At 46.3% G+C, this 144,179-nt stretch overlaps 1 protein-coding gene across 1 annotated transcript; it reads right to left on the reverse strand.

Annotated features, from left to right (window-relative positions):
* Positions 1-9,845: 9,845 nt before the first annotated feature.
* On the reverse strand, positions 9,846-77,973 carry TNFAIP8L2 (TNF alpha induced protein 8 like 2). Its single transcript, XM_082275331.1, has 3 exons — positions 77,926-77,973; positions 60,435-60,514; positions 9,846-10,761 (listed from the first exon to the last, which is right to left on the reverse strand). Exon 3 carries the CDS (start codon positions 10,753-10,755, stop codon positions 10,195-10,197), a length of 561 nt encoding a protein of 186 aa, XP_082131457.1. The 5' UTR covers positions 10,756-10,761; positions 60,435-60,514; positions 77,926-77,973; the 3' UTR covers positions 9,846-10,194.
* Between the last annotated feature and the right edge of the window lie 66,206 nt (positions 77,974-144,179).

A 144,179-nucleotide genomic window follows, 5' to 3' on the forward strand; every position in this document is an offset into this window, starting at 1 on the left:
AAGGTAAACCAATCCCACGTATACTATTTTCTCCTTGGGGGTGGGTCCAGCAAACTGATTTGGGACTGGCTAGAGAGCCAGTTTAAAATCCACCTGACTTGCACCAACCCCACCTCAGTATGACCATATGAAGGTAAACCAATCCACTTACACCATGCTGCTCGTCGTAGGTGGTTCCGGCAAACTGATTTGGGACTGGCTGGGAAGCTAGCTCAAGTCCACCCCCGATTTGTACCAACCTTGTCTCAATATGACTATATGAAGGTAAACCAATCCTCCTACACTATCTTGCTCATCGGAGGTGGATCCGGCAAACTGATTTGGGACTGACCGGGAAGCCAGTTTAGGTCCGCCCCTGATTTGCACAAAACCCACCTCAGTATAACTATATTAAGGTAAACCAATCCACTTATACTATTTTTCTCCTTGGGGGTGAGTCCAGCAAACTGATTTGGGACTGGCTGGAGAGCCAGTTTAAAATCCACCTGACTTGCACCAACCACACCCCAGTATGACCATATGAAGGTAAACCAATCCTCTTACACTACCTTGCTTTATGGAGGTGAGTCCGGCAAACTGATTTGGGGATGAATGGGAAGCCAGTTTAAGTCTACCCCATGATTTGCGCTAACCCCACCCCAGTATGACCATATTTAGGTAAACCAATAGATTTACATTATCCTTCTCCTCAGGGGTGGGTCCAGCAAACTGATTTTGGACTGGCTGGAGTGATTGTAGGTTTGTATATTATATTTTTTATTGTAATTGACCTCAGCAACAGCATAAAATGCCAAGTTAAATCTTTCGGACAGAACCCAAGATTTTTTTTTTTTATTGTCAAACAAAGAGACAAAATATTTGTCATAAAATCTATTTACAATATTTCTGTCTAGGATCAAAAAAAAAAAAAATGGATAGATGGACAAAGGCCGAGGTACAAGACAGATCTGATTTTCCAAAAAATTGCATTATTATCTTTTACAAAGGAAGAAAACAGAAATATTCAATACATCAGGTCAACAATCTGCTTATTACATTACATTCCCTTTTTAATGGTTTGTATTGTTTTTGTGATGCAAAAGGGGACAAGGAAGAACTTAAAGTCACCTCAAGCCTTACACTTTCTGGCCTGTCAACTGTCCGACCTTACCTGCTATCTCCTAATTGCTGAGTGTGCATAACTCCATCAAATTACAGAGCTAGGAGGAATGTAAACAAGAAGAGACTCTTTGATTTGTTCTTGTTGTGCACACTCTGAGGTCGTGAGATTGCATTTGAGCCCGGGCAGTTGACTGCACAGCAACTGCCAGACTTCAGGTGGTCACTGACCCTCAAACTAAAGTGTAGTTTAGCCAATAAGAGGGCCTAACAAATGCCTTAGGACTTCAAAGTCCCTAATTATGTTTAAAATTGACAACACGAACGCTTCCAACGTGTTTCGGCACAAAAAATCCGGGCGTGTACAATGTATTAATGTGTCTAATAGAATTAAAAGCTCCAGAAGTTTTTGCCGCTGATACTAGCAAGATCACTCGTGGACTTATCTCCTGCCATAGATTTGCAAACCCAGTCGTTTTTGTTTTGATTCCAGTAGATTCACTGTACAAGCCCTGACGAAACGCGTTGGATATCTTTTGCTTTCCTGTTGTCACTTATAAACATATCAAAGGACTTTGGACTCCCTAAACATTCTTTCTGCGCTCTTATTGGCTTCATTACATGTGGCCTTCTCTCTTTCGGTGATCCCCATCTTCTTGCCGCCCCCCCCCTCTTTTCTGGAGAGCTGCCGAATCCCAAAGCCCTTAGGCTCAAATAATGACTTTTTCCATTGGCTAAAATCTGTGCCAGCACCTTCTTCTACCTTTCCTTGGTGTTAAACAGAGAGCTGCCGAACCCCAAAACCCTTAGGCTCAAATAATGACTTTCTATTGGCTAAAATCTGTGCCAGCACCTTCTTCTACCTTTCCTTGGTGTCAAACTGAAGTAGCTGGATATAAATAAAAAATATAGTAAAAGGTACACATCACTTTAGGTGACCTCTGACCCCCGACACTAAAAATAGGGTGTCGAGCACAGGCTAAATAGTGTATATTTTAAAGGAAACCTGCCTAAATGTAATCATCAATAGCAGTGATGGCAACCTTGGCACCCCAGATGTTTTGGAACTACATTTCCCATGATTCTCAACTACACTGCAGAGCACTTGAGCATCATGGGAAATGTAGTTCCAAAACATCTGGGGTGCCAAGGTTCGCCATCACTGATCTATAGGAAGCCTGTACTCAGAGAGGTATAGACAGGGCCGAGACAAGGGGTAGGCAGGAGGGGCAGCTGCCCTGGAGGCAATGGTTTATTGCAGGGATGGGGGCTCCCTGACCCTAACCCTAAGGGAAGGGGGGGTTGCAGTTTGGCATCTTTGTCCGGGGCACTGGATGACCTTGTCCCGGCACTAAATATAGAGGTTACAAGTCTGCTCCTTCCTAAAATGCTAGTTGCCTTGCTGTCTTGGGGCTGTTGAAAAAGCATGTAGCCAGTGAAGTCAAAGCACAGTGCGAGCCCCTGATCTGCCAGCAACTCAGAACGTATTGTAGTTTTCACCTCAAGCATCATTTTCAAAAGAAGATCAGGCACTTTTTTTTAGCGCAGGTTTCCTTTAAGGCTTTCAGATAAGCCCGATGGGGACTGGTCCTCTTTACGGGAAAACTCAATGTGGCTCAAGAAGCTGCCATTGAGCAATAAACTCAGACACTGAAACTAAACAGTTTCTCCAACGTTAGAAGGGAACAGAAACTGGCAGACACAACACTTGGCGTAAACATGAGTTTAACCCTTAAAACGGGTGCTGGCCGCAGGCGTGAAAACCAGAGGCTCAACAAAACAGGAACACAGAACTCCTGACACCATTGGGGGGGGGGGGGGGGTCATTGTGTAACCGTAAAGGCTCTGCAAATTTTGATTGTTGGCTTAATTAGGAGTCAGATTGGGGAAAAGCAACACTTAGACCCCTTTCACACTTGTGAAACTTTTAACGCAACTTTGGACATCAGAATTTGCACGACATGTCGTTCCCCATGTTCTCTAATAATACCCATCCATTCATATATACGCAACTTAAGTTGCAGAAACTTTAAGGTAGTTCATGCTTCCACTAGGCAAACTAGGCAGCTGGCTAGGGCGCATTGCCACCTAGGGGTGCAGCCAGGAGTCGGTACTCTCTCTCCATCATGAATGATTATTGTGAGCTGAGGGGAGAGGTGGTGGTAGGGGAGGAAGAAGGGACAGAGAAAGATGCCAGGTGTCCTGGGCAGTGGCGGAACTATCAGGCCCTGGCTTTCTACCACTGTTGGAGGGGCCCATAGAGGCAGGAATGGAGCCCACCAGAGTGCTGCCTGCATGATGATCCTCTTCAGCTGGAGCTGAACGGCCTTAACCCCAGACAGGAAGAGACTCTCTGCACTGAGCTGGTAGGCAACCGTTTATTTCCCTGGGTTGGTATTAAGGAGGGAGCGGAGGAGAGCTGAACCTGAGCCGGAGCTTGGCACTGGAGGGCAGAACCTTTATTGGAGCAGAAGCGACGAGGCACCGGAATGGTCTGAGGAGGTTGGTGATAGAGGACACGTGGAGCTCTCTGACTGCTGCTTTTCTCTCCACCAGGAGCCGGTTGGAGCTGTGGTGAGCACTGTGGTCCAGGAGAGGAGCGTCCTGGGAGAAGGAATCAGCAGGATCACTGTGAAGGAGGGCAGAGTGGGGGCCACTCTCTTCATACCGCCCAGTTAGTGTCCCCAGAACAGGGGATCGGGGTCCCTGGGTGTTACATGGAGCCTCCCTGGTGTGAAAGGGAATCGGGGTCACCAGGTGTGCCATGGGGAATCAGAGTCACCAGGTGTGACATGGAGGATAGGGGTCACTGGGTGTAACAGGAGTTCAGGGTCCCTGGGTGTGCCATGAGGAATTGGGGTCCCTGGGTGTGCCATGGGGGATTGGGGTCCCCAAGTGTGACACGGAGGAACATCAGGGTCCCCAGGTGTGACATGGAGGAACATCAGGGTCCCCGTGACATGGAAAACATCAGGGTCTGACATAGAGGAACATTGGGGTCACTGAGTATGACAGCATGACATGGAGGAACACAGGGGTCCCTGGGTGTGACATGGAGAAACATCAGGGTCAGTGGGTATGACAGCATGACATGGAGTAATATTGGGGTCCAAGGGTGTGACATGGAAAAACATCAAAGTCCCTGGGTGTGACACGGAGGGACATTAGGGTCTCCGGGTGTGACATGGAGGAATATGGGGGGTAACTGGGTATGAAAGCATAACATGGAGGAACCATCGGATCAGGGTCACTGGGTATGACAGAGGAGTTTTTAACCCCTTTCCTTTTTTTTTTTTTTTTTTTTTTTGGGGGGGGGCGCAAGTAGCTGGTCCTGCCTAGGGCGTAAAATAGTCTAGCACCGGCCCTGCATGCACTACTTTGGTCCGACTTTTATGCAACCTGAGGGCCACAGACTTCAATGTTAACCCTCAGAAGTTGCATGAAAGTCATACAGTTGTCCAATGAAACTGGTCAAAGCCAAAGCTGCATCCAAGTTGCACCCATCCAAAGTTGCGTCAAAGTTGCACTCCAAAATTGGCGCAACTTTGGAGCCGTACAAGCATTAAAGAGGCCTTCGTCTTATTTCATGGCCGTAGTTCAGCCATGTCTCCGAAATTAACGTAAGGGTCCTTTCACACGGGCTCTCCATTTTGCTCAGCGGGGATCGATCTGCCAACCCCCCGCTGAGCAGGTGGATGACAGCTCCGTATCCGCTTACCTTGCAGAGACAGACCTGTCAGATCCCCACTCTCCTCTATGGGAGATCGGATGATAACGGATCGCCTGTCCGTTGTCTTTCGATCCCATCCGATCCGATCCTCCATAAGGACAAAAAATAGGGTTTCCATCTGTCTGTATTTCACGGACAGGATCGGATTGGATAGCAGCGGGTGTCAGGGGACATGTCACCACTGACATCTGCTGCCCCATAGAGGTACGTGGAGCATCCGATCCGGTCCGTCGTGAAAAACTGACAGGCGGACCTGATGGGAAAGCCCGTGTGAAAGGGGCCTTAATCTAAACCCAGCAACAGAAATGGGATATATTGTAGATTTTCGGTCAGTAGATGTGGTGGCTACATTCCTTTTCCCTTACCAGTAATTTTTTCCCCATTTTGGTGGTTCTGCCAGTTACACATCCCATTCTAGAGTGACAACACTCACTCCACTGCAATGGGTGGTTTATGGTCCTAAAGGCTGCTCACCAGCAACTATTGGGTCTTGCTTGACTTTCCAGAGGAGCTTACTAAAGTTTTAAAAGGACGGGGGCGCCACACCAGCTTGTATAGTCCTTTAAAAGATTATTTTGTAACAACCAACGCATTTCTGGCCACGCCAAAACGTGTTGGTGGTGCAAATCAACAATCTTTTAACCACTTGCCTACCAGGACCCTAGAGAAAAAAATGGCGATAGTTGCAATTTTTTTATGTCACATGGTATTTGCGCAGCAGTTTTGCAACCGCAATTTTTTGGGGAAAAAAAATACACTAATGAATGAAAAAAACCCAAAACACAATTTATACCCCAAATTTATGGTATAATGTGAAAGATGGTGTTATGCCGTAAATAGATACCAAACATGTCGCGCTTTAAAATTGCGCAAGCTTTTGGAATGGCGACAAACTACGGTAGTTAAAAATCTCAATTTACTTCTAGCCTTGATCGGAAGTGATGTCATGAGGTCGCTCCGGTCCTCCAAGGCCATAGAGGCGACCACAGAATATTAACTCTTTGATTGCCTTTGGGGGCGGCCAGGGGCACCATCGGATCGTTTCTCGGGCAAACAGGTGGAAACGGTAAGCCCGAGAAGAACACTTTTCTTTCTATTACAAGGAATGTAAATATCCTTTGTAATAGAAATAGGGATGACAGGTCCTCTTTATGGAGAGATCTGGGGTCAAAAAGACCCCAAATCTCTTCCTTACCTTTAAAAGCAAAAGATCGGCAAAAAAAAAAATATTTGTTTTGATCTTTTGCTTTAAAAAAAAAACACAAAAAAAAAAGGGTTTAGACTCCGTTCACACTGGGGCGACCTGTCAGGCGACCAGGTCGTCTACCATAGAGTAGCTGTGGACCCGTTCTAATAGGAGCGACACAAGTCGCTCCGACTTAGAAAAAGGGTCCGGAGCTTCTTTTGGGCAACCTGGAGCGACCTGCATTGACTTCAATGATATGAAGTCTGTGCCGGCCGCTCCGGGGTCGCGGTGCGAGCTGCGCACCGTGACCTGTGAGGTCGCCCCGGCAAGTAGCGTCGCCCCAGTGTGAACGGGGTCTTACTTCCAGCCTGGACCGGAAGTGACGTCATGACATCACTCCGGTCCTCCAAGGCCATAGAGGCGACCACAGAATATTAACTCTTTGATTGCCCATGGGAGCAGCCAGGGGCACCATCGTTTCTCGGGCAAACAGGTGGAAACGGTAAGCCCGAGAAGAACCGGCGAAGGGGGGGGGGGGGGGAGGAATGGACATCCCCTCCCACTGCTTTGGAAACTGTTTCAGCGGCTCATGAGCCACTCAGAATGGTTTTGTGAGAAAGCCGGCCACCGGTTGCAAACAATGATACTGTGGTTATGTCTGATATCTACAGCCATAATCCCGAAAAAAAAACAAATGCAACGTATATCTGCGTATTGTGGTTGGCAAAGGACTATACAAGCTGGTGTGGCGCCCCCATCCTTTCAAAACTTTAGTCCACTGTATAGCAATGTTGTCACTTTAGGCTGCATCCCCCCCATCTTCTCTATAATATTGAGGCCATTGCTTTTCAGTTCACAGAAGACAGCTGGGAAGGCTGATTATCTTATATCTCATTTCAATACACAGGAGGTTACAAGGACTCTGGATTTCTGGTATTTTTGTGTACTTGCAGAAAAAGTATTCATCCTAAAAAAAAGAAAACTAAGACAGCCATCATATCGACTACTAGCTACAGAACCATACATTTTGGGTTTAGAAATATTTTTACTCCTTCCCACCGGAACTTTATGAAAGCGTAAGGCAGAAGGACCTTATCTATGAGCTTGGGGTTGAAAGGGCTTCCTGGTCAAGTAATTACCGTAATTGGCTTTCATAGTGATCATGTGATTAGAAAATAGCCAAAAATGTACTGGCGCTAATTGGTTGGCGTTTTTATTGCATTTTACAAGTAAACTTTCCCATTATTACTGACCACCAGTTGTCCTTTATCCAGGAGCATCAGATTACATTACACCACTATGAGCCATCATGTGATTAGAAGCCCGTTCTATGGGTTTTGGTGATTGGGAGCTGTCAGTAACAGTCCAGTCGCAGTGCTGGGGGGTGCCCAATCGAAGAACTAGGCACAAAGTAGGTACACATATATGTGGCAGCAAGGAATAAGGCCCATCTCCATGCTGCCACATGTATAGGTACAGCCAGCGGTAAGGGGTCAAAGAGTTATTGCACTTTAAAATTACAGTAATTCCATCACGTAACCTGGCAAATACCCTTACATTTCCCCCCCCCCCCTTTCTCTTGCTTTCATTGGAGATCTAATGTGGGATTCAGGGTCCTACCAGATCAGATTTTCCTTTATATACCACAAAAGACAGACAGAAGTAGCAAGAGAACCTAAGGATTTTAAATCGGCCTCCAAAGGTTTTCAATGGAAGTTCCTTATGAGGAAACTATGGTGGCCACCATAGATGAGCTCTCCAGTTCGCTGGTTGACTCTCTTGCTTCCAATATTTGAGTTATTGGCCTGGAACAATTGTGCATAAGACCCTACAACTTTGTTCTGCTTCCCATACTTGTACCTTGCCAGCCAGGCAACTAGCATTTTTAGAAGGTCAACAATAGCATTTTCCCCCCCTAGGTTAACTTTTAAGTGGACAAGGTGTCAAGATTATTGTAACCGTTATACATTTTTTACATATTTATTACACTATTGGAGATAACACGACCTGTATACCAGTCCCGGTTTGGCTTTCGGTAACAGCAGGCCTCAAAAATATCTTGCTTATTCACTATTTTTGTTCCCCAAGGAGCCTCCATTTTACATTGCACCCAACAGTGAGATTCAAGCCCTTTTATATCTGTACCAAGTTGAACACCATCTAGTTTTTAAATATGCCACATGCAGACAACGAAATGTGTAAACAAAACCTCAAACTGGGTGGCATAATTGCAAAAGTAAGTATTCCCTAAGTTATTTGCAGTCACGTAGGGAGTAAATCGGTGGTCATAAAAATGTAGCTACACAGCAACCATAAAATTTACAAGTTCAAGTTCATTCTACGACCATTAATGAACTCTTCGTATTGAAGATTTAGAGCCTGAAAAACCGCAATGTTCCTCAAGGTAGGAAGAGATGCTTCTCCCTTGGTTTTCCAAAGGTGGTTTCTCGTTTTTGGTCTTGTTAAAAGACCTGTGCAGAAGAAACTGAAAAAGTCACATGACACTGGTGGTCTTGACCATAAAATCTACAAGATTATGAGATTTTACAACCATGAAGAGACTCCTTGTATTGAACATTCAGAGCCTGAAACACAATAGTGTTCCTGAAGGAAGGAAAAGGTGCAAACCACATCTTGGTTTTCCAAAGGTGGCTTCTCATTTTTTGTCAAGATGGCTTCTCGTTTTTGATCAAGGTGGCTTCTCGCTTTTGGTCTTTTAAGAAAGCTCGTGCAGAAGAAACACAAAACTGTCATGTAAAACTGGTGGTCTTGAGTTGACCATAAAATCTACAAGTTCATGAGATTTTCCGACCAATAATAAACTCTCTGTGTTAAAAGTTTGGAGCCTGAAAAAAGTGCAGTCTTCATCAATGTAGGAAAAATTGCATCTCCTTTTTTGGTTTTTCAAAGCTGGTTTCTCGTTTTTGGTCTTTAAGCAAGGTCTATGCAAAAGAAACACAAAACTGGACAGGACACTGGTGGTTTTGACCATAAAATGTACAAGTTTACGACCATAAAGGGACTCTTTGTATTAAAGATTTAGAGCCTGAAACACCAATGCGTTCCTGAAGGTAGGAATAGATGGCAACCTACCTCTTGGTTTTCCAAAGGTGGCTTCTATTTTTTGGTCTTTTAAGAAAGCCTATGCAGAAGAAACACAAAATATCCATGTGACACTGGTGCTCTTGACCACGAAATCTAAGTTCATTAGATATCACAACCATTAAACAACTCTTCATTTTGAAGATTAGGAGCCTGAAACATCACAGTGTTTCTTAAACTCAAGTTAGAAAAAGATGAATCTCCCTTTTTGGTTTTTCAGAGAAGAGGTGCCGTCTCGTTTATGGTCTTTATAGAAGGTAAGTGCAGAAGAAACCCAAAACTGTCACTGGACACAGGTGGTTTTGACCAAAAATTGTACAAGTTTATAAGATTTTACAACCATAAAGGGACTCTTTGTATTGAAGAGTCAGAGCCTAAAACATCATGGTGTTCCTGAAGATAGGAAAAGATGTAAACTCCTTCTTGGTTTTTAAAAGGTGGCTTCTCGTTTTTGGTCAAGGTGGCTTCTCGTTTTTGGTCTTTTAAGAAAAGCCTGTGTAGAAGAATCACAAAACTGTTGTGTAAGAGTGGTGGTCTTGACCATGAAATCTACAAGCTCATTAGATATTACCACCATTAAAGAACTTTTCATATTGAAGATTAGGAGCCGAAAAAACCACAGTGTTCCTTAAGGTGGGAAAAGTTGGATCTCCCTTTTTGGTCTTTTAAGAAGGTCAGTGCAGAAGAAGAAACACAAAACTGCCACGTGACACTGGTGGTTCTGACCATAAAAACCAGTTCATGAGATTTTACGAGTATTCTAGAATTCTTCGTAATGAAGAACTGGAGACTCAAGACCACAGTGTCTTTGCTTGCTCAACCTCCAATAAGTAATGTCCTCAAGGTAGGAAGAGATGCATCTCCCTTTATGGTTTTCCAAAGGTGGCTTCTTGTTTTTGGTCTTTTAAGAAGGCATGTGCAAAAAGAACACAAAATGTTCATGTGACACTGGTGGTTTCAATTAGCAGAACCTCCTGTCCCAAAAAAAGGGAACCTCTTCAGTTCAGCAGTAAAATCCGATTCAAGGAACTTGACATTCCAGTCAATCTGGAATCCTGGTAAATGACTATTTTGTCCATCATAATTTGCCCTCATCAATCAATTTGTTCATTCCTTGGCAAATCTTCTGCAAGTGGGGCTTCATAGACCCTTGGGGGTCATATAGTTGGCCAAGCATTTCCTTGTTTGCAAAGTGGTTGAAGACGTGTTGGATGCGGCCATGGGATTTGGGAGTCAAGTGTTTGTCGACGAGGCGGAGGAGCAAGTTCTTACATTCTGTGAGGATCTGTGGTAACACGTCCTTCTCGTACGTAAAGTCTACTTCGTAGAAACTGATGGCGGTCATTGCCCCGTTATGCAGCTTGTTCTTAAAGTCCTCAGCCAGCATCAGTTCCTCGGGGCTGAAGCGGTTGTGGCGGTACAAGACACCAATCTTCACGGCGATCTTTATCAGGTTCTTGATGACCTTCTGGGACTCAGCTTTGTTTTTGGTGTACTCTTTCGAGACGCGGTACAGCTCATCCAGGACCTCGCTGCTGGTCTCGTCGATGAACATGTTGACGACGGACTTGCTGGCCATGCGACTCAAAATCTTCTTTTGTGCCTGGAGGGCGAGGTCTTTAGAACTGAACGTCTCCATGGCCTCCTGGGGAAAGAGGGAGATACAGAGATTATAAATACAATCTAGAGATAAAAATAGACAAGATGCTTTTTTGTAGACCAGGGATCCTCAAACTATGGCCCTCCAGCTGTTGTGGAACTACACGTCCAAGAGGCATTGTAAAACTCTGACATTCACAGACATGACTAGGCATGATGGCAATTGTAGTTCCTGAACAACTGGAGGGCCATAGTTTGAAGACCCCTGTTGTAGACCAAGAACCAATATGATTGAACCCTGTTCATCCATTATTAAAAATTATAAATTATACTTTTTACCTTTTTGATATAATTGTTTATTTTAATGTATACCTAAAGCCAAAACTTTTTTCCCTTTAAATTGAGACAGACACAGGTGTGTTCCGATTGGTTCGCTGCACTTTGTACATTCGCCTGACTCTGCAGTGGTCAGCGGCTGTGGCACTTCAGGAGTTATGTAGATGCTTCCTATGGCTAATCTGTCTCGTCTTATCCTTTTTGGCCCAGGATTGGGGCCCTCCCTAGCACTGCAGACCCTCCAGGATGGCCATGATGGTGGTGGGGGTTCTGAAATATAATCTCCGTGACGGTTAAACCAGTTTTTCGAAATCTGATATAAAAATACCCACAAAGAATTCTGCGCACCGGAGAATACAATAGGAGGATTTTTTTTTCTTTTGTCCTTTCTTCTCTCCCATCGTGTCAGACATAATAGGAGTTTGTTTGAACAGCGATTGAAACAGGAAGCCTTTCCTGCATCCTGCGTGTCAGACGCAACGCGTCTTGTCTGGGCAACGCTTCTCAATACACAACATGGGCATTTCTGAGATTCGAGGTGGCAAGGCGGGACATAATGTCTTTAAAGACGAAGCCTAATCTGCTTATATTTTCCCTTCCCTGGTCCCCCTACCTCATCACCATGAGATTTTCCATTTGCAATACATACCTGATTTTAGACCCAGTGACATCACTGGGTTTCTATAGTCTAGGCAATGCAGATAGAACATGGCTGGTGAGAGGGGTGTCCATATGGTGCATGGTGCTGCAGCATCTGCTAAATGGCAACGTGTTTCTTTGCGTGCTCCTGACATGCATTGATATGAATTTAGCCCGACTCTTTTCCAAGAACATGCTGCACCCAACAGCATGGTGCTGCGGCATCTGCTAAATGGCAATGTGTTTCTGTGCGTGCTCCTGACATGCATAGATATGAGCTTAGCCTGACTGTTATACAAGAACATGCTGCACCCAACAGCATGGTGCTGCGGCATCTGCTTAATGGAAACGCGTTTCTGTGCGTGCTCCTGACATGCATGGTGCTGCGGCATCTGATTTATGGCAATGCGTTTCTGTGCGTGCTTCCTACATGCATAGATATGAACTTAGCCTGACTGTTTTTCAAGAACATGCTGCACCCAACAGCATGGTGCTGGGGCATCTGCTTAATGGAAACACGTTTCTGTGCGTGCTCCTGACATGCAAAGATATGAACTTAGCCTGACTCTTTTCCAAGAGCATGCTGCACCCAACAGCATGGTGCTGCGGCATCTGCTAAATGGCAATGTGTTTCTGTGCGTGCTCCCTACATGCATAGATATGAGCTCAGCCTGACTGTTATACAAGAACATGCTACACCCAACAGCATGGTGCTGCGGCAACTGCTTAATGACAACGCGTTTCTGTGTGTGCTCCCTACATGCATAGATACAAACTTAGCCTGACTGTTTTTCAAGAACGTGCTGCACCCAACAGCATGGCGCTGCGGCATCTGATTTATGGCAATGCGTTTCTGTGATTGCTCCCGATATGAACTTAGCCTGGTGGTTTTTCAGGAACATGCTACACCCAACAGCATGGTGCTGCGGCATCTGCTTAATGGAAACACGTTTCTGTGCATGCTCCTGACATGCATAGATACGAACTTAGCCTGACTGTTTTTCAAGAACGTGCTGCACCCAACAGCATGGTGCTGCGGCATCTGCTAAATGGCAATGCGTTTCTGTGAGTGCTCCCGACATGCATGGATATGAACTTAGCCTGACTGTTTTTCAAGAACGTGCTGCACCCAACAGCATGGTGCTGTGGCATCTGCTTAATGGCAATGCGTTTCTGTGCATGCTCCCGATATGAACTTAGCCTGGTGGTTTTTCAGGAACGTGCTGCACCCAACAGCATGGTGCTGGGGCATCTGCTTAATGGCAATGCGTTTCTGTGCATGCTCCCGATATGAACTTAGCCTGGTGGTTTTTCAGAAACATGCTACACCCAACAGCATGGTGCTGCGGCATCTGCCTGTTTTTCAAGAACATGCTGCACCCAACAGCATGGTGCCGCGGCACCATGTAATTTGGTGCACGTGAAAAAGTGCATGTTAGCAGATGTGTGAGGGTGCCATTGACCATCAGCTAAAGGGAAACGTGTCGATCAACACTCATAGCTGTGACCCTAGCCTAACATAGGCATGGAATCTCCTATACTTTACCCCCCTTAGATGCTCCTAGATGTTTTTCTGTGCGGCCGCATGTACCATAACAGAGAGAAACCTCTAGAACAGGGATCCTCAAACTATGGCCCTCCAGCTGTTGTGGAACTACACATCCCATGAGGCATTGTAAAAGTCTAACATTCACAGACATGACTAGGCATGATGGGAATTGTAGTTCCTGAACAACTGGAGGGCCATAGTTTGGTGACCCCTGCTCTAGAACATTGTATGAAAGACGCCGCTTGGATGGTTACAAAAGAACACCAAAAAAAAAAAAAAAGCAGAAACGGCCGGAAAAACCACACTGATTCCTAAGAAAGCGGATCGGTTGCGTAAGACGGCCACTTCCCTAAAGGAACGGAAACTACAAGTTGACCGACCTCCAAAAGAGAACTTTCTATAGAACGAAAAAATAAAATAAAATGCGCAATCACTGCAGATAGAAGTGTCATTCCAACCAATGGTGGCGTTGCAATTATAGGTGGAGCCAGGTGAGCTAAATCATCCCCTAGGGGACCTTGGATCTCCCAAAAGGCCTTAATTCCTGTCCACCGGGGGAGTCCCGGGTGTCCCTGTCCCCCCCCTTGGGTGGTTTGGTTCTGTTGCGCGGCTGTCCCGCCCTATCCACTTAAATGGTATGCGCTGAATGGCGGTAACGCCAATCTGTTTAATTATTGCCGCGCCAGTGAAGTACTGCAGCTAAACGCGACCCATTCGAGTGTATGGGGCTCCGCCCAAACCACGTGCAGTGGATGTAGTTGCGGCGCGGGGAGTTGAGAGTCAGGGCTCATTCACGTCCAAGCGTGCGCCCTTTTTCACATTGTGTTTTAGGGCAGCCCATTCATTTTGATGCGTCCGTCCTGCGTGCATGAAACACACAAAGAAGATGGTGGCACAATTTAAATTTTGCCGTTAACTGTTAATGGCACCTCAACACATCTGCAAATACGCGTTTACATGCGTGCTGCAGCACCGTGCATTTTGGCGCGGCACATTTTTGGAAAAAAGAGACAGGTTTCTCATGCGTAGACCATCCCATTGACATGGGTTCCACCCCCAGGCGCGGTGCAAAAATTGCGCATTTTCTATCAACGCACAAAAACGCACTAACTTTTGCAGACAGGCGCAGGCATCCTTAATTGTTTATGGCACCCTCACACATCGAGTTCACTGCAACCAAAACACGCCATACTGCAGCACCATGCCTTTTGCCGCGGCGGGATTTAAAAAAATCCTTTCTATTCAATTGTGTTTTATTCCATTCTTTTTTGCTCAATTTTTTTTTTCTATTCCTTTATTTTCTATTCTATATCATTCTGTTCCAATTTGATTTGAATTAGATTCGCATTTCGGAGGAATTTCGTTTCGTTATTTCGGATTCATTTAAATTCGTTACTATTGTAAATGGGAGATTCAGATACACTACGACACGCTTTCCATGCATTGCAATGCCGTTCCTTTTAAATGGTGCGCCACAACGTGCAAATTTTTTTTGCTATTCGGAAATTCGATTTGTTACAAATCTAATTTCGAAATTTCTGAATAGCAAAAAAAATTTGTGCAAATTTCGGTTTGAGCCGCACGTTGTGGCGCATCATTTAAAAGGAACGGTATTGCAATGCATGGAACGCGGGTTGCGGTGAAGCCATAAATCCTTTCATTTGCTGCTCCCACTGTCTTTCCCACAATCCCCAGTTACTGGAAACATGCAGCCCATGTTACATTGTTGCCATCACATGAAGGATCAGAGTCCCTCCCTATTTTTCGCTTCATCAGTGTTGGTGATAACGGCGGCAGGCGAGATCACGTCACACATCCATGCTCTGTTATAAGCTGGGTGGAGTTGAGAACTGTCAATAAAGCCACCAAAGTTGGCGGAGTTACCCAGTCACCTGACCTCCCCTTCTCGCCTCTGACAGCCAAGAATGGAATTTGGATGGCGACCAATTCCCGGTGGAAGAGGATAGATGGGAGGGGTGTTTTTTTTTTTTCTTTTATTTACTTTATGAAGGATAATCGCAAAAACAATCAGACAGATAATTCATAGAGATGAATAAATCTCCTCTAAGCCAAACATACGTGGTACAACCAGATTGCCCAACCTTCTGTAGGCTTCCCCATACACGGTACAATCTGGCTGTACACTCTCTGTACAACCAGTTTTGGATCTACCAAATTCACTTATCTATGCAATCAATTTGTATCCAATCAGGAAGACCCTTGCACTACATCACAGGTGTCAAACACAAGGCCCACGGGCCAAATGCGCCCCCCCCCCCAAGCCATTTCATGTGGCCCTCGCACCTCTCCTGCAGCTGCGGCACCCCCCTGGTCTCTCTGACCCCACCTTGTCTCAGTAGTCGGCAGCAGAGAGGACAGAACTCCTTTCCCAGATCCTGCACTCCTCTGTGCAGCTGCAGAAAGGCTCGTCTTTGCCCACACCAGTGGTGGCTGGTGCTCCATGGGCCGGGGGGGCAGCAGACGGACCACACCATACCCCCCCCCCGGACCACACCAGCTCCAGCCAGCACACCATACCCCCCCCCCCCCAGACCACACCAGCTCCAGCCAGCACACCATACCCCCCCCCCCCAGACCACACCAGCTCCAGCCCGCACACCATACCCCCCCTCCCCGGACCACACCAGCTCCAGCTCGCTCACCATACCCCCCCCCCCTCCCCGGACCACACCAGCTCCAGCCTGCACACCATACCCCACCCCCCCGGTCGCCGGCTCACTCACCCTGGACTGACATGTGGAGGGCAGGCAGCGGCAGCGGTGGCTTCCCCATCAGTCTCCTCCATGGGTAGGGCTTCCCCTGTGTCTCCTCCTCCCTCCTCCTCCTCGGCCAATAGCATGGCTTCTCCTTTCGGCCAATCGGGAAATGGGACTCAGGACCCGCTTCTTGATTGGCCAGGAGGAGAATCAGTGCGGCAATAGTGAATATCAATTTGCTATTGTCACACAGCTGGGAGGGCTCAGGGCGAAATGTCTGCCCCCCGAGCCCACCCTTTTTTGAAGCCTATTAGAGCCTCCGGCTCTAATCACGTGCTTCAAAAATAAGAAATCCTCATTGGAATCCATGCATCCGGCGCCCTGGATGTAGATTAGGGGGCCGGATGCATAAATGGGGGGGGGGGGGTGCACCCCCAATGGATAGGGCCGCCACTGGCCCACAACCCCCCCTCCCGCAGTCCGCAGCAGAGAGGAGGGCAGAACTCCTCCTACAGATCCTGCACCTCTCTGTGCAGCCACAACACCATCTTGCCTCTGCCCCCCCCTGGTCTCAGCATTCAGCAGACCCTAGAAGCTGACACCAGCCCTCCTCCGGTTCTCCTCCAGACCCTGCACTTCTTCCCCGATCCACCTGCATCTTCTTCCTGGCAGCAGCACAAGGTAAGGGGGGTGCATTGTGATGTAAGGATGGGTGGGTGACTCTTGACTTCTGATGGTGGTTGGGCTCTTGACATCTCATGTAAGGGGACATGGGGTGCTGAGGTGGCCCGCGATGAAATGGAGTTTGACACCCCTTCACTACATAGTTGATGGTAGATCTAAGGGAGACTGAGCGTATGGCCACCTTTAGAGATCGATCGGGCAAGACTGATCTCCTTTAAACCGATAAAATATGCATAAAATCCAGGACGACGGAGGGTTAAATAATAATGGCGCCGCACTGCGCTCAGTCACAAATTGGCGTCGCTCGCATTAAGCTCGGAGCCAACGAGCCGTCGCCGGATACATGGAAAATTCCCACTTAAATCTCCATTAGCCATCCATCACCGTGATTGGGGCTTAATGGGCTTGTAAGGCGGTGAGGCATCGGCCTGCCGAACGCCCTAAAAACCACCGACACCGTTTGCGCTGCTTTAACCCCTTGCGCTGTCACCATACGGGATCGGCTCCGCATCGGGGCGACGCTAATTATTATCTCTACATGCCTGTGTTGTTTTCTTTCCCAGAGTGGATTTCCTGACTCCGTGTAGACACAGCTCCCCGTGCGCTTCTTGTAAACATTTGTGCGCCTTAGGCGAAACGAAAGGCCAACCGCCTCCCCTCCGCGCTCTTTGTTTAATCCAAGAAAGGACGCGGCTTCTGGAGCTGAATAAACATGTCCTAAATTAGCAAGTGAAGTGTTGCTGGAGTGCCGAAACCCGTAGGTCAGTGCTCTCTATCATACAGAACCCGGAGGTCAGTGCTCTCTATCATACAGGACCCATAGGTCAGTGCTCTCTATCATACAGGACCCAGAGGTCAGTGCTCTCTATCAAACGGGACCCGTAGGTCAGTGCTCTCCATCATACGGGACCCGGGGGTCAGTGCTCTCTATCATACGGGACCCGGAGGTCAGTGCTCTCTATCATACGGGACCCAGAGGTCAGTGCTCTCTATCATACGGGACCCAGAGGTCAGTGCTCTCTATCATACGGGACCCGGAGGTCAGTGCTCTCTATCATACGGGACCCGGAGGTCAGTGCTCTCTATCATACGGGACCCGGAGGTCAGTGCTCTCTATCATACGGGACCCGGGGGTCAGTGCTCTCTATCATACGGGACCCGGGGGTCAGTGCTCTCCATCATACGGGACCCAGAGGTCAGTGCTCTCCATCATACGGGACCCAGAGGTCAGTGCTCTCCATCATACGGGACCCAGAGGTCAGTGCTCTCCATCATACGGGACCCGGAGGTCAGTGCACTCTATCATACGGGACCCAGAGGTCAGTGCTCTCTATCATACGGGACCCAGAGGTCAGTGCTCTCTATCATACGGGACCCGGAGGTCAGTGCTCTCTATCATACGGGACCTGGAGGTCAGTGCTCTCTATCATACAGGACCCAGAGGTCAGTGCTCTCCATCAAACGGGACCCGTAGGTCAGTGCTCTCCATCAAATGGGACCTGGGGGTCAGTGCTCTCTATCATACAGAACCCGGGGGTCAGTGCTCTCTATCATACAGGACCCGGGGGTCAGTGCTCTCTATCATACGGGACCCGGGGGTCAGTGCTCTCTATCATACGGGACCCGGAGGTCAGTGCTCTCTATCATACGGGACCCGGAGGTCAGTGCTCTCTATCATACGGGACCCGTAGGTCAGTGCTCTCTATCATACGGGACCCGTAGGTCAGTGCTCTCTATCATACGGGACCCGTAGGTCAGTGCTCTCTATCATACGGGACCCATAGGTCAGTGCTCTCTATCATACGGGACCCATAGGTCAATGATCTCTATCATACGGGACCCATAGGTCAATGCTCTCTATCATACGGGACCCGGAGGTCAGCGCTCTCTATCATACGGGACCCGGAGGTCAGTGCTCTCCATCAAACGGGACCCGTAGGTCAGTGCTCTCCATCAAATGGGACCTGGGGGTCAGTGCTCTCTATCATACAGAACCCGGGGGTCAGTGCTCTCTATCATACGGGACCCGGGGGTCAGTGCTCTCTATCATACGGGACCCGGGGGTCAGTGCTCTCTATCATACGGGACCCGGGGGTCAGTGCTCTCTATCATACGGGACCCGGAGGTCAGTGCTCTCTATCATACGGGACTCGGAGGTCAGTGCTCTCTATCATACGGGACCCGTAGGTCAGTGCTCTCTATCATACGGGACCCGTAGGTCAGTGCTCTCTATCATACGGGACCCATAGGTCAGTGCTCTCTATCATACGGGACCCATAGGTCAATGCTCTCTATCATACGGGACCCACAGGTCAATGCTCTCTATCATACGGGACCCGGAGGTCAGTGCTCTCTATCATACGGGACCCGGAGGTCAGTGCCCTCTATCATACGGAACCCGGAGGTCAGTGCTCTCTATCATACGGAACCTAGAGGTCAGTGCTCTCTATCATACAGAACCCGGAGGTCAGTGCTCTCTATCATACGGGACCCGGAGGTCAGTGCTCTCTATCATACGGGACCAATAGGTCAGTGCTCTCTATCATACGGGACCCATAGGTCAGTGCTCTCTATCATACTGGACCTGTAGGTCAGTGCTCTCCATCATACGGGACCGTAGGTCAGTGCTCTCCATCATACAGGACCCATAGGTCAGTGCTCTCTATCATACAGAACCTGGAGGTCAGTGCTCTCTATCATACGGGACCCATAGGTCAGTGCTCTCTATCATACAGAACCTGGAGGTCAGTGCTCTCTATCATACGGAACCCATAGGTCAATGCTCTCTATCATACGGGACCCATAGGTCAATGCTCTCTATCATACGGGACCCATAGGTCAATGCTCTCTATCATACGGGACCCGGAGGTCAGCGCTCTCTATCATACGGGACCCGGAGGTCAGTGCTCTCTATCATACGGGACCCGGAGGTCAGTGCTCTCTATCATACAGGACCCAGAGGTCAGTGCTCTCCATCAAACGGGACCCGTAGGTCAGTGCTCTCCATCAAATGGGACCTGGGGGTCAGTGCTCTCTATCATACAGAACCCGGGGGTCAGTGCTCTCTATCATACAGGACCCGGGGGTCAGTGCTCTCTATCATACGGGACCCGGGGGTCAGTGCTCTCTATCATACGGGACCCGGAGGTCAGTGCTCTCTATCATACGGGACCCATAGGTCAGTGCTCTCTATCATACGGGACCCATAGGTCAATGCTCTCTATCATACGGGACCCACAGGTCAATGCTCTCTATCATACGGGACCCGGAGGTCAGTGCTCTCTATCATACGGGACCAATAGGTCAGTGCTCTCTATCATACGGGACCCATAGGTCAGTGCTCTCTATCATACTGGACCTGTAGGTCAGTGCTCTCCATCATACGGGACCGTAGGTCAGTGCTCTCCATCATACAGGACCCATAGGTCAGTGCTCTCCATCATACAGAACCTGGAGGTCAGTGCTCTCTATCATACGGGACCCATAGGTCAGTGCTCTCTATCATACAGAACCTGGAGGTCAGTGCTCTCTATCATACGGAACCCATAGGTCAATGCTCTCTATCATACGGGACCCATAGGTCAATGCTCTCTATCATACGGGACCCATAGGTCAATGCTCTCTATCATACGGGACCCGGAGGTCAGCGCTCTCTATCATACGGGACCCGGAGGTCAGTGCTCTCTATCATACGGGACCCGGAGGTCAGTGCTCTCTATCATACAGGACCCAGAGGTCAGTGCTCTCCATCAAACGGGACCCGTAGGTCAGTGCTCTCCATCAAATGGGACCTGGGGGTCAGTGCTCTCTATCATACAGAACCCGGGGGTCAGTGCTCTCTATCATACAGGACCCGGGGGTCAGTGCTCTCTATCATACGGGACCCGGGGGTCAGTGCTCTCTATCATACGGGACCCGGAGGTCAGTGCTCTCTATCATACGGGACCCGGAGGTCAGTGCTCTCTATCATACGGGACCCATAGGTCAGTGCTCTCTATATCATACGGGACCCATAGGTCAATGCTCTCTATCATACGGGACCCATAGGTCAATGCTCTCTATCATACGGGACCCGGAGGTCAGCGCTCTCTATCATACGGGACCCATAGGTCAATGCTCTCTATCATACGGGACCCGGAGGTCAGCGCTCTCTATCATACGGGACCCGGAGGTCAGTGCTCTCCATCAAACGGGACCCGTAGGTCAGTGCTCTCCATCAAATGGGACCCGTAGGTCAGTGCTCTCCATCAAATGGGACCTGGGGGTCAGTGCTCTCTATCATACAGAACCCGGGGGTCAGTGCTCTCTATCATACAGGACCCGGGGGTCAGTGCTCTCTATCATACGGGACCCGGAGGTCAGTGCTCTCTATCATACGGGACCCGGAGGTCAGTGCTCTCTATCATACGGGACCCGTAGGTCAGTGCTCTCTATCATACGGGACCCGTAGGTCAGTGCTCTCTATCATACGGGACCCGTAGGTCAGTGCTCTCTATCATACGGGACCCATAGGTCAGTGCTCTCTATCATACGGGACCCATAGGTCAATGATCTCTATCATACGGGACCCATAGGTCAATGCTCTCTATCATACGGGACCCGGAGGTCAGCGCTCTCTATCATACGGGACCCGGAGGTCAGTGCTCTCCATCAAACGGGACCCGTAGGTCAGTGCTCTCCATCAAATGGGACCTGGGGGTCAGTGCTCTCTATCATACAGAACCCGGGGGTCAGTGCTCTCTATCATACGGGACCCGGGGGTCAGTGCTCTCTATCATACGGGACCCGGGGGTCAGTGCTCTCTATCATACGGGACCCGGGGGTCAGTGCTCTCTATCATACGGGACCCGGAGGTCAGTGCTCTCTATCATACGGGACTCGGAGGTCAGTGCTCTCTATCATACGGGACCCGTAGGTCAGTGCTCTCTATCATACGGGACCCGTAGGTCAGTGCTCTCTATCATACGGGACCCATAGGTCAGTGCTCTCTATCATACGGGACCCATAGGTCAATGCTCTCTATCATACGGGACCCACAGGTCAATGCTCTCTATCATACGGGACCCGGAGGTCAGTGCTCTCTATCATACGGGACCCGGAGGTCAGTGCCCTCTATCATACGGAACCCGGAGGTCAGTGCTCTCTATCATACGGAACCTAGAGGTCAGTGCTCTCTATCATACAGAACCCGGAGGTCAGTGCTCTCTATCATACGGGACCCGGAGGTCAGTGCTCTCTATCATACGGGACCAATAGGTCAGTGCTCTCTATCATACGGGACCCATAGGTCAGTGCTCTCTATCATACTGGACCTGTAGGTCAGTGCTCTCCATCATACGGGACCGTAGGTCAGTGCTCTCCATCATACAGGACCCATAGGTCAGTGCTCTCTATCATACAGAACCTGGAGGTCAGTGCTCTCTATCATACGGGACCCATAGGTCAGTGCTCTCTATCATACAGAACCTGGAGGTCAGTGCTCTCTATCATACGGAACCCATAGGTCAATGCTCTCTATCATACGGGACCCATAGGTCAATGCTCTCTATCATACGGGACCCATAGGTCAATGCTCTCTATCATACGGGACCCGGAGGTCAGCGCTCTCTATCATACGGGACCCGGAGGTCAGTGCTCTCTATCATACGGGACCCGGAGGTCAGTGCTCTCTATCATACAGGACCCAGAGGTCAGTGCTCTCCATCAAACGGGACCCGTAGGTCAGTGCTCTCCATCAAATGGGACCTGGGGGTCAGTGCTCTCTATCATACAGAACCCGGGGGTCAGTGCTCTCTATCATACAGGACCCGGGGGTCAGTGCTCTCTATCATACGGGACCCGGGGGTCAGTGCTCTCTATCATACGGGACCCGGAGGTCAGTGCTCTCTATCATACGGGACCCATAGGTCAGTGCTCTCTATCATACGGGACCCATAGGTCAATGCTCTCTATCATACGGGACCCACAGGTCAATGCTCTCTATCATACGGGACCCGGAGGTCAGTGCTCTCTATCATACGGGACCAATAGGTCAGTGCTCTCTATCATACGGGACCCATAGGTCAGTGCTCTCTATCATACTGGACCTGTAGGTCAGTGCTCTCCATCATACGGGACCGTAGGTCAGTGCTCTCCATCATACAGGACCCATAGGTCAGTGCTCTCCATCATACAGAACCTGGAGGTCAGTGCTCTCTATCATACGGGACCCATAGGTCAGTGCTCTCTATCATACAGAACCTGGAGGTCAGTGCTCTCTATCATACGGAACCCATAGGTCAATGCTCTCTATCATACGGGACCCATAGGTCAATGCTCTCTATCATACGGGACCCATAGGTCAATGCTCTCTATCATACGGGACCCGGAGGTCAGCGCTCTCTATCATACGGGACCCGGAGGTCAGTGCTCTCTATCATACGGGACCCGGAGGTCAGTGCTCTCTATCATACAGGACCCAGAGGTCAGTGCTCTCCATCAAACGGGACCCGTAGGTCAGTGCTCTCCATCAAATGGGACCTGGGGGTCAGTGCTCTCTATCATACAGAACCCGGGGGTCAGTGCTCTCTATCATACAGGACCCGGGGGTCAGTGCTCTCTATCATACGGGACCCGGGGGTCAGTGCTCTCTATCATACGGGACCCGGAGGTCAGTGCTCTCTATCATACGGGACCCGGAGGTCAGTGCTCTCTATCATACGGGACCCATAGGTCAGTGCTCTCTATATCATACGGGACCCATAGGTCAATGCTCTCTATCATACGGGACCCATAGGTCAATGCTCTCTATCATACGGGACCCGGAGGTCAGCGCTCTCTATCATACGGGACCCGGAGGTCAGTGCTCTCCATCAAACGGGACCCGTAGGTCAGTGCTCTCCATCAAATGGGACCTGGGGGTCAGTGCTCTCTATCATACAGAACCCGGGGGTCAGTGCTCTCTATCATACGGGACCCGGGGGTCAGTGCTCTCTATCATACGGGACCCGGGGGTCAGTGCTCTCTATCATACGGGACCCGGAGGTCAGTGCTCTCTATCATACGGGACCCGGAGGTCAGTGCTCTCTATCATACGGGACCCGTAGGTCAGTGCTCTCTATCATACGGGACCCGTAGGTCAGTGCTCTCTATCATACGGGACCCATAGGTCAGTGCTCTCTATCATACGGGACCCATAGGTCAATGCTCTCTATCATACGGGACCCACAGGTCAATGCTCTCTATCATAAGGGACCCGGAGGTCAGTGCTCTCTATCATACGGGACCCGGAGGTCAGTGCCCTCTATCATACGGAACCCGGAGGTCAGTGCTGTCTATCATACGGAACCTAGAGGTCAGTGCTCTCTATCATACAGAACCCGGAGGTCAGTGCTCTCTATCATACGGGACCCGGAGGTCAGTGCTCTCTATCATACGGGACCCATAGGTCAGTGCTCTCTATCATACGGGACCCATAGGTCAATGCTCTCTATCATACGGGACCCACAGGTCAATGCTCTCTATCATACGGGACCCGGAGGTCAGTGCTCTCTATCATACGGGACCCGGAGGTCAGTGCCCTCTATCATACGGAACCCGGAGGTCAGTGCTGTCTATCATACGGAACCTAGAGGTCAGTGCTCTCTATCATACAGAACCCGGAGGTCAGTGCTCTCTATCATACGGGACCCGGAGGTCAGTGCTCTCTATCATACGGGACCAATAGGTCAGTGCTCTCTATCATACGGGACCCATAGGTCAGTGCTCTCTATCATACTGGACCTGTAGGTCAGTGCTCTCCATCATTCGGGACCGTAGGTCAGTGCTCTCCATCATACAGGACCCATAGGTCAGTGCTCTCTATCATACAGAACCTGGAGGTCAGTGCTCTCTATCATACGGGACCCATAGGTCAGTGCTCTCTATCATACAGAACCTGGAGCTCAGTGCTCTCTATCATACAGGACCCATAGGTCAGTGCTCTCTATCATACGGGACCTGGAGGTCAGTGCTCTCTATCATACAGAACCCGGAGGTCAGTGCTCTCTATCATACGGAACCTAGAGGTCAGTGCTCTCTATCATACGGAACCCGGAGGTCAGTGCTCTCTATCATACGGGACCCGGAGGTCAGTGCTCTCTATCATACGGGATCCGGAGGTCAGTGCTCTCTATCATACGGAACCCGGAGGTCAGTGCTCTCTATCATACGGAACCCGGAGGTCAGTGCTCTCTATCATACGGAACCCGGAGGTCAGTGCTCTCTATCATACGAGGTGTCCCTAATGGTCCCCCCGAGTCATCCAAAAAGAGTGTAATTGAGGAGAGCGCCCCACACGTGGCACCAGCACGGTATACGTTCTTATATGTATTACGTCCCAGTATCAGTCCTGATAAAAGATCAGAAGGTAAAGCCAACACGTTTCAAGGAGTTCCACTCTGAGGGCTGAGAGACACAATAACACAAATAATACAAATAATATTATTTGTACTGAAAATGAATAGCACGTGTAATAACACATAATTATGTGTCATCTCATTTACGTATACTATATTATACTGGTATTTATTTATCTTATTCTTTTATATGATTCATTATAAATCATAACACATAATAAAATATAACATTTCTCCAATGCTATTTATATGAATGAATGAATAATAAAATAAATAATAAGTAAAAAATAATAAATAATAGTTAAAGTATAGTAATATACCATTATTATTTTTTCTTTTACTCATTCTTTATTTTTATTATCTGCTGTGTTTATATGTGCTACTACTGTATATATATATATATATATATATATATATATATTTATTTCCCTTATTACTACTGTGCTGTTACTTTTCAGTACAAATAGTATTTGCAACATTTGTGTCTCTGAGCCCTGATGAAGGGGGTGTTGACCCCCAAAATGTGTTGGTATATCTATCTATCTATCTATCTATAGATATAGATATATATATATATATATATATATATATATATATATATATATATATATATACATACACACACACACACACACATACTGTATACAGTCAAACTTGTTATACTGAAAAGAAATAGCACATACAGTATAATCCTAATACATAATTAATAACATTTCTCAAATGCTATTTATAAGAATAAATAGTAAAATAAAGAATGAGTAAAACATAACAAATATTAGTATAGTAATATACCGTCGTTGTTATTTCTTTACTCATTCTTTATTTATTTTTATGTGTTGTGTTTATATGTGCGACTTCTTTTCAATAATATATATATATATATATATATACACACACACACACATATACATACACACACATTTTTTTTTTTCTTTTCCCTTACTACTAATGTGCTGTTACCTTTCAGTACAAATAATACTTGCAGTATTTGTGTCTCTGAGTGCCGGTTCACACTTATGCGATGCGGGAAGGCTGCAGTTCGCACAGGATCAGATCGCACAAGTGTGAACCGCTGTGCGATCCGATCCTGATGCGGCTGCAAAAAAGGGTCCTGTGCGTCTTTGCTGCGGGTGCGGTGCGAATTTAGCCATACAAAGTGTATGGCTAAACTCGCACCGCACAGTCGATCGCATGTAATGAAGGAGCAGCGCACTCCGACATTACATGCGATCGCCGCAGCCGCATAAGTGTGAACCAGCACTGACCCCCCGATGAAAGGGGTGTTGAGCTCCCAAAAGGTGTTGGTATATGTATAGTCATTATTTTTTTTGTCATACTATTTCTACTGAGAAGAAATAGCATATACAGTATAATCCTAATATACAATAAAACATAATATTTCTCAAATGCTATTTATATGAATGAATAATAAAATAAAGAATAAGTAAAAAATAATAAATAAGTATATTATATACCATTATTATTGTTTTTTTTTTTTTACTCATTATTTATTTTTATTATGTGTTGTGTTTATATGTGCTACTTCTTTTCAGTACAAGAATATATATATATATATATATATATATATATATATATATATATATATATATATTTTTTTTTTCCCCTTACTACTATTGTGCTTTTACCTTTCAGTACAAATAATACTTGCAGTATTTGTGACTCTGAGCCCTGATGAAGGGGGTGTTGAGCTCCCAAAATGTTTTGGGTGTATATATATATATATATATATATATATATATATATATATATAATGTATAAAACCAGGAGTAGAATAGATACAAACAAAATATCCTGCTCACCCAGTGCTAATAAAACTTATATGGTAAAAGAGTACATCAAAAACGCACTCTGAAAATCACAGCTGCCACTATAAATAACACAAACATAATTGAAACTCTTAAAGAGTGCACCTTCCTTATATGTATATGTATATATATATATATATATATATATATATATATATATATATAGTCATTTTTTTTTTTACTATTTGTACTGAGAAGAAATAGCACATACAGTATAATCCTAATACACAATAAAACATAATATTTCTCAAATGCTATTTATATGAATGAATAATAAAATAAAGAATAAGTAAAAAATAATAAATAAGTATATTATATACCATTATTATTGTTTTTTTTTTACTCATTATTTATTTTTATTATGTGTTGTGTTTTTATGTGCTACTTCTTTTCAGTACAAGAATATTATATATATATATATATATATATATATATATATATATATATATATATATATATATATATATATATATTTATTTCCCCCCCCCCCCCCCTTACTACTATTGTGCTGTTACCTTTCAGTACAAATAATACTTGCAGTATTTGTGACTCTGAGCCCTGATGAAGGGGGTGTTGAGCTCCCAAAATGTGTTGGGTATATATATATATATATATATATATATATATATATATAAAACCAGGAGTAGAATAGATACAAACGAAATATCCTGCTCACCCAGTGCTAATAAAACTTATATGGTAAAATAGTACATCAAAAATGCACTCTGAAAATCACAGCTGCCACTATAAATAACACAAACATAATTGAAACTTTTAAAGGGTGCACCTTCCTTATATATATATATATATATATATATATATATATATATATATATAGTCATTTTTTTTTTTACTATTTGTACTGAGAAGAAATAGCACATACAGTATAATCCTAATACACAATAAAACATAATATTTATATGAATGAATAATAAAATAAAGAATAAGTATAAAATAATAAATAAGTATAGTAATATATCATCATTATTATTATTTTTACCCATCCTTTATTTATTTTTAATATGTGTTATGTTTATCTGTGCTGCTTCTGTTCAGAAGTGTATATAGACACACCCACAATATATATATTTATTTTTCTTACTACTATTGTGTTGTTCCCTTTCAGTACAAATAGTATTTGTATTATTTGTGTCTCTGAGCCCTGAAGAAGGTTTTTGTTGTTGTTGTACTATTTGTAATGGAAAGAAATAGCACATACAGTATTATAATAATACATAATAACACATAATCGTTGTAATAATGTTATTTGTATTAAAAATTTACAAATGTACTAAAGAGAGGTTAAAGTATAACTAAAGGCAAAACTTTTATTTTTTAGGTTTGGATAGAGTAGAGACGGGTTTGAACCCCTGTCAGGTTTTTATTACTGTCTGTGCCCCCGTTAGGGAGATTCATCCTCTCTATTTGTCCTGTTTACCATTGTCAGTGAAAATGAAAGTAAAAGAAAATACCAAATTTTGGGTTGTCCTAAGAAAAGTAATAAGAGGGGGAAATCTTCCAATGGGAATACTAGTTCTGGTGACCAGGGGGGTCCCCAAGGAATTCCCTAATTTGCAGAGATTTCCTATCACTTCCTGTTTGGCTATGGGACAGGAAGTGGAGATAAATCTCCACATTGGGACACAGATATCAGGGGTTATAACCCTCCCTTACTCTATCCAAAATGGAAAAGAAAATGTTGCCTATAGTTCTATTTTAAGCTTTTAATAAAACAAAAAAACAAAAAACAACTATGGTATACTAATCTGCTCTGTGCCGTGGTTTTGCACAGAGCAGCTCTGATCCTCTTCTTTTTGGGTCGCCCCCCCCTTCACTCCTGGCTCTTCCCCCTTGAGCAGTGCCCCAAAAAAGAAAGCCACATGTTCTGGGGGCACCACTGTGTGCTCATTCCCGAGCCACTGCTCTATGCATCCATAAGACACATAGAGCCATGGCTCTATGAGAGCCCACCCCCCCCCTCTCTCCTCATTGGCTCACTGTCTGTGATTGACAGGAGTGGGAGCGAATGGGCTGCCGCTGCTGTCTTTTTTTTTCCACAAATAGAGCTTTCTTTTGGTGGTATTTGATAACCTTTGCAATTTTTATTTTTTTGCGCTATAAACAAAAAAGGACCGATACTTAAAAAAATAAATAAATATATATATATATATATATATATATATATATATATACACACACATATACATACTGTATATATTAATAATATTTTTTTTACTTTTGCTATAAAACTTATTCAATAAAAAAAAAAAAAAAAATTGTAAGAAAAAAATCTAAATTCCTCATCAATTTAGGCCAATATGTATTCCGTTACATATTTTTGGTAAAAAAAAAATCCCAGTAAGCAAACATTGATTAGTTTGCACAAAAGTTTTTGCGTCTACGAACTATCGGATATTTTTATGCCATTTTATTTTTTACTAGTAATGTGAATTTTTAGTGGGACTGTGACATTGCGGCGGACAAATCTGACACTAAGTGACACTTTTCGCACTTTTTTGGGGACCAGTGACACCAATACAGTGATCAGTGCTAAAAATATGCTGTACTAATGACACTGACAGGGAAGGGGTTAACATCAGGGGTGATCAAAGGGTTAAATGTGTCCCCAGGGAGTGCCTACTAACTGTGTGAGGGTTGCTCTGACCTGGTGAAGACAGATATCCGTATTCCTGCTTAGCAGCAACACAAGATCTCCATCTTCTCCCCTGTCAAAACGGCGATCCGTCTTGTTTACATAGGCAGACCGCCCTTCTGCCTCTCTTGGCATTGATCGCAGGTGGCTGGCGGACATCCGGCCCGTCGGACCCACCGATTGGCTCCCCCTCTGTCTAATCAGCACACGATCGTGCCCCCGGTGGTGCACGCCCTTTAGTGGCTATAATTACAGTTACGTGATTTTGCACAATAGAGCCGACCTGCCGCAGTACATGTAAATTAGGCGGTTGGCAAGTGGTTAAAAAAAAAAGAAATACACATCTAAAGTTGGTATAATAAGTAACCTTCGTATCATATATGAAAAATAAAATAAAAAGGAAGATACGGAAGGAATGTGTTTTTTTATATTTGTTTCATATATGGATTGCCGGCCATGTAAGTGAATGGGCCTGGTGATGTCAGTGGTTGGTGAGGGTGCAGCAGGTACAAGCAGCAGGTGCAAACAGCAGGCACAAGCGGCAGGCACAAGCGGGAGGTACAAGCGGCAGACACATACAGCAGACACATACAGCAGGCACTAGCAGCAGGCACTAGCAACAGGCGCAAGCAGCAGGCACAAGCAGCAGGTACAAGCGGCTGGCACAAGCGGCAGGTACAAGCGGCAGGCACAAGCAGCTGACACATACAGCAGGCACATACAGCAGGCACATACAGCAGGCACAAGCAGCAGGCACAAGCAGCAGGCACATGCAGCAGGCACTAGCAGCAGGCATAAACAGCTGACACATACAGCAGGCACATACAGCAGGTACAAGCAGCAGGCACATACAGCAGGCACAAGCAGCAGGCTCATACAGCAGGGGTACAAGCAGCAGGCACAAGCGACAGGCACAAGCAGCAGGCACATACAGCAGGTACAAGCAGCAGGCACAAGCAGCAGGCATAAACAGCTGACACATACAGCAGGCACATACAGCAGGCACAAGCGGCAGGCACAAACAGCAGGCACAATATGAATTGAACAAATCAACAGAATTTAACAAATCAAATCGAAACACATTTTTTCGCCATGCACATGTCTAGTTCCATCTACGGTGATGTCAGGCTGGTTTGAGGAGATTCCATCCTGTGTACTGGCAGGGCGCCGCTCTCTACACCTCTCTGCAGGCTTTGGCACCCGGCAGGCAACCGCTTTGCTTGCACGGTGCAACCGCTTCCAAAAACTGTTAGCTGCGGGGCATTGGCTCCCGACTCTCCGCAGAACCTGACTTTCCACCAGGATCAGAAGGCGCTCCCAGCTGACAAGGTAACCTGCTAACCTTCCACTCTACCCGCCACACCCACAGCTGCTGAGTCCTATATATCCGAGGATCTAGAATATCTTTCCAATAAGTAACAACTTATAACTCCACTGAGGAAAGAAATGTTTTACTATTTGCAACATTTTAACTAAAACTGTAGCATGGACCTCCATGGGATCTTTGCTGTGACTTTCATACTTTTATTGCTGTTCCATATTTTCATTACTGCATTTACCATACAAATCATTGGATGTTCCTACTAGTGTCTATCCCTGTGGTCTCCAAACTGCGGCCCAGGTCCTGGATACGGCTGTTTGCTTGCTTTTATTCAGAGCTTGGGGCACTATTTCATCACTGACACCAATGATAGGGCACTATTCCTACCAATGACAATGATAAACCCAATGACACCAATGATGGGGTACAATTCCTACCAATGACACAATGATAGGGCACAATTCCTACCAATGACGGGGTCCAATGACGTCAGTGATGGGGCATAATTCCTACCAATAACGCAACGATGTGCCCATTGACACCAATGATGGGGCACAACTCCATACTAAGACACAAATGATGGGGCACAATTCCTACAAATGACACAATGATGGGGCCCAATGACACCAATGATGGGGCACAATTCCTACCAATGACACAACAACGGGGCACAAGTCTTACCAATGACACAAAATGACACCAACGATGGGGCACAGTTCCTACCAATGACACAACAATGGGCCCAATAACACCAATGATGAGGAACAATTCCTACAAAAGACACAATGGGGGGGCACAATTTCTACCAATGAAACAAATGATGGGGCCGTTGACACCAATGATGGGGCACAACTCCTTCCAAAGACACAAATGATGGGGCACAATTCCTACCAATGACACCAGTGATGGGGTCCAATAACACCAATGATGAGGCACAATTCCTATGAATGACACAATGATGGGGCACAATTCCTACCAATGACACTAATGATGGGGCCCAATGACACCAATGATGGGGCACAATTCCTACCAATGACACAACAATGGGGCACCATTCTTACCAATGACACCAACAATGGGGCACAATTCTTACCAATGACACCAACAATGGGGCACAGTTCCTACCAATGAAACTAATGATGGGGCCCAATGACATCAATGATGGGGCAAAATTGCTACCAATGACACAACAATGGGGCACAATTCTTACCAATGACTTCAATGATGGGGCCCAATGACCCCAATGATGGGGCACAATTCCCAACAATGACACAACAATGGGGCACAATTCTTACCAATGACACCAACGATGGGGCACAGTTCCTACCAATGAAACTAATGATGGGGCCCAATGACATCAATGATGGGGCAAAATTTCTACCAATGACACAACAATGGGGCACAATTCTTACCAATGACATAACGATGGGCCCAATGACACCAATGATGGGGCACAATTCGTACCAATGACACAACGATGGGCCCAAAGACACCAACGATGGGGCACAACTCCTTCCAAAGACACAAATGATAGGGGGGCACAATTTCCTACCAATGACACAACGATGGGACCCAATGACACAAATGATGGGGCACAATTTATTCTAATGATACAATGATGGGGCCTAATGACACCGATGATGGGGCACAATTCCTACCAATGACACAAACGATGGGGCACAATTCCTACCAATGACACAACGATGGGCCCAATGATACCAATGATGGGGCACAACTCCTTCCAAAGTCACAAAAGATAGGGTACAATTCCTAACAATGACACAAACAATGGGGCACAATTACTCTCACTGATGGGGCATTGTTTATTCACATTGATATTGGGACATTCAGTCTGCCCCCCCCCCCCCCTAAAGTCTAAGGCCCCTTTCACACAGTAAGTCCGTCAAACGGACTCCGCTTTTCTCAGCGGGGGATCGAGCCGCCGATCCCCCGCTGAGCAGAAGGATGACAGCTGTGTCTCCGTGCTGTGTGCGGAGACACAGCTGTCAGTTCCCTATGCATCTCTATGGGGGAAATCGGATGGGAACGGACCGTCAGTCCATTCTCATCCGATCCCGTCCGATCCGCTGGACGGATGGAAAATAGGGTTTCCATCCGTCCAGATTTGACGGATCGGGTCGGATGTCAGCAGACATGTCTCCGCTGCCATCCGATGCCCCATAGGAATACATGGGGGGACCGTTCAGATCCGCCAAAAAAACGGACAGGCGGATCTGAACGGTCCGCCTGTGTGAAAGGGGCCTAAAGGACAGTAAACTGGCCTTTTGTTTAGAAAGTTTGGAGACTCCTGGTCTATCCTGTTAAATTAAGGATGAACCACACACAAGGCCTTCATTCATCAAATTGCAATGGCCGTTAATAGCATGAAAGGCATACTAAAGTGACACTCAGGCCACTTTATTATGCCTTACAGGGGCAGACATATTTTCTTAATAAATAAGCAAGTTCTGCTCCCTGCTTTGCACTACAGCACAATGGTTGTGCTTACCTGCTCCTTCTCACAACCTACGTCTGGGAGTCAGCCGATTCATTGAAAACAATGCCCTCCCTGTGCAGCTGATATCTGATCTCAGCAGCTGTAAGCAAGGAAGTTGACTGAGGTTGAGTCAAATGCAGAGCTCCCTCTAGTGGTCAGTCTTCAAATCTATAAATATGCTATATTCATTAGTTAATTCCTGTATGCTCAAGCTGCGACTGCAATATGGAATTACAGGGAAATGCAGCAAATCGCAGCTCATGACTCTTCTTTAGTTTGTCAGCACCTAGATTTCACCTGTGTACAGATCTAGGAAGGCGTGGGGGGGGGGGGGAGAGGTGCGGAGTGATTGGCCCGTGACCGCACTGTAACTGAACTCTGTAAATAAAAAGTACGGTCAGAGATCAGACGGGAGTAACCGATGACAGATGGAACCAAACCCAGAGCTTCACTGCTCAATTCACTTGTCACAATTTCCTACACGTACTATCGATTTTAGGCTGGACCCCCAAGTGTCAGTGTGTCATTGTTCTGGGACCCCCAAGTGTCAGGGTGTCATTGTTTTGGGAGTGTCAGTGTGTCATTGTTCTGCACCCCCAAGTGTCAGTGTGTCATTGTTCTGCACCCCAAGTGTCAGTGTGTCATTGTTCTGCACCCCCAAGTGTCAGTGTGTCATTGTTCTGCACCCCAAGTGTCAGTGTGTCAATGTCCTGGATCCCCAAGTGTCAGTGTGTCATTGTTCTGGACCCCCAAGTGTTAGGGTGTCATTGTTCTGCACCCCAAGTGTCAGTGTGTCATTGTTCTGCACCCCCAAGTGTCAGTGTGTCATTGTTCTGCACCCCAAGTGTCAGTGTGTCATTGTTCTGGATCCCCAAGTGTCAGTGTGTCATTGTTCTGGACCCCCAAGTGTTAGGGTGTCATTGTTCTGCACCCCAAGTGTCAGTGTGTCATTGTTCTGCACCCCCAAGTGTCAGTGTGTCATTGTTCTGCACCCCAAGTGTCAGTGTGTCATTGTTCTGCACCCCAAGTGTCAGTGTGTCATTGTTCTGGATCCCCAAGTGTCAGTGTGTCATTGTTCTGGACCCCCAAGTGTTAGGGTGTCATTGTTCTGCACCCCAAGTGTCAGTGTGTCATTGTTCTGCACCCCCAAGTGTCAGTGTGTCATTGTTCTGCACCCCAAGTGTCAGTGTGTCATTGTTCTGGGAGTGTCAGTGTGTCATTGTTCTGGACCCCAGAGTGTCAGTGTGTCATTGTTCTGGACCCCAGAGTGTCAGTGTGTCATTGTTCTGGATCCCCAAGTGTCAGTGTGTCATTGTTCTGGACCCCCAAGTGTTAGGGTGTCATTGTTCTGCACCCCAAGTGTCCGTGTGTCATTGTTCTGCACCCCAAGTGTCAGTGTGTCATTGTTCTGGATCCCCAAGTGTCAGTGTGTCATTGTTCTGGACCCCCAAGTGTTAGGGTGTCATTGTTCTGCACCCCAAGTGTCAGTGTGTCATTGTTCTGCACCCCCAAGTGTCAGTGTGTCATTGTTCTGCACCCCCAAGAGTGAGTGTGTCATTGTTCTGCACCCCCAAGTGTCAGTGTGTCATTGTTCTGCACCCCAAGTGTCAGTGTGTCATTGTTCTGCACCCCAAGTGTCAGTGTGTCATTGTTCTGCACCCCAAGTGTCAGTGTGTCATTGTTCTGCACCCCAAGTGTCAGTGTGTCATTGTTCTGGATCCCCAAGTGTCAGTGTGTCATTGTTCTGGACCCCCAAGTGTTAGGGTGTCATTGTTCTGCACCCCAAGTGTCAGTGTGTCATTGTTCTGCACCCCCAAGTGTCAGTGTGTCATTGTTCTGCACCCCAAGTGTCAGTGTGTCATTGTTCTGGGAGTGTCAGTGTGTCATTGTTCTGGACCCCAGAGTGTCAGTGTGTCATTGTTCTGGACCCCAGAGTGTCAGTGTGTCATTGTTCTGGATCCCCAAGTGTCAGTGTGTCATTGTTCTGGACCCCCAAGTGTTAGGGTGTCATTGTTCTGCACCCCAAGTGTCCGTGTGTCATTGTTCTGCACCCCAAGTGTCAGTGTGTCATTGTTCTGGATCCCCAAGTGTCAGTGTGTCATTGTTCTGGACCCCCAAGTGTTAGGGTGTCATTGTTCTGCACCCCAAGTGTCAGTGTGTCATTGTTCTGCACCCCCAAGTGTCAGTGTGTCATTGTTCTGCACCCCAAGTGTCAGTGTGTCAATGTCCTGGATCCCCAAGTGTCAGTGTGTCATTGTTCTGGACCCCCAAGTGTTAGGGTGTCATTGTTCTGCACCCCAAGTGTCAGTGTGTCATTGTTCTGCACCCCCAAGTGTCAGTGTGTCATTGTTCTGCACCCCAAGTGTCAGTGTGTCATTGTTCTGGATCCCCAAGTGTCAGTGTGTCATTGTTCTGGACCCCCAAGTGTTAGGGTGTCATTGTTCTGCACCCCAAGTGTCAGTGTGTCATTGTTCTGCACCCCCAAGTGTCAGTGTGTCATTGTTCTGCACCCCAAGTGTCAGTGTGTCATTGTTCTGCACCCCAAGTGTCAGTGTGTCATTGTTCTGGATCCCCAAGTGTCAGTGTGTCATTGTTCTGGGACCCCCAAGTGTTAGGGTGTCATTGTTCTGCACCCCAAGTGTCAGTGTGTCATTGTTCTGCACCCCAAGTGTCAGTGTGTCATTGTTCTGGATCCCCAAGTGTCAGTGTGTCATTGTTCTGGACCCCCAAGTGTTAGGGTGTCATTGTTCTGCACCCCAAGTGTCAGTGTGTCATTGTTCTGCACCCCCAAGTGTCAGTGTGTCATTGTTCTGCACCCCAAGTGTCAGTGTGTCATTGTTCTGGGAGTGTCAGTGTGTCATTGTTCTGGACCCCAGAGTGTCAGTGTGTCATTGTTCTGGACCCCAGAGTGTCAGTGTGTCATTGTTCTGGATCCCCAAGTGTCAGTGTGTCATTGTTCTGGACCCCCAAGTGTTAGGGTGTCATTGTTCTGCACCCCAAGTGTCCGTGTGTCATTGTTCTGCACCCCAAGTGTCAGTGTGTCATTGTTCTGGATCCCCAAGTGTCAGTGTGTCATTGTTCTGGACCCCCAAGTGTTAGGGTGTCATTGTTCTGCACCCCAAGTGTCAGTGTGTCATTGTTCTGCACCCCCAAGTGTCAGTGTGTCATTGTTCTGCACCCCCAAGAGTGAGTGTGTCATTGTTCTGCACCCCCAAGTGTCAGTGTGTCATTGTTCTGCACCCCAAGTGTCAGTGTGTCATTGTTCTGCACCCCAAGTGTCAGTGTGTCATTGTTCTGGACCCCAGAGTGTCAGTGTATCATTGTACTGGGGCCCCAAGTGTCAGGGTGTAACGATCTGGAATATCAGAGGTAATGGAGGGACGATTATGGACGGGTGGGGGGGGGAAGGGACTTGTACTCTATAATTGGGACTCTTAGGAACTATTTATAAAACAGTTGACAAGGATTAGTGTCTGTCACAGTGAAGCGGCAGGAAGGAGAAGTTGTATTCATCACCCATCAGAGGAGTCGTTGCATCATCACCGCCACTCGGCTTCCTGTCCATCTTCTCCGGGTGATGAGTGATTGGCTCCTGTGACCCCTCCATCCCCCAACCAGAACCCAGCTTCCCCTTCCAGTACATCATGCAGGAGCAGAGCTGGGAAGGCCGCCATGACTTATTTCTATGTTCAGATTTACCTTGGAGGTTCTGGTGACCCAACCATCTGCTAGGTGGGAGGGGCTATAGGGGTCTATCAGTTTACTTGGCAGCCACTCCCACCGTAAGGCTGATTTCGGAAAGGACCGATCTGAGGCGATGACAGCGAGTGAACTGAGAAAGGATTTCCAGCTATTTAAAAGTGTTTACAAAGAAAGGAACATCTAAGCCAATCACTAATCTCATCTAACCTTTCCCATGTCATTTTCAAAGGTCACTTCATATTTAACCCCTTCAGTACCGGGCAGCGTCACCCCCTTCCTGCCCAGGCCAGTTTTCAGCTTTCAGCGCTGTTGCACTTTGAATGACAATTGCGCGGTCATGCTACCCTGTACTCTTTTTGTTTTTCATGCAAATAGAGCTTTCCTTTGGTGGTATTTAATCACCACTGGGTTTTTATGCTAAACAAACGAAAAAAAGACCACAAATGTTGAAAAAAACCTTTTCTTAGTTCTTGTTATAAAATTTAGCATACAGGTAATTTTTCTCCTTCACTGATGTGGGCTGATGAGGCTGCACTGATGGGCACTGATAGGCTGCACTGATGGGCAATGATGAAGCAGCACTTATAGGCAGCATTGATGGGCACTAATAGGCTGCACTGATGGGCACTGAAAGGCTGCACTGATGGGCAATGAGGTGGCACTGATGGGCAATGATGGGGCAGCACTGATTAGGCATTGATGGGCACTAATAGGCACTGATAGGCTGCACTGATGTGTCAGCACTGATGAGGTGGCACTGATGGGCAATGATGAGGCAGCACTGATTAAGCTGCACTGATAGGCGACATTGATGGGCACTAATAGGCTGCACTGATGGGCACTGATGGGCAATGAGGTGGCACTGATGGGCAATGATGAGGCAACACTGATTAGGCTGCGCTGATAGGCGGCATTGATGGGCACTAATAGGCAGCACTGATGTGCACTGATAGGCTGCACTGATGTTGCAGCACTGATGAGGTGGCACTGATGGGCATTGATAGGCAGCAATGAATAGGCTGTGCTGATAGGCAGCACTGATGTGCACTGATTTGCACTGATGTGGAAGCACTAAAGGACATTGATAGGCAGCACAGATGAGGTGGCACTGATAGGCACAGATAGACTGCACTTATGGGCACTGATGAGGCAGCACTGATTAGGCTGTGCTGATTGGCGGCACTTATGGGGCGGCACTGATGGGCATTGATAGGCTGCACTCATGGGCACTGATGTGGCAGCACCTATGCGCACTGATAGACAGCACTGATGGGCACCGATAGGCTGCACTAATGGGCACTAATGAGGTGGCACTGGTGGGAACTGATGAGACGGCACTGATTAGGCTGCACTGATCGGCACTAGTAGGCAGCAATAATATGTAGGCAGCACTGATGGGCATTGGTGGGCACCAATGAGGAGGCACTGATTAGGTTGCCCTGATAGGCAGCACTGATGGGCACTAATAGGTGGCACTGATTAGGCTGCACTGATAAGCGGCATTGATGGGCACTGGTAGGTGCCACTTTTATGCACTAATAGGCTGCACTGATTGGCATCACTGATTGGCACTGTTGGGGCTGCACTGATAATCAAGACAATGACGATCAGTGCCCTGATAACCAGCAAGTGTGCTTACATCGTGATCAGCTGTGATTGGACACAGCTGATCACGTGGTAAAGAGTCATTGTAATTGGCTCCTTAAATTGACTACAGAACGCGCCAGGTGTGCACCACAGCGGGCATGGGGGGAGCGGTTCAGAAAAGACGCCCTCCCAGAAGTGGACGACCACGCTGTAGCCATCATTGGGCTATAGCGCGGCCAGGAAGTAGTTCATTCTGCAGCTTTCATTCAGATAATGATCCTACCATGAAGATTCTTGTTTAGGCGCTTCCTGTTAGAGGGTGACACCGCTCTCACCCTGATCTCCCAGTTGTGCTCCTGTGTTGTCACCCTGTCCAATGCAGACGCATATTGCACAGGAGTGGTCATCTGTTGTCACCACCCTTCCACCTACCCTGAGAAATGTCACGCAGCCATCACTGGCGTGCATGTAGACCGGAAGTGGCAACAAAGGGGTTGCAAGAGATCAGCAGCACTGAGATGCAACGAGGGATGAAAAAAGCTAAAAATCAAGCATTGTATGAAACAAAAAACCCCATAGTGCTGCTGCAACGCAAGGCTGGGCTGAAAATCTGGTTGACAAACAAGCAGGAGATTTGTAAGAGCGCAGGAAGGAAGTGTTGAAGAGAAGGAGGATGTGGGCTGGTTGTGAAGTCTCTGCGCACCCAGCGAGGTGATCGATAGACGAGCCGTCCCCGAGAATGACAGACTGGAGTCCCCAGATCCATGGAGACAGGAAATGACGGGAAATTCCCTCACTGGAAAAGGCTAAATCAGTGATGGTCAACCTTCTTTATTTTGGGGGGGGGGGGAGGGGCTTAAGTGTGGCCCCCCAACATCATCAAAGAGCCACACTAAATTCAGTGAATATCTGTGATCAGAGACAGCGGACACAACAGGATAGTCAGAGATTATGGGTATGATACAAGAGATGGTCAGAGATTGCAGACAGACTACAGGGGATCGTCAGAGACTGCAGACATACTACAGGGGATGGTCAGAGACTGGAGACATACTGCAGGAGATGGTCAGAGACTGCAGACACAGTACAGGAGATGGTCAGAGACTGCAGACACAGTACAGGAGATGGTCAGAGACTGCAGACACAGTACAGGAGATGGTCAGAGACTGCAGACACAGTACAGGAGATGGTCAGAGACTGCAGACATAGTAAAGGAGATGGTCAGAGACTGCAGACATAGTAAAGGAGATGGTCAGAGACTGCAGGCATACTACAGGAGATGGTCAGAGACTGCAGACATACTGCAGGAGATGGTCAGAGACTGCAGACACAGTACAGGAGATAGTCAGAGACTGCAGACACAGTACAGGAGATGGTCAGAGACTGCAGACATGCTAAAGGAGCTGGTCAGAGACTGCAGGCATACTACAGGAGATGGTCAGAGACTGCAGACAGACTACAGGAGATGGTCAGAGACTGCAGACATGCTACAGGAGATGGTCAGAGACTGCAGACACACTACAGAAGATAGTCAGAGACTGCAGGCATACTACAGGAGATGGTCAGAGACTGCAGACCTACTACAGGAGATGGTCAGAGACTACAGACATACTGCAGGAGATGGTCAGAGACTGCAGACACAGTACAGGAGATGGTCAGAGACTGCAGACATAGTAAAGGAGATGGTCAGAGACTGCAGGCATACTACAGGAGATGGTCAGAGACTGCAGACATACTGCAGGAGATGGTCAGAGACAGCAGACACAGTACAGGAGATAGTCAGAGACTGCAGACACAGTACAGGAGATAGTCAGAGACTGCAGACACAGTACAGGAGATAGTCAGAGACTGCAGACACAGTACAGGAGATGGTCAGAGACTGCAGACATGCTAAAGGAGATGGTCAGAGACTGCAGACATAATACAGGAGTTGGTCAGAGACTACAGACATACTGCAGGAGATGGTCAGAGACTGCAGACACAGTACAGGAGATGGTCAGAGACTGCAGACATAGTAAAGGAGATGGTCAGAGACTGCAGGCATACTACAGGAGATGGTCAGAGACTGCAGACATGCTAAAGGAGATGGTCAGAGACTGCAGACACAGTACAGGAGATAGTCAGAGACTGCAGACACAGTACAGGAGATAGTCAGAGACTGCAGACACACTACAGAAGATAGTCAGAGACTGCATACATACTACAGGAGATGGTCAGAGACTGCAGACATACTAAAGGAGATGGTCAGAGACTGCAGACATATCACAGGAGATGGTAAGAGACTGCAGACATAGTACAGGAGAAGGTCAGAGACTGCAGACATACTACAGAAGATAGTCAGAGACTGCAGACATACTACAGGAGATGGTCAGAGACTGCAGACATACTACAGGAGATGGTCAGAGACTGCAGACACACTACAGGAGATGGTCAGAGACTGCAGACATACTACAGGAGATGGTCAGAGACTGCAGACATATCACAGGAGATGGTAAGAGACTGCAGACATAGTACAGGAGAAGGTCAGAGACTGCAGACATACTACAGAAGATAGTCAGAGACTGCAGACATACTACAGGAGATGGTCAGAGACTGCAGACATACTACAGGAGATGGTCAGAGACTGCAGACACACTACAGGAGATGGTCAGAGACTGCAGACATACTACAGGAGATGGTCAGAGACTGCAGACATACTAAAGGAGATGATATATATAATAAAAAAGAACAAAAAAACAGTTGTCACCCAAACAGGATAAGAGGGGAAATCTTCCAGTGGGGACACCGGTGACAACTCTCAAAGAAGAGCTATCCCCTTTTGAACATTTAATCTCAACTTCCTGTTATGTCACCTGAACAGGAAGTGAAGAAAATGTCTACAATGGGACACCGATAGTAAAAAAATACGACGACCGGTCTCTGATTCTTCCGCACTATATCCCAAAATAATAAAAATAAAAAAGGTCAGATCCTCTTATGGAGAACGGGATCTCATGGCAGCAGCAGAGACACTCAGATCCACGGACACAGAGATCTGACCGGCATACAGGCCGGCCTGTGACAGTTTTTGCCCTTTGCCCCGATCAGGTTGACCGAGTTATTCAACAGCGGGGGGAGGGGCAGCACGGGGCGGACTATAATCATATCTTCAGGGAAATTCAAAGCCGTTGGCGCCTTCAGGTGACTCTGATGTGTTTGGAACTCCGGGAATTCTGGGAGAGGCGACTTTTTTTTTCTTTTTCTGTTTTCTCTGCGGCAAAGCGAGATTCAGAGATTCCTGCGGGCGTGTCCGTACACGACCAGAGGAATGAAGGGAGAGCCGCTGCTTTCCTCGAGATGAAAAGGAAAAAAAAAAATTCAATTGTGTTGTCACTCAAATAAAGAGAAATTTAAAAAAAAAATCTACTCGGACGCTCGGACGCGCGACCAATCAATGTACACGCGTCCGACGCAAAACCTACGGCGTCTCCTTAATAAAGCAGCGTCCATTCTAGAGGTAGGATATCACCAGCAACCAAAACAAGTCAGGTGCAGAGGATTTCCAGCGTGCTGGCAACTTTCTCAGCCCCAGCTTATGGGAGGTAGAGAAGGTTCTCATCACATATCAGACATCATCAGGTCAGGGGGTCATGGTTGGGGCTTTGTGGTCACTCCAGAGGGGGCATTACTACAAGGCCACAATGCAAACCCATCAGTGCCAACCTGCCGTCACTGATCTCCTGTGCCGGAATACCTCCAACTTCAGCGCTTTCCACATACCTGAAGCAAGCATGCAGCCAGTGAAATCACAACTCCTGATCCGTGTGCCCTAAGTCAGTCTATGGAAGCCAGGAAGCGGGGATCTATGGACGGAGAGGTACACTCCGGGACTGTATGAGGAGAAAGAATACAACCGGCCTAATACAACTCAATCCGACCCGACCAAATCCCATCTCCAGGGAACGCTCCGGGACGAGCGGATAATTCACCCAGATGTACAATCCCATTTATTGTAGCCGAGGTTCCCTTCCCCCACAACCTGACAAACTTTCCAGCATGCTGGAACTTTCTCTGTGAGATGAAGGTTGATGGCCGCTTGATGGTTTCTAAGTTGTGCTCCAGAAATCTTTCTTGTCCTAGTTTGCTAGGTGTCTCTTATGGGTCTACTATGGGTCTACTATGAGTCTACTATGGGTCTACTATGAGTCTACTATGGGTCTACTATGAGTCTACTATGGGTCTACTATGAGTCTACTATGGGTCTACTATGGGTCTACTATGAGTCTATGAGTCTACTATGGGTCTACTATGGGTCTACTATGAGTATATGAGTCTACTATGGGTCTACTATGAGTCTATGAGTCTACTATGGGTCTACTATGGGTCTACTATGGGTCTACTATGAGTCTATGAGTCTACTATGGGTCTACTATGGGTCTACTATGAGTATATGAGTCTACTATGGGTCTACTATGAGTCTACTATGGGTCTACTATGGGTCTACTATGGGTCTACTATGAGTCTACTATGGGTCTATGAGTCTACTATGGGTCTACTATGAGTCTATGAGTCTACTATGGGTCTACTATGGGTCTACTATGAGTCTACTATGGGTCTATGAGTCTATTATGAGTCTACTATGAGTCTATTATGAGTCTACTATGAGACTACTATGAGTCTACTATGGGTCAATGAGTCTATGAGTCTACTATGAGTCTACTATGGGTCTATGAGTCTACTATGAGTCTATTATGAGTCTACTATGGGTCTGCTATGGGTCTACTATGGGTTTCTTATGAATCTCTTATGCATCTCTTTTGAATCTCTAATTGGTCTCCTATGAGTTTCTTATATACACTATGTCTTATGTGTCTTCTATGTTTCTCTTAAAGTATATCTTGTATATCTCTTATAAATCTCCAATGTATCTCCAATATATATCTCTTTTGAATCTCCACTCCTATGTATCTCCTATATGTATGTGTTCTGTATCTACTATGAATCTCCCATGTATCTCCTATATGTCTCTCCTATGTTTCTGTAATGTATCTTATGAATCTCCAAGGGTTCTGTTATGTAGTGTGTGTACCTATGTGTCTCATATAGGTTTTATTTCTATCTTTTGTATCTCCTATGAATCTCCTTTGTATCTTCTATGTGTTTCTTACATATTGTATGTCTTATCGGTCTCCTAGTTTTCTCTTATGTATCGCTGATGTATGTCTTATGTATCGCTGATGTATGTCTTATGTAACTTCTATGTGTCTCTTATACTGTATATCTCCTTTGTACCTCTTATGAATCTCCTATATGTCTCTTATGTATCTCCCATGAGTCTCTTATGTATCTTTTATCTATTTCTTATATACTGTATGTGTTATGTATCTCCTGTTCTCCATGATGTATCTTCTATTTACGTCTTATGTATCTATTATGAATCTCTTATATATCTCTTATCAATCTCCTTAGTATCTCTTATGTATCTCCTAGGTATCTCTCGTCAGTTTCCTATGTATCTTCTATGAATCTCTTATGTATCTCCTAAGTATCTCTCGTGAGTTTCCTATGTATCTTCTATGAATCTCTTATGTATCTCCTAGGTATCTCTCGTCAGTTTCCTATGTATCTCCTATGAATCTCTTATGTATCTCCTAGGTATCTCTCATCAGTTTCCTATGTATCTTCTATGAATCTCTTATGTATCTCCTAGGTATCTCTCGTCAGTTTCCTATTTATCTCCTTTGAATCTCTTATGTATCTCCTAGGTATCTCTCGTCAGTTTCCTATTTATCTCCTATGAATCTCTTATGTATCTCCTAGGTATCTCTCGTCAGTTTCCTATGTATCTCCTATGAATCTCTTATGTATCTACTAGGTATCTCTCGTCAGTTTCCTATGTATCTCCTATGAATCTCCTATGTATCTCCTAGGTATCTCTCGTCAGTTTCCTATGTATCTTCTATGAATCTCTTATGTATCTCCTAGGTATCTCTCGTCAGTTTCCTATGTATCTTCTATGAATCTCTTATGTATCTCCTAAGTATCTCTCGTGAGTTTCCTATGTATCTTCTATGAATCTCTTATGTATCTCCTAAGTATCTCTCGTGAGTTTCCTATGTATCTTATATGAATCTCTTATGTATCTCCTAGGTATCTCTCGTCAGTTTCCTATTTATCTCCTATGAATCTCTTATGTATCTCCTAAGTATCTCTCGTCGGTTTCCTATGTATCTTCTATGAATCTCTTATGTATCTCCTAGGTATCTCTCGTCAGTTTCCTATGTATCTTCTATGAATCTCTTATGTATCTCCTAAGTATCTCTCGTGAGTTTCCTATGTATCTTCTATGAATCTCTTATGTATCTCCTAGGTATCTCTCGTCAGTTTCCTATGTATCTCCTATGAATCTCTTATGTATCTCCTAGGTATCTCTCATCAGTTTCCTATGTATCTTCTATGAATCTCTTATGTATCTCCTAGGTATCTCTCGTCAGTTTCCTATTTATCTCCTTTGAATCTCTTATGTATCTCCTAGGTATCTCTCGTCAGTTTCCTATTTATCTCCTATGAATCTCTTATGTATCTCCTAGGTATCTCTCGTCAGTTTCCTATGTATCTCCTATGAATCTCTTATGTATCTACTAGGTATCTCTCGTCAGTTTCCTATGTATCTCCTATGAATCTCCTATGTATCTCCTAGGTATCTCTCGTCAGTTTCCTATGTATCTTCTATGAATCTCTTATGTATCTCCTAGGTATCTCTCGTCAGTTTCCTATGTATCTTCTATGAATCTCTTATGTATCTCCTAAGTATCTCTCGTGAGTTTCCTATGTATCTTCTATGAATCTCTTATGTATCTCCTAAGTATCTCTCGTGAGTTTCCTATGTATCTTATATGAATCTCTTATGTATCTCCTAGGTATCTCTCGTCAGTTTCCTATTTATCTCCTATGAATCTCTTATGTATCTCCTAAGTATCTCTCGTCGGTTTCCTATGTATCTTCTATGAATCTCTTATGTATCTCCTAGGTATCTCTCATGAGTTTCCTATGTATCTCCTATGAATCTCCTATGTATCTCCTAGGTATCTCTTGTGAGTTTCCTATGTATCCCCTATGAATCTCTTATGTGTCCCGTATACGAGGGGTCGAGGCTTTCTGCGCTTTTTAGTTCGGAAGTGCAGAAACGTTTTGAGGAACCTTCGTAAATGTCTTACGTATCTCTCATGAATCTTACATCTATATCTTATGTATCGCCTATGAATCTCTTATGTGTCCCGTATATGAAGGGTCGAAGGTTTCTGCACTTTTTAGTTCGGAAGTGCGGAAACATTTTGAGGAACCTTTGTATATGTCTTACGTATCTCTTATGAATCTTATATCTATATCTTATGAATCTCCTAGGTATCTCTTGTGAGTTTTCTATGTATCTCCTATGAATCTCTTATGTGTCCCGTATACAAGGGGTCGAGGGTTTCTGCACTTTTTTAAAATATTTAATAGAGTTCGGAAGTGCGGAAACGTTTTGAGGAACCTTTGTAAATGTCTTACGTATCTCTCATGAATCTTATATCTTTATCTTATGTATCGCCTATGAATCTCTTATGTGTCCCTTATACGAGGGGGGGGGGTCGAGGGTTTCTGCACTTTAAATATTAAATAGAGTTCGGAAGTGCGGAAATGTTTTGAGGAACCTTCGTATCTCTTATGAATCTTATATCTATATCTTATGTATCTCCTATGAATCTCTTTATGTGTCCCGTATACGAGGGGGTCGAGGGTTTCTGCACTTTTTTAAATATTTAATAGGGTTCGGAAGTGCGGAAATGTTTTGAGGAACCTTCGTATATGTCTATATGTATCTCTTATGAATCTTATATCTATAATTTATGTTTCTGTTATGTGTCCCTTATACGAGGTGGGGGGGGGGGGGGGGGTCGAGGGTTTCTGCACTTTAAATATTTAATAGGGTTTGGAAGTGCAGAAATGTTTTGAGGAACCTTCGTGTATATCTATACGTATCTCTTATGAATCCTATATCTATATCTTATGTATCTCCTATGAATCTCTTTATGGGTCCCGTATACGAGGGGTCGAGGGTTTCTGCACTTTTTTAAATATTTAATAGGGTTCCGAAGTGCAGAGACGTTTTGAGGAACCTTTGTATATGTCTATATGTATCTCTTATGAATCTTATATCTATATCTTATGAATCTCTTATGAATCTCTTATAGCTATATCTTATGAATCTCTTATGAATCTCTTATGAATCTCTTATGTATCTCTTATGTATCTCTTATGTATCTCTTATGAATCTCATAAAATCGACATAAAATTCAAAACCCTCCTCAGCCACGCTTCTCAGACACGAGGTGAAGCTCTGCCTGTCCCCTACTAACACATTGTACTGCTGAGCCTGCCAGCCCAGGTATGTGTGACCCAAAATCCAATCCCCCCCCCCGAAAATCGGAAGTCAGATTGCACCAATCTCTCCGATATGCGGTCACAGCACACCAAAGAAAAGTCTCCCAGCCGTCAGACCGCCTCTCATTGTGTATCATGTCAGCTCAACCTCTAAAAGCAAAAACAAAGAAAAAAGTAAAACATAGAATAAAAAATGATCCAAAAAAGTTTTTCGCAAAAACAAACGAGTAGATTGGCCGCCCCGGCTGTACGGTTTGGTAGAAAGAGAGGAGGCAGCTGCTTGCTTAAACTTGCCCGTGAAACAAAGAGAGAGGTGTTAGCTTAGCGCATCAAGCCTGAAGCATCTGGGCCCCCCCCCCCCCCACCCGATTCCATTTTTCGTGTGTCCCCTTATCGCCGACTTACTTGTGGCTCTCCGGTCCCGAGTCCGGTCTCTGAACACCTTTGGTGGATGGACTCCCGCCTGTGACAGAAGCACAAACTTCTCTGATAAGTTTTCAGGCACTTCCTTGAGGAACTTGAGACCCGTCCCGCCCCCACCGGCCGGGGAGGGGGGGGGGGAAGAGGGCTGCACAGTCTTATGAGACGTAGTCGGGTAGAACCTGAGCTCGTTTGTCGTGAAAAGAAAGAGAAAAAAAGAGATCGACCTACCTGAGCGGGCACGGGATGAGGGATGCTGCGGGGCGCAGAGAAACCTGAACCCTCGCCTTAGTTCTTTGTGAACTGGGTTTATATAAAGACCATGGCCATCAAGTCAAAGGCTCCCCCCCAACCCAAGGTTTTGGATTCATAAAACTTTCTTTCGCTCCCCTGAAAGTAGCCGTATAAGTTCCATAGTTTCAAGTATTCTCATACGCAGTGCCATCTTAAGAGCATTAAAGGGCCCCGGGCAATGCAGTGCACTGGGGCCCCCGCCTACACAATCACCCATGGGAATAAAAATGCAAATTATTGATAAGGCGATATTTATTGGTACAGCAGTGCCAGGCTAATGGCAGCTTCCAAGTTCGGCGGTTGGGTCCGGTGAACACACACAGGGACCGGAGTCAGACTCGACTGTCCTGTGTGCGCCTGTTCCCGTGGAGGGGGACAGGCATTCCTGCAGTTGTGGGCTCCCCCTCCACGGCCCAAGTGGCCTAACAGCAGTGCAGGGCCACCTGCTAAGTTCGGAGGCGGGATGCACATGGGAATCGGGACTAATGCTTGGCTGGGGCTGGGTCACTGGGCAACTGCCCAGCCTGCCCATTCGGTAAGATGGCCCTGCTCATACCATTCCTTAGTATACTCATGGCCAGGGCACAGCCTACCTGACTGAGCCCCCTCCCCCCATCCAAAAGTGAATGAGGACTGTATCAGTCTCTTTCTCTGTAGCCTCAGCTGCACAGACGAATGAATAGGAAGCGCTCTGAGGCTTCCTGCTCATTCGCAAACTGAAGCATAGTAAGCACAGTTTACTATGCTTCAGTGATGAATGGACACAGGAGTGATTGGCAGGGCCGCTGATAAGGCAGTACAGCCAGCCCTTCTGTACTGGGCCCAGGCCGCATCAGTTCAAAAGGGGGGGCCCAGGCACCTATTGAGCAGGAGGTCCGGCTGAACTGCCTTATTGCAGACACCGATCCTCTTCTTCCTTCCCCTGCAGCGCTGCCAGCTCCTCCTCCTCTTTCCCACTAAGGCAGCACTGCCAGCTCCTCCTCCTCTTTCCCACTAAGGCAGCACTGCCAGCTCCTCCTCCTCTTTCCCCCTAAGGCAGCACTGCCAGCTCCTCCTCCTCCTCTTTCCCCCTAAGGCAGCACTGCCAGCTCCTCCTCCTCCTCTTTCCCCCTGAGGCAGCACTGCCAGCTCCTCCTCCTCTTTCCCCCTGAGGCAGCACTGCCAGCTCCTCCTCCTCTTTCCCTCTAAGGCAGCACTGCCAGCTCCTCCTCCTCTTTCCCCCTAAGGCTGCACTGTCAGCTTCTCCTGCTCTTTCCCCCTAAGGCTGCACTGCCAGCTCCTCCTCCTCTTTCCCCCTAAGGCTGCACTGCCAGCTCCTCCTCCTCTTTCCCCCTAAGGCTGCACTGCCAACTTCTCCTCCTCTTTACCCCTAAGGCAGCACTACCAGCTCCTCCTCCTCTTTCCCCCTAAGGCTGCACTGCCAACTTCTCCTCCTCTTTCCCTCTAAGGCAGCACTGCCAGCTACTCCTCCTCTTTCCCCCTAAGGCAGCACTACCAGCTCCTCCTCCTCTTTCCCCTTAAGGCAGCACTGCCAGCTCCTCCTCCTCTTTCCCCCTAAGGCAGCACTGCCAGCTCCTCATCCTTTTTCCCCCCTAAGGCAGCACTGCCAGCTCCTCCTCCTCTTTCCCACTAAGGCTGCACTGCAGGGGGATTGGTTCTAGCACATGCACCCCTTCTATCTGCTGTCCGGGCCCCCCTGTGTACCCCTTTCCCTTGCAGCCCTGCCAGCTTCCTTCCTCTCCCGCTGGCAGCTGCTGGCGGCACACTGGGGGATGTTTCACGATAGAGAGCAGGGAAGGGGCCGGTAGGTATGTAATTTACTGGCCCCTTCCTTTCCCGAATGAACACAGTGAGTGATTGGTACCAATCATTCCTGTGTCCATTCATCACTGAAGTATAGTAAACACAGTTTACTATGCTTCAGCTTGTGAACGAGCAGGAAGTCACAGAGCCCTTCCTATTCATTCATCTGTGCAGCTGAGGCTACAGAGAAAGAGACTGATACATTTATGTCCTCAGTCACTTTTGGATGGGGGGGGGCCTTGTCAGGTAGGCTGTACGGAGCCCCTTGACTTCTAAGAGCAGCCCTGTACATAACTGATCCACACAGTGCTTGAGAAAAGAATCATCAGTGAGGGAAACAGTCAAACAGACATGCTGAAGATTTGTTACACTGGGTAACAAGCTTAACCCCGGCCCCCAATGAGGTTATTGAGTTTGACATTGCATGCCGCAGGGCATTCTACAGATTAACAGTAAAGAATCCCTTCCTATATCAACGATAAACTCATTCTTCCTCCATACATAACTGAGTTATACAATGATTGGTAGAAGAGTCATCAGCGAGGGAAACAGACATGTTAAAGATTTGCGATGCTGGTTGACAAGCTTTACCCCGGCCCCCAATGATGGTATTGAGTTTGACATTGCATGCCGCAGGGAACTTTACATCTTAACAGTAAAGAATCCCTTCCTAAACCAATGATAAAATCACCCTTCCTCCATACATAACTGATTAATACAGTGATTGATAGAAGAGTCATCAGTGAGGGAAACAGACATATTAAAGATTTGCTACGCTGGTTGACAAGCTTTTCCCCAGCCCCCAATGATGGTATTGAGTTTGACATTGCATGCAGCAGGGAATTTTACATCTTAACAGTAAATAATCCCTACCCATACCAACAATAAAATCACCCTTCCTCCATACATAACTGATTAATACATTGGTAGAAGAGTCATCAGTGAGGAAAACAGACATGTTGAAGATTTGCTGCGCTGGTTGACAAGCTCTGCCCCGGCCCCCCAATGAGGGTATGGAGTTTGACATTGCATGCCGCAGGGCATTCCACAGCTAACCAGTAAAGAATCCCTTCCTTTACCAACGATAAACTCATCCTTCCTCCATACATAAATGACCGATACAGTGGTTGGCAGAAGAATAATCAGTGAGGGAAACAGACATGTTGAAGATTTGCTACTCTGGTTGACAAGCTTTGCCCCAGCCCCCAATGATGGTAAAGAGTTTGATGTTGCATGCCGCAGGGCATTTCACAGCTTAACAGTAAAGAATCCCTTCTTATACCAACAATAAACTCCAAAAAAACTCCAACAACAATAAACATGCTGTGCCAGAGTTTGGCACTGCATGTGGCAGGACATTACACAGCCTAACAGTAAAGAATCCCTTCCTGTCTGAAATAATAATCACCCTTCCTCCATACATAACTGATCTATAGTAGCTGGATCAGTTCCCTAGATATCAATATTCTCAAACTGTCCTTTAGTAAAACCAGAGCTACCAGGATTTGTAAGCAAAGTTTTCATCCTTTGTTTTCAAAAATTACAGCATTGCATGTGGCAGGGCAGTGCGCAGCTTAACCGTAAAGAATACCTTCCTGTACCATTGACAAAATCCTCCTGGCTTTAGCTGGATCCGTTCCTCAGATTTAAATATTCCCATCCCATTATTACACCTATGGCTACTATGAGCTGAAAAGTTTCTTGTTTTTCTTTTCAAGAAACTATAGTTTGTGGCATAGCTGAACCATAAAGAATCCTTCCGCCATAATAACAGACCTACACAGTGCCTGATAGAAGAGTCATCAGGGAATGGAAGCAGACAGGTGGAAGATTTGCTACACGGGTTGAGAAGCTCCCCACAGACTCGGTCCTGACCTTCAATGACTGGATTGAGTTTGGCACCGCATGTGGCTTGACAGTAAAGAATCCCTTCCTGTATGAAAAAATAATCACCCTTCCTCCATACATATCTGATCTATAGATGGATCAGTTCCCTAGATATAAAATATTCTCCAACTGTCCTTTAGTAAAGCCAGAGCTACCAGGATTTGTAAGTGAAGTTTTCATTCTGCTTAACTGTAAAGAATACCTTCCTATGCCAATGACAAAATCACCCTGGCTTTAGCTGGATCAGTTCCTTAGATTTAAATAATCCCATCCCATTATTATATCTATGGCTACTATGAGCTGAAATGTTTCCTGTTTTTCTTTTCAAGAAACTATAGTTTGTGCCATAGCTAAACCGTAAAGAATCCTTCCGCCATAATAACAGACCTACACAGTGCCTGATAGAAGAGTCAACAGTGAATGGAAGCAGATAGGTGGAAGATTTGTTACGCTGGGTGAGAAGCTCTCCAAAGACTTTGTCCTGACCCTCAATGACGGTATTGAGTTTGGTACTGCATGTGGCTTAACAGTAAAGAATCCCTTCCTGTATGAAATAATAATCACCCTTCCTCCATACATATCTGATCTATAGCTGGATCAGTTCCCTAGATATAAAATATTCTCCAACTGTCCTTTAGTAAAGCCAGAGCTACCAGGATTTGTAAGTGAAGTTTTCATTCTGCTTAACTGTAAAGAATACCTTCCTATGCCAATGACAAAATCACCCTGTAAAGAATACCTTACTATGCCAATGACAAAATCACACTGGCTTTAGCTGGATCAGTTCCTTAGATTTAAATATTCCCATCCCATTATTATATCTATGGCTACTATGAGCTGAAATGTTTCCTGTTTTTCTTTTCAAGAAACTATAGTTTGTGCCATAGCTAAATCGTAAAGAATCCTTCCGCCATAATAACTGACCTACACAGTGCCTGATAGAAGAGTCAAGCAGATAGGTGGAAGATTTGTTACGCTGGGTGAGAAGCTCTCCAAAGACTTTGTACTGACCCTCAATGACGGTATTGAGTTTGGCACTGCATGTGGCTTAACAGTAAAGAATCCCTTCCTGGGGCCATTCCTTAGATTTAAATATTCCCATACCATTATTATACTAACAGATTTGTAAGTGAAGTTTCCATCCTTTGTTTTTCAAAAATTACAGCATTGCATGTGTGGCAGGGCAGTGCACAGCTTAACCGTAAAGAATACCTTCCTGTACCAATGAAAAAATCCTCCTGGCTTTAGCTGGACCCGTCCCTTAGATTTAAATATTCCCATCCCAATATTATACCTATGGCTACTATGAGCTGAAAAGTTTCCTTTTTTTTCTTTTTCAAGAAACTATAGTTTGTGGCATAGCTGAACTGTAAAGAATCCTTCCGCCATAATAACGGACCTACACAGTGCCTGATAGAAGAGTCAACAGTGAGGGAAGCAGACATGTGGAAGATTTGTTACGCTTGAGCAGCTCCCCACAGACTTTGGCCTGACCCTCAATGAGGGTATTGATTTTGGCATTTCTCAGCTTAACAGTAAAGAATCCCTTCCTATACCAATATATATATATATATATATATACACCGTCCTTCTTAATACAGAACTGATCTATACAGTCAACAGTGAGGGAAGCAGACATGTGGAAGATTTGTTACGCTTGAGCAGCTCCCCACAGACTTTGGCCTGACCCTCAATGAGGGTATTGAGTTTGGCATTTCTCAGCTTAACAGTAAAGAATCCCTTCCTATACCAATATATATATATATACACTGTTCTTCTTAATACAGAACTGATCTATACAGTGCTTAGCAGAAGAGTCATGAGTAAAGGGAGGAAGAAATAGTGAGTTTGAGTGGTCGGCAAACCACAAAGATTTCGGCCCAATAAACTCCAATGAGAATGGAAAGTTCCTATTGTGGGCGGGGTCACATTTTCCCAGCTCGGGGCTCGGCGCGTGGTTCATTTCTCTGCCCCTGCCTTGTGAAATATCCTGAAACTCGATACAGACACAGGAAATGTCACCATCAGCTTTGTGGTTGGCTTTAATTTTTAGACTGCGCAGCCAATCAGACGATGGCGTGGATTTGCAATCCCAGGAGGTCTGCGATTTCTGCAGAGAGAGCACATGATAGCGATACATCAGCCATGCGATAAGTGCTTATTCACATGAACACCATCAGGGGGGGGGCAGTTACGACGGCGACCCACTGATACCAATGCAGACTCCGCACAGCGCAACAATGTAAAGTGTACACGGGTGCGACAGAGCGTGCGCGCGTCTCTACGCGCTTCCTATGCGTTCCCCCATGTAGGGTAGCCTATTCATTCCAAAAAAAGTCCCTGACACTTTTGCACTGAAACGCATGGGTGCTGCAGCGTTTGTGCAAAACACACGTTAGCAGATGCATGGGGGTGCCAATAACGATTAAAGGACAGCACGATTTTGCGCATGTTTCCGACACACCTAGGTGCGTCTCTCTCACGTGCCTTGCGTATAAGATAGCTCATTCATTTAAATGGGTTGCCGTATGCGCAAGAAATGCACAAAAGAATTCCCTGATCCTTATGAAAAAACGCACCGCACTGGTTTGGCGCACGTATTAGCGCATAAGCGTATTAGCCTATTCATTTCAATGGGTTGCCGTATGCGCAAGAAATGCGCAAAAGAATTTCCTGATCCCTATGTAAAATCGCACCGCACCGGTTCGACGCGCGTATTCGTGCATAAGCGTATTAGGTCATTCATTTCAATGGGTTGCCCTACGCGCAAGGAATGCGCAAAAGAATTCCCTGATCCTTATGCATAATCGCACTGCACCAGTTTGATGCGCGTATTCGCGCATAAGCGTATTAGGTCATTCATTTCAATGGGTTGCCCTACGCGCAAGGAATGCGCAAAATAATTCCCTGATCCTTATGCATAATCGCACCGCACCAGTTTGACGCGCGTATTCACGCATAAGCGTATTAGGTCATTCATTTCAATGGGTTGCCCTACGCGCAAGGAATGCGCAAAAGATTTCTCTGATCCTTATGCAAAAATCGCACCTGTTTTGCGCACATATTAGCGCATAAGCATATTAGCCAAATCATTTTAATGGGTTACGCTACGCACAAGAAATGCGCAAAATAATTCCCTGATCCTTATGCAAAAATCGCACCGCAACGGTTTGGCGCACGTATTAGTGCATAAGCATATTAACCCTTTAATTTCAATGTGCTGCCCTACGTGCAAGAAGTGCGCAAAATAATTCCCTGATCCTTATGCAAAAATCGCACTGCACCGGTTTGGCGCACGTATTCCCACATAAGCATATTAGCCCATTCATTTCAATGGGCTGCCCTATGCGCAAGAAATACGCAAAAGAAGTCCCTTTTGCAAAAAAATGCGCTGCACTGGTTTGGCGCATGTGACAAGGTGCGTGGTAGCAGATGCATGAAGGTGCCATTAACAATTAAAGACTCCACCGCACATCTGCTAAAGGGCAGTGAATTTCTATGCATGTTGGGAAAAAGCGCAATTTTTGCACACGTTCCCGACTCATCCGTGTGTAAGTGCGAAGGAGCGTGCATGTGACTCTACGCGTTTCCCATGCATTCCTGCACGTTGCATGTAGGGCAGCCCATTCACTTAAATAGGCTACCCCTACACGCAAGAAATGCGCAAAAGAAGTCCCTGATCCTTTTGCAAAATCGTGCTGCACCGGTGAAAATGCACGTGTTAGCAGATGCATGGGGGCGCCATTATCAATTAAAGGCACCGCCTCATGTCGGCTAAAGGGTACTGCATTTCTGTGTGTTGTCGGGAAAGAGAGCGATTTTGCGCGCGTTCCCAACACATGTGTATGTAGGTACGAAGGAGAGTGCGCGCGTCTCTACGCATTTCCCATGCATTCTATTCCCGACACACACAAGGCATAAACCTAGGTTTCGATTCTTTCTCAGCTTCCCTCTAGCGTTCTGTAGGATTATTACATTGTATCTCTTGTATACAAAGATGTATTTCCTGTGCTCCTCAGCTCCATCTAGTGGCCAGAATGCGGTATTTTAGTACTGCCCATAATAAAGAAGCAGCATTCGTTTTCTTTTTGAGTTTTTTTCCTTTATTTCCACCTGGTGATCCTATCAATAACACACTTCCTGTCCTAGAGTGACAACGCTCACTGTACTGTATCTTAAGAGGAGTAGTGTTGTCACACACAGGACTACATAACTCCCTCCTCTTCTCCATAACATAAGGAGGAGGAGTTCTATGGCCCTTGCCCCGCCTGCGCGCCTCGGTCAGTGCCCATAGACTTCTATGGGGCTGTGTCTTGGGACCAAAGATGACTGGAGATGGTCCCATGGAAGTCTATGTGGCCGTAACGCGCAGGACAGTGAACAATTTTGGCACCGGATGTAAACAAACCACGGAAATGCGGCGGCTAAATGGAGGTAAGTAAGTACGCATCTGTGGAGAGGGAGGGTAGGTTGGGTCAGGAGACAAGAGGGATAAGTGCACTTCATTATAAAGCGCGCTTACCCTTTAAGCGTTACGTGATTTTGCAGTCGGCTAGTTCTGGAAATTACTTTCCAACCGTCTAATTAGGTGAAAATTTTGCAAGCCGGGATAATCCGATTCCCCAAACCAATTACTAAATATCAAATACACAAAATCAATTACTGAGAGTGTAAAAGGTTTTTTATTTTACATCGTTAGGAAGTGTTAACCCTCCGAGAACCCTCGATGGGAGTCATATGGTTCCTCCTCAGTTGGACTCTCCACTACGTCTGAATTTCATGGGTCCGGCTACAAATGAATCTTTGAGCCGCTATGACTTGGAGGTGTAGCGGGGGTCACTTCAGCCATAACCAATAGTACATCTTGCAGGATGTTGGCACTCAAGTTTCTGATTCTGCAGCCAATGTGATCATCTCCAGCCCCCCCTCCCCCTCTGCTTGGCGCCAGTGCTGTATTTTGGCCTAGGCCAACAAGGCCCAGGCCTAGGGCGGCACTTTGCAGGGGGGCAGCAAAAAAGTCGCCCCCCCCCTGCACCTGAGACTTTATTGGCCACTGGTTGCTAGAGCCTCTCTCTCTTACCCCCCTCTCTCCCTCTCTCATCCCCTCTCTCTTTCACACTCCCTCTCTCTCTCACCCCCCCCCTCTCTCTCTCTCATCCCCCCTCTCTCTCACCCCCTCTCTCACCCCCTCTCTCTCTCTCTCACCCCCTCTCTCTTTCTCTCTCACCCCCTCTCTCTTTCTCTCTCACCCCCTCTCTCTCTCACCCCCTCTCTCTTTCTCTCTCATCCTCCTCTCTCTCTTTCTCACCCCCTCTCTCTATCATCCCCCCTCTCTCTCTCTCTTCCCCTCTCTCATCCCCCCTCTCTCTCTCATCCCCCCTCTCTCTATCATCCACCCTCTCTTTCTCTCATCCCTCCTCTCTCACCCCCCTCTCTCGCTCTCTCTCTCATCCCTCCTTCTCTCTATCATCCCCTCTCTCTCATCCTCTCTCTCACTCTTTGACCCCCTCTGTCTCTCTCATCCCCCCTCTCTTTCTCACTTCCCCTCTTTCATCCCCCCTCTCTCTCGGCCTCCCTCACCCCCTCTAACCCCCCCCCCCCTCTCTGCCTCCCTCACCCCCTCTAACCCCCCCCCCCCTCTCTCTCCCTCCCTCACCCACCCCCTCTCACCCCCCTCTTGTGAGATCTTAGGGGTTCATGCTGGGACTTGTAGTCCTTCAATTTTGGAAGGAGTCACATCCGTTAAAAAAGGAGTGGGGCAAATTTACAAAGGAGGGGGGCGCCCAATTTTAGTTTTGCCTAGGGCAGCAAAAAACCAAAATACATCACTGCTCACACCCCTCCTGTCTCTCTCCCTCTCTCTCTCACCCCCTCTCTCTTTCTCTCTCATCCCCCCTCTCTCTATTATCCCCCCTCTCATCCCCCCTCTCTCTATCATCCCCCCTCTCTCTCTCTCTCATCCCCCCTCTCTCGCTATCTCTCTCTATCATCCCCCCTCTCTCTCATCCTCTCTCTCACTCTTTGACCCCCTCCCTCTCTCTCACCCCCCTCTTTCATCCCCCCTCTCTCTCTCCCTCCCTCACCCCCTCTCATCCCCTCTCTCTCTCCCTCCCTCAACCACCCCCTCTCACCCCCCCCCCCCCTTGTGAGATCTCAGGGGTTCATGCTGGGCTTGTAGTCCTTCAATTTTGGAAGGAGTCACATCAGTTAAAAAGGGAGTGGGGCAAATTTACAAAGGAGGGGGGCGCCCAATTTTAGCTTTGCCTAGGGCAGCACAAAACCAAAATACACCACTGGTTGGTGCTCAATGGACACCTGCACTAAGGCTGCCATTGCTGGTCTCCTTGGTGCAGAAACGCCCCAAGATGTCCATGTGAGCAGAAATAAATTCCACAAACTTTGGAGTGGACAGAATCAAACCCTAAATGGGGAGAACACCTCAATGTGGACAGGAGTGGAACTCCCCTACTCCAAAGTTGACAGAAACACCCCAAGATGGGCAGAAACACCTCGCGTGGCCAGGAATGGAACTCTACTTAGCCAAAGTGGACATTGGACAGAAACACCCTGCAAACCTTGAGTTGTCACAACCATGCCTCAAATGAGGGTGTAACACTTGCTCTAGACCTGGGGTCCCCAAACTTTATAAACAGAGGGCCAGTTTACTGTCCTTCATACTTTAGAGGGGCCAGTGGGGGAGGAAAATGTCTTGGCATCAGTGGGAGAAAACAATGCCCTATCATTAGTATTAGAAAGGTGTAATTGTGCCCCATCGTTGGTATCAGTGAGAGATATAGTACCCATCATTGGTGTCAGTGGGAGGAATCGTGCCCCATCATTGGTTTAAGGAGGAGTAATATTGCCCCATTGTTGGTATCAGTGAAAGATATAGTGTTCCATCGTTGATGTCAGTGGGAGGAATAGTGCCCCATTATTGGTGTCAGTGGAAAGAATAGTGCCCCATCATTGGTGTCAGTGGGAGGAATAGTGTCCCATCATTGGTGTCAGTGGGAGGAATAGTGTCCCATCATTGGTATCAGTGGGAGGAATAGTGCCCCATCATTGGTATCAGTGTGAAGAATAGTGTCCCATCATTGGTGTCAGTGGGAGGAATAGTGCCCCATCATTGGTATCAGTGTGAAGAATAGTGTCCCATCATTGGTGTCAGTGGGAGGAATAGTGCCCCATCATTGGTATCAGTTGGCGAAATAGTGCCCCATCATTGGTGTCAGTGGAAGGAATAGTGCCCCATCATTGGTGTCAGTGGGAGGAATAGTGCCCCATCATTGGTGTCAGTGGGAGGAATAGTGTCCCATCATTGGTATCAGTGGGAGGAATAGTGCCCCATCATTGGTGTCAGTGGAAAGAATAGTGCCCCATCATTGGTGTCAGTGGGAGGAATAGTGTCCCATCATTGGTGTCAGTGGGAGGAATAGTGTCCCATCATTGGTGTCAGTGGGAGGAATAGTGCCCCATCATTGGTATCAGCGTGAAGAATAGTGTCCCATCATTGGTGTCAGTGGGAGGAATAGTGCCCCATCATTGGTATCAGTTGGCGAAATAGTGCCCCATCATTGGTGTCAGTGGAAGGAATAGTGCCCCATCATTGGTGTCAGTGGGAGGAATAGTGCCCCATCATTGGTGTCAGTGGGAGGAATAGTGTCCCATCATTGGTGTCAGTGGGAGGAATAATGCCCCATCATTGGTATCAGTGGGAGGAATAGTGCCCCATCATTGGTGTCAGTGGAAGGAATAGTGCCCAATCATTGGTATCAGTGGAAGGAATAGTGCCCCATCATTAGTATCAGTGGGAGGAATAGTGCCCCATCATTGGTGTCAGTGGGAGGAATAGTGCCCCATCATTGGTGTCAGTGGGAGGAATAGTGCCTCATCATTGGTATCAGTAGGAGGAATAGTGCCCCATCATTAGTATCAGTGGGAGGAATAGTGCCCCATCATTGGTGTCAGTGGGAGGAATAGTGCCCCATCATTGGTGTCAGTGGGAGGAATAGTGCCCAATCATTGGTGTCAGTGGGAGGAATAGTGCCCCATCATTGGTATCAGTAGGAGGAATAGTGCCCCATCATTGGTGTCAGTGGCAGGAACTATGCCCCACTGTTGCTGACAGTGGGAGGAAATAATGCCTCAAGGAACGGATAAAAGTAAGCAAAGGCCTATATCCAGTCCCCGGGCCGCAGTTTGGAGACCACTGCTCTAGATCATTGACTTAGAAAATACTGAAGCCAATGGATTGGCTTGGGAGAAGGTGGTAAGGGATACTCTAAGATGGGCTGGAACACCCCATGTGGACAGAAATGGAACTCCCAAAACTCTAGAATGGACAGGAACCCCATAACCCGAATTACAATTGATAGATACCGATACATTTTAGGTTAGAGGACACTTCTACTGAGTTGTAGGCCACCATTGTCAACAATGGTGGCCTATGCCTCAGAAAATGTCAGGTGCCTGACTACTGTGCCTAGAATATTCCAGGTGCCTGACTACCGTGCCAATCCAACAATCCTACCTCTCCAGAGAAGAAATGATAGGACATCCCTCCAACAAAGACAATGACACCTTTGTCATCTAGGATATCTTAGGTATAGGTGGAGTTTTCTTGGCTCCACCATCTGTTTAGAACTTCTGAACATATTGATGTCTGTGCCTTCCTGTCCTAGTGACAACCAACCACTCATTTCTTGTACGGGTGTCACACGGACAGGAAGTGAAAACGATTCCATCCAATGGGGGTCATTGATGGAAATAACAACCTGATAGAAATTGTAACTCTTCTTGGCTCTACTCGAAAGATTCAATAAAAATAAAACCATGTACCAGCGCGGCGCCCTCATAGAACACCAGAAGCGCTGTATTTTCGGGGAGCCTTACCTGGTTGCCTCGGCTCACGGAACACAGCAGCTGCAGAACGTTGGGATCTGATCCCCGCACCAAGGAGTCTCCGGCACTTCCTCCAGACACACAGCGCTGGCAATGAATAAATAAGTCATGAGGGGTCAGCTTACCTGATATCAATAGCCGCGTCTCATTGCCCGCTGGGAACGCCTAGCTATTCACGATTTGCGCACGTCACCCTGAGCTTCAGCTGCGGGAGATATTCAGATAGAGGACAATCCTTAGATCATTGTAGAGAAATAACGAATTCATCCGTATGTACAATTCCTGCATCATCTATTCCAATTAAGCGCAGCATGCTAATATGTCAGTGTTACACTTCCACTGTTTATTCCCTCTCACAGAGGTCACAGTGCCTCCCCTGACAACGCCTGCTTTTCTCTCCAGAAGGGCGGCACTATTGGGGTTTAGGCATCATCCAGGGTCACCATCCTCTTCCTGGACTGAGATGTCAGCTGAAATGTCTGACACAGATCAGCCCCCTGCTGCAGCCTCTCACCTTGTGGCTTTCTACTAAATGTATGGTTTGAGTGACCACTAGGGAGGGGAGACTGAGGAAATGCTTCCTCCTGCCTGCAGCAGACTGATGACATCATCTCAGCCTAGGCAAAGCCACTGACCGGAGATCAAGAGAGGCTTTTTAACTCATATTTCAGTTTTTGGTTAGGCGGTAAAGCCTCTAATTGTCATATCTAGTCTCAAGGACTCTATTAGTGAGATCCCTGCCCTGAGTTCCCGGGTTTTTACACTTCCTGTGCCCAATATGAGGAGCTACCACCATCCCTGTGCTGAGTTTCTGGGTCTGTACCCCTGCTGTGCCCAATATGAGGGGTTCCCACCATCCCTGTGCTGAGTTCCCGGGTCTGTACACCTACTGTGCCCATTATGAGGGGTTCCCACCATCCCTGTGCTGAGTTCCTGGGTCTGTACACCTACTGTGCCCATTATGAGGGGTTCCCACCATCCCTGTGCTGAGTTCCCGGGTCTGTACACCTGCTGTGCCCATTATGAGGAGCTACCACCATCCCTGTGCTGAGTTTCTGGGTCTGTACCCCTGCTGTGCCCAATATGAGGGGTTCCCACCATCCCTGTGCTGAGTTCCCGGGTCTGTACACCTGCTGTGCCCATTATGAGGAGCTACCACCATCCCTGTGCTGAGTTTCTGGGTCTGTACCCCTACTGTGCCCATTATGAGGGGTTCCCACCATCCCTGTGCTGAGTTCCTGGGTCTGTACACCTACTGTGCCCATTATGAGGGGTTCCCACCATCCCTGTGCTGAGGTCCCGGGTCTGTACACCTGCTGTGCCCATTATGAGGGGTTCCCACCATCCCTGTGCTGAGTTCCCAGGTCTGTACACCTGCTGTGCCCATTATGAGGGGTTCCCACCATCCCTGTGCTGAGTTTCCAGGTCTGTACACCTGCTGTGCCCATTATGAGGGGTTCCCATCATCCCTGTGCTGAGTTCCTGGGTCTGTACACCTGCTGTACCCATTATGAGGGGTTCCCACCATCCCTGTGCTGAGTTCCCAGGTCTGCACACCTGCTGTGCCCATTATGAGGGGTTCCCACCATCCCTGTGCTGAGTTCCCGGGTCTGTACACTTGCTGTACCCATTATGAGGGGTTCCCACCATCCCTGTGCTGAGTTCCCAGGTCTGTACACCTGCTGTACCCATTATGAGGGGTTCCTTCCATCCCTATGCTGAGTTCCCGTGTCTGTACACCTCCTGTGCCCATTATGAGGGGTTCCCACCATCCATGTGCTGAGGTCCCGGGTCTCACCGGGGAACTCCACCCAGAACGTAAACATAACTTTTTTTTTTAGGTCGAACCACATTCATGCATTTAACCATCATCTAAGTGGCTATTCTCTGTTGGGAAGGGCTTGCTGGGACTCGTAGTCCTGCTTGGTAAACCAAGTGCACTAGGTAAACACACCATGCAGGGACTGTGTATATTTGCAGGCTGCAGCCTGGGACTGACCTGACAAGTGGGGGGGTCAGATAACATTATCTACATGCTGCCATATCTGAACTCCACATAGACCTTTCCCACACTGCCTGAGCACACAGGAGTGACTCCCACACATTGCCAGGAAGGAAGGAGACAAGGACACCAAGTATGCTTCACCTACAACTCCATAAAGTGGACCTGTCATTACATTACACATCATAGAAGTCAATGGGTCCATGTCCACCTACAACCCTCTATGAATGGTGGTGAGACTCTACAATGTTCTTGTCAGAAGCACAAAGAGCACATGGGTGCCCCCTCTGGCTGTGGGGGGACATTAGAGTGTAAGCTCCTCTGGTACAGAGACTGATGTGACTGTGGGGGGACATTAGAGTGTAAGCTCCTCTGGTACAGAGACTGATGTGACTGTGGGGGGACATTAGAGTGTAAGCTCCTCTGGTACAGAGACTGATGTGACTGTGGGGGGACATTAGAGTGTAAGCTCCTCTGGTACAGAGACTGATGTGACTGTGGGGGGACATTAGAGTGTAAGCTCCTCTGGTACAGAGACTGATGTGACTGTGGGGGGACATTAGAGTGTAAGCTCCTCTGGTACAGAGACTGATGTGACTGGCTCAGTGATCTCTGTACAGCACTGCAGTATATGTCAGAGCTATATAAATATATAATAATATTAGTGTGTGACTGTGGGAGGACATTAGAGCGTAAGCTCCTCTGGTGCAGAGACTGCGGTATTGTCTCTGCACCGGATTGTGGGGGGGGGGGGGACATTAGAGTGTAAGCTCCTCTGTACAGCACTGCGGTATATGCCAGAGCTATAGAAATGTATAATAATGTGTGACTGTGGGAGGACATTAGAGCGTAAGCTCCTCTGGTGCAGAGACTGCGGTATTGTCTCTGCACCGGATTGTGGGGGGGGGGGGGGGGGGACATTAGAGTGTAAGCTAGCCTGTACAGCACTGCGGTATATGTCAGAGCTATATAAATGTATAATAATAGTGTGTGACTATGGGGGGACATTAGAGTGTAAGCTAGCCTGTACAGCACTGCGGTATATGTCAGAGCTATATAAATGTATATTATTATCAGTTTGTGATTGTGGACATTAGAGTGTAAGCTCCTCTGGTGACTGGCTCAGTGTTCTCAGTACAGCACTGAGGTATATGTCTCTGCACCGGATTGTGGGGGGACATTAGAGTGTAAGCTCCTCTGTACAGCACTGTGGTATATGTCAGAGCTATATAAATGTATAATAATATTAGTGTGTGACTGTGGGAGGACATTAGAGTGTAAGCTCCTCTGTACAGCACTGTGGTATATGTCAGAGCTATATAAATGTATAATAATAATAGTGTGTGACTGTGGGAGGACATTAGAGCGTAAGCTCCTCTGGTGCAGAGACTGCGGTATTGTCTCTGCACCGGATTGTGGGGGGGGGGGGACATTAGAGTGTAAGCTCCTCTGTACAGCACTGCGGTATATGTCAGAGCTATAGAAATGTATAATAATAGTGTGTGACTGTGGGGGGGGGGGGGGGAACATTAGAGTGTAAGCTCCTCTATACAGCACTGCGGTATATGTCAGAGCTATATAAATGTATATTATTATCAGTTTGTGATTGTGGACATTAGAGTGTAAGCTCCTCTGGTGACTGGTTCAGTGTTCTCAGTACAGCACTGCGGTATATGTCAGAGCTATATAAATGTATAATAATAATAGTGTGTGACTTTAGGGGGACATTAGAGTGTAAGCTCCTCTGGTGCAGAGACTGCGGTATTGTCTCTGCACCGGATTGTGGGGGGACATTAGAGTGTAAGCTCCTCTGTACAGCACTGCGGTATATGTCAGAGCTATATAAATGTATAATAATAATAGTGTGTGACTGTGGGGGGACATTAGAGCGTAAGCTCCTCTGGTGCAGAGACTGCGGTATTGTCTCTGCACCGGATTGTGGGGGGACATTAGAGTGTAAGCTCCTCTGTACAGCACTGCGGTATATGTCAGAGCTATATAAATGTATAATAATAATATTAGTGTGTGACTGTGGGGGACATTAGAGCGTAAGCTCCTCTGGTGCAGAGACTGCGGTATTGTCTCTGCACCAGATTGTGGGGGGGGGGGGCATTAGAGTGTAAGCTCCTCTGTACAGCACTGCGGTATATGTCAGAGCTATATAAATGTATAATATTATTAGTGTGTGATTGTGGACATTAGAGTGTAAGCTCCTCTGGTACAGAGACTAATGTGACTGGCTCAGTGTTCTCTGTACAGCACTGCGGTATATGTCAGAGCTAATGTCTAATAATAATAGTGTGTGACTGTGGGGGGACATTAGAGTGTAAGCTCCTCTGGCAAATGGCTTAGTGATCTCTGTACAGCACTGCGGTATATGTCAGAGCTATATAAATCTATAATAAGAATAGTGTGTGACTGTGGGGGGACATTAGAGTGTAAGCTCCTCTGGTGCAGAGACTGCGGTATTGCCTCTGCACCGGATTGTGGGAAGGGGGAGATATTAGAGTGTAAGCTCCTCTGTACAGCACTGCGGTATATGTCAGAGCTATAGAAATGTATAATATTTATTGTGTGATTGTGGGGGGACATTAGAGTGTAAGCTCCTCTGGCAAATGGATTAGTGTTCTCTGTACAGCACTGCGGTATATGTCAGAGCTATATATCAATGTACAAAAATAATAGTGTGTGACTGTGGGGGGACATTAGAGTGTAAGCTCCTCTGGCGCAATCACCATGTAATGTGAGAGTATCCCTGCAATGTTGGTGGATGTAAAAGGAAATTGTGCAATCAGGCTGTAAGGTGTGTGGCCAGTTGGAAATGATTACATGTTGCAGTATACATACAATGCTGATACATTGTTACAATAACAATCTGCTGCTACAACATTGTTACATATTCTTCAATGAGATCTGATTGCACAGAGATCTCCCTCCTACACACAGTGCAACCCTCACCTGAATACATAAACCATTTGTCATCAGTCTGCACACCCCTTACACCCCTTACTTCCTGGAAAGGAATTTGTAGTGTGTGGCTTTAACCCCCTCCCTTCCTACACCCAAACTGACAGCCTTAACCCTTTGCTCCCCTCCCTACTGAGATGACTCAACTGCAGGCAAGGAGAGGGGTTAACCCTTTATGACCCGAGACAGTGCATTATATCCTACTATAGAATGGACAGATTTCTCTCCTTCCTATTGGATCCTGTTAGTGCTTTTGCTAAGTGCTGGTCAAGGCTTCCTCCCAGCCATCATGGCCGTCTATTGGCTTGGATACCATTCTAGGCGTCGCTCACAACCGCAAAATTGAGCAGGCATGCGTCCGTAACCTTACCGATGCTTCATCATGTTTACTGCATGTATGCACACAAACGTGTTTAACCAGTTCTGGACCGGAAGGATTTACCCCCTTAATGACCGGGCCATTTTTTTGTGATTCGGCACTGCGTTACTTTAACGGAAAATTGCGCTGTCATGCGACGCTGTACCCAAATACAATTGATGTCCTTTTTCCCCACAAATAGAGCTTTCATTTGGTGGTATTTGATCACCTGTGCGATTTTTATTTTATGCGCTATAAACAAAAAAAGAGCGACAATTCTGAAAAAAAACAACAACATTTTTTTACTTTCTGCTATATAACATTCCCAATAAACAAAAAAATAAAATCTAATTTTTTCATCCTTTTAGGCCAATTTTTTTCCTGCTACATATTTTTGGTAAAAAAAACAAAAAAAAAAAAAACCAATAAGTGTATTTTGATTGGTGTGCGCAAAAGTTATCGCGTCTACCGACAGAGACAGACAGGTTCTCTTTATTTATCATCATCACCATCATATCATCATCATCATCATCATCATCATCATCATATTATCATCATCATCATCAGCACTATCACCATCATCATCATATTATGATATTATCACCATCACCATCATATCATGATATTATCATCATCATCATCACCATCATCATGATATCATGATATTATCATCATCATCATCATCACCATCATCATGATATCATGATATTATCATCATCATCATCATTACCATCATCATGATATCATGATATTATCATCATCATTATCACCATCATCATCATATCATGATATTATCATCATCATCATCATCATCATCATATCATCATCACCACTATCACCATCATCATCATATCATGATATTATCATCATCATCATCATCATCATATCATCATCACCACTATCACCATCATCATCATATCATCATCACCACTATCACCATCATCATCATATCATGATATTATCATCATCATCACCACTATTACCATCATCATTATATCATCATCATCATATCATGATATTATCATCATCATCATCATCATCATCATCATCATCAACATATCATCGTTATCATCATCATCACCACTATCACCATCATCATCATATCATGATATTATCATCATCATATCATCATCATCACCACTATTACCATCATCATTATATCATCATCATCATATCATGATATTATCATCATCATCATCATCATCATCATCATCATCACCATCATCAACATATCATCGTTATCATCATCATCACCACTATCACCATCATCATCATATCATGATATTATCATCATCATATCATCACCACTATCACCATCATCATTATATCATCATCATCATATCATGATATTATCATTATCATCATCATCATTATCATCATCATCATCATCACCATCATCAACATATCATCATCATCACCACTATCACCATCATCATCATCATATCATGATATCATCATCATCATCATCATTATCACCACTATCACCATCATCATATCATCATACTATCATCATCATCATCCCCACTATCACCATCACCATCATCACCACTATCGCCATCATCATCATATCATCATCATGATATCACAGAAATCACATAGAGATTGGCTATGTTCCCGGGCCTTAGGCACGGACTATGCTGCAGTTTAGGGACTGACAGGTTCTCTTTAATCAGAGCCGTTGGTTATGTCATTAAATAAACGCATGGCTCTGTGCGATGTCACATGAGAAAGGCGGAGCGCTTGTTGCGGTTTCACACATTTCTCTTGTTTCCTGCAGAAGCTGTATATCCAGATACGAAGGGTGTCACCCGTGTCAGGTACATAGAGTGTCACATTCCTCTGTGTAGAAGTAGGAGAGGCGTGCTGTGCCATTGGACCCCCCCCTAACTGAGCCTTGACTGGGTCAGCTAGCAATGTCCTGACAGGTCCTCTTAAAATCTGACCAATCATCAGATATAGTATTCATGGTAAGTGCTGCATTCTCAGTAATGATGCCTGAACAAAGATGGTGCCGTCCTTCTGGAGAGAAAAGCAGGGAGTCGTCTGAGAATGTAACCTTTCTCTCCCAGAGATCCCCCCTGACAATATCTTCATCTGCATTTCCTCTGGAAGGAGGGCGCCATCTTTGTTCAGGAATAACCCAGGCTCGCCATCTACGTTCTGGATTGAGATGCTGGCTTGGAGATTACACCATCATGTAAATCCTGGTGCCTGTGCAGCCTCTCATTGCTATAGAGTTACAGTGTATAGTCTGAGTGATCTCTGAGTGGGAGGAGACTGTGGAAATGCTTCCTCCTGCCTGCAGCAGACTGATGACATCATTACAGTGCTATGTATAGAGTGCAGAGTTCAGGGGTGTGCTGTGTACAGAGTGCAGAGTTCAGGGGTGTGCTGTGTACAGAGTGCAGAGTTCAGGGGTGTGCTGTGTACAGAGTGCAGAGTTCAGTGGTGTGCTGTGTACAGAGAGCAGAATTCAGGGGTACGCTGTGTACAGAGGGCAGAATTCAGGGGTGCGCTGTGTACAGAGTCCAGAGTTCAGGGGTGCGCTGTGTACAGAGTGCAGAGTTCAGGGGTGTGCTGTGTACAGAGTACAGAGCTCAGGGGTGCGCTGTGTACAGAGTGAAGAATTCAGGGGTGTGCTGTGTGCAGAGTCCAGAGTTCAGGGGTGCGCTGTGTACAGAGAGCAGAATTCAGGGGTACGCTGTGTACAGAGTGCAGAGTTTAGGGGTGTGCTGTGTACAGAGTACAGGGTTCAGGGGTGCGCTGTGTACAGAGTGCAGAATTCAGGGGTGCGCTGTGTAAAGAGTGAAGAGTTCAGGGGTGTGCTATGTACAGAGTGCAGAATTCAGGGGTGTGCTGTGCAGAGTGCAGAATTCACGGGTGCGCTGTGTATAGAGTGCAGAGTTCAGGGGTGCACTGTGTACAGTGTGCAGAGTTCAGGGGTGCACTGTGTACAGTGTGCAGAGTTCAGGGGTGCGCTGTGTACAGTGTGCAGAGTTCAGGGGTGCGCTGTGTACAGAGTGCAGAATTCAGGGGTGCGCTGTGTACAGAGTGCAGAGTTCAGGGGTGTGCTATGTACAGAGTGCAGAATTCAGGGGTGTGCTGTGCAGAGTGCAGAGTTCAGGGGTGCACTGTGTATAGAGTGCAGAGTTCAGGGGTGCACTGTGTACAGTGTGCAGAGTTCAGGGGTGCACTGTGTACAGAGTGCAGGGTTCAGGGGTGCACTGTGTACAGAGTGCAGGGTTCAGGGGTGCACTGTGTACAGAGTGCAGGGTTCAGGGGTGTGCTGTGTACAGAGTACAGAGCTCAGGGGTGTGCTGTGTACCGAGTGTAGAATTCAGGGGTGCGCTGTGTACAGAGAGCAGAATTCAGGGGTACGCTGTGTACAGAGTGCAGAGTTTAGGGGTGTGCTGTGTACAGAGTACAGGGTTCAGGGGTGCGCTGTGTACAGAGTGCAGAATTCAGGGGTGCGCTGTGTAAAGAGTGAAGAGTTCAGGGGTGTGCTATGTACAGAGTGCAGAATTCAGGGGTGTGCTGTGCAGAGTGCAGAATTCACGGGTGCGCTGTGTATAGAGTGCAGAGTTCAGGGGTGCACTGTGTACAGTGTGCAGAGTTCAGGGGTGCACTGTGTACAGTGTGCAGAGTTCAGGGGTGCGCTGTGTACAGTGTGCAGAGTTCAGGGGTGCGCTGTGTACAGAGTGCAGAATTCAGGGGTGCGCTGTGTACAGAGTGCAGAGTTCAGGGGTGTGCTATGTACAGAGTGCAGAATTCAGGGGTGTGCTGTGCAGAGTGCAGAGTTCAGGGGTGCACTGTGTATAGAGTGCAGAGTTCAGGGGTGCACTGTGTACAGTGTGCAGAGTTCAGGGGTGCACTGTGTACAGAGTGCTGAGTTCTGGGGTGCACTGTGTACAGAGTGCAGAGTTCTGGGATGCACTGTGTACAGTGTGCAGAGTTCAGGGGTGCGCTGTGTACAGAGTGCAGAATTCAGGGGTGCGCTGTGTACAGAGTGCAGAGTTCAGGGGTGTGCTATGTACAGAGTGCAGAATTCAGGGGTGTGCTGTGCAGAGTGCAGAGTTCAGGGGTGCACTGTGTATAGAGTGCAGAGTTCAGGGGTGCACTGTGTACAGTGTGCAGAGTTCAGGGGTGCACTGTGTACAGAGTGCTGAGTTCTGGGGTGCACTGTGTACAGAGTGCAGAGTTCTGGGATGCACTGTGTACAGAGTGCAGAAATCAGGGGTGCGCTGTGTACAGAGTGCAGAATTCAGAGGTGTGCTATGTACAGAGTGCAGAATTCAGAGGTGTGCTATGTACAGAGTGCAGAGTTCAGGGGTGTGCTATGTACAGAGTGCAGAGTTCAGGGGTGCGCTGTGTACAGAGTGCAGTGTTCAGGGGGTGTGCTGTGTACAGAGTGCAGAGCTCAGGGGTGTGCTATGTACAGAGTGCAGGGTTCAGGGGTGTGCTATGTACAGAGTGCAGAGTTCAGGGGTGTGCTATGTACAGAGTGAAGAGTTCAGGGGTGTGCTATGTACAGAATGAAGAGTTCAGGGGTGCGCTATGTACAGAGTGCAGGGTTCAGGGGTGTGCTATGTACAGAGTGTAGAGTTCAGGGGTGTGCTATGTAGAGAGTGCAGTGTTCAGGGGTGCGCTGTGTACAGAGTGTAGAGCTCAGGGGAGTGCTATGTACAGAGTGCAGAATTCAGGGGTTTGCTATGTACAGAGTGCAGAGTTCAGGGGTGCGCTGTGTACAGAGGGCAGGGTTCAGGGGTGCGCTGTGTAGAGAGTGCAGAGCTCAGGGGTGTGCTTTGTACAGACTGCAGGGTTCAGGAGTGTGCTTTGTACAGAGTGCAGAGCTCAGGGGTGTGCTTTGTACAGAGTGCAGGGTTCAGGGGTGCGCTGTGCACAGAGTGCAGAGTTCAGGGGTGTGCTATGTACAGAGTGCAGAGTTCAGGGATGTGCTATTTACAGAGTGCAGAGTTCAGGGGTGTGCTATGTACAGAGTGCAGTGTTCAGGGGTGCGCTGTGTACAGAGTGCAGAGCTCAGGGGTGTGCTGTATACAGAGTGTAGAGTTCAGGGGTGCGCTGTGTACAGAGTGCAGGGTTCAGGGGTGCGCTGTGTACAGAGTGCAGAGCTCAGGGGTGTGCTTTGTACAGAGTGTAGAGTTCAGGGGTGTGCTTTGTACAGAGTTCAGAGCTCAGGGGTGTGCTTTGTACAGAGTGTAGAGTTCAGGGGTGCGCTGTGTACAGAGTGCAGGGTTCAGGGGTGCACTGTGTACAGAGTGCAGGGTTCAGGGGTGCACTGTGTACAGAGTGCAGGGTTCAGGGGTGCGCTGTGTACAGAGTACAGAGCTCAGGGGTGTGCTGTGTACCGAGTGTAGAATTCAGGGGTGCGCTGTGTACAGAGTGCAGAGTTCAGGGGTGCACTGTGTACAGAGTGCAGGGTTCAGGGGTGCACTGTGTACAGAGTGCAGGGTTCAGGGGTGCACTGTGTACAGAGTGCAGGGTTCAGGGGTGTGCTGTGTACAGAGTACAGAGCTCAGGGGTGTGCTGTGTACCGAGTGTAGAATTCAGGGGTGCGCTGTGTACAGAGTGCAGAGTTCAGGGGTGCTCTGTGTACAGAGTGCAGGGTTCAGGGGTGCGCTGTGTACGGAGTGCAGGGTTCAGGGGTGTGCTGTGTACAGAGTACAGAGCTCAGGGGTGTGCTGTGTACCGAGTGTAGAGTTCAGGGGTGCGCTGTGTACAGAGTGCAGAGTTCAGGGGTGCACTGTGTACAGAGTGCAGGGTTCAGGGGTGCGCTGTGTACAGAGTGCAGAGTTCAGGGGTGCACTGTGTACAGAGTGCAGGGTTCAGGGGTGCACTGTGAACAGAGTGCAGGGTTCAGGGGTGCGCTGTGCACAGAGTGCAGAGCTCAGGGGTGCACTGTGTGTAGAGTGCAGAGTTCAGGGGTGCACTGTGTACAGAGTGCAGGGTTCAGGGGTGCACTGTGTACAGAGTGCAGGGTTCAGGGGTGCGCTGTGCACAGAGTGCAGAGTTCAGGGGTGCACTGTGTACAGAGTGCAGAGCTCAGGGGTGTGCTGTATACAGAGTGTAGAGTTCAGGGGTGCGCTGTGTACAGAGTGCAGGGTTCAGGGGTGCGCTGTGTACAGAGTGCAGAGCTCAGGGGTGTGCTTTGTACAGAGTGTAGAGTTCAGGGGTGTGCTTTGTACAGAGTTCAGAGCTCAGGGGTGTGCTTTGTACAGAGTGTAGAGTTCAGGGGTGCGCTGTGTACAGAGTGCAGGGTTCAGGGGTGCACTGTGTACAGAGTGCAGGGTTCAGGGGTGCACTGTGTACAGAGTGCAGGGTTCAGGGGTGCGCTGTGTACAGAGTACAGAGCTCAGGGGTGTGCTGTGTACCGAGTGTAGAATTCAGGGGTGCGCTGTGTACAGAGTGCAGAGTTCAGGGGTGCACTGTGTACAGAGTGCAGGGTTCAGGGGTGCACTGTGTACAGAGTGCAGGGTTCAGGGGTGCACTGTGTACAGAGTGCAGGGTTCAGGGGTGTGCTGTGTACAGAGTACAGAGCTCAGGGGTGTGCTGTGTACCGAGGGTAGAATTCAGGGGTGCGCTGTGTACAGAGTGCAGAGTTCAGGGGTGCACTGTGTACAGAGTGCAGGGTTCAGGGGTGCGCTGTGTACGGAGTGCAGGGTTCAGGGGTGTGCTGTGTACAGAGTACAGAGCTCAGGGGTGTGCTGTGTACCGAGTGTAGAGTTCAGGGGTGCGCTGTGTACAGAGTGCAGAGTTCAGGGGTGCACTGTGTACAGAGTGCAGGGTTCAGGGGTGCGCTGTGTACAGAGTGCAGAGTTCAGGGGTGCACTGTGTACAGAGTGCAGGGTTCAGGGGTGCACTGTGTACAGAGTGCAGGGTTCAGGGGTGCGCTGTGCACAGAGTGCAGAGCTCAGGGGTGCACTGTGTGTAGAGTGCAGAGTTCAGGGGTGCACTGTGTACAGAGTGCAGGGTTCAGGGGTGCACTGTGTACAGAGTGCAGGGTTCAGGGGTGCGCTGTGCACAGAGTGCAGAGTTCAGGGGTGCACTGTGTACAGAGTGCAGGGTTCAGGGGTGCACTGTGTACAGAGTGCAGGGTTCAGGGGTGCGCTGTGCACAGAGTGCAGAGCTCAGGGGTGCACTGTGTGTAGAGTGCAGAGTTCAGGGTGCACTGTGTACAGAGTGCAGGATTCAGGGGTGCACTGTTTACAGAGTGCAGGGTTCAGGGGTGTGCTGTGTACAGAGTACAGAGCTCAGGGGTGTGCTGTGGACCGAGTGTAGAGTTCAGGGGTGCGCTGTGTACAGAGTGCAGAGTTCAGGGGTGCACTGTGTACAGAGTGCAGGGTTCAGGGGTGTGCTGTGTACAGAGTACAGAGCTCAGGGGTGTGCTGTGTACCGAGTGTAGAATTCAGGGGTGCGCTGTGTACAGAGTGCAGAGTTCAGGGGTGCACTGTGTACAGAGTGCAGGGTTCAGGGGTGCGCTGTGCACAGAGTGCAGAGCTCAGGGGTGCGCTGTGTGTAGAGTGCAGGGTTCAGGGGTGCGCTACATACAGAGTGCAGGGTTTAGGTGTGTGCTGTGCACAGTGTGCAGGGTTCTGGCTGAAAAAAAACATGGATGCCAGGGCCACGTGAAATGGCCCTGTGGGCCACATTGGCCCGCGGGCCTTGTGTTTGACCCGTGCTCTAGAGGTCACCACTCCTTTCTTCCCCTTCTGCTTTTCGCCTGGCTGCCTTCATTTTTGAAATCACTCACCCAGGACAAGCACAAAGCCAGTTCAACCGCAGCATAGTCAGTTCTCGTGATTTGCATGCGGGTTTCGAGAGTATTGAAACCTTCAGAATGACAGCCAACCAATGAGAGTTTCAGAATCAATCACCCATGTGTGTAGCTCCCAGGACAGGTGTCCTTTAACAGCAATTGGATTTGAAGCTGAACTCCGGGCACCAAAACTTTCATTCAAAGATATTCCTAAAAAAACACAAAGGATATCAATCCACTTTGTGCACCAAAAACCATTGCAAACCCAGATATTACCTTGTAAAAGTAGCAGGGACATCATCACTGTGCTGTACATAGCCTGTGCAGAGCTGTGGGAGGGGTCCAACAGGCTCCACCCACTACATAAAACTACAGGAGGGGGCGGTGACCACACCAGTCACCCTGCATAAGTAAAGAGAGAGCAGAGCTGTGGGAAGACCCAGCAGGCTCCACCTACTACAGAAAACTACAGGAGGGGTGGAGAAAAGAATGGTCACCCTGCACAAGGAGAGACAGCAGAGCGGTGGGAGGGGCCAGCAGGCTCCACCTACTACAGAAAACTACAGGAGGGGGGCGGAGAAAAGACCGGTCACCTTGCACAAGAAAAGAAAGCAGAGCTGTGAAAGGGACCCAGCAAGCTCCACCCACTTCCAAAAATGTCAGAAGGGGGCGGAGACAAGACTGGTCTCCCTGCACAAGGAGAGAGAGCAGAGCTGTGGGAGGGGCCCAGAAGGCTCCACCCACTACAATAAACTACAGGAGGGGGCGGAGACAAGAATGATCACCCTGCACAAGGAGAGAGAGTAGAGCTGTGGGAGGGGCCAGCAGGCTCCACCTGCTACAAAAAAACTACAGGAGGGGGTGGAGAGAAGACCGGTCACCCTGCACAAGGAGATAGAGCAGAGCTGTGGGAGGGGCCCAGAAGGCTCCACCTACTACAGAATACAAAAGGAGGGGGCAGAGAAATGCATCCTGCATTTGTTTTCTTTTTTTATAGCCTTTTTTCCTTTTTTTAACGTGGTGATCCTGCCAGTAACACACCTCCTGTCCTAAGGTGACAACCCCTAGAGGGTCTATTTATTAGAAATTTGCTGTCACAAAAAATCACTGTATTATGTATAATATGTTTATTTCCTGTGATCAGAATCAATCATCTATGTGTTTTATGTTTCTATGTGCTCCATCTAGTGGCTATAATGCAGTATTTACCTGATTGAGGTATTACAGGGAAATATCACGTTATGACCACTAGATGGAGCTGACGATTGCAGGAAATAAATATACATAATACAAGGATTATTGGTGATGGTTGTGTGAATGCTTGGATGGACGGTCCCTGCAATTAAATGCTCACTTATAGATCGCAATGCGCCATTGTAACCAATATTGGCATAGCCTGTAGATGTTTCCTGGGTTCTGATTGGCTGTGGATTTTGCAATTTTTTTTTCTTCGAGAAACTGGTCAGAAAACGCAACACACAGACCAAGGGTCCCTCTTTGTGTATTCTCTCCGCCACCTATTGTCTGTGACCAACGGAAGAACTGCGGTACCCCCCCCCCCATCACTCCGGAGCACGGCTTGTGAACGGCGCTGCGTTCTCTATCACATCCTCCCCGCAGTCAGAGAGAAACAGGAAGAGGCCAGGAAACCAAACCACACAGCTCTGCTTCCTCCTGGGCCCGTCCTTCCCACCGCCGAGGCCCTCTATGAATGGGAGGGATGTGTGCGCCGCACGCGCCATTGTTACTGCCCCCCCCCTCCCCGCAGCCATTCATCCAAACAGCCACAGCTGCCTCATTGTTATTATTACTCTTTATTAATAAGTTATAATTGGATCTTCAGCGGCTTATTTAACACTTCCGAGAGGAAAGAAATAGAAGGCTTTGTTCTGTGTGCCCCAATCAGAGAGGAGCCCTGCGGAAGGCAGGGGAGAGAAACTGGGACTGCTGGGAATTCCATATAAAGAGCGATCAATGAAGATTATTACATGGAAATATAAGATTGTTACATTTATCTATTGTAAGTTTTTTCTGCAGATGTTATAGGATAGAATATTATTATATTATAAAAGGCAGAAAGAAGATAGATAGATAGATAGATAGATAGATAGATAGATAGATAGATAGATAGATAGATAGATAGATAGATAGATAGATAGATAGATAGATAGATACAGTATTGTAGATAGATATTTTAAAAATAAATTGATAAACATAGAAACAGGAGGACAGATGGACAAACAGACCTACCGTATATGGAATGGATAGATAGATGGATATTTTATAGACAGATAGACAGACAGACAAACAGACCAATATGGGATGTATGGATAGAAAGATAGACAGATCGATAGATACAGCGTTGTAGATAGATAGATATTTTATAGATAGAGAGATATAGACAGATAGACAGCCAGGCAGAGAGACAGACAAACAAACTGATATGGGATAGATAGATAGATAGATAGATAGATGATAGATAGATAGATAGATAGATAGATAGATAGATAGATAGATAGATAGATAGATAGATAGATAGATAGATAGATAGATAGATAGAGAGATAGATATTTTATAGACAAATAAAGGACGATAGACAGACAGAAAAACAGACCAATTTGGGATGTATGGATAGATAAATCGACAGATAGATAGATACAGAGTTGTAGAAAGATAGATATTTTATAGATAGATATAGACAGATAGACAAACAAACTGATATGAGATAGATAGATAGATAGATAGATAGATAGATAGATAGATAGATAGATAGATAGATAGATAGATAGATAGATAGATAGATAGATAGATAGATAGATAGATAGATCAATATGGAATAGATAGATAGATGGATATGTTATAGACAGATAGATGAAGACAGACAAACAGACCAATATGGGATGTATGGATAGAAAGATAGACAGATCGATAGATACAGAATTGTAGATAGATAGATATTTTATAGATAGGGAGATATAGACAGATAGACGGACAGGCAGAGAGATAGACAAACAAACTGATATGGGATAGATAGATGGATAGATAGATAGATAGATAGATAGATAGATAGATAGATAGATAGATAGATAGATATGAGATAGATAGATAGATAGATATGAGATAGACAGACAGATAGATAGATAGATAGATAGATAGATAGATAGATAGATAGATAGATAGATAGATAGATAGATCGATAGATACAGAGTTGAAGATAGATAGATATTTTATAGATAGGCAGATATGGACAGATAGACGGAACGGGCAGATAGGCAGACAAACAAACTGATATGGGATAGATAGATAGATAGATAGATAGATAGATAGATAGATAGATAGATAGATAGATATGGAATAGATAGATAGATAGATAGATAGATAGATAGATAGATAGATAGATAGATAGATAGATAGATAGATATGGAAAAGATAGATAGATAGATAGATAGGAAGATATGGAAAAGATAGATAGATAGATAGATAGATAGATAGATAGATAGATAGATAGATAGATAGATATTTTATAGACAAATAAAGGACGATAGACAGACAGAAAAACAGACCAATTTGGGATGTATGGATAGATAAATCGACAGATAGATAGATACAGAGTTGTAGAAAGATAGATATTTTATAGATAGATATAGACAGATAGACGAAACGGGCAGACAGACAGACAACCAAACTGATATGAGATAGATAGATAGATAGATAGATAGATAGATAGATAGATAGATATGGAATGGATAGATAGATGGATATGTTATAGACAGATAGATGAAGACAGACAAACAGACCAATATGGGATGTATGGATAGAAAGATAGACAGATCGATAGATACAGAATTGTAGATAGATAGATATTTTATAGATAGGGAGATATAGACAGATAGACGGACAGGCAGAGAGATAGACAAACAAACTGATATGGGATAGATAGATAGATAGATAGATAGATAGATAGATAGATAGATAGATAGATAGATAGATATGAGATAGATAGACAGACAGATAGATAGATAGATAGATAGATAGATAGATAGATAGATAGATAGATAGATAGATAGACAGATAGACAGATAGATCGATAGATACAGAGTTGAAGATAGATAGATATTTTATAGATAGGCAGATATGGACAGATAGACGGAACGGGCAGATAGGCAGACAAACAAACTGATATGGGATAGATAGATAGATAGATAGATAGATAGATAGATAGATAGATAGATAGATAGATAGATATGGAATAGATAGATAGATAGATAGATAGATAGATAGATAGATAGATAGATATGGAAAAGATAGATAGATAGATAGATAGATAGATAGACAGATAGATAGATAGAGGTTCTATACATAGACAGAGAGACGGGTAGATAGATATATATACAGGATGGATAGACTGAAAGGCAGATCAATAGATAAGACAGATAAATAAATAGATATAGATAGGTTTCTCAGTAGAAATGAGTTTCATTAATAAAGATGATGAGGATTCAGGAAAGTTCTCACCTCTTCCAGAGGATGTGGATTTCAGGGAATGGTCCGGGATTGGGATTTTAGGTACGGGTCCGGGATGGGGATTTCGGTCACTGGTCCGGGATGGGGATTTCGGTCACTGGTCCAGGATGGGGATTTCGGGGACTTATCCGGGATGGGGATTTCGGGGACTAGTCTGGAATTGGGATTTCGGTCACTGGTCCGGGATTGGGATTTCGGTGACTGGTCCGAGATGGGGATTTCGGGGACTGGTCTGGAATTGGGATTTCGGTCACTGGTCCGGGATTGGGATTTCGGGGACTGGTCCGGGATTGGGATTTCGGGGACTGGTCCAGGATTGGGATTTCGGGGACTGGTCCAGGATTGGGATTTCGGGGACTGGTCCAGGATTGAGATTTCGGGGACTAGTCTGGGATGTTGGTCAGTTCAGGTGACCAGGAAGTCCACTTTGGTCCATTTAGTTATCTTGTGTTTGCAGAGAGTTGCCAGTCTCATTCATGAGGCTCCGAAGGTCCCTCTCCTCTCTTCTGTCTTCTTTCTTTCCTCTCTCCTTTAGTCTTTTTTCCTGTAATCTTGCACAGAATTCTGTCTGGATTTTCTGTCCCGGGACTCTGGGCCTTCCAGGCTGCAGCAAGTTTGGAACTTCCCCTCCCCATTGACAGGAAGCCTCTCCGCTGACCCCGGGATCCTAAAACTTTCACAACAGCTCAGCAAACTTATCTCTGAGAAATGATTCACTCAGCAGCCATCGCTCTGGGCGGACATTCCGCCAGGCTACGCTCAGTCATCTCTGTCAAAGATTAGGCCTTTAAAAGTACAGTCCATCCCACAGTGATATTCCAATGGTTTTGGATAGAGGGGGGAAGGGTGTGAACCTTTGTCAGGTTTTTATTGTCACCTGCTTCTTGGCTGGGAAGCTATCTCTGCACTTGTCAAGAGAAGAAGCGATGGGAAATATCTTCAACAAGGACACAAAACTTCTGATTATTTTTATTTTGTTGTCTGTATCTCTCCAAGTGACATCTGCTTCCTCCATTTCTTTTATGGTTGTCACAGGAACAGGAAGTGAGGGAAAATCTACCCATTGGAGATATCAAGACTTGACATTTGGTGGATGATTTAGGTCCAGAAGAAGGACAATTGTGGATTAGAGAGGGATGGAGGGATTTGGGTCCAGAAGATGGACAGTTATAGAGGAGAGAGGGATCTGGATCTAGGAAAGGGACAGTTTAGGAGAGAGGAATTGAGGGACAGTTGAGGAGAGGGATGGAGGGATTTTGGTCTAGACGATTGACAATTATAGAGGAGAGAGGGTCGGAGGGACTTGGTGTCAGTAGTGTATGCTCTCCTGCTTCATCGTGGTTTTGGCTGTGACATTCTCCTTGTCTGTCTGTCCACCAGCAAGGTGATTGATGTGGCCAGTCTTTGGGTGGAGACCAAACCCGATTTAAGCCAGCCAAGCCTGTAGTCTCATGCTTGTGATAGAATGTGTAAATACCTAATCAAGTTGTCTGTTTGTCTGCCCTTCTCTACTAGATTGGATTTCCCTGTGTATGACCTTGGATGGGATATCAGACTATTCTCTGAACTCTGCCGCCCTTGTACCTGGACTGTCTCTGAACCACTCTGCTTGTCTGCCAACCCCGAGGAATTTTTTCCTTTGCTCAGTTCACTTCTGCCCTGGCATGGTTTCCAGGCACTATAGCATTGTGTATAGGTCCTGGGGGTAACCAAGTACCGGTAGGCCTGCTTGCCTTATGGGAAAGGGGGTTTCTATAGGTGAAGAACACAGTAGCCAGCTATAGTGTCTGACCACCTGTTTTTGGGGTAAGCATGACACTTGAGTCTAGAAGAGGGACAGTTGAGGAGAGAGATTCGGAGGGACTTGGTGTCAGTAGTGTATGCTCTCCTGCTCCATCGTAACTCCAAATTCCAGTATCCTGGTTTTGGCTGTTGCATTCTCCCTGTCTGTCTGTCCACCAGCAAGGTGATTGATGTGACCAGTCCCTGGGTGGAGACCAAACCCGATTTAAGCCAACCAAGCCTGTAGTCTCATGCTTGTGATAGAATGTGTAAATACCTAATCAAGTTGCCTGTTTGTCTGCCCTTCTCTACTAGATTGGATTTCCCTGTGTATGACCTTGGATGGGATATCAGACTATTCTCTGAACTCTGCCGCCCTTGTACCTGGACTGTCTCTGAACCACTCTGCTTGTCTGCCAACCCCGAGGAATTTTTTCCTTTGCTCATTTCACTTTTGCCCTGGCGTGGTGTCCAGGCACTATAGCATTGTGTATAACTCCTGGGGGTAACCAAGTACCGGTAGGCCTGCTTGCCTTATGGGAAAGGGGGTTTCTATAGGTGAAGAACACAGTAGCCAGCTATAGTGTCTGACTACCTGTGTTTGGGGTAAGCATGACACTTGGGTCTAGAAGAGGGACAGTGGAGGAGAGAGATTTGGAGGGACTTGGTGTCAGTAGTGTATGCGCTCCTGCTCCATCGTAACTCCACATTCCAGCATCCTGGTTTTGGCTGTTGCATTCTCTCTGTCTGTCTGTCCACATGCAAGGTGATTGTTGTGGCCAGTCCCTGGGTGGAGACCAAACCCGATTTAAGCCAGCCAAGCCTGTAGTCTCATGCTTGTGATAGAATGTCTAAATACCTAATCAAGTTGCCTGTTTGTCTGCCCTGCTCTACTAGATTGGATTTCCCCTGTGTATGACCTTGGATGGGATTACAGACTTTTCTCTAAACCCTGCCTCCCTTGTACCTGGACTGTCTCTGAACCACTTTGCTTGTCTGCCAACCCCGAGGAATTTTTTCCTTTGTTCAGTTCAGGTCTGCCCTGGCGTGGTGTCCAGGCACTATAGCATTGTGTATAAGTCCTGGGGGTAACCAATTCCCGGCAGGCCTGCGTGCCTTATGGGAAAGGGGGTTGCTATAGGTAAAGAACACAGTAGCCAGCTATAGTGTCTGACCACCTGTGTTTGGGGTAAGCTTGACACTTGAGTCTAGAAGAGGGACAGTTGAGGAGAGAGGGATGGAGAGATCTGGATCTAGGAAAGGGACAGTTGAGAAGAGAGGAACAAAGGATTTGGGTCTAGAAGAGGGACAATCGTGGAGGAGAGAGGGATGGAAGGATCTGGGTCCAGAACAGAGACAGTTAGGAGTAGAAAGGGATAGAAGAACTTGGGTACAGAAGAGGGACAGTTGGGGAGGAGAGAGGGATGGATGGATTTGGGTCTAAAAGAGGAACAGTTAAGGAGAAGAGAGGAATGGTGGGATTTGGGTGTAGAGTAGAGATAGTTGAGGAGAGGCGAGGGTGGAGGGATATGGGCCTAGAAGAGGGATGGTTGAGGAGAGGATTGAAGTACTTGGGTCCAGAAGAGAGACAGTTGTAGAGGCGATTAAGGGAGGGATTTGGGTCTATAAGAGTGAGAATCGTGGAGGAGAGAGGGATAGAAGAATCTGGGTCCAGAAGAGTGACAGTTGGGAGTAGAGAGGGATGGATGGACTAGGGTCCAGAAGAGGGACAGCTGAGGAGGACAGAGGGATGGATTTGTGTCTGAAAGAGGGACAGTTGAGGAGGAGAGGAATGGAGGGATTTGGGTCTAAAAGAGGGACAGTTGAGGAGGGGAAAGGGATGGAGGGATTTAGGCCTAGAAGAAGGATGGCTGAGTAGAGAAGGATTGAGGGATTTGGGTCTAAAATTGGGATAGTTGTGGAGGAGAATGGGGTGGAGGGATTTAGATCTAGGCGAGGGACAGTTGACTTGAGAGGGACAGAGGGATTTGGGCCTAAAAGAGGGAAAATCAGGGAGGAGAGAAGGATGGAAAAAGGTGGGTCCAGAAGAGGGACAGTTGAGGTGGAGAGAGGGATGGAGGGTTCTGGGTCTAAAAGAGGGACAGTTGAGGAAGGGAGAGGTTTGGAGGGATTGAGGCCTAGAAGAGGGATGATTGAGGAGAGAAGGATTGAGGTACTTGGGTCTAGAAGAGGGACAATTGTGGAGGCAAGAGGGATGGAGAGATTTGGGTCTAGAAGAGGGACAGTTGAGGAGGAGAGAGGGATGAAGGGATCTAGATATAGTAGAGGGACAATTGAAAAGACAGGAAAGGAGGGATTTGGGCCTAGAAGCAGGACAATCATGGAAGAGAGAAGGATGGGGGGAACTGGGGCCAGAAGAGGGACAGTTTAAGAGGAGAGAGGAATGGAGGGATTTGGGTCTAGAAGGGGGACAGTTGAGGAGGGGAGAGGGATGGAGCGATCTGGATCTAGGAGACGGACAGTTAAGGAGGAGGGAGAGAGATGAAAGAACATGGATCTAGTACAGAGACAGTTGAGGGGAGAGCAATTGAGGATTTGGGTCTAGAAGAGGGACAGTTGAGGAGGGGAGAGAGAGATGAAGTGATCTGGATCTAGAAGAGAGATAGTTGTGGAGGGGAGAGTGACTGGTCTTGAAGAGGGACAGTTGAGGAGAGAGGGATGAAAGGACCTGGATCTAGGAGAGAGACAGTTGAGGAGAGAGGAATGGAGGAATTTGGTCTAGAAGAGGAACAGTTGAGGAGGAGAGAGGGATGGAGAGATTTGGGTCTTTAAGAGGGGGGGGGGGTGGACTAGAGGGATGGAGTGATCTGGATCTAGGAGAGAGACAGTTGAGGAGAGTTGGATGAAGGATTTGGGTCTAGAATAGGGACAGTTGAGGAAGAGAGAAATAGGAGGAGGGATCTGGATCTAGGAGAGAGTTAGTTGTGGAGGGGAGAAGGATGAAAAAACATAGAGTGACAGTTGAGGAGAGAGGGATGGAGGGATCTGGATCTAGGAGAGGATATAGAAGAGACAGTTGTGGAGGGGAGAGGGATGGAGGGATCTGGATCTAGGAGAGGATGTAGAAGAGACAGTTGTGGAGGGGAGAGGGATGGAGGGATCTGGATCTAGGACAGGGACAGTTGAAGAGAGAGAGAGAGAGAGAGAGAGAGAGAGAGAGAGAGAGATGGAGGGATGGAGGGATGGAGGGATTGGGTTCAGAAGAAGGACAGTTGAGGAGAGAGGAATGGAGGAATTGGGTCTAGAAGAGTAACGGTTGAGGAGCACAGGGGGATGGAGGGATTTGGGTCTTTAAGAGGGATGGTTGGGGAGAGGGATGGAGTGATCTGGATGTAGGAGAGAGAGACAGTTGAGGAGAGAGGGATGAAGGATTTGGGTCTAGAATAGGGACAGTTGAGGAGGAGAGAGAGGGAAGGATGAATCTGGATCTAGAAGAGAGATAGTTGTGGAGGGGAGAAGGAGAGGGATGGAGGGATCTGGATCTAGGAGAGGATCTAGAAGAGACAGTTGTGGAGGGGAGAGGGATGGAGGGATCTGGATCTAGGAGAGGATCTAGAAGAGACAGTTGTGGAGGGGAGAGGGATGGAGGGATCTGGATCTAGGAGAGGGACAGTTGAGGAGAGAGAGATGGAGAGATGGAGGGATTTGGGTTCAGAAGAAGGACAGTTGAGGAGAGAGCGATGGAAGGACTTGGGTCTGGAAGAGGGACAGTTGTGGAAGAGAGAGAGGGAAGGAGGGATCTGGATCTAGGAGAGAGATAGTTGTGGAGGGGAGAAGGATGAAAGAACATGGAGGAACAGTTGAGGAGAGAGGGATGGAGGGACCTCGATCTAGGAGAGGATCTAAAAGAGACAGTTGTGGAGGGGAGAGGGATGGAGGGATCTGCATCTAGGAGAGGGACAGTTGAAGAGTGAGAGAGAGAGATGGAGGGATTTGGGTTCAGAAGAAGGACAGTTGAGGAGAGAGCGATGGAAGGACTTGGGTCTGGAAGAGGGACAGTTGTGGAGGGGAGAGGGATGGAGGGATCTGGATCTAGGAGAGGGACAGTTGAAGAGAGATTGAGGGATTTGGGTTCAGAAGAAGGACATTTGAGGAGAGAGCTATGGAAGGACTTGGGTCTGGAAGAGGGACAGTTGTAGAATAATATGTGAAAGAGGGACTGGGGAATAGAAATGGACACTTATGAATGAGTGAAGGATGGAGGGATTTAGGTAAAGAAGAGGGAAAGGCGTTAAGGATGACAGGACGAGGGTATTAGGATTTTAGTAAGGGACTGGTGGGAATTACACTCCATTCTCTTGGTTCAGTGGCCTTTGGGCCATCACACTTTGCAAAATGCTCCCGAAATACCCATCACTGTTTTCCTGACACCCAAAATGAAGCAGACACAATTCTATTGTCGGGGTTCAGTCTTACCAAAAGTAGTTCAGATAGGCCAGCCAGAATACACAAAGCAGTGAGAAATACGGTGCATAGATTTCTGTATAACTAAGATGTGATGCTATAGCTCAGATGACATCATAGTTGCCTAATTTATTTCTACATTTTAAATACACTGAATCTAGATGGTCTCTTGCAAAGATTTAGTCCTTAAAAGGCGAGTGCAAACTTTGGTTATAGGTGGAACTTGTGGGGCTGAGTCAGCTTATTATATGCCTGGGATACTCCAACAACAAGATCTCCCCTCCATCATTCCTGGCTCTGTTCCCAGAGAGTCTTTTCACCCACCTTTGTGTGTCCCGGCTCCTCCTATTACATTCTCCATGTTAGAAAAATATATAAATTCCTGCAGGAATAATGGGCACAGCAGGTGTACAGACCCGGGAACTCAGCACAGGGATGGGGGGAACTCCTCATAATGGGCACAGCAGGTGTACAGACCTGGGAACTCAACACAGGGATGGTGGGAACCCCTCATAATGGGCACAGCAGGTGTACAGACCCAGGAACTCAGCACAGGGATGGTGAGAACCCCTCATAATGGGCACAGCAGGTGTACAGACCTGGGAACCCAGCTCAGTGGTGGTGGGAACCCCTCATAATGGGCCCAGCAGGTGTACAGACCCGGGAACTCGGCACAGGGATGGTGGGAACCCCTCATAATGGGCCCAGCAGGTGTACTGACCTGGGAACTCAGCACAGGGATGGTGGGAACCCCTCATAATGGGCACAGCGGTTGTACAGACCCGGGAACTCAGCACAGGGATGGTGGGAACCCCTAATAATGGGCACAGCAGGTGTAAAGACCCGGGAACTCAGAACAGGGATGGTGGGAACCCCTCATAATGGGTACAGCAGGTGTACAGACCCGGGAACTCAGCACAGGGATGGTGGGAACCCCTCATAATGGGCACAGCAGGTGTAAAGACCCGGGAACTCAGCACAGGGATGGTGAGAACCCCTCATAATGGGCACAGCGGGTGTACAGACCCGGGAACTCAGAACAGGGATGGTGGGAACCCCTCATAATGGGTACAGCAGGTGTACAGACCCAGGAACTCAGTACAGGGATGGTGGGAACCCTCATAATGGGCACAGCAGGTGTACAGACCCGGGAACTCAGCACAGGGATGGTGGGAACCCCTCATAATGGGCACAGCGGGTGTACAGACCCAGGAACTCAGCACAGGGATGGTGGGAACCCCTCATAATGGGCACAGCAGGTGTACAGACCCAGGAACTGAGCACAGAGATCTTACAATAGATTCCCCAAGAAAAAGAAATCGTGGGTGGATTGGGTGGACTAACCCTTTAAATGGAACGCATGAACCGCATGCAGGGGTCATGTAGCCAAGTATGAACACTTATCTCTTGTCATAATATTTGCCAGAGAAATAAACAAAAAAGACAGATTTTGACAAACGTTGGGGCTTTAATAAATGTTTCGTTTGGGGAAACTGAGAATTTGAGGAAGTTGAGGCAGAAAACATGCTGGGGTGGTGAATTCCGTACATGCAGGAGTCACGCAGGCCGGATGGGGTTAAGGGACGGGGTGACAGAAGACGGGAGAGGGTTATAGAATGCAGGGGGGGAAGGGGGGTGTCGCAGTAAATGCAATCTTGCAGACACAGCTTTGGCAGTGACAGCGGTGGTGCGACATTAAGTTATAAATAACGTAATCCCTTATACAAACTTCTATCTGGAGTGGACACTGCCAAGATAAACATCTCGCTCTGCAGCCGGCGGTCCCCTGATGTTGGGGTCCATGTCTTGGAGGTCACTTTATAAATAGAGAATTTTTCAAGTGGCTCCATAAGGAGTTACTCCATGAATGCATTAAACTCCTCACACTTACTTGCATTGATTAGAGTCATACAGTGATTTAGAACCAAGGGCTGTTTAATATCAGAACCCTTTTCTGAAATCAGATCATCAAGGAAGGTGCCACTGCAGAAACCTACTCAGTTCTATGAGGAGGTTAGGCCAGGAACATGTTAAACTCTTTGCAGTTACTTGTATTGTTGGGAAAGAGGCAACTCATGGATTTAGAGTCAAGGGCTTTGTAATGTTAGAGCCCTTATCTGAAATCAGATTTTAACCGGTTGCCGACCGCCGCAAGTACATATAATGCGGCGGTCAGCCCCGGCCAGGCAAAGTGACGTATGGGTACGTCACTAGCCTGTCACTTGCTCGTGAGCCAATAGCGGGCAAGCGCGCACACACGGAGGCACGCGCCCGCCTTGGCTCGTTCCCTGGGAAGTCCGTGCGTGTGACCGGTGGACCCGATGTCCGCCGGTCACTCGCGATCGTCCGCCGTGAAGGGAGAAAGGCAGGCGGCTAATGTAAACAAGCCGCCTGTCATTCTCCCCTGTGTAGGAATAGTGATCATACGGTTCTACTATGTAGGACCGTTGATCACTGTTCCTACACCAGTAGCCATGTCCAATCACAGTTAGAAGCACACCCCTAGGGACACACTTAACCCCTCCTTCCCCAATAAAGTTAACCCCTTCCCTGCCAGTGTCATTTTGCAGTAACAGTGCATATGTATAGCACTGATTACTGTAGTAATGTCACTGGTAACCCCAAAAGTGTCAAAAATGTCAGTCAAGGGTCCGATCTGTCCGCCGCAATGTCGCAGTACCGCAAAAAAATCGCAGATCGCCGCCATTACGCGTTAAAAAAAAAAAAAAAAAATGACAGAAATCTTTCCCTTTAGTTAGTAAACGCAATAACTTTTGCGCAAACCAATCAAAATACGCTTTTTGCGATTTTTTTTACCAAACATATGTAGCATAAAACAAATTGGCCTAAAATGATAAAAAATTTTGATTTTTACATTTTTTTGGGGAATTTCATATAAAAAATGTGGAAAATATTGCTATTTTTGCAAAATTGACGCTCTTTTTTTGTTTATAGCGCAAAAAGTAAAAATCGCACAGGTGATCAAACACCACCAAAAGAAATCTCTGTTTGTGGGAAAAAAAGGACGTCAAATTCGTTTAGGTACAGCGTCGCACGACCGCGCAATTGTCCGTTAAAATCACGCAGTGCCGAATGGCAAAAAAAACCCCTGGTCAGGAAGGGGGTAAAATCTTCCGGGGTTTAAGTGGTTAAGGAAGGGAACTGCCGAGGAACCTATTAGGTTCTATGAGTAGGTTTTGCCGGGAACATGTTAAACTCTTAGCAGTTACTTGCCTTGCTGGGAAAGAAGCCACTCAGGTCTCAGGGATTTAGAGGCAAGGACTTTTTAAGGCTGGAACCCTTATCTGAAATCAGATCTTAAGAAGGGGAACCCCAGAGGAACCAGTTTGTTACTATAGGTAGGTTTTGCCGGGAACATGTTAAACTCCTTGCGCTTACTTGCCTTGCTGGGAAAGAAGCAACGGAGGGATTTAGAGGAAAGGGCTTTGTAATGCTGGAACCCTTATCTGAAATCAGATCTTAAGAAAGGGAACCCCAGAGGAACCTGTTTGGTCCCTTGGGTAGCTTTTGCCGGGAACATGTTAAACTCCTTGCGCTTACTTGCCTTGCTGGGAAAGAAGCAACTCAGGGATTTAGAGGAAAGGGCTTTGTAATGCTGGAACCCTTATCTGAAATCAGATCTTAAGAAAGGGAACCCCAGAGGAACCTGTTTGGTCCCATGGGTAGGTTTTGCAGGGAACATGTTAAACTCCTTGCGCTTACTTGCCTTGCTGGGAAAGAAGCAACGGAGGGATTTAGAGGAAAGGGCTTTGTAATGCTGGAACCCTTATCTGAAATCAGATCCTAAGAAAGGGAACCCCAGAGGAACCTGTTTGGTCCCATGGGTAGGTTTTGCCGGGAACATGTTAAACTCCTTGCGCTTATATACCTTGCTGGGAAAGAAGCAACTTAGGGATTTAGAGGGAACCCTTTCCTGAAATCAGATCTCAAGAAAAGTGCCTTCACAGAAACCTTTAAAGTTCTATGAGGAGTTATTAGACTCCCCATGATTACAAGCATTGATGGAAGATGGACCAGTTAAAGGCTTTGTAATGTTGGAACCCTTATCTGAAATCAGATCTGAAGAAAAGTGCTTCCACAGAAACCTATGAAGTTCTATGAGGAGTTATTATCTGGGAACACATTAGAGTCTTCATGATTACAGGCATTGGTGGAAGAAGGGCCATTTAAGCGATTTAGAGTTAAGGGCTTTCTAATGGTGGAACCCTTCTCTGAAATCAGATCTTAAGTAAGGGAAACCCAGATAATCTTATTCTATGAGTAGGTTAAGCCAGGAACATGTTAAACTCTTTACGCTTAATTGCAATGCCGGGAAAGCGGCCACTCAAGGATTTAGAGGCAAGGGCTTTGGAATGTAAAAAACCCTTATCTGAAATCAGATCTCAAGAAAAGTACTCTCACAGAAAACTATTAAGTTCCATGAGGAGTTATTACCTAGGAACACGTTAGGCTCCTCGCTATTACAGCCATCGGTGGTAGAGGGGTCATTTAAGCAATTTAGAGGCAAGGGCTTTGTAATTTTGGAACCCTCACCTGAAATCAGATCTTAAGAAAGGGAACCCCAGAGGAACCTGTTTGGTTCTATGAGAAGGTAATGCCGAAAACATGTTGAACTCCTTGTGCTTACTTGCCTTGCTGGGAAAGAAGCAACTCAGGGATCTAGAGGCAAGAGCTTTGTAATGTTGGAACCCTTATCTGAAATCAGATCTCAAGAAAAGTGCCCCCCCACAGAAACCTTTAAAGTTCTATGAAATTCATTAACTAGGCTCACATTAGACTCCTTGTGATTATAGGCATTGGTGGAAGATGGGCCAGTTAAATGATTTAGAGTTAAGGGCTTTGTAATGTTGGAACCCTTATCTGAAATCAGATCTCAAGAAAAGTGCCCCCCCCCCCCCCCCACAGAAACCTTTAAAGTTCTATGAGGAGTTATTAGACTCCTCATGATTAAAGGCATTGGTGGAAGAGGGGACCGTTAAGTGATTTAGAGTTAAGGGCTTTGTAAAGTCGGAACCCTTATCTGAAATCAGATCTCAAGAAAAGTACCCTCACAGAAACCTTTAAAGTTCTATGAGGAGTTATTAACTAGGCTCACATTAGACTCCTTGTGATTACAGGCATTGGTGGAAGATGGGCCAGTTAAGTGATTCAGAGTTAAGGGCTTTGTAAAGTTGGAACCCTTATCTGAAATCAGGTCTCAAGAAAAGTGCTCCCACAGAAACCTTTAAAGTTCTATGAGGAGTTATTAACTAGGCTCACATCAGACTCCTCATGATTACAGGCATTGGTGGAAGATGGGACCGTTAAGTGATTTAGAGTTAAGGGCTTTGCAATGTTGGAACCCTTATCTGAAATCAGATCTCAAGAAAAGTGCCCCCCCCAAGAAAAGTGCCCCCCCCCCCACAGAAACCTTTTAAAGTTCTATGAGGAGTTATTCATTAGGTTCACATTAGACTCCTTGTGATTACAGGCATTGGTGGAAGATGGGCCAGTTAAGTGATTTAGAGTTAAGGGCTTTGTAATGTTGGAACCCTTATCTGAAAGCAGATCTCAAGAAAAGTGCCCCTCCCCCCAACAGAAACCTTTAAAGTTCTATGAGGAGTTATTAATTAGGCTCACATTAGACTCCTTGTGATTACAGGCATTGGTGGAAGATGGGCCAGTTAAGTGATTTAGAGTTAAGGACTTTGTAATGTTGGAACCCTTATCTGAGATCAGATCTCAAGAAAAGTGCCCCCCCCCCCCGGAAACCTTTAAAGTTCTATAAGGAGTTATTAATTAGGCTCACATTAGACTCCTTGTGATTACAGGCATTGGTGGAAGAGGGGACTGTTCAGTGACTTCGATTTAAGGGCTTTGTAATGTTGGAACCCTTATCTGAAATCAGATATCAAGAAAAGTGCCCCCCCCCCTACAGAAACCTTTAAAGTTCTATGAGGAGTTATAAGACTCCATTGGTGGAAGAGGACAGGACAGCTGTAAAATTTTGGATTTTTAAAATCCGCCGCCTCACTTCCTGTCCTGGTGACAACAGTCACTCCGGATTGCTATAAACTGTGAATCTCTCCAGTTGGGACACACCCAGCAATATTAACATGACAGAGGTTCTAACACTTCCATACTTTACCCAAAACAATCAATAAAACTTTTGGCTGCCTAACAAGGGTACAAAATCTGTGTGTTTTCCTGTTCCCACCAGCAGATGGCAGTATAACACAGGGCATAATGTGGTGCAATTCAATACTGCAAGAAGGTCTCAAAAAGACAAGTTCACAGAGGGCCCTAAGAACCAGAGTGGGGCAGTTGTGGCTGGATATATCTGCCCTGGGCCCGGCGTGGCACCCCCTGTGTTCCAAAAGTATCAGGAGGGGGGACATAAATAACACAGTATGTAAGCATCTACTACAAGGGGGTGTTTATGGCCTCAAACATAGAAGCTGCTTCTATTTCAAGTCATTGGGTAACATGATGCAGGGTGTTTCTTCAGCCTCTGGTTCCTGTTAAAGTGACACATTTCTTGCAGAACAGCAACTGTGACAATTGGAAAGCAGAAACTTTGTAGCAATGCAGCAAAACTGTGACACAAGGGCGCCCTCTGCAGTCAGCATTGGTGAAATGAAGGCAACTGTCCTGAAAGTGCCAGCTGCCTGGCTGTCGTGTTCAATTTGCAAAGATCTGTAGATTAATTGAAAAAACAAACAAAAAAACAAACAAAACAAAAACAAAAAAAAAAATAAAAGATTGGGGCAGCCTGTAAGAGAAGTTGTATGCTTTTCCATGTGAGGGGTGCAGGTCAATGTGTTATTTTCTTTAAAAGATACAGAAGACAGTTTTATCCAGTAGAAAGAAAGAAGGAAGGGAGGGAGAGTGGAAGGGGAAAAGGAAGGAAGGAAGAATGGAAGAAAGGGAGAAAGGAAGGAAAGGGAAGGGATAAGAAAGAAAGAAAGAAAGAAAGAAAGAAAGAAAGAAAGAAAGAAAGAAAGAAAGAAAGAGTGAATGGAAGGAAGGATGAAAAAAAACGAAGGAATAATGAATGGAACGAAGGAAGGAGGGAATAAGAAAGGAGGACAGAAAGAAGGGAAAGAAGAAAAGGAAAGAAAAGAAAATATGAATGGAAGGTAAAAGGAAGTGAAAGGGACGGAAGGAGTAAGAAAATGAAATAAAAAAGAAGAGCATGGAATAGTGGGAGAATGATGTAGAGCAGTGCTGGGGAGGAAGGAAGGAAGAAAGAAAGAGAGAGAGAAGAAAGAAAGAAAGAGAGAGAAGAAAGAAAGAAAGAGATAGAAGAAAGAAAGAAAGAAAGAAAGAAAGAAAGAAAGAAAGAAAGAAAGAAAGGACGGAAGAAAGAGAGAGAAAAAGAAAGAAAGGAAGGAAGGAAGGGAGGAAGAAAGAGAGGAAAAAAGAAAGAAAGAAAGAGAAAGAAAGAAAGAGAGAAAGAAAGAGAAGAAAAGAAAGAAAGGAAGGAAGGAAGGAGGGAAGGAAGAAAGAGAGAGAAAAAGAAAGAAAGAAAGAAAGAAAGAAAGAAAGAAAGAAAGAAAGAAAGAAAGAAAGAAAGAAAGAAAGAAAGAAAGAAAGAAAGAAAGAAAGAAAGAAAGGAATGAGTGAATGGAAGGAAGGAAGGATGGAAAAAACAAAGAGGAAGGGATAGAAAGGAATAATGAAGGGAAGGATGGAGGGAATAAGAAAGGAAGACAGAAAGAAGGGAAGGAAGAAAGGGAAAGAAGAGAAAATATGAATGGAAGGTAAAAGGAAGTGAAAGGGATGGAAGGAGTAAGAAAATGAAATAAAAAAGAAGAGCATGGAATAGTGGGAGAATGATGTAGAGCAGTGCTGGGGAGGAAGGAAGGAAGAAAGAGAGAGAAGGAAGGAAGGAAGAAAGAGAGAGAAGAAAGAAAGAAAGAAAGAAAGAAAGAAAGAAAGAAAGAAAGAGAGAAAAGAAAGAAAGAAAGAAAGAAAGAAAGAAAGAAAGGAAGAAAGAGAGAGAAAAAGAAAGAAAGAGAGAAAGAAAGAAAGAAAGGAAGGAAGGAAGGAAGGAAGGAAGGAAGGAAGGAAGAGAGAGAAAAAGAAAGAAAGAAAGAAAAGAAAGAAAGAAAGAAAGAAAGAAAGAAAGAAAGAAAGAAAGAGAAAGAGAATGAAAGAAAGAAAGAAAGAAGAAAAGAAAGAAAGGAAGGAAGGAAGAAAGAGAGAGAAAAAGGAAGAAAGAGAAAGAAAGAAAGAAAGAAAGAAAGAAAGAAAGAAAGAAAGAAAGAAAGAGAAGGAATGGAAGGAAGGATGGAAAAAACAAAGGGGAAGGGATAGAAAGGAATAATGAAGGGAAGGATGGAGGGAATGAGAAAGGAAGACAGAAAGAAGGGAAGGAAGAAAAGGAAAGACAAGAAAATATGAATGGAAGGTGGGAGAATGATGTAGAGCAGTGCTGGGGAAGGAAGGAAGGAAAGAAAGAAAGAAAGAAAGAAAGAAAGAAAGAAAGAAAGAAAGAAAGAAAGAAAGAAAGAAAGAAAGAAAGAAAGAAAGAAAAAACAAAAGGGGAAGGTTTAGAAAGGAATAATGAAGGGAAGGAAAGAAAAGAAAATATGAATGGAAGGTAAAAGGAAGTGAAAGGGAAGGAAGGAGTAAGAAAATAAAAGAAAAAAGAATGATGAAGATCAGTACTGGGTAAGGAATAAGTGAAGATGGAGGTGTGACACATTTTAGTGTTGGGTAGATGAGGGGAAGGTTAGACCCTCTGCTGTTACTTGTGTCCCCACTGGAGAGATTTCCCTTCACTTCCTATGCAGAGTGTTGCCTGGACAGCGGGTGAGGGGAAATGGGACACAGATGTATGAACGACCACCAGCTCTAAATAAAGAGAAAGTTTTGCTGGAGTTGTGAGTTGCTCTTCAGGTGACCCGTGTAGGGTGACAGTCAGTCCCCAGATTCACACACGTCTCTATAACGGAGTTCTTTCCCAGAATAACACCTAAAAAAAGAAAATCTCTGCAAGTTCTAATTTACTTTCTGTGTTGTGAGAAGTAAACATTTTCCCTCTGTCAGTTCTGGGTCTGCAGAATTAATTAGTTTTCTTAGAATTAATTGTTTTGCTTAACGGTTTTAAAAATCAAATCACGGGAACGAAATTGCCCCGAGCTGTGTCTGCTGTGCGGAATACATAGAAGAGATGGTGAGACCGCAAACCGTATAATGTTATATACCAGACACCCCACACTGCGGGCTAAAGGGTCACTCCATCCCTGTGCTGAGTTCCTGGGTCTGTACACCTGCTGTGCCCATTATGAGAGGTTCCCACCATCCCTGTGCTGAGTTCCCGGGTCTGTACACCTGCTGTGCCCATTATGAGGGGTTCCCACCATCCCTGTGCTGAGTTCCTGGGTCTGTACACCTGCTGTGCCCATTATGAGGGGTTCCCACCATCCCTGTGCTGAGTTCCCCGGTCTGTACACCTGCTGTGCCCATTATGAGAGGTTCCCACCATCCCTGTGCTGAGTTCCCGGGTCTGTACACCTGCTGTGCCCATTATGAGGGGCTCCCACCATCCCTGTGCTGAGTTCCTGGGTCTGTACACCTGCTGTGCCCATTATGAAGGGTCCCCACCATCCCTGTGCTGAGTTCCTGGGTCTGTACCCCTGCTGTGCCCATTATGAGGGGTTCCCACCATCCCTGTCATGTGCTAGCCAAATTATCCATACATAGTTGCAGCCAGTGATTTTTTGTGGGTGGTTCAAGTGGACCTTTCAATTTGAATATTCCTGACATATCACTATATACAGTAACGGTATCATTTCTTACAAAATTCCATTTGTTATTAAAAAAACATCCTTAAGATCTAGTTCACTGACTTTTCCTAGGCTAAAATGATGTTATCAGTCTGCTGCAGACAGAAGAAAACCTTTCCTCAGTCTTTCCCTCAGTGATCACTCACACTGTACATTGTAACACTGTAGCAAGCCAAAGGGACGAAACACAGTAGCAGGGACTGAACTGTGACAGACATTTGTAAACACAGTCAATGAAATGCACAGGCACCAGGAATTACATGTTTGTGTCTTCCATAAGTCTACATCTCCAGGAAGTAGCAGGTTACTCTGGATGATGCCTGAACAAAGATGGCGCCGTCCTTCTGGAGAGAAAAGCAGATAATGCCATTGTCAGGGGGAGTCCTTTGATCTCCATGAAGTATCACGATGACATATTACTGGGCATAATGACAGGTCCACTTTAAGCCATAGGACAGCTATCCTTTAATAATGATGTTGGTCTATATTTGTTCAGGAATGTGTCTTTGTACCCCGAGGATGCGTTCAGTTTTAGTGTACTCCCCCCCCCTCCCCCGTTCTTGGAGTGGAAATATAAACACTTCTCCGTCTCGGCTCCCGGGAAAAATGGACACAAACGTCGTTATTTTTTAATGTCCTGAGATTGAAAGGGAAGTTTCTCCGGGGGCACCGAGGCTTCTGCTTTTATAATATGTCAGTATTTTCCATGGCCTCCCGTGGGAAATCTGCGATCTGCCTTCTGCACAGCGCCGGGGTCACACTCCTGTATTATTCATAGCACAATAAAAGGAGGTTTGCCGGGCTGCGGGCGACGCGCTGAATTTGGGATTCCGGTCAGGAGGCGCTGTCCACCTCCGCGAGGTGGGTGACAGTAAACTGAGACGACGGGCCGGGACAGTGGCCGGATGAAGGCGATCAATATGACAGTAAATGACAAGTCCTGGAAAAGTCAGAGGGATCATTTTATTAAACGCTTCAAAGGATCGAGAAAAAAAATAAATAAAATTATATTAAGCAAAGATGGAGAGGCGTGGTGCGATTCCAAATATGAAAAATTGTGTCAAATACTTACCGTAATTTTCCTTTCCTGGAACGAATCTTGTAGTATGCTGCCATTTTTGGCATCAGAAAAATGGACTAAATACTTAACGTAATTTTCCTTTCTTGGCACCAATCCATGGCAGCATACATATAGTAGTATAGTACCGTGTTGGCACCAGGAAAAACAGAAAATTGTATCTAGTACTTACCATAATTTTCCCCTGGCACCAATCCATGGCAGCAAACATGTAGTAGTATAGTACCGTGTTGGCACCAGGCCAACAGAAAATTGTATCTAGTACTTACCATAATTTTCCCCTGGCACCAATCCATGGCAGCATACATGTGATAGTATGCTGCCGTGTTGGCGCCACGCCAACAGGAAATTGTATCAAATTTCTTACCATAATTTTCTCCTGGCACCAATCCATGGCAGCATACATGTGGTAGTATGCTGTGGTGTTGGCACCAGAAAAACAGAAAATTGTATCACTTACCGTAATTTATATTTTCTGGAGCCAATCCATGGCAGCATACATGTGGTAGTATGCTGCAGTGTTGGCACCAGAAAAACAGAAAACTGTATCACTTACTGTAATTTTCCTTTTATGGCGCCAATCGATGGCAGCATACATGTGGTAGTATTCCTGCAGTGTTGGCACCAGAAAAACAGAAAATTGTATCACTTACCGTAATTTTATTTTCTTGGAGCCAATCCATGGCAGCATACATGTGGCAGTATGCTGTATTGTTGGCACCAGAAAAACAGAAAATTGTATCACTTACCATAATTTTATTTTCTTGGAGCCAATTCATGGCAGCATACATGTGGTAGTATGCTGCAGTGTTGGCACCAGAAAAACAGAAAACTGTATCACTTACTGTAATTTGCCTTTCTTGGCGCCAATCTATCTCAGCATACATGTGGTAGTATGCTGCCGTGTTGGTGCCAGGCCAAAAGGAAATTGTATCAAATACTTACCATAATTTTCCCCTGGCATCAAGCCATGGCAGCATACATGTGGTAGTATGCTGCAGTGTTGGCACCAGAAAAAGAGAAAATTGCATCACTTGCTTATTGTAATTTTCCTCTCTTGGAGCCAATCCATGGCAGAATACATGTCGTAGTATGCCACAAGTGTTGGCACCAGAAAAACTGAAAATTGTATCACTTACCGTAATTTTCTCCGGGCACCATTCCATGGCAGCACACATGTGGTAGTATGCTGTGGTGTTGGCACCAGAAAAACATAAAATTGTATCACTTACCGTAAATTTCCTTTCTTGGAGACAATCCATGACAGCACACATGTGGTAGTATGCTGCAGTGTTGGCACCAGAAAAACAGAAAATTGTATCACTTACCGTAATTTTCCTTTCTTGGAGCCAAGCCGTGGCAGCCTACACGTGGCAGTATGCTGCAGTGTTGGCACCAGAAAAACAGAAAATTGCATCACTTACTGTCATTTTCCTGTCTTGGAGCCAATCCATGGCAGCATACATGTGTAAGTATGATGCCATGTTTGTGCCAGAAAAACAGGAAATTGTATCAAATACTTACCTTAATTTTCCTTTCCTGGAACCAATCTTGTAGTGTGCTGCCATGTTTGAGCCAGAAAATTGGAAAAATGGTTTAAATAATTACCTTAATTTTCCTTTCTTGGAGCCAATCCACGGCAGCATACATGTGGTAGTATGCTGCAGTGTTGGCACCAGAAAAACAGAAAATTGTATCACTTACCGTAATTTTCCTTTCTTGGAGCCAAGCCGTGGCAGCCTACACGTGGTAGTATGCTGCAGTGTTGGCACCAGAAAAACAGAAAATTGCATTACTTACTGTCATTTTCCTGTCTTGGAGTCAATCCATGGCAGCATATATGTGGTAGTATGATGCCATGTTTGTATCACTTACCATAATTGTATCACTTACCATAATTTTCTCCTGGCACCAATCCATGGCAGCAAACATGTGGTAGTATGCTGCAGTGTTGGCACCAGAAAAACAGAAAGTTGTATCACTTACCGTAAATTTCCTTTCTTGGAGACAATCCATGGCAGCATACATGTGGTAGTATGATGCCATGTTTGTGCCAGAAACACAAGAAATTGTAGCAAATACTTACCATAATTTTCCTTTCCTGGATCCAATCCTGTAGTGTGCTGCCATGTTTGAGCCAGAAAAATTGAAAATTGGTTTAAATAATTACCCTAATTTTCCTTTCTTAGAGCCAAGCCATGGCAGCAGACATGTGGTAGTATGATGCCATGTTTGTGCCAGAAAAACAGGAAATTTTATCAAATACTTACCTTAATTTTCCTTTTTTGGAACCAACCTTGTAGTGTGCTGCCATGTTTGAGCCAGAAAAATGGAAAATTGGTTTAAATAATTACCTTAATTTTCCTTTCTTGGAGCCAAGCCGTGGCAGCCTACACATGGTAGTATGCTGCCGTGTTGGCACCAGAAAAACAGAAAATTGTATCACTTACCTTAATTTTCCATTCATCTGGAGCCAATCAATGGCAGCATACTCCCACAAGTACAGTATGCTGCCATGTTGGTGTCAGGAAAAAGTCTTACAGTGTAAGCAGCACAGGGGGAGTGAAGGTTTCAGTGTTCTCTGCAAAACACCACAGCATAGGTTGGTGTCATACAAGGATCTTTCCACAACAAGTTGCTTTTCTTACGTAAAGAGATCACTTTACGCAGCAGTACATTTTGATGCCACGATTTCAGTGCTGATATCTTTTGGAATTGGACAGAGGATCCCAGGATAGGAGAGGCGAGGGGTTGCAGTACAGTACATAAAGGAGGGTTAGTGTTAGATTTGCAGGGAGGATAATAGGGAGGATTAGTGTTAGGGTTACAGGGAGGGTTAGTGTTGAAGTTACATGGAAGGTTCGTTTTAGGAATATAGGTACAGTTAGTTTTAGAGTTACGTGGAAGATTAGTGTTAGGGTTACAGGGAGGGTTAGTGTTACAGAGAAAAAACAGTTGCAGCGATGGTTAGTGTTAGGGTTTAGGGGAGGGTTAGTGTCAATGTTACAGGGAGGGTTAGTGTCAAGGTTACAGGAAGGGTTAGTGTTAGGGTTACAGGGAGGGTTAGTGTTAAGGTTACAGGGGGGGTTAGTGTTAGGGTTACAGGGAGGGTTAGTGTTAAGGTTACAGGGGGGTTAGTGTTAGGGTTACAGGAAGGGTTAGTGTTAAGGTTACAGGGAGGGTTAATGTTAAGGTTACAGGGAGGGTTAGTGTTAGGGTTTTAGGAAGGGTTAGTGTTACAGGGAGGGTTAGTGTTAGGGTTACAGGGAGGGTTAGTGTTAAGGTTACAGGGAGGGTTAGTGTTAAGGTTACAGGGAGGGTTAGTGTTAGTATCACAGGGAGGGTTAGTGTTGGGGTTACAGGGAGGGTTAGTGTTAAGGTTACAGGGATGGTTAGTGTTAGGGTTACAGGAAGCGTTAGTGTTAAGGTTACAGAGAGGGTAAGTGCTAGGGTTACAGGGAGGGTTAGTGTTAGGGTTACAGGAAGGGTTAGTGTTAAGGTTACAGGGTTAGTGCTAGAATTACAGGGAGGGTTAGTGTTAGGGCTACAGGTAGGGTTAGTGCTAGGGTTACAGGAAGGGTTAGTGTTAGAGTTACAGGGCAGGTTGGTGTTAGGGTTATAGGAAGGGTTAGTGTTACAGGAAAGGTTAGTGTTAGGGTTACAGAAAGGGTTAGTGTTAGGGTTACAGGGAGGGTTAGTGTTAGGGTTACAGGGGGGTTAGTGTTAGGGTTACAGGATGGGTTAGTGCTAGGGTTATAGGTATGGTTAGTGTTGGGGTTCAGGGAGGGTTAGTGTTGGGGTTACAGGATGGGTTAGTGCTAGGGTTATAGGTATGGTTAGTGTTGGGGTTCAGGGAGGGTTAGTGTTGGGGTTACAGGATGGGTTAGTGTTAGGGTTATAGGGTTGGTTAGTGTTAGGGTTACAGGAAGGGTTAGTGTTGGGCTTACAGGGGGGGTTAGTGTTAGGGTTACAGGGTCGGGTTAGTGTTAGGGTTACAGGAAGGGTTAGTGTTAGGGTTACAGGGGGGGTTAGTGTTAGGGTTACAGGATGGGTTAGTGTTAGGGTTACAGGGAGGGTTAGGGTTAGGGTTGCAGGGAGGGTTAGTGTTGGGCTTACAGGGGGGGATAGTGTTAGGGTTACAGGATGGGTTAGTGTTAGGGTTATAGGGTTGGTCAGTCTTGGGGTTCAGGGAGGGTTAGAGTGATTGGAGTTAGAGTTACATGGAAAGGGAGTGTCATGGATTAAATTTTTTGTGCATTATAAAGAGGACCTCTAGTTTAGTGACACTGACCCACCTCCTGGCTTTGCCACCCCCGGTATACTTCTACACGGCAAAAGCATGGCTTTACTTTGCACACTGCAATGAAAACATCCTCTGTAATGTATAACAATAAAAGTGAAGACAGATTCCCACCTGAAAATGAATATTTAAATAAAAAAATGAAAGTAGATAAAAGGGAAAATCTATTTAAAAATGGCTTTTTGTGATATTTTAGAGTTTAAATTTAAGAGCGAGGTCTTACACTCTGACACTGCGTTCTACTGGCGCCATGTTCCTGGATTCAGGGCGGGAGGAAAACAACGGAACGCGTCGATCGGATTAGCTCACCACATAAATCAGCTATGACTAGACCGGTTAACAAAAAAAAAAAAAGCTAATTACCTTTAAAAGAGATGTACTGTTGCCTGCGGCCATTGTTTCTTCCCGTGAACGCTTTCAGTCTTTCCAATGATTATTAACGCAATGCCTTTGATAAGCCCCAGGGCGCGCCGCCATATTCACCAATGGTGGCATCAATCAGCCTATCTTGTTAATTGTAAAATATTGACTTGCAGGGAGCTAATTGATATAACGGATGTCTCTGCAGTCCCTGTTTTTCGCCATGAATTAAAATAAGTTGTAAAAGCAGAAAAAAAAGTCTACTTAAGGTGGAAGATCAGCCAAACCAAATACACAATTCTATTACATATGTGTGTCAGAGAAAATCTGTTCGGTCAGTCTTGTGATTCCATGGGACAGGTCCATACTTTCATGAGAAGTGTCAGCTTTTTCTTCCTGCTGGGCTGTGATTGAACATCGCCACCTGGTGGATACGTCTATCATAATTGTAAGCTTGGCCAAACCTAACACTAATCCTCACTGTAGCCCCAACACTAACTCTCCCTGTAACCCCAACACTAACCCTCCCTGTAACCCCGACACTAACCCTCCCTGTAACCCCAACACTAACCCTCCCTGTAACCCCAACACTAACCTTCCCTGTAACCCCGACACTAACCTTCCCTGTAACCCTAACACTAACCCTCCCTGTAACCCTAAGACTAACTCTCCCTGTAACCCTAACACTAATCCTCCCTGTAACCCCAATACTAATCCTCCTTGTAACCCCAGGACTAACCCTCCCTGTAACCCTAACACTATTCCTCCCTGTAACCCTAACACTAATCCTCCCTGTAACCCTAACACTAACTCTCCCCGTAACCCTAACACTAACCCTCCCTGTAACCCTAACACTAATTCTCCCTGTAACTCTAAAACTAATTCTCCCTGCAACCCTAACATTAACCCTCCATATAACCCAAACACTAACCCTCCTTGTAACCCCAATACTAACCCTCCCTGTAACCCTAACATTAACCCTCCATATAACCCCAACACTAACCCTCCTTGTAACCCCAATACTAACCCTTCCTGTAACCCTAACACTAATCCTCCCTGTAACCCTAACACTAACCCTCCCTGTAACCTCAACGCTAACCCTCCCTGTAACCTCAACGCTAACCCTCCCTGTTACCCCAACATTAACCCTCCCTGTAACCCCAACACTAACTTTTCCTGTAACTCCAACACTAACCCTCCCTGTAACCCCAACACTAACTTTTCCTGTAACTCCAACACTAACCCTCCCTGTAACCCCAACACTAACCCTCCCTGTAACCCCAACACTAACCCTCCCTGTAACCCTAACACTAACCCTCCCTGTAACCCTAACACTAACCCTCCCTGTAACCCCAACACTAACCCTCCCTGTAACCCCGACACTAACCCTCCCTGTAACCCTAACGATAGCTCTTCCTGTAACCCTAACACTAACCCTCCCTGTAACCCTAACACTAACCCTCCCTGTAACCCCAACACTAACCCTCCCTATAACCCCAACACTAACCTTCCCTGTAACTCTAGCACTAACCCTCCCTGTAACCCTAACACTAACCCTCCCTGTAACCCTAACACTAACCCTCCCTGTAACCCCAACACTAACCCTCCCTGTAACCCCAACACTAACCTTCCCTGTAACTCTAGCACTAACCCTCCCTGTAACCCCAACACTAACCCTCCCTGTAACCCCAACACTAATCCTCCCTGTAACCCCAACACTAACCCTCCCTGTAACCCCAACACTGACCCTCCCTGTAACCCCAACACTAACCCTCCCTGTAACCCCAACACTAACCCTCCCTGTAACCCCAACACTAACCCTCTCTTTAACCCTAACACTAACCCTCCCTGCAACCCCAACACTAACCCTCCATAAATCTTATACAATCTGGCAGTCATGGCACTCTCCCGCTACCACAGGGTCCGAACATAAAACACACATCCATTTTTTTTCAAGTTCCGTAACTTTATAAGTCGCTTGAATAATGCAGGAAAGGAGAAAAGAGGGGAGAAATGAAAGATTTAACGTCTGTTTTTTTGGCTGCGGAGACGATCTGAGTGGCACAATGTGTTTCATTACGATCGGCCTTGTGAACGGGGCACTCGGCGGCGCCTCCTGGGAAAAGCCATTTTTCCTAACACTTACCATAAAGTGCTTTTAATGAGCATTTAATTAACTTTTAACAACACGTCTGTGGCAAGGTGATTCGATTCTGAAATATTCTTCCTTTCCCGCTCCACGCAGCTATTGATATTCCGCTAACCCGCGGCTGATGCATTCACATCGAATGAACTCTGGTTCACGGCCGCGACAGCGGGGCTCACTGAACCAATAAGAGGGCGCCGTTCGGCTGTTAAAATTTAAGAGGGACGTGAACTCAGTCAATGGGCCGTGAATAGCAATTGGCAAAATAACCGCACAAACCATTTAGTCATTCAATGTTATCAAAATGTATCTTTGTAGTTCACTCCGAGCTTTGGATTCGATTTCTTTTTGCTGTCCAAAAAAATTTAAATTCCTCTTCTTATTATCCACGGCAGCGGCGTTCAGTCTGCTGGAAGGAGATCTCCGAATCTTCATCCCTGGACTTTTACTGGAGGTCATAATGGACAATGGCATAAACACAATACGCTAGGTGGGACTTTAAGTGAGACCCCAGCAGGTAGTGCCCGGCGTCTCCATCCCTGCATCAGGAAAAAATGAAGGTTGAAGGATTAAAAGAGGTGCATGGAAGTCAGCCAGCCCCCAGTCTGATGTACTCACCCTCCAGTCTGACACCAACCAAGTAGACCTGTCTCATAATATAAAGAACAGAGGTTTAGTTGACACGCATTTGCAAACGCATGTGTAAGCTGCAGGGCCACTACACGGCACCCTGTATTACCTGCAGTCCTAACACTTCCTAATTTAGTGTCTAATGGACAATGGCATCCCCTGGTTCACCGCACTGGAAGTGTAATCATTACAGAGCAGTATACAATGACACATCACATGATCAGTATATACTGACACATCACATGATAGATCAGTATATAGTGACACATCACATGACAGATCAGTATATAGTGACACATCACATGACAGATCAGGATATACTGACACATCACATGATAGAACAGTATATAGCGAAACATCACATGACAGATCAGGATATACTGACACATCACATGACAGATCAGTATATAGTGACACATCACATGACAGATCAGTATATAGTGACACATCACATGACAGATCAGTATATAGTGACACATCACATGAGATCAGTATATGCTGAGGGCCATCTTTAACCCAGGGCAAAAAGGGCAGCTGCCCCGGGCCCAGTCATTGTTGTGGGGCCCGAAACAGCTGCCCCTTGAGCCCGCACTGCCCACAAAGAGTTGATAAGCAGATAAGATGATATAACAGATCAGTATATAGTGACACATCACATGATATATCAGTATATAGCGACACATCACTTGATAGATCAGTATATACTGACACATCACTTGATAGATCAGTATATACTGACACATCACTTGATAGATCAGTATATACTGACACATCACTTGATAGATCAGTATATAGCGACACATCACATGATAGATCAGTATATAGTGACACATCACATGACAGATCAGTATATAGCGACACATCACTTGATAGATCAGTATATAGCGACACATCACTTGATAGATCAGTATATACTGACACATCACTTGATAGATCAGTATATAGCGACACATCACATGATAGATCAGTATATAGTGACACATCACATGACAGATCAGTATATAGCGACACATCACTTGATAGATCAGTATATACTGACACATCACTTGATAGATCAGTATATACTGACACATCACATGACAGATCAGTATATAGCGACACATCACACAAGATCAGTATATAGTGACACATCACATGACAGATCAGTATATAGTGACACATCACATGACAGATCAGTATATAGTGACACATCACATGACAGATCAGTATATACTGACACATCACATGACAGATCAGTATATAGTGACACATCACATGACAGATCAGTATATACTGACACATCACATGACAGATCAGTATAAAGTGACACATCACATGACAGATCAGTATATACTGACACATCACATGATAGAACAGTATATAGCGAAACATCACATGACAGATCAGGATATACTGACACATCACATGACAGATCAGTATATAGCGACACATCACATGACAGATCAGTATATAGTGACACATCACATGAGATCAGTATATGCTGAGGGCCATCTTTAACCCAGGGCAAAAAGGGCAGCTGCCCCGGGCCCAGTCATTGTTGTGGGGCCCAAAGCAGCTGCCCCTTGAGCCCGCACTGCCCACAAAGAGTTGATAAGCAGATAAGATGATATAACAGATCAGTATATAGTGACACATCACATGAGATCAGTATATAGTGACACATCACATGACAGATCAGTATATAGTGACACATCACATGACAGATCAGTATATAGTGACACATCACATGAGATCAGTATATAGTGACACATCACATGACAGATCAGTATAGTGACACATCACATGACAGATCAGGGTATACTGACACATCACATGATTGAACAGTATATAGTGACAAATCACATGAGATCAGTATATGCTGAGGGCCATCTTTAACCCCAGGGCAAAAAGGGCAGCTGCCCTGGGCCCAGTCATTATTGTGGGGCCCAAAGCAGCTGCCCCTTGAGCCTGCACTGCCCACAAAGAGTTGATAAGCAGATAAGATGATATAACAGATCAGTATATAGTGACACATCACATGATAGATCAGTATATAGCGACATATCACATGAGATCAGTATATGGTGACACATCACATGACAGATCAGTATATACTGACACATCACATGACAGATCAGTATATAGTGACACATCACATGACAGATCAGTATATAGTGACACATCACACAAGATCAGTATATACTGACACATCACATGACAGATCAGGATATACTGACACATCACATGATATAACAGATCAGTATATACTGGCACATCACATGATATAACAGATCAGTATATACTGACACATCACATGATATAACAGATCAGTATATACTGACACATCACATGATATAACAGATCAGTATATACTGACACATCACATGATATAACAGATCAGTATATACTGACACATCACATGATATAACAGATCAGTATATACTGACACATCACATGATATAACAGATCAGTATATACTGACACATCACATGATATAACAGATCAGTATATACTGACACTGATGGGGGTAAAGGGACCTCTGTTGTGCTGTTATAGGGTGACAACACCTCCATGGATATCACACAATCAGTGAGCGTTGTCACCACAGGACAGGAAGTGTATTAATGGCAGGATCGCCAGGGGGAAATAAAATTAAAAAAAAACCCTGAAAAAAGGAAACGAATGCAGCCACCACATCTGGGGACTGGGAATCTCCCGCATCTGACATTTTTGTTCTTGGGCAGAGATATGCTTCAAATTCAGTTGTGACCTTTTGCATTTTGACGGCTCCTCTGAAACATCACCATAAAAATCTAAAATGAATAACGGATTCTTTTTTGTTGCCGCAGATTGCTGCACGCCGCCCTTCGGCTCGCTGAATACGCCATTTTTTTTCCTTCGTATTTGTACCTAACCGATGCCACCACGCTTGCCCCGGGGTTCATCCATCACAAGCTCACCAGGGCTGGTAGAAGAGGTCTATTTGTCAGGAGGATGGGATCAACAGCCAATCTGCGTCTCCTGACATGGGGGTTATGGATGGGACGACGCGGCTCTGTTTCGGCGCCAAGCACTCCATCTAGAGGGATCAGATACAAATCTCGGCCGAGAGCCGGGAGCGGGGGTGCCATCCATAGCTGAGGAGTGACAAGGGAACAACTCCCTCTCCATCACCCCGAGGATGGCTAACCATCAATATCTTCTACGCCGCCTCTGAAGGCGATAAGCGTTTGATACATTTGACAACGTTTTTTTTTTTTTTATTCCTGTTGGGAGGGCGGAAGACTGATGTGAGAACATTGGAGGTCCTCAAGGTTTAAAAAATTGTTACAATGACTCTGATCTACATACAACGTTGCAGTGGAAATCCTTAACTGAACCTTTACCTAAGAGCTAAGGTCCACCACCTCCCCAAAAAAAATACATGTATAATTGCAAAGCTAGCCATTTTTTTAAATATTCAAAGTTTAAAATTAAACAGATCTCTCAATAATCACAAAAGGATATATAGGCATGAGAAAAAGTAAGTACATCCCATAGTAAATGTAGACTTTTCCGACATATTTGAACTGGCGGACATTGGATCTTGATCCAGATAGTGCCTACAGGACTTGAAATACCACATTTATTTATTACAGGTATTTATATAGAGCTGTCAATTTACGCAGCGCTTTAAACATTTACACTATATTTTCAAAAGTATTGGGACGCCTGCCTTTATACGCACATAAACATTAATGGAATCCCAGTCTTAGTCCGTAGGGTTCCATATTGAGTTGGCCCACCCTTTGCAGCTATAACAGCTTCAACTCTTCTAGGATGGCTGTCCACAAGGTTTAGGAGTGTGTCTATGGGAATGTTTGACCATTCTTCCAGAAGCGCATTTGTAAGGTCAGGCACCTAAGGCCTGGCTCGCAGTCTCCACTCTAATTCATCCCAAAGATGTTCTCTCAGGTTGAAGTTAGGACTCTGTACAGGCCAGTCAAGTTCCTCCAGCCCAAACTCACTCATCCTTGTCTTTATGGACCTTGCTTTGTGCACTGGTGCGCAGTCATGTTGGAACAGGAAGGGGCCATCCCCAAACTCCTCCCACAAAGTTGGAAGCATGAAATTGTCCAAAATATCTTGGTATGCTGACGCCTTAAGAGTTCCCTTCAATGGAACTAAAGGGCCAAGCCCAACCCCTGCACAAACAACCCCACATCACCACAATGTAAGGGGAAGAGACATCCCACTAGCCACCAATGAACTGTTTTTAGCATGAGTTCCCCACAAAGGTTTAGAAAGGCTGGTCTAAATTCACAAAAATGCAGATTTGTCATATGGAAAAAGGTTTGTACAATAAACTTGAACACATGCCACATAAAATTGACATGATGTATTCATTTTCATGATCTAAGTCAACCATCCTCAACAAGGGTTCCATAAAACCCTAGATAGCTAGGGGTTCCTTGAATTGTGGCTGATTGACCTCCCATCCCACGCTGCCTGTGTGTTCCATAGCCAATGCTACTTGGAAGAGAAAATAACCATCTTCTTGGCTGTCTGGCAGGTGATGTGTGGCATTTTGATCACCACTGTATTTCCAATGGCCACTAATGTAAGAGATGTTCTTCCCACTGGCCACCAATAAATTAGTTCTGGAATGGGCCCCCTGAGATCTGCACATTTTTTAAGGGTTCCTCTGGGTTAAAATTGGTCGAATTCGTCATATGGAAAAAGTAAGAAGCCCTCCACATTTACCATCACTTCAAATCCAAAAAATTTCAGTTGAATGTCCCAGATTAGGTGCCAGTGATTAGAATTTAGGGAATGTACGGAGGGGACCTGTCTTATTTAAACCTCATACGTTTAGATCAGGGTTTCTCAATTAGGGCTCCATGGAACCCTAAGGTTTCTCCAGACGTTGTTAGGGGTTCCTTGAGCAATGGGCAATTTCTGCCTCTCAGATAAGTTCCCAATGACACCATTTATCTTTTTACCTATCTGTAATGGGGTTATTCTTCCCAATGACCACAAATGTATATCTACCTGTGTAAGGGAAATCACCTTTAGACCACAAGCTGATACAAGGAAAGATTTATTTCTCGTATACGAGGAGACAAGTACAGGAGATTGTCAGATATTCACCCACCGGTTCTAGCCGCCTGTGACCCGTGGAATAGGGCTCCATACACAGTAGCTAGCCTAGTTGGCTTCTTATCTGACACTTGTCTGAATTCGTTATGCTAGCTCGCACATTTATATACAGTTAAAACATCCTGACTTAACCCTTCCCCCAGGACAACGAGGAATGTCTGTTTTTATTGCCATCTCCTTAAAGGGGAAGGAGTTTCATCTTACAAACTCTGAAATCTGGCTATTACCATATATAGTATAGGGCATTTAAAACCAGTTAGATTGTATTCAAGCAGAATAAAATGGAGTCACAGTCAGCCTTATACATAAACAATTATAAAGACATTCTTAATTTCTCTAACAACCTGGAGTTCGGCTTTAAGTTTGTATATATTTTCAGGTACCCACCAGTTAAGTGCAAACCCAACCCCCCCCCCAAAGACCATTTCAGGCAAAACCGATGAAAATGCGTCATTCTGACGTCTGTCCGCCCTTAGTCTTCGCCGTTCATCCCGGGCCTTCTTTGGTTATTCTTTCGAGGAGCTCGTTCCTCGTCTTGTGGAAGAGAATAACGCTCTGCGGGGGGCCGGCAAATCAACGCTGATTTTATTTAACGGCTTTTATCCCAGAAGCGGCAGGAGAGTTCCGAAGAAGTGGACTTAATTAAAGCGTGACTTGGCCAGGACATCGTCACCTTGCCTGTAGGAGAAGCGCTGAATCCGGCCGCAGAAAGGAGGGAGAACAAAGGGTGGGGAGTACGCGGAAAAGGCTGCAACCAATTAATTGGGACACTTTGTTTCCTATCAAAGACCCCAGAGTTGGCGCCATTGTCACGAGAGGCGGAAGGGGGCTTATTCTTCATGCAGCTCATTCACTGCAATACAAATACTGTAGGAAAGGAAACTGAAGCAGCCAGTGGAGTATTTTTGATCATACATGATCCTGTGTTGGTTCAGATTAGCGTGGAAGTGAAAGAAGAGCCCCTAATTAAAACCGGAGTATTTCTTTATAAAGGAAAGCTTAATACGCCCGCCTTTTCGTGCAATGATGAAGAATGATAAAGTGGACCCGTCATAGTTTTTGTTGCAGCTGGCATGTTGCCATATAGCTAAAGGGGGTGTGGTCTTCAAGGCAAGACATAAACTTGGTAGGCGGGGTCACAGTTCCTCATGGGCGTACCCCCTACACCACATGTGTCAAACACAAGGCCGAAATCCAGCCCACCAGCCCAATTCATGTGGCTCTCGCACTTCCTCTGCAGCTTAGGCATCCCATCTCCCTCATCTCTGCCCCCACCTTATCTCAGCAGCTGGCAGCAGAGAGGACGACAGAACTCCACCAGATCCTGCACCTCTTTGTGCAGCTGCAGTATCCTCTCGTCCCCGCCTCCCCTGGTCTCAGCATTCAGCAGACTCCCGCAGCTGACTCTAGCCCTCCTCTGGCCCTCCTCCAGACCCTGCACCTTCTGCTTCCCAGTTATGCTCCCAGCTTCTTCCCAACAGCAGCACAGGGTAAGGGGGTGCACTATAATTTACAGGGCAGCCAACAGAAATTTTGGGGCCCCCTTACACAGCTTTAGGCCTGGGCCCCTCCGCACCTGACAACCAACATTCCCAAGGAGCCGTGCCACCAAAGTTGCCCACTAGCCATCCCACTGAGTCCTTCAGTGCACCCACTTTTATTGTAACATTCTTACAACTATATTATATGAAAATTAATCCAGTCCAGCAAAGAGACATCTCCATGTATTCAGCAAAGAGACAGCCCAATCCGGCAAAGAGACATCCCAATCCAGCAATGCAGCAAATAGATTGCCTCATATATTCAGTAAAGAGACAGCCCAATCCAGCAAAGAGACATCCCAATCCAGCAATGCAGCAAATAGATTGCCTCATATATTCAGTAAAGAGACAGCCCAATCCGGCAAAGAGACATCCCTTTGGCTGCATCGGCTTACTCTGTAGCCGTCCTGCTTTAGCAATTGCTAGTAACTACAGCAGCAACAACTAAATCTCGTTGGTTGGGCCTGGGCGGCCGGGCCCCTCAGGATGCCCGGGCCCCTAACATGTATATGGGGCTATCCACCCTGATGGCGGAGAACTCTTGACTGCTCAAGGTGGGTTTCTCTGGACGTCTAGTTCTACAGATACAACCAGCTCTTTGAGGGCAACCATAATGCTGATGCGGCCTGCAATGAAATTGAGTTTGACACCCCTGCCCTACACCTTCTCCAGGAATTTTGATAATGCAAATCAAGTTGGGGCAAGCTGACTTTTGCACACTTGCAAGGAGAACCAGTGTGACCCTTCCACCATCTCTCTGCTCCTCACCAAGGCCCTGAAACCTGCACAGGTCATAAGGCTTCCCACCCTCCCCTAAAGGAATACTGAGGGTCTCCTCTCACTCGCATTCCTGGTCGCCTCCTAACTGCACCTCTACCCAATCAGTGAACAATCCTCCATTCTACAAAATTCCAAGTTCAACCAACTTCAGATGTGTAGAGTTTGGCTTTTTTTTTTTAGAATATTCTACTTATTCTGTATCTCTGTGAGCTTCCCTCTCTCAGTGGGACTAGAGTGTAAGCTTCTCTGGTACAGAGACTGATGTGACTGGTTCAGTGATCTCTGTACAGCGCTGCGGTATATGTCAGAGCTATATAAATGTATCATAATACTAACCTAGTACAAACATTAGAGTGTAAGCTCCTTTGCTCTGTTAATTAGTTATTGTATTTATGTTGAGAAGGACAACTTGGCATACACGGGGAAAAAAAAATTCTAATTTCTGGCACAAGCATCTGACAGCCGGAGCCACAGTGGACAGTTATACACCGGGGTTGATTTAGTAAAGGCAAATAGGCTGCTCACTTTGCAAGCCAATTTCCCTTAGTTTAGTAAATACAATGAAAATTCACGTAGCAATAAATTAGGGATAGACAGATTATCGGCGGCCGATATGCACTTTCCCAGATATATTGGTAACTGGCCGATATTGCCGATATTTTTGTGAGGTCATTCTGCCTTCTTAGGCCGCCTACCTCACCTTGGACAGCCTCATCTGGAGTCGGGAATAGTCTCACGGGAGTGTATCACAGCCATACACCCACAGCAGCCCGGTGCCAGCCAGCCACCCACATCTACAGTCCATGTACCAGCGAGCCACCCACAGGCACTGTACCAGCCAGCCACAGGCACTGTACCAGCCAGCCACAGGCCCTGTACCAGCCAGCCACAGGCCCTGTACCAGCCAGCCACAGGCCCTGTACCAGCCAGCCAGCCCCCCACAGGCCCTGTACCTGCCAGCCACAGGCACTGTACCAGCCAGCCAGCCACCCACCCACAGCCCCTGTGCCAGCCACCCAACCACCACAGGGTGCCAGACAGCCAGCCACAGGCCCTGTACCAGCCAGCCACAGGCACTGTACCAGCCATCCGCCCACAGGCCTTGTACCAGCCAACCACCCACAGCCCCTGTGCCAGCCACCCACCCACCACAGGGTGCCAGACACCCACCACAGGCCCTGTACCAGCCAGCCACAGGCACTGTACCAGCCAGCCGCCCACAGGCCCTGTACCAGCCACCCACCCACAGCCCCTGTGCCAGCCAGCCACCCACCACAGGGTGCCAGACAGCCAGCCACAGGCCCTGTACCAGCCAGCCGCCCACAACCCCTGTGCCAGCCACCCACCCACCACAGGGTGCCTGCCAGCCACCAACCATAGGGTGCCAGACAGCCAGCCACCCGCCACAGGGTGCCAGTCAGCCACAGGCACTGTACCAGCCAGCCGCCCACAGCCCCTGTGCCAGCCAGCCACCCACCACAGGGTGCCAGCCAGCGAGCCACCCACCACAGGGTGCCAGCCAGCCACCCACCACAGGATACCAGCAAGCCAGCCATTAAGCATTAAACAAAAATTAACATGTTCAGTACCAGATTTGTGTCAAAAATTGTCTTTATTTTTCAAAACTTTAAATGTACAAAATATCGGCCCATACCGGCCGATACGATACGTTGTGACCAAAATATCGGTATCAGCCCTGAAAAAAACCATATCGGTCTATCCCTACAATAAATACCCAATCATGTGCAAGGAACAGTCTGTATTTTTGCTTTCCCATGATTGGATGATGGGAGTCACAAGATCTTCACCTCATTCATTAAGCTAAAGGAGAATTCCCTTGCAAAGTGAATGGCCTCTTTGCCTTTAGTACATTAACCCTTAGTGTGTTTTTCACAGTACAAAACGTCACTTGTATATATGGTTATAATGGTGTTTTGGTTTGTCTCCTATTTATTACAGATTATTCTCAGCGGAGTTCTTCTTTATTAGGCAGCCATTCCTACCTTCTCTCCCTACAGATAGTCATGTGAATCTATTAATATTTTATTATAATAGAGAGGGGCCCCGGAGAGCAGAGACTTTTTCATTACAAAGAGAAATGAGAAAGCACAGACAAAGGACGGGGATATATTATTAACATGAACAGGCGTGTTGGGGGGAGTCGGAGATTGCCGCTCGAGTCTTTCACGCCTGGAGATTGAAACAGGGGGTAGGATAATGAATTGCCCTTCTAATGCAAACCCTCCTCCTGGGGCCCCCCTCCCTCCAGGGTGGAGCTCATTTCTGAATTCATTCACCTAATATTAAAAACTAAATTGCAAAAAATGAAAGTGAACCATGGCAGCTGAATTAAAAAATTTAAATAAATTTGAAGGAAGAGGAAACTTTTAGTGAAAACCGCGCGTCAAAATGACGATTAGGTCCAGAGATATAGGCAGTTGAATATCTCTGAAGTCCAGCTTGATCCCGCCCCTGAAGATCCTTTATTGTGGTCAGCAGGCTCACTGACCAATAAGGAGTATCGGTGGGATGGGCCAAGCTCAACTCTTGAAGGAAAATTGGAGGTTTGGCTATAACTTTAGCTGGCTATATCTCTGGATTCACTGATTGTATTGACATGCCGTTTTCACTGAAGGAATCCTCTGCTGATCTACTTTTATTCTGTGTGAATCTTCCAGGTTGGAGACCGGGTCACTTTAAATTGATGCTCTGAAGTCCAGGACATAGTTTGGCTGCCCAGGTGATTCTTAGTACATTGACCTTGCTATGACTGACTGGTTACTGACAATGTGCAGGTAAACCCTAACAATGAACCTTTTTTATTTGCTCCAGGGGGGAGGTGTTCTGTAGTCCATTCCCTAGGTTGACAACCATAGGTGTGCACAGCCTTTTTGCATTAAAGTGTGCACCCCAAAGCTCAAACACATATGCATGTTGTATGTGACAATGTCGGTAGAGCACTGGATGGTGTCAGTAGCGCAAAGATTGGTGTCAGTATTTTTTTAATTTTTATTAGTTATTTATTTAATTTTATCCTTTTATTTTGTATTATTTTTTACAATTTTATTGTTTTACAAATTTTTTAAGGAGCCCCAGAGCGCTGTCAGGGGGGGGGGGAGGGGGGGGGGTAGTGCATTTGCAACCTGCATTTGGTGTGTTGCTACCTTTCTATCAACTCTCGCTGAAGATCACAAAAAAGAGGAGTGCGTTTTGCTTGCAGTCTGAATCGCACAGCTCATTCCTGTGCAGGCATGGTGTGGATCGGCCCTGACTCTTTTCCAAAAACCCGCCAAACCGAACTCGGAGTGTAAATAATGGCACCCCTGTGCAGTTGCATGTTTCTTGGCATTTTGGAAAAACGCGTCAGTTTTGCGCACCTTCCCAACATGAATAGATGTGAACGCATTTCTGCGTGTGCACATGCGATTCCACCAGTGTGTCACATGTAAGGCAGCCCAACATTTCAATGAGCTGTCCTACGCCTGACAAACGCGGAGAAGTCCCTGACTCTTTTTCAAAGAGGTGCCGCACCGAACCGTGGGGTGCTGCGGCACTTTGTGGTTTGTGCACCTTCCCAACATGAATAGGTGTGAACGCATTTCTGCGTGTGCACGTGCGATTCCACCAGTGTGTTCCAGTGTGTCACATGTAAGGCAGCCCATTCATTACAATGAGCTGTCCTACGAGAAGTTCCTGATTCTTTTTCAAAGAGGTGCCGCACCGAACTGCAGGGTGCTGCGGCACTTTGTGGTTTGCGCACCTTCCCAACATGAATAGGTGTGAACGCATTTCTGCGTGTGCACGTGCGATTCCACCAGTGTGTTCCAGTGTGTCACATGTAAGGCAGCCCATTCATTACAATGAGCTGTCCTACGAGAAGTTTCTGATTCTTTTTCAAAGAGGTGCCGCACCGAACCGCGGGGTGCTGCGGCACTTTGTGGTTTGACGCACCTGAAAATGTGTAATTGCAGATGCGCGGGGGGTGCAATTAGCAATCAATGACACTGGCATACGTCTGCTAAATGGCAGTGCGTTTCTGTGTGTTCCGGAAAAAGCGCTTTGCGCACATTGCTGGCACGCATTAGCGCGAAGGGGCGGTAAACATCTGCCGCATTCGTCTATTTAAATGTATCATTTTCAGGAATGGGAATCTACCTTGTAGAGGAGGGGGGTGACATATAACGAGCCGGTACTATATACTGCGCTGACTGCGTATATATATTTCATGGCTCATTCTCTGCTGTCAGCTGTTTCAGCGTCACGTTCCGGAGCCGTACAAATCAAACACTAATAACGCATTTATTTTATATATCCCGAGCTGTCAGCGCGCGGCAAGAAGCTTCTAGAACAAGATTAACGGTAATGTAGAGAAAGCCGCGCAGCGTCGCTTGCAATTACAGATATGAGCCCGCCAAGATCCGAGCGGCACGCGATAGAAAATAAAAACAATATAATAAAATCTCATTAAAACCGAATGCGCGTTATTACTACGCCATATATATTTTTTTTAATATTATTCATGTAATCTTTATTTTGTTTTTCAAGATCTGCCAACAGAAGGGGTGAGAAGGGCCACAATCCGAGCCGCAGACGCTTGGCGTTTGATTAATTTAGTTGCCAACTTCCATTAAATCTTTACTGGAAAAAGAAGAATTAGGGAGGCCCCGTCATGAGATTATGTCACAATACGCGACAAAAGTATAATTAAAAAATAAATAAATAAATACATTAAAAAAATGGTAGTTAATGGCTTAAACCTCTTCATGCGTAAGCCTATTTCTGATGCTTATAAGTTAAAATCAATATTTTATTTTGAAAGAAAATTACTTAGAACCCCCAAACATTATTTTTAAACAAAAAAATAACATAAACATAACATAAAAATATTTAAACATTATACTATTATATATATTATAATATATAATATAATATAATATATATTATACTATATAATATACATATTATATTATATTATATATTATAAATATATATTTATTAATATATACTGTATACTATTATTATTACTATAACTTTTATACCAATATTTATTTATTATTATCTACTTGTTATTACTATACATATATATATATATATATATATATATATATATATATATATATATATATATTTATATGTGTATATATATATATATATATATATATATATATATATACATTATACTAATATATATATATATATATATATATATATTATATTATAAATATATATTTATTATTATATACTGTATACTATTATTACTATTACTTTTATACCAATATTTATTTATTATTATCTATTTATTATACTATTATTATTACTATTCTATATATATATATATATATATATTATACTATTATATATTATATTACTACTTAGAACCCCCATACATTATATATATATATATATATATATATATATATATATATATATATATTTTTTTTTTTTTTTTTGTTAGCAGAGGCCCTAGAGAATAAAATGGAGGTCATTGCAATATTTTTTATCACACCGTATTTGCGCAGCGGTCTTCCAAACGCAATTGTTTTGGAAACAATTCACATTTTCTAATTAAAAAATAAGAATACAGTAGAGTTAGCCCAATTTTTTTCCATAATGTGAAAGATAATGTTACACTGAGTAAATAGTTACCCAACATGTCATGCTTCAAAATTGTGCTTGCTCGCGGAATGTAAACATCCCTTGTAATAGAAATAAGCATGACAAGACCTCTTTATTGTGAGATCTGGGGTCAAAAAGACCTCACACCTCACATCTACACTAAAAAAGAAAAAAAAAAAAAAATCGGCTCTTTAAACCGGTTGCTAGGCAACGACGTTTGATGTCGCTCCCATCCTCCAAGACCATAGAGTTGAGTGAGGGCCATCTTCCCCTCACTCGACTTCCTCTCTAAGAGGATTCTGGACCGGATCGTTTTCCCCGCAGCCTGCGGGTCCGGTAAGCGGGGAAAAGGACCGGGAGGAGGGGGGTGCACCTCTCCCACTGCATTGTAAGGGTGATCCTGCAGCGAATCTGACACTGGGACCACCGTTACCTGAAAGCCGATCGCCCGCCGTTTTCAAAAATACCGGGGTTATGGAGGCTATCTGCTGCCATAACCCCGGTATTTAGCGTCAAAGGACCGACGTAAATCGATGGTGGGCGGTTGGTAAGTGGTTAAAAAGAAATTTAAACTGCCCCTGCTCTTTAGTGCTTATGCGCAATTGCAAACGCACACGTTGGCCCCGCATGCATGTGTAAACAGCAACAAACCTGCATTTTGTTTCCAGACGGGGTCAGAGGTGGGGACAGGGGTGGGGTCAAGGCAGTGGTTGAAGGGGCCCCGTCAGGTAGGCTGTACAGGGCCCCATAATTTCTAACAGTAGCCTTGACTCCGTGATGTCATGATGGAGGAGTGGAAGAGGACTCCAGTGGCAACCTGTGAAGCTCTGGTGAACTCCATGCCCAAGAGGGTTAAGGCAGTGCTGGAAAATAATGGTGGCCACACAAAATATGGACACTTTGGGCCCAATTTGGACATTTTCACTTAGGGGTGTACTTACTTTTGTTGCCAGCAGTTTAGGCATTAATGGCTGTGTGTTGAGTTATTTTGAGGGGACAGCAAATTTACACTGTTATACAAGCTGTACACTCACTACTTTACATTGTAGCAAAGTGTTATTTCTTCAGTGTGTTCACATGAAAAGATAGAATAAAATACAGTATTTACAAAAATGTGAGGGGTGTACTTACTTTTGTAAGATACTGTATGTGCTTAATGTGAGTTCTAACATTATGAATAATCTGCCCACTAGATGGCGCTTTTCCTTTTCTATAAACACACACGCACAGGAGCAGTTGGGAAAATTGCATGAGATTCGGACAGGGGTCACACCACATTCCTGTTTAAATCGCATGAGATTCTTTGCAATGCGATTTTGCCATTTGTTTGTATTGACCCAAAGCGCACCTTAACCACTTGCTTACTGGGCATTTAAACCCCCTTCCTGCCCTGGCCAAATTTTTAGCTTTCAGTGCTGTCACACTGTGAATGACAATTCCACGGTAATTTCACAGAAATAGAGCTTTCTTTTGGTGGTATTTAAAGGACTTGTAAAGTCAGAAGTTTTTTTTTATCCAAATACATTCTATGCATTAACCACTTAAGCCCCGGAAGATTTTACCCCCTTCCTGACCAGGGGGTATTTTGTGATTCGGCACTGCGTGACTTTAACGGACAATTGCGCGGTCGTGCGACGTTGTACCCAAATGAAATTGACGTTCTTTTCTTCCCACAAGCAGAGCTTTCTTTTGGTGGTATTTGATCACCTGTGCGATTTTTTACTTTTTGCGCTATAAACAAAAAAAGAGCGACAATTTTGAAAAAATAACAATATTTTTCACATTTTTTAATATGAAATTCCCCCCCAAAAAAATGTAAAAATCAAAATTTTTTAACATTTTAGGCCAATTTGTTTTCTGCTACATATTTTTGGTAAAAAAAAAAAACGCAATAAGCGTATTTTGATTGTTTTGTGCAAAAGTTATTGCGTTTACTAACTACAGGAAAGATTTATGTCATTTTTATTGTTTTTTTTTTTAACTAGTAATGGCGGCGATCTGCGTTTTTTTTTATTTTTTTGCGGGACTGTGACATTGCGGCGGACAGATCGGACCCCTGACTGACATTTTTGACACTTTCGGGGGTACCAGTGACATTACTACAGTAATCAGTGCTATACATATGCACTGTTACTGTAAAAATGACACTGGCAGGGAAGGGGTTAACTTTATTGGTGATCAGTGGGTTAAATGTATCCCTAGGGGCGTGATTCTAACTGTGGGGGGGGCGTGGCTTGTGATGTAACCCCAGAGACATACGATCCTACATAGCAGGATCGTATAGTCTCTGCAGTTACATCAGGGAGAATGACAGGCGGATGTGTTTACATCAGCAGTCCGTCTTTCTCCCTCTCCAGCACGAGATCGCGAGTGATCGGCGGCCATCAGAGCTGCCGGTCACACGCGTGGGGATGTCAGGGAACGAGCGGGGGCGGGAGCGCGCCCTCGGCGGCGCGCGCTCACCCCCTACAGGCTCGTGGGCGAGCGACGTACCCCTACGTCACTTTGCCCAGGAGGGGCTGACGGCTGCAGTAAATAGTCGTGCGGCGGTCGGCAGGTGGTTAAAGTTTAATGGTTAATGTTTTTTTAACCTAATACATTGTATGCATTAAGATAAAAAGCCTTCTGGGTGCAGCAGCCCCCCTAATACTTACCTGAGCCCCCTCTCTATCTAGCCTTCCAGGACTCTCCGGACTGGCTGAGACACTCCCGCGGCTGTCAATCAAAGTCAGTTAGCCAATCAGCAGAGAGAGAGAGAGGGGGCAGAACCGAACGGCAACTCCCTGTCTGAATGGACGCAGGGAGCTGCGGCTCAAGTCAGGTGTCCCCATAGCAAGCGGATTGCAGTGGGGGCACTCAACAGGAGGGAGGGGCCAGCATAAGAAACAAGGGACCCAAGAAGAGGAAGATCCAGGCTGCTGATGAGGAGGCACCGATGGGGCTGTACTGATAGGCGGCACTGATGGGCACTGGTAGGTGACGCTAATAGGCAGCACTGATAGGCACTGATTGGCAGCACTGGTGGGCACTGGTTAGCAGTACTTATGGGCACTGGTAGGTGGTACTGGTGGGCACTGATTGGCAGCACTGGTGAGCACTGCTTAGCAGTACTTATGGGCACTGGTAGGTGGCACTGGTGAGCACTGATGAGGCGGCAGTGACTCTCTGTGTACGGGACAGATGTCCCGTTTACCAAGCCGGTAATCAGCCTTTTTGTTCTCCTCATGCTGACTACGGGCTTCTGTTTACATCATGGGATCAGCTGTCATTGGCTGACAGTTGATCACGTGGTAAGGGGCCGGGATCGGGTCTCATGGCCGGGATAGGGTCTCATGGCCGGGATAGGGTCTCATGGCCGAGAAAGGGTCTCATGGACTCACTGATTACATGGACATGGACGCTCTCCCAGCAATTTAGCTGTGCTGTGGCCGTCTTTCGGCTATAACGCAGGCGCAAAAAGTTTAAGGTATCAGTAATAGGGTCTCATGGCCGGGATCAGTTCTCATGGTGGGAATCGGGTCTCATGGCGGGGATCAGGTCTCATGGCGGGGATCAGGTCTCATGGCGGGGATCGGTTCTCATGGCGGGGATCGGTTCTCATGGCCGGGATAGGGTCTAATGGCCGGGATCAGGTCTCATGGCCCGAATCGGGTCTCATGGCCGGGATTGAGTCTCATGGCTGGGATAGGGTCTCATGGCCGGCATAGGGTCTCATGGCAGGGATAGAGTCTCATGGCCAGGATAGGGTCTCATGGCTGGGATCAGGTCTCATGGCCAGGATAGGATCTCATGGCCGGGATTTGGTCTCATGCCCGGGATAGGGTCTCATGGCCTGGATCGGTTCTCATGGCCGGGATAGGGTCTCATGCCCAGGATAGGGTCTCATGGCCGGGATAGGGTCTCATGGCCGGGATTGGGTCTCATGGCCAGGATTGGGTCTCATGGCCAGGATCGGGTCTCATGGCCAGGATGGGGTCTTATAGCTGGGATAGGGTCTCATGGCCAGGATTGGGTGTCATGGCCAGGATAGGGTCTCATGGCCAGGATCGGGTCTCATGGCCGGGATCGGGTCTCAAGGCTCGGGATAGGGTCTCATGGCCTGAATTGGGTCTCATGGCCGGGATCGGGTCTCATGGACTCACTGATCACAGAGCACGGGAAGACGTACATGGATGCCCTCCCAGCAATTTAGGCCCATGCTGTGGCCGTCTTTCAGCTATAATGCAGGCGCAAAGAGGTTAAGGTATCAGTAATCTGTATCGGCATGATAATATCGCCAGTGAAGCCTCATATGATGTTTATTGGGTTACAAAACAGAGCGATGGACAATGCGAGCTCCAAGAAAGGAAAACATTCTTTTCTGCGTGCTCTTTGTGCGTTTTGCGGTTCCGCATCCGATAATCAGTTAAGTATCAAACGTCTAGATCTTTCAGCCAAGATTCTTTAGTAGCTGTGGCAGGTCTAAGCGATCATCGCAGAGCATGCGGATCGTATGTTTCTGGAGGACAAGATGACATGACGTCTGCAGGGATGGGGCTGGAGAAGATAAAAAGATGTCTACAATCATGATGACGAGTCTATAAGTCAGCGCTGAGCGATTAAACTGCAAAGTCACATGGGCAGCAACTTATTTATTGAATTATTTGAATCATGACAGCAGTGTTGCTGACAATTAAAAGTGAATAGGAAAGGAAGAAGAAAAAGTAAGGCATTGGTGGTCAGGGGCAGTAATAATTAACCTTCCCATCCCTGCTTGGCATTGGTGGCCAGGGGCAGTAATAATTAACCTTCCCATCCCTGCTTGGCATTGGTGGTCAGGGGCAGTAATAATCAACCTTCCCATCCCTGCTTGGCATTGGTGGACAGGGGCAGTAATAATCAACCTTCCCATCCCTGCTTGGCATTGGTGGTCAGGGGCAGTAATAATCAACCTTCCCATCCCTGCTTGGCATTGGTGGACAGGGGCAGTAATAATCAACCTTCCCATCCCTGCTTGGCATTGGTGGACAGGGGCAGTAATAATCAACCTTCCCATCCCTGCTTGGCATTGGTGGTCAGGGGCAGTAATAATTAACCTTCCCATCCCTGCTTGGCATTGGTGGACAGGGGCAGTAATAATCAACCTTCCCATCCCTGCTTGGCATTGGTGGCCAGGGGCAGTAATAATTAACCTTCCCATCCCTGCTTGGCATTGGTGGTCAGGGGCAGTAATAATCAACCTTCCCATCCCTGCTTGGCATTGGTGGACAGGGGCAGTAATAATCAACCTTCCCATCCCTGCTTGGCATTGGTGGACAGGGGCAGTAATAATCAACCTTCCGAACCCTGCTTGGCATTGGTGGACAGGGGCAGTAATAATCAACCTTCCCATCCCTGCTTGGCATTGGTGGTCAGGGGCAGTAATAATTAACCTTCCCATCCCTGCTTGGCATTGGTGGACAGGGGCAGTAATAATCAACCTTCCCATCCCTGCTTGGCATTGGTGGTCAGGGGCAGTAATAATCAACCTTCCCATCCCTGCTTGGCATTGGTGGACAGGGGCAGTAATAATCAACCATCCCATCCCTGCTTGGCATTGGTGGACAGGGGCAGTAATAATCAACCTTCCCATTCCTGCTTGGCATTGGTGGACAGCGGCAGTAATAATCAACCATCCCATCCCTGCTTGTCATTGGTGGTCAGGGGCAGTAATAATCAACCTTCACATCCCTGCTTGGCATTGGTGGACAGGGGCAGTAATAATTAACCATCCCATCCCTGCTTGGCATTGGTGGACAGGGGCAGTAATAATCAACCTTCCCATGTCTACTTGTCATTGGTGGTCCGGAGCAGTAATAATCAACCTTCCCATCCCTGCTTGGCATTGGTGGACAGGGGCAGTAATAATCAACCTTCCCATCCCTGCTTGTCATTGGTGGACAGGGGCAGTAATAATCAACCTTCCCATCCGTGCTTGGCATTGGTGGTCAGGGGCAGTAATAATCAACCTTCCCATCCCTGCTTGTCATTGGTGGACAGGGGCAGTAATAATCAACCTTCCCATCCCTGCTTGGCATTGGTGGACAGGGGCAGTAATAATCAACCTTCCCATCCGTGCTTGGCATTGGTGGTCAGGGGCAGTAATAATCAACCTTCCCATCCCTGCTTGTCATTGGTAGACAGGGGCAGTAATAATCAACCTTCCCATCCCTGCTTGGCATTGGTGGACAGGGGCAGTAATAATCAACCTTCCCATCCCTGCTTGTCATTGGTGGACAGGGGCAGTAATAATCAACCTTCCCATCCGTGCTTGGCATTGGTGGTCAGGGGCAGTAATAATCAACCTTCCCATCCCTGCTTGTCATTGGTGGACAGGGGCAGTAATAATCAACCTTCCCATCCGTGCTTGTCATTGGTGGTCAGGGTCAGTAATAATTAACCTTCCCGTCCCTGCTTGGCATTGGTGGTCAGGGTCAGTAATAATCAACCTTCCCATCCCTGCTTGTCATTGGTGGACAGTGGCAGTAATAATCAGCCTTCCCATCCCTGCTTGTTATTGGTGGTCAGGCCAATTCTGACACTTCTCTCCTACATGTAAAAATCATCTTTTTTTTTTTTTTGCTAGAAAATGACTCACAACCCCCAAACATTATATATGTTTTTTTAGCAGACACCCTAGGAAATAAAATGGTGGTCATTGCAACTTTATGGTACTTGTGCAGCAATTTTCAAACACATTTAAAAAGAAAAAAAAAAAAAAGTGTAAAAATAATGAATAAAAAAAAAATAAAAAAAATACTGTTTCATGAAAAAAAAAAAAAAAAAAACACTGAAGTTAGCCTGATTTTTTGTATAAGATGATGTTACACCCAGTAAATAGATACCCAACATGTCATGCTTGTGGCACCAAACTTCAGTAATTAAAAATCTCTCACTATGTGGTGATGTGGGGGTTATTCACTAACTAATGTGGGGGTTTATTCACTAAATAATGAAGGGGTTTATTCACGATATGTTGATGTGGGGGTTTATATACGAAATAATGTAGGGGTTTATTCACTAAATGGTTATATGGGGGTTTATTTACTAAATAATGTGAGGGTTTATTTACCAAATAAAGTGGGGGTTTATTTACTAAATAATGTGGGGGTTAATTTACAAAATAATGTAGGGGTTTATTCACTAAGTGGCGGTTCACACTAGGGCGACCTGTGAGGCGACCTGGTCGCCTCACAGGTCGCCGCAGGTCGCCTCCCATAGGGAAGCTACGGACCCGTTCTAATAGGAGCGACACAAGTCGCTCCGACCTAGAAAAAGGGTCCGGAGCTTCTTTGGGGCGACCAGGAGGCGACCGCCATAGACTTCAATGTTATGAAGTCCGTGGCGGCCGCTCCGAGGTCGCGGCGGGCTGCTCGCACCGCGACCTCGGGGGTCGCCACCTAAAGTAGCGTCGCGGTAGTGTGAACCGGCGCTTAATGGTGATGTGTGGGCTTATTTACTAAATAATGTGGGTGTTTATTCACTATATGGTGGTATGGGGGTTTCTTCACTAGATGGTGATGTGGGTATTTATTCACTATATGGTGATGTGGGGGTTTATTCACTAAATAATGTGGGGGTTGTATCTGGACTTATATTAGTCAGACCCCTGCGACCCTTATAGTTACGCCCCTGTTCTATATGTGTTCAGCTTTCGGTTAGTCCAAATTGTCATAAATGGGACCCGTGTCGGGACAAGGTTATAAAGCGCCCAGGGCAAAGATGCCAAACTGCGCCCCCCCCTCCCCCATTCATGATGTGCAAGCTTACGGATCCTACTCCCAGCAGTCACTCACTTCTTAACATCACTGCTGCTGTCAGCCTTGGAACAGAAGGAAAGCGCCCCCATCCCTACAGTAAACCATTGCGCCCCCTCCTGCCCACCCCTTATCCCAGCCCTGAATGGGACACCAGAGTTTTGGATTCTTTTGGAAATACAGGTGGCTCCACAGAATTAGGGTCTCATGGCTCCCCCCCCTCCCCCTTCATTTTTTTATTTTACGCTCCGGGGTTTTTCTCGTTAATATGCACGAGAAATCGAAAGCGTTATTTCGCAGAGGAATCGTCTAATCCGTTTATTTCACCTTCTTCCTCTCCGGCTCACCTAGAAGAAGCACTTCCATCAGACGAGTGACAGGAAGATAACTTGTAATCATTTATCCCAGAGTGCGAACCGCGGCATTTTCTTATTTTTTTTATGGATAAGCTCCTGCCAGTTAATGGCAGGATGTATGAGATCTGCGAAGGATATTTATATCACGGTGCCAATAAACAAGTTCTTGTTGTACGAGAGGTAAAATTATCTGCGTGCTTAATCCTGACAGCCAGTCTCTCTTCCACTCTCCTTCCTCCTCATTAGGAGATGAGCGGGGACGCGGCGAGAGGCGCAGAACATCTGTTGCTGGGAGAGGGGAGCGTGCTGGGGGTGACAGGCGAGGATCCTGGAGGGGTGCGCTTAACACTTTCCTGCCTGGACCCACACAAAGCTGTATCATCAATTCTAATCCCCCCCCCCCTTTTATATTTTAAAATGTGCGGCCTAATAAAAACATTTTGTGGAAATAACGGGGGTGAGAATTCCTTGTGGTGGTTCACATCAGTGACCCCCGTGCATGACAATAACAAGGGTCAATATAGCCGGGGTCAGCAACAATCTCCATGGTAAGTGTCCATTTACAAGTGTTGGACAACCAGTGTGCCGCCCGTAAACCTCAGGTGAGCCCCAATTCCTGCACCTTTACCTCTCAGATCACCCCAATTCCTGCACCTTCACACCTCAGATCACCCCAATTCCTGCACCTTCACTACTAAGATCACCCCAATTCCTGCACCTTCACACCTCAAAACACTCCAATTCCTGCACCTTCATACCTGGGATCACCCCAATTGCTGCACCTTTATACCTGGGATCACCATTACTGAACCTTCACACCTGAGATCACCCCAATTCCTGCACCTTCACTACTAAGATCACCTCAATTCCTGCACCTTCACCTCTCAGATCACCCCAATTCCTGCAGCTTCACAGCTCAGATCACTCCAATTCCTGCACCTTCACACCTCAAAACACTCCAATTCCTGCACCTTCATACCTGGGATCACCCCAATTGCTGCACCTTTATACCTGGGATCACAATTACTGAACCTTCACACCTGAGATCACCCCAATTCCTGCATCTTCACTACCAAGATCACCTCAATTACTACACCTTCACTACTAAGATGACCCCAATTCCTGCACCTTGACACCTCAGATGACCCCAATTCCTGCACCTTCACCTCTCAGATCAAATTTCTGTACCTTCACACCTAAGATCACCCCAATTCCTGCACCTTCATACAGGGATCACCCCAATTGCTGCACCTCAATACTTGGGATCACCCCAATTACTGAACCTTCACACCTGAGATCACCCCAGTTCCTGCACCTTCACTACTAAGATCACCTCAATTCCTGTACCTTCAAACCTCAGATCACCCCAGTTCCTGCACCTTTACCTCTCAGATCACCCCAATTCCTGCACCTTCACATCTCAGATCACTCCAATTTCTCCACCTTCACTACTAAGATCACCGAATTCTTGCACCTTCACCTCTCAGATCACTCCAATTTCTGCACCTTCATACCTGGGATCTCTCCAATTCCTGCACCTTCACTACTAAGATCACTTCAATTCCTGCACCTTCACCTCTCAGATCACCCCAATTCCTGCACCTTCACTACTAAGATCACCTCAATTCCTGCACCTTCATACCTGGGATCACCCCAATTGCTGCACCTTTATACCTGGGATCACCATTACTGACCCTTCACACCTGAGATCACCCCAATTCCTGCACCTTCACTACTAAGATGACCCCAATTCCTGCACGTTCACACCTCAGATGACCCCAATTCCTGCACCTTCACCTCTCAGATCACATTTCTGTACCTTCACACTTCAGATCACCCCAATTCCTGCATCTTCACACTTCAGATCACTCCAATTCCTGCACCTTCATACCAGGGATCACCCCAATTGCTGCACCTCAATACTTGGGATCACCCCAATTACTGAACCTTCACACTTGAGATCACTCCAGTTCCTGCACCTTCACTACTAAGATCACCTCAATTCCTGCACCTTCAAACCTCAGGTCCCCCCAATTCCTGAACCTTCAAACCTCTGGTCGCCCCAATTCCTGAACCTTCAAACCTCAAATCACTGAATTCCTGAACCTTCACATCTCATATTACCCCAATTCCTGCACCTTCAAAGCTTAGGTCACCCCAATTTCTGTACCTTCACACTTCAGATCATCTGAATTCCAGCACCTTCAAACCTCAGATCACCTCAATTCCTGCACCTTCATACCTGGGATAACCCCAATGACTGCATATTCACACCTCAGTTCACCCCAATTTCTGCACCTTTAAACCTCAGCTCATGTCAATTGCTGCACCTTCAAACCTCAGGTCGCCCCACTTCCTGCACCTTCAAACCTCAGATCACCCAATTCTTGCACCTGCACACCTCAGATCACCCTAATTCCTGCATCTCAACACCTCAGATCACCCCGAGTTGTGAACCTTTATACCTCAGATCACCCCAATTCCTGCCCCTTCAAACCTCAGGTCGCCCCAATTCCTGCTTCTTTATACCGCAGATCACTACGAATCCTGCACCTTCAAATCTCAGATCACCTCAATTCCTGCACCTTCAGACCTCAGATCACCCCAATTCACTGACATGACAGCACAAAACAATGTAAACCCTTCTTATGGTGTAAATAGAAGTGCAAAACCAAGCAAGTTTGCAAATATACCTCTTTTCTTTCTCCAGCTGTCCCCTGTGAGCTTTACTGAGATAACTGAGATAAACAAGATCCCCATCCATTCAGATTTCCTCCTGCATTCTAATGAAGTCAACTACAGACACAGGGCCCCCTTTTTATAGAGATATACCGAGAAGATGCTCCCCGGAGATCAAGCCGGCAGCTCGGTAACCTCCAAATGGGAAAGACTTGGCTATGTGGCCAAAAGCAGTACAAGGAAGCCAACGCATTTTGACCGTCAGGCCCTAGACGAAACACGTTGGTGTCCTTGTTCTGCTTTTGACTCTGTAGCCAAGAAAGTCCTTCCCATTTGAATGTTACCGGGATGCCAGCTTGATTTTATCTTTGAGGGTTAAATAAGTGTGGAGTCATTGAAACCTGGTCACCGTTTTTTCACAGGAACGGTTGAGCGGTGCGGCTTTACTTTTCGCGGCTCCCAGGAGATGTTGATGTCCCTGAGGCTAGCTTCTGATTGGCCTGGCCAGAACCAGCTCGCCCTCAGGAATGCTGGAGCTCCCTTTAGTCTCTCTCCTCGCCTTTCTCTTTGAACACGATTTCTGACGCTTCGCCAACGGCGGGTGCTGAATAAATTAAAAAAATGATAATTTTTGGGTGGGCTGCCGCGAGGAGCGATTCAACGGCTCGGTTTTATTTATATCACATAAAAAAAAAAAAAAAGCGTCCTGATGGAAGAAGCGTGACACCGTTGTTTAGTATACAAAAATACCACGCTAATTAAGGCGGAATTCGGCTTTCTAGATCGTTTACCGCTCCGTCTCCTTACGCTTCACACAAGCGCGCGGACAAAGGTTCCCGTGTACCGACATGACACGGTCAGGCCGCGGATCACAAATTCCTGTTAATTAGGAGATGGAGCGCGCTCTGCTTGTCATGCACGCTGTGTTATTGACGCATTCCTCCTGCTTCCCCAGCCCACGCAGCAGGTTCCTTATTTATAGGAGGGGAAGGCTACTTCTAGGTTTTTTTTTTCATTGAGTAGATGAGAGTGGAGCAAAAAAAAATTTAAAATGGTGGCGGGGAACTACAAATCCCAGAATGTTTAGGGATGGTCTTTGTTGGCCAATCAGAGGTGGCGGCAGTGCTTTCCTATGACAAATGAGTATTGTAACACCTTGCGGATGGACAAATACAGATACAAAGTATCAGAAGACAGATACAACTATCAGAAGACAGATACAAAGTATCAGAAGACAGATACAAAGTATCAGAAGGGTTGCGTTACTTTTTCTTGGGGGAAAATGCTGCTGCAGTTTCCCTCCAGTGCTTCCCATGGGTGGCAAGACAGATCTTTCCTGGGGGTGGAGGTTAGGTGAACCTTACCTTCATTGGAGATGCTGTAATCAAATGACTAGGCTTGAGGAGGTGGATAGAGACAACATTTCAGAAGGGTTGCATTACTTTTTCTTGGGGGAAATTCTGCTGCAGTTTCCCTCCAGTGCTTCCCATTGGTGGCAAGACAGATCTTTCCTGGGGGTGGAGGTTAGGTGAACCTTGTGGGGGTGGAGGTTAGGTGAACCTGACCTTCATTGGAGATGCTGTAATCAAATCGCTAGGCTTGCGGAGGTGGATAGAGACAACATTTCGGAAGGGTTGCGTTACTTTTTCTTGGGGAAAATGCTGCTGCAGTTTCCCTCCAGTGCTTCCCATAGGTGGCAAGACAGATCTTTCCTGGAGGTGGAGTTTAGGTGAACCTTGTGGGGGTGGAGGTTAGGTGAACCTTACCTTCATTGGAGATGCTTTAATCAAATGGCTAGGTTTGCAGAGGTGGATAGAGACAAGATTTGGGAAGGGTTGCGTTACTTTTTTCTTGGGGGAAAATGCTGCTGCAGTTTCCCTCCAGTGCTTCCCATGGGTGGCAAGACAGATCTTTCCTGGGGTTGGAGGTTAGGTGAACCTTACCTTCATTGGAGATGTTGTAATCAATAGGCTAGGTTTGCGGAGGTGGATAGAGACAACATTTCGGAAGGGTTGCGTTACTTTTTGTTGGGGAAAATGCTGCTGCAGTTTCCCTCCAGTGCTTCCCATAGGTGGCAAGACAGATCTTTCCTGGGGGGGTGGAGCTTGGGTGAACCTTACCTTCATAGGAGATGCTGTAATCAAATGACTAGGCTTGCGGAGGTGGATAGAGACAACATTTCAGAAGAGTTGCGTTACTTTTTCCTGGGGAAAATGCTGCTGCAGTTTCCCTCCAGTGCTTCCCATGGGTGGCAAGACAGATCTTTCCTGGGGGTGGAGGTTAGGTGAACCTTACCTTCATTGGAGATGCTGTAATCAAATGGCTAGGCTTGCGGAGGTGGATAGAGACAACATTTAGGAAGGGTTGCGTTACTTTTTCTTGGGGAAAATGCTGCTTCAGTTTCCCTCCAGTGCTTCCCATGGGTGGCAAGACAGATCTTTCCTGGGGGTGGAGGTTAGGTGAACCTTACCTTCATTGGAGATGCTGTAATCAAATGGCTAGGCTTGCAGGGGTGGATAGAGACAACATTTCGGAAGGGTTGCGTTACTTTTTCTTGGAGAAAATGCTGCTGCAGTCCCCTCCCCTCAGTGCTTCTCACAGGCAGGGTCGGTGCTACCACTAGGTGAACTAGGCAGCCGCCTAGGGCGCACTGCCACCTAGGGCGCAGCCATGGCCAGTGTCATATTCCTCTCTTGTCACCTCCTCATCTCCGGTGGATGTCACCGCTAGAGAGAGGCAGTGTGTACAGGAAGGGGGTGTAGGGTTAAAAGGGGGCATTTAGATTTAAGGGGCTAACACTGCCCGCCAAGCACCACCGATAACTAAACTGTCAATTTTGTGGGGAGTGGGCCTTTAAATGTGGAGTTTGCGGGGAGTGAAGTGAACTCCATAGAGCAGATGTACCCTAAATCACGGCGCAGAGGATCTAATGCCACCAAACGAGTTGTTTACCGCCATGGGCACGCAATTTACATTAGCTGCGAGTTTTCTTCCCTTTTTATCAAATGAAATTAATTATCATCTGTTGCCGGGCAGATGGCGGATCCCATACGGCCCTTTGTCATTTTTTTTCCAGCCTCTAATTAAAATGATTTCTGCGTTACCTACGAGAGGCGGGGGCTGGGCGGAGCCATCTGTACCGAAGATAGGATGCAAAGAGAACAAATGCAGTGCTTTGGGGGGGGGAACAGTACGACCTTCACAGACCGAGCGACTCTCACATTTAATTTAATCATTGAAACGTCCATGGGGGTAAGCATGCCGTATAAAGCCTGACAACCCTACACACCAAAAGGGGGGGGCAGGAGCAGAGCAGGTGACACACCCAACTGCATCATGGGAATGGATTACAGGAGCCACATGCAGGTCCTAATTCTACGAGTTATTCCACATGTGTCCGACTGTTAGAGATATAGAACGTCCTTACATGGCGTATGTTCACATAAAGGGTAGATAGATAGATAGATAGATAGATAGATAGATAGATAGATAGATAGATAGATAGATAGATAGATAGTATCTCACAAAAGTCAGTACACCCCTCACATTTTTGTAAATATTTTATTCTATCTTTTCATGTGACAACACTGAAGAAATGACACTTTGCTACAATGTAAAGTAGTGAGTGTACAGCTTGTATAACAGTGTAAATTTGCTGTCCCCTCAAAATAACTCAACACACAGCCATTAATGTCTAAACCGCTGGCAACAAAAGTGAGTACACCCCTAAGTGACAATGTCCAAATTGGGCCCAATTAGCCATTTTCCCTCCCCCGGTGTCATGTGACTCCTTAGTGTTACAAGGTCTCAGGTGTGAATGGGGAGCAGGTGTGTTAAATTTGGTGTTATCGCTCTCACTCTCTCATACTGGTCACTGGAAGTTCAACATGGCACCTCATGGCAACGAACTCTCTGAGGATCTGAAAAAAAGAATTGTTGTTCTACATGAAGATGGCCTAGGCTATAAGAAGATTGCCATGACCCTGAAACTGAGCTGCAGCACGGTGGCCAAGACCATACAGCGGTTTAACAGGACAGGTTCCACTCAGAACAGGCCTCACCATGGTCGACCAAAGAAGTTGAGTGCACGTGCTCAGCGTCATATCCAGAGATTGTCTTTGGGAAATAGACGTATGAGTGCTGCCAGCATTGCTGCAGAGGTTGAAGGGGTGGGGGGTCAGCCTGTCAGTGCTCAGACCATACGCCGCACACTGCATCAAATTGGTCTGCATGGCTGTCATCCCAGAAGGAAGCTTCTTCTAAAGATGATGCATAAGAAAGCCTGCAAACAACTTGCTGAAGACAATCAGACTAAGGACATGGATTACTGGAACCATCTCCTGTGCTCTGATGAGACCAAGATAAACTTATTTGGTTCAGATGGTGTCAGGCGTGTGTGGGGGCAACCAGGTGAGGAGTACAAAGACAAGTGTGTCTTCCTACAGTCAAGCATGGTGGTGGGAGTGTCATGGTCTGGGGCTGCATGAGTGCTGCCGGCACTGGGGAGCTACAGTTCATTGAGGGAACCATGAATGCCAACATTTACTGTGACATACTGAAGCAGAGCATGATCCCCTCCCTTCAGAGACTGGGCCGCAGGGCAATATTCCAACATAACGACCCCAAACACCTCCAAGATGACCACTGCCTTGCTAAAGAAGCTGAGGGTAAAGGTGATGGACTGGCCAAGCATGTCTCCAGACCTAAACCCTATTGAGCATCTGTGGGGCATCCTCAAACGGAAGGCGGAGGAGTGCAAGGTCTCTAACATCCACCAGCTCTGTGATGTCATCATGGAGGAGGGGAAGAGGACTCCAGTGACAACCTGTGAAGTTCTGGTGAACTCCATGCCCAAGAGGGTTAAGGCAGTGCTGGAAAATAATGGTGGCCACACAAAATATTGAGACTTTGCTCCCCATTCACACCTGAGACCTTGTAACACTAACGAGTCACATGACACCAGGGAGGGAAAATGGCTAATTGGGCCCAATTTGGACATTGTCACTTAGGGGTGTACTCACTTTTGTTGCCAGCGGTTTAGACATTAATGGCTGTGTGTTGAGTTATTTTGAGGGGATAGCAAATTTACACTGTTATACAAGCTGTACACTCACTACTTTACATTGTAGCAAAGTGTCATTTCTTCAGTGTTGTCACATGAAAAGATAGAATAAAAGATTTACAAAAATGGGAGGGGTGTACTTACTTTTGTGAGATACTGTATCTCATAGTAAAGTGGTTCTCCTCCTCCAGCCCTCCATGGCACTGGTTGCCCCCGTGTCCTCAGTCGCTCTCTCTGAGCTTTTAGCGATAGAACGATTTTTGATGACGGTTCTCTGTGAATAGATGAAGAGATAATTATTTCACTCAGAAATAAAAGGAAAGTTGGGAATATTTATTGATCCGGAATAATGTATTCTTCTCGAACACTTTGGCTGCATGGATAATTGTGATTGGCCTGGCCCTGTATGGCAGCGCAGAGAGAGACCCCTGGAATTGATGGAATGCAAACTCCACATTTTTATATCTTGATCTTTAAAATTCATAATGCCACGCCATGAAGGTCCTTGTCAGGCACCTCCTGTTATAGGGTGACAACGCTCAGTCCTTGTCTCCCAATCATGCCTCTGTGTTGTCACCATGAGCTTCCAATGCAGACTACAATGTTTGAGTAAACACGACCACATAGAGTCTTCATCAGTCCATGGTGACAACCCAGAAGCAAAGTTGGAAGACAGGGACAGAGCGCTGTCACCCCATAACAGGAAGTGATCGATGCAGGGCATTTCTCATGGCAGGTTTCCTGATAATGATCTGCCCTGAGAAATGCCACACAGTCATCACTTACTGTTACAGGGTGACAACGCTCTGTCCTGGTCTCTTATCTGTGCTTCTGTGTTGTCACTATAGGCTTCTGATGAAGATTACGAGTAGCCATGTTGAAATGACCTCTTGCCTCCATCAGAAGCCCATGGTGACAACATGGAGGCACACTTGGGAGACAGGGACAGAGCGTTGTCACCCTATAACAGGAAGTGATGACGGAAGTGATGACTGTTTGGCATTTCTCAGCGCAGATTTCCTGATAATGATCTGTCATGGGAAATGCCATGCAGCCATCACTTCCTGTTACAGGGTGACAACGCTCTGTCCCTGTCTATCAACTGTGCGTCTGTGTTGTCACCACAGGCTTCTGCTGAAGATTACAAGTGGCCAAACTGAAATAACCTCTTGTCCTCATCAGAAGCCCATGGTGACAACTCAGAAGCGCTTTTGGGAGACAGGGATAGAGCGTTGTCACCCTATAACAGGAAGTGATGACTGTTTTGCATTTCTCAGCACAGATTTCCTGTCCTCTTTGGGAAACCCATGGTGACAACTCAGGGGCACAGATGGGAGAAAAGAACAGAGCGTTGTCACCCAGTAACAGGAACTGATGGCTGCATGGCATTTCTGATAGCAGGTCACCAGCAGGAAAGCCACCACTTCCTGTTACAGGGTGACAACGCTCAGTCCCTGTCTCTCAACTGTGCTTCTGTGCTGTCACCACAGGCTTCTGATGAAGACTACAAGTGGCCATACTGAAATAACCTCTTGTCCTCATCAGAAGCCCATGGTGACAACTCAGAAGCGCTTTTGGGAGACAGGGACAGAGCGTTGTCACCCTATAACAGGAAGTGATGACTGTTTTGCATTTCTCAGCACAGATTTCCTGATAATGATCGGTCATGGGAAATGCCATGCAGCCATCACTTCCTGTTACAGGGTGACACCGCTCAGTCCCTGTTTCCCAACTGTGCTTCTGTGTTGTCACCACAGGCTTCTGATGAAGACTACAAGTGGCCATACTGAAATAACCTCTTGTCCTCATCAGAAGCCCATGGTGACAACTCAGAGGCACACATGGCAGACAGAGACAGAGCGTTGTCACCCTATAACAGGAATTGATGGCTGCATGGCATTTCTCATAGCAGGTCACAGGCAGGAAATCCACCACTTCCTGTTACAGGGTGACAACAACGCTCTGTCCCTGTCTCCCAACTGTGCTTCTGTGTTGTCACAACAGGCTTCTGATGAAGACTACAAGTGGCCATGCTGAAATAACCTCTTGTCCTCATCAGAAGCCCATGGTGACAACTAAGGGGCACAGATGGGAGAAAAGAACAGAGCGTTGTCACCCAGTAACAGGAAGTGGTGACTGTTTGGCATTTCTCAGCACAGATTTCCTGATAATGATCGGTCATGGGAAATGCCATGCAGCCATCACTTCCTGTTACAGGGTGACACCGCTCAGTCCCTGTTTCCCAACTGTGCTTTTGTGTGGTCACCACAGGCTTCTGATGAAGACTACAAGTGGCCATACTGAAATAACCTCTTGTCCTCATCAGAAGCCCATGGTGACAACTCAGAGGCACACATGGCAGACAGAGACAGAGCGTTGTCACCCTATAACAGGAATTGATGGCTGCATGGCATTTCTCATAGCAGGTCACCAGCAGGAAATCCACCACTTCCTGTTACAGGGTGACAACAACGCTCTGTCCCTGTCTCCCAACTGTGCTTCTGTGTTGTCACAACAGGCTTCTGATGAAGACTACAAGTGGCCATACTGAAATAACCTCTTGTCCTCATCAGAAGCCCATGGTGACAACTCAGGGGCACAGATGGGAGAAAAGAACAGAGCGTTGTCACCCAGTAACAGGAAGTGGTGACTGTTTGGCATTTCTCAGCACAGATTTCCTGATAATGATCGGTCATGGGAAATGCCATGCAGCCATCACTTCCTGTTACAGGGTGACAACGCTCAGTCCCTGTTTCCCAACTGTGCTTCTGTGTTGTCACCACAGGCTTTTGATGAAGACTACAAGTGGCCATACTGAAATAACCTCTTGTCCTCATCAGAAGCCCATGGTGACAACTCAGAGGCACACATGGCAGACAGAGACACAGCGTTGTCACCCTATAACAGGAAGTGATGGCTGCATGGCATTTCTCATAGCATAGCAGGTCACAGGCAGGAAATCCACCACTTCCTGTTAGAGGGTGACAACGCTCTGTCCCTGTCTCCCAACTGTGCTTCTATGTTGTCACCATGGGCTTCTAATGAAGTGAATGAAGTGGGCATACTGAAATAACCTCTTGTCCTCATCAGAAGCCCATGGTGACAACTCAGAAGCGCTATTGGGAGACAGGGACAGAGCGTTGTCACCCTATAACAGGAAATCCCTGAACAAAGACCTTTATGGCAGGATCAAGCAATATTTAAATATTTAAAGAGGCGGATTTAAAAATATTAACACAAACAAGTTAAAGCTTCTATGAAGTTCCAATAATTGAGATTACGTTAGTGCACGTCAGGCATGCTAAAGTGCCATAGAATAATATTAAGAGGCCACTTTAGCATGCCTTTTATTTTAGATGCCCCTTTTTCTTTTTATGATGGGGCTGCTGATGTCATCGCAGAGGGCGGATCCTTTCCCTTTGCATCCCAACAGGGAGCAAATTACTGTCCCGTCTTGATACCTACAGAACACAAGCATGCAAGAAACGTCAAAAAAGATTGCTATTGCAAAGCACATAACCGCCCCGAAAAATAATTTCTCATTTCATCCTCAACAAAAGTGGAGTTCCACTTTAACGTGGGCGCTCGGACTTTGGCGTGAGCTGTTCTTGGAAGCCCGTTTTACGAGCGGTGCGTTGCGGGGAGGGGGGGGGGGCATGACCATTACGACAAATCCTCCCATATTAAAGTTTACGGACACGAGTTACGGCTTACTGGCAGAACGCCATCAACATTTACGGCGGCGTAAGATCCCGGTACAATAAATCCATACTCTCCCGTAAAGCAGAAGCGGCGTTGAGTCGATCGCATTGTGCCTCGAGAAGACAGGAAGGGGAGGCGGGGCAGACCTTAACGGCGTCACGCGCCATTTATTCTGCGCCGGACAGGTAACGCTGATTAAGTCGTCGTTCCCAGCTCCCATTTCCATAATCAATGGCGGCCATGTGTCAGGGAAAACGGGCGGCGCGGGGAGTTCGACGGCGCGGCTAATAAAAGGCAATTGGCAGTGTAAATTGATGGACTGTCCATCTGGGGGCAGTCTTCGGCAGACAGACGCGGTGATCTACGTGCGAGCGGCAGCTGCGGCCTTCTGCGGACGAACGTTCAAACCTCTTCATCCCTGTTCGCTCACTGTAGGATGTGGTGGGCGGGGATTTTCAATCGTTGAAAATTTTAACCCAAGTGGACCGGTCGCTGACGGCCCCCAACAACGGCAATCAAGCCTATTAACCACTTTAAAGGCTTATTTTTGGCACGGGGTGTTTTCAAGCTAAAATCAGTTTTTTTTTTTGCTAGAAAACTACTTAGAACCCCCAAACATTATATATATATTTTTTTAGAATAAAATGGAGATCGTTGCAATATTTTTATCACACCGTATTTGCGCAGCGGTCTTCCAAACGCAATTTTTTTGGAAAAAATTCACCTTTTTTTAATAAAAAAAATAAGAAAACAGTAATTTAATTTTTTTTCCTATTTATTTTATTTATTATTATTTATTTTTACAGTTTTTTAAAAAAAAAAAAATTCATAATTTTTATTCCTATTACAAGGAATGTAAACATCTCTTTATCACGCCGTATTTGCGCAGCGGTCTTCCAAACGTAATTTTTTTGTTGAAAAATTCACTTTTTTTAATTAAAAAATAAGAAAACAGTAAAGGTAGCCCAAATTTTTTTCCCGTAATGTGAAAGATAATGTTACGCCAAGTAAATAGATACCCAACATGTCATGCTTCAAAATTGCGCACGCTCGCGGAATGGAGACAAACATTGGTACTTAAAAATCCCAATAGGCGACATTTTAAAAATTTCTACAGGTTACCAGTTTAGAGGTACAAAGGAAGTCTAGGGCTCAAATTATTGCTCTCGCTCTAACGATCGTGGTGAGTCCTCACATGTGTGGTTTGAACACCGTTTACATATGTGGGCGGGGCTTGCCTATGCGGTAGCTTCTGCGCGCGAGCTAACGGGGACAGGGCGCTTTAATTTTTTTTTCCTATTTATTATTATTTATTTTTACACAGTTTAAAAAAAAAAAGAAAATTCATGATTTTTATTCCTATTACAAGGAATGTAAACATCCCTTTATTACGTCGTATTTGCGCAGCGGTCTTCCAAACGCGATTTTTTTTTTGGGAAAAAAAAAACATTTTTTTTAAATAAAAATAAGAAAACAGTAAAGTTAGCCCAAATTTTTTTCCTGTAATGTGAAAGATAATGTTACGCCAAGTAAATAGATACCCAACATGTCATGCTTCAAAATTGCGCATGCTCGCGGAATGGCGACAAACATTGGTACTTAAAAATCCCCATAGGCGACACTTTAAAAATGTCTACAGGTTACCAGCTTAGAGTTACAGAGGAGGTCTAAGGTTCAAATTATTGCTCCCGCTCTAAGGATCTCGGCGATACCTCACATGTGTGGTTTGAACACCGTTTACATATGTGGGCGGGGCTTGCGTATGCGTTCGCTTCTGTGCGCGAGCTAACGGGGACGGGGCGCTTTAATTGCAGATCAATTTGATGCAGCGTGCTGCGTATGGTCTGAGCACTTACAGGCTGACCCCCACCCAGGGCCGCTGATGGGGGGGACCACCAGTCCTCTTGTAGGGGGCCCGAGCACACATTGGAGGCCCACACAGGGAGGGGGATTAGTGATGGACAACAAATACATAAATCTTCCTCCAGCACCTAAATCTGATCTGTCCCTCTCTCTGCTATCAGCTTTTATCTGCTGAGAAAGAGACAGTTGTCCCTCACTAACCCCCCCTCCCTTTGTGGGCCCCCCCTCCCAGCACTGGCTCTAATGTTATCTCTGCTCAGGAGTTTATTTGTAACTTTGTTTCTCTCTCTCTGTCTCTCTGATCACTGAGCTCCAACTGCCCAGCCTGTATATTTTTCTCATCTCAATCAGGAATTATGTAAGTTATGTTATATTTGTGTCTGATAATAGTGATTTTGTTGTAATTTTAGCTCAATATATCTTTAATATTTTCTTGGGGGGGGGGGGGGGGGGCCCTGCCAGGTAGTCTGTACGGGGCCCCACGATTTCTAACAGCAGCCCTGCCCCCACCCCTTCAACCTCTGCAGCAACCTTACAATTTTAACCTGTGTTACCTTTTAAGCAATTTTCTGAAGAAATATTCAGCGGAGAGAGTGTCCCTTTAAATGGGTCACATGACACCCCCCCCACCCCCCTCCCTCGTAATTAAAAAATATAATACATTTTAGCCCCATTTGCTGTGTTTACCTTCCTCTCCCGCGAGGTTAAATCTGTGTGTTTTCACTCTGCCGCCGGTTCATTTTCTCTATTTATTTGTTCCATTAGGAGTGGTTGATGCTAATGGCATCGATTTTCCATGCGTCTGACCTTTGAACCGCGAAGCGACGGGGGGATTATAGATGCGCGTCCATTTATCTATGTGTGCGGTTGCATATTCCCTCCTGCTTTTTTAGAAGTGCTTTGCATCTCCATTATGGGGCAGACGTGACGAGCCTGGCGATGCACGCTTCTTTTTCTTGACAAATTGCTACAATGTTGACGAAACTTGGCATGACTTCGAACTCGGCTTCCTCACCGATGACTTTGGGAAGGGTAAAACCTTTCGGCTGTTGTGTATAGGAGGGGGGATGATGTACGGTGGGCGTAGAGTAACTGGCAATAAAAAATGGGCAGTTGGGTAGTGAATACCTCCGATGTGCCTATCCAGTTCTGGGAGAAGGTCCTCTGGCACCCAAGTTGAAAATTGAGGATTAGCGAACCGTTTTGGTAAACTTGATTTTGCGGTGAAATTACCAACGTTAAGTTGCGAAGCTTTGGTTGCCCTTTCAAAAAGAATGGGATGCCTCATGCAGTACTCATTATGGCACTGGTATGAACCAGCCTTTGGGCCCCTTTTACATGACCATAACTGCTGACTCACCATCCATGGTGGATCACTTTGTCAGCGAGGCTCTGAGGAAGAGGCACAGCCTCGAAACGCGTCAGCCCCCTGCTTCCAGTAAAGACGTTGATCCTCTGGTAGGAGGCAGGTGTATGGAATTGATGTGCCTGAACTTCTTGTTTGTTTGTGAGTATTTGATTTTAAACAATTTTATCCAAATAAACTTGCTGAGGATAATGCGCTAGGCTGGTGCGCCCTTCTTTTGCTTTGTATTTTCAGACTTTGTCAGCGATGGCTTGGTCATGGTCATCAAGTGATCAGGAGTCCTCCAACGCACCTTTCATGCTGAAATCCCTCTTCACCTCGTGAGGCATGTTGGCAGACAGCAGGTAGCAGGCAGAGGAGTAGTCAGGTCCAGGCAGGGGTCTTGGCGGGCAGCAGGCATAAGACTACTCAGGTCCAGGCAGAGGTCATGATGGGCAGCAGGCAGAAGAATAGTCAGGTCTATGTAGGGGTTGTAAAAGGCAGCAGGCAGAAGAGTAGCCAAGGCTCAGGCAAGGATCCACAGAAGGCAAAAAGGTATTTTGGGCCAGGAAGAGGTCTTGGCAGGCACCAGAAAGAATAGTAGTCAGGTCGAAGAAGGAGTCACGGCAGGCAGAAAAGTAGTCATGTCCAGGCAGAGGTAGGGGCAGGCAGCAGGCAGAAAACTATTCAGATGGAGGCAGGGCCATGACAGGCAGTACATTAGTCAGGTCAGAAGACTACTCAGGTCCAGGCAGAGGTAATGGTGGGCAGCAGGCATAAGAATTTGTCAGGTCTATGTAGGGGTTGTAAAAGGCAGCAGGCAGAAGAGTAGCCAAGGCTCAGGCAAGGATCCACAGAAGGCAAAAAGGTATTTTGGGCCAGGAAGAGGTCTTGGCAGGCATCAGAAAGAATAGTAGTCAGGTCCAAGCAGGAGTCACGGCAGGCAGAAGAGTAGTCAGGTCCAGGCAGGGGTAGGGGCAGGCAGCAGGCAGAAAAGTATTCAGATGGAGGCAGGGCCATGACAGGCAATAGATTAGTCAGGTCAGAAGACTACTCAGGTCCAGGCAGAGGCAGTAAATTAGTCAGGTCAGAAGACTACTCAGGTCCAGGCAGAGGTCAGGGTGGGCAGCAGGCAGAAGAAGTCAGGTCTAGGTAGGGGTTGTAAAAGGCATCAGGCAGAAGAGTAGCCAAGGCCCAGGCAAGGATCCACAGAATGCAAAAATGTATTTTGGGCCAGGAAGAGGTCTTGGCAGGCACCAGAAAGAATAGTAGTCAGGTCTAAGCAGGAGTCACGGGAGACAGAAGAGTAGTCAGGTCCAGGCAGGGGTAAGGGCAGGCAGCAGGCAGAAAAGTATTCAGGTGGAGGCAGGGCCATGACAGGCAGTAGATTAGTCAGGTCCAGGCAAAAGTCGTAGAAGGCAGCAGGCAGAAGAGTAGTCAGGTCCAGGCAAGGGCCACGGAAGGCAACAGGCAGAGGAGTAGTGTCAGGAACCCTCAGCAACCAGACAGCTGCGTGGGTGCATGCACGATTCCGGAGCTAGCCATAGGAATGGGCATAGGCACACAATGTGCCCATAAGCAGGAATATTGGCCAGAGGCGCACACACATACACGCGCATTAAGTGTTCTTGGCGCCTTTTTGCATATAAAACGTTGACAGATGCACTAGGGCAGCGCTGTCTGATCTGCAGCTTTCCCTGTATCCTGTTCCTGTATCTGTCCTTGATCATATTTAACCTGGCGTTCTGACCATCCTGATTCTCCCCATTCCTGACCTTGGCTTGCCTTTTGACCTTGATTTATCTTCATCTACCCGATTCTCTGTTGCCAAACCTCTGCCTGAACTTTGACCATTCTTTGCTTGCTGTCTCTGATGTTTCGGATTTCCTGTGTATAACCTGGCTTGTTTGACTCTGCACCCATCTTCACAGTTCCAGCATCTTCCGCATCCCAGCATCCGCAGCACACCTGCATCCACAACGTGCCTGCATCTGCAGCAGACCAGCACCTGTTGGCTCTGCTGCCATCAGCTTCCCCTATTTGCCGACCAATGGAGAAGCTCGCAGGCACTTCTACCCCACTTTTGCAAACCTCAGTCGTCCTTGAATCGGGGCGGTATGGGAGGCCTTCCTCTGCTCGTCAGGCTCTACCAGAAGGTACGTGACATGTAGACAGGTCTAGGCAAGGGTCGCGGAAGGCAAAAAGGTATTTAGGGTCAGGCAGGGGTCTTGGCATGCAGCAGGAAGAAAAGTAGTTAGGTCCAGGCAGGGGGTCACAGCAGGCAGAAAGGTTTTAAGGGCCAGTTAGGGGTCTTGCAGGCCAGTACTATAGCTCTTACAACAACACAGGCAGCAACCGGAATAACAGTCAGGGTCAGCAACAGTCAGGCATTTTCTCACGTGAGTATATTAGCTCTTGCAACAATGGGTAGCTGTTGGGAAGACAAATGCTGGAACTTAAATACCCTTTTGAACAGAGGACACACCCGGAATCATTTCACGGAACTCTGAAAGCACTGGCAGGAATTCTGTCAAAACCATTAGAAGTTGTGTTAGGGATTCTGGAAGTAAAAACCAGTTTATCGTGTCAAATTCTCATCTTGAAGCCTCGTCTAAGGATGCTGGTTGGGTATCTCATGGGTAACTCCTTTGGGGTCACAGCAGCTTGTAGAACTGGAGCCCCAAATTTCTCATCTAAACACATTTGGAAGTTGGCATTTGGAAGATAGACTTTTCATGACTACCAGACTAGAGTCTCAAAATTTAATTAGAAGTTGTGTTAGGGATTCTGGAAGTAACAACCAGTTTATCGTGTCAAATTCTCATCTTGAAGCCTCGTCTAAGAATGCTGGTTGGGTATCTCATGGGGAACTCCTTTGGGGTCACATCAGTTTGTAGAACTGGAGCCCCAAACTTCTCATCTAAACACATTTGGAAGTTGGCATTTGGAAGATAGACTTTTCTTGACTACCAGACTAGAGTCTCAAAATTTCAGCCTGCGGGGCTTTACAAGGGGAATCCTTTGAGATCACAACGGCTTCTATGCCTACAGCCTAAAATTTCAGATCAGAACCCTATTAGGAAGATGTAGAAGCGAGCGCACATGCGCCTAAGCCTACGACTCGCTGCTTCCCACCATTCCAGTATCTCCGAACGACAGCGGGTTCCCATCTGCCCTCATCATGTCACGCCTGTTTGGCGAGAGCTTTAATGTATGATTTTAGGTTCATTTGCATTTTAATAATGCCGATTCCCTCCGGGGAGCCTGTGAAGAGATGTGTCAGTGAAACATCCAAATAATAACATAAACCCAACACAGCGGCTCACAGCCCGACTCCGGGGGCTGCAAACGTATGAGTATGAAAGGCGTACAGACATTTTTTTTTTTGTGTCCGCCCTAAATCCATACTTCCTTTTTCAGCAGATTGCAGCGACTTGAATACCCCATGCCGGGTCCGAAAATAAGGGCTGCAGTGCCAGTAGCCATGTTCTACAAACACATTTAGTACTTCTAGATTTTCCGGAACCTGGAAGATTCTCTTTACTGCCAATACAGTTAAAAAAGTCAACTCCCAGCTCCAGACAGAACTTCTTTGGTTTTTTGTTGAATAGCAGAGCCATAGATTTTAGTCTTTTAGATGGAGGGGAGGTATCATAAAGAGTCACCCTTAAACTCTAGTCTGTAGTACCAGCCCTGAAGAAGGGGGAATGTTTGTTTCCCCGAAAAACTTTGGCTTTGATATTGCTTGTTGTTCTTTTCAATAAATGCCTTAAAAACTCCCCTTCCAACTCGCATTTACTGGATACAGGGAGTTTTCTACTTACCTCTCCAAGTTTACACATGGAAACAACCTTAAGGTTAGACCCAGAGATAGCAGCCCAGGCCCCAAAATGGCGCACCGCCACCTTCTTTCAAGTTGGGCACAAACTATTGGAAGGGAACTCTTCCAACCCACCCACGTTATCACCCACCTACGACCAGTGACTGATCCAGTCAGTCCAGCGTGGTCTCCAACCCTAAATAGGTTGAGATGATGTCTCCTATTCCCCAATGATCATCAGGGTCATAGATCAATTTTTTCCTGGGAGGTCGGGATCCAACTTTGGGCACCCAGAGGGGAACACTAAGGCTAGGTTCAGACCTTTGCATGTTGGGAACACATGCGAAATCGCAATTTCCTGACATGCAGAGAGACGTGCTGTCATTTGGTAGATGCATGGCGTTGCCATTAATTGTTAATGGCACCCCCAAGCATCTGCAAACCTGCCACACATTTGCTAACGCCCAACTGTGTGGTGGTGCAACACCATGAGGTTTGGCACAGTAAATTTTTGGAATGGAGTCTGGGACTTCTTTTCTGCATTTCTCATGCGTAGGGCAAGGATGCCAAACAAGCTACTGATAAGGCCTGTGCTTGTAATTCTCGCTGGAAAAAATCATCTCTGGTTTGTTCACATTGTTGCCAGTCAATTCCTGATGAAGGGGGCGCTTGGACCCCCCAGAAACGCGTTGGCTACTTCTTTGGATTGCCTCCCTGAGTTTTAATGGAATAAAGTCATATCTGGACTTCCTACCAGTGGTGAGGCGCTTCAATTTCAATTCTTGTTACATCACACTACAAGCCAAGGGGAATTTGGAGATCCTCTGGGATGTAGAAGATGATTGCCCAGGAACCAGATCATTTACACCAACATTATTATGTTCACTCCTTCCCGCCAGCCGTATGCATACATGCGGCCCCTCATTGGTTGGCCCTTAAATGGCGAGAGGCTGCATATATGCGGCCTAAAGATAAACAGAGCGTTCCTCCTGCATGCTCCTGGCATAGTTACCGGCGGCTAACAGAAAACTTTCCCCCTCTAATTGCAATCAGGAGCTTTCCAATCATGTGACCACTGTGACAGCCAATCACGGCAATCACATGATCAGAAAGCCCACCCTGCCTCCCAGCATCTGAAACAACCTAAAGGGCCAGGAGGCGTCGGTGCCAAGGGGTTAGGTAAAAATGCTAGTAAGATAAACCTATGGGTCCAGCGCTATCTTTCCACTTTCCTCAACTTTCTCATGAGTAGGGTAGCTCATTGAAAAGAATGGGCTGCCCTACATGCAGTGTGCGGGCACATGCCTGCGCTTGGTCCCACCTGTAAGTGTGAATGAAGCCTCAGGCTGCGTGCTTTTGGCGCTGTGGCAAATTATAGATGTGGCAAAACTGTGCTAACAGTGTGAGGGGCCTACCTGAGCCTACACGGTAACATATGCCACAGTCTTTGTACCCAAAGGCCTCATGCACATGAGTACATGAGACCATGTCGACCTAAATACACACATTCTTCTGCACCCGGAAAGCCCAGGCGCTGAGTACAACTGCCCATAGACATGAATGGTTATCCACAGGTATACGCCGAAACCCGTGTACGGCATACGTATGTACTCTACTGACCAGACACAAGAGAATGCCCAGGCCATGTGACTCTAGTGCCCTAAAGCTACTGCCAGCCAGGATGCCCTGGGGCATTTTGGACCCCCATATCCCCCCCTTATCTACACCTCTGCTGAAAAGAGTCAGAGAGGGATGAAGGACTGATAAACACGAAGAACATCAACGTCGCAAATACAACAGTGGATGTGATGACATCACAAATGTGGCGCCGCCCAATGCGTTGCATCCTTACACACACATAGTCAGAGGAAGAAAGCCTGTCTGTGATAAGCCTAGCCTGCGCCTAGCTGCTTCATTGACCCCTGCTCCCTCTATTTCTTCTATGGGTGTCACAGAGATGGGAAGTGATGGAAAACCTCCTTAATAGAGCTACAGAGCAAAATAAGAACAGCAACATCGTGAGTCCAACAGTAGGCATCATGACATCATGAATGTAGCCCCTCCCAATGCGTT

The sequence above is a fragment of the Pelophylax lessonae genome (assembly GCF_965119305.1).
Source record: "Pelophylax lessonae genome assembly, chromosome: 13".
In the NCBI taxonomy this organism is placed as follows: Eukaryota; Metazoa; Chordata; class Amphibia; order Anura; family Ranidae; genus Pelophylax; species Pelophylax lessonae.

What these genes read in the sequence shown, in the direction of transcription:
- TNFAIP8L2 (XM_082275331.1), bottom strand. Translation starts at nt 10,755, where the DNA reads ATGGAGACGTTCAGTTCTAAAGACCTCGCCCTCCAGGCACAAAAGAAG.